The following is a 101766-nucleotide window of genomic DNA, read 5'->3' as shown; positions in this document are numbered from 1 at the left end:
ACGACGCGCGCAAGAGATCTTTCACGCTTCTAGCAATATGGGGTGTTTTTTTTTGTTCTAATAAAACCACATGTCATTCCAAGCATGTGTGTCAATTTTTACCTCTCTATCTACAGTATTCCGTGGTTTATTAAGTTTTCAAACTTATACTGTCTTTTTGTTCACCCGGTACAATGAGTACCCGATGTAGCTTGGACAACTTGCAGTTCCAGACTTAGGTGGGAAAAGTAATAAGAGTTAAATTATTTTGCAGATACATAAATTCTCTGCGTGCTATTCATTGAGCGTAATGCGTTTGGTTAAGCAACATTCCATTTACTTTTTATGCCCTCAGTAAGGTTGTCAGCTTTACATAATACCCATTTAATGCACAAACCTTCATTCGACGAAAATGTTTTCCCCACATTCTACTTCTGAAGGTTAGGAAAAAGTGAATGAGCCAACTATGGGTAACTGTAAGCTTCTGCTTCCGTGGCCGCTGGCAGTGTCTGTGAAATTCTTCAGGGTACGTCAGTATGCAAAATGCAAAAAGTGGGATTCTTATTTAAAAAGTCCGGAACGACGTAGATGACTCTGAGAAAAGTAATTTAAGACACATGGGTCCGCAAATGTCTGGAACTACCCGAAAGTGGATGACAAATCTTCATCATGTGACATCACCAGATGACTTAGATCGCTACACATGCAGCGATTCAGCCCAGCGGTCTGTCGCACCTGATCATCCCAACTCAAGTTAAGTATTCACGTCGCTGTGGCTCTGCGCCCACGTGCGCGATTTTAGCGCATGGGCCTTAGGCTTCATATTTTCCTTCTGGCAGCAGCGTTTTATTGCATTCCGTTAAACAGTTGTGTGTACATTGAGGTAAGAATTATTTTATTTACCGGTCTCGCGAGCTCTGTTGGTTTACTGCGACGTACGGTACAACCAGCACCTACCGTATTGTATCACAAGCAAATGAGTATCAGCTCTCGAACTGCGTCGTTGTCCGTAAATGATGTACGTTTCCTTTACTAAACAATTTCTGTAAATAAGAAAGCGACCAAAGGAAAGGAAAGCAAAATAGCATTTTTTTACTTGGCTACAGCGAGGACAATAGTTTTGTAACTCCTATGTTTACAGTAGATCGCATTTACAAAAGATGTTCGAAATTTCCGCAGTCTGCTCGAATGGAAGTATTGCATCCTTCAATCATCCTATCACGCCCAAGGTCAACCGCTACACGTACGGCGATGCACTTCATCAGGTGATGTCATATGGCCAACATACGTCATCCTTTTCTGGAATATTTCCCGACATTTGCGCCCCCCTCCCCTTCCCCCCCCCCCCCCCCAAATATGTCTTATATTAAGTTACTTGTCTGGGTCATCTACGTCGCTCGGGATTTTTTTTATCGTTAATAAGTCCCCTTGTATATGTAAAACACATACTGACAATGCGGCCACATACCCTGAAGAATTTTACTGACAATAGGTAACTGTGATTCCAGAACTATTTCGAAGTCCAGGTCGTGCTTTTCCTTAGGCGGAGTTGCCAATCTGTGAGCAGACTAATTGTCCCGGCGCAAGGGCAATTTCGTGCTGCTAATCATGTTCATTTCTGCTCCAGACAACGAACCAAACAGCCAGGCAATAATGTTGTGTAGTACGAGCCAGTCACTTTTGTCCTATGTTTAATACCCAGTCATGAGGAGGTTCTCTGTGTCCTAAAAACTCAATACAGTTTTTCCCGAGAAAAACCAGTTTTCGATGTTTCCACCTTATAGATAAGTTTCGCCGGCAGTTTTGTGTCCGGGGTGTGGTGGTGAAACTGCTGCTTATCTGCTGTCACATAACAACCGTAAACATGCTTCTGCTTACGCATAAACTTGACTAAACATGACCCGAGTTGCTTCAGATCTTAAGACAGCAAATGGGAAATGCGGCGCGCACTACATTCCTTTACGTGCAGAATTTTATCAACAGAATTTTGTAGTCTTTCTTATGACATGTCTAATCTTAATACAGTACCATCAAATTTATCGACCACTCCTTCTGGACAAACATTGGGCGGGCGTCCGAACAATTTAGCAAGCAGTGCTCGCATGACCACGTTTATTTACCCACGATAAGCGTTCTTGGGTGCTGGTACAAGGGACCAAGAATTTCTCTCAGCTTCATTTGAATCGTGCTTGGCATCTACTTTTACCAATAAACTGATGGTTTTTATTCGAAGTTTAAGCTGCAACATAAACGTAAAACGACAGTACTACCAAAATAAACAAAAATATAACTACATTTCAGATAATAATTGACTTACCCTCGTATTTTTAAAGAAGCCCTGTGGCCGTTAACAGATTTTCAGCGTATAATTTCTTATGTCAGATAATTTTCATACGCGATTTCAATGTAATTTGACATATAAACAGGATATACGCTAATTATATTTGACAAAACTTCTCACAAGCGATTGAATTGAGTCTTTATCTCACTGGCGAAATGTTAGCAGATGGTGACCCACGCACCCAATTAAAACTGCGTGGCAGACGGCGATGCCTACCCTATCATTGAATGTAGTGGTCAAAACACTGACAAGGCTGTTGTGAAAGTTGCTGCTAGCATGTTAGCTACGATGGAGGAGAAGCAAGACCGGTTCTCGATTTGGCAGACAATTTTAGCCCTTGTTGGATCAGAAAGTTTAGTTTCGGTATGCACTAGCTACATCAAGCTAAATTTGGAAGAGTAAATGTGGCAAATTAATTTGGCTCTGAGGGGAACTTGAAGGACATCATAGAGTTCGAAACAACGAAAGATTTGCTGGAGGGATGTTGTCTTTATGTAACCTGTTGTTGTTGTTGTTGTTGTTGTTGTTGTTGTTGTTGTTGTTGCTGCTGCTTCAGTCTTGACTGGTTTGATGCAGCTATCCATGCTACTCTATCCTGTGCAAGCCACTTCATCTCCCAGTACCTACTGCAGCCTACATCCTTCTAAATCTGCTTAGTGTATTCATCTCTTGGTCTCCCTCTACGATTTTTTCCGTCCACGCTGCCCTCCAGTACTAAATTGGTGATCCCTTGATGCCTCAGAACATGTCTTAACAACCGATCCCTTCTTCTAGTCAAGTTGTGCCACAAACTCCTCTTCTCCCCAATTCTATTCAATACCTCCTCATTAGTTATGTGATCTACCCACCCAATCTTCAGCATTCTTCTGTAGCACCACATTTCGAAAGCTTCTATTCTCTTCTTGTCTAAACTATTTATCGTCCATGTTTCACTTCCATATATCGCTACACTCCATACAAATACTTTCAGAAACGACTTCCTGACAATTAAATCAATACTCGATGTTAACAAATTTCTCTTCTTCAGAAACGCTTTCCTTGCCATTGCCAGTCTACATTTTATATCCTCTCTACTTCGACCATCATCAGTTATTTTGCTCCCCAAATAACAAAACTCCTTTACTACTTTAAGTGTCTCATTTCCTAATCTAATTCCCTCAACATCACCCGACTTAATTCGACTACATTCCATTATTCTTGTTTTGCTTTTGTTGATGTTCATCTTATACCCTCCTTTCAAGACAGGGTCCATTCCGTTCAACTGCTCTTCCAAGTCCTTTGCTCTCTCTGACAGAATTACAATGTCATCGGTGAACCTCAAAGTTTTTATTTCTTCTCCATGGATTTTAATACCTACTCCGAACTTTGCTTTTGTTTCCTTTACTGCTTGCTCAATATACAGATCGAATAGCATCGGGGAGAGGCTACAACCCTGTCTCACTCCCTTCCCAACCACTGCTTCCCTTTCATGCCTCTCGACTCTTATAACTGCCATATGCTTTCTGTACAAATTGTAAATAGCCTTTCGCTCCCTGTATTTTACCCCTACCACTTTCTTTCAGAATTTGAAAGTGAGTATTCCAGACAACATTGTCAAAAGCTTTATCTAAGTCACAAATGCTAGAAACGTAGGTTTGCCTTTCCTTAATCTAGCTTCTAAAATAAGTCGTAGGGTCAGTATTGCCTCACGTGTTCCAACATTTCTGATCTTCCCCGAGGTCGGCTTCTACCAGTTTTTCCATTCGTCTGTAAAGAATTCGCGTTAGTATTTTGCAGCTTATTAAACTGATAGTTTCGTAATTATCACATCTGTCAACACCTGCTTTCTTTGGGATTGGAATTATTATATCTTCTTGAAGTCTAAGGGAATTTCGCCTGTCTCATACATCTTGCTCACCAGATGGTAGAGTTTTGTCAGGACTGGCTCTCCCAAGGCCGTCAGTAGTTCTAATGGAATGTTGTCTGCTCCCGGGGCCTTGTTTCGACTTACGTCTTTCAGTGCTCTCTCAAACTCTTTACGCAGTATCGCATCTCCCATTTCATCTTCATCTACCTCCTCTTCCATTTCCATAATATTGTCCTCAAGAACATCGCCCCTGTATAGACCCTCTATATACTCCTTCCACCTTTCCGCTTTCCTTTCTTTGCTTAGAACTGGTTTTCCATCTGAGCTCTTGATTTTCATGCAACTCGTTCTCTTTTCTCCAAAGGTCTCTTTAATTTTCCTGTAGGCAGTATCTATCTTACCCCTGGTGAGACAAGCCTCTACATTCTTACATTTGTCCTCTAGCCATCCTTGCTTAGCCATTTTGTACTTCCTGTCGATCTCATTTTTGAGACGTTTGTATTCTTTTTTGCCTGCTTCACTTGTTGCATTTTTGTATTTTCTCCTTTCATCAATTTAATTCAGTATCTCTTCTGTTACCCAAGGATTTCTACTAGCCCTCGTCTTTTTACCTACTTGATCCTCTGCTGCCTTCACTATTTCATTCCCCAAAGCTACCCATTCTTCTTCTAGTGTGTTTTTTTCCCCCATTCTTGTCAATTGTTCCCTTATGCTGTCCTTGAAACTCTGTGCAACCTCTGGTTCTTTCAGTTTATCGAGTCCCATCTCCTTAAATTCCCACCTTTTTGCAGTTTCTTTAGTTTTAATCTACAGTTCATAACCAATAGATTGTGGTCAGAGTCCACATCTGCCCCTGGAAATGTCTTACAATTTAAAATCTGGTTCCTAAATCTGTCTTACCATTATAAAATCTATCTGAAACCTTTTAGTATCTCCAGGGTTTTTCCATGTATACAACCTTCTTTCATGATTCTTGAACCATGTGTTAGCTATGATTAAGTTATGCTCTGTGCAAAATTCTACCAGGCGGCTTCCTCTTTCATTTCTTAGCCCCAATCCATATTAACCTATGTTTCCTTCTCTTCCTTTTCCTACTGTCGAATTACAGTCACCCATGACTTAAATTTTTGTCTCCCTTCACTACCTGAATAATTTCTTTTATCTCATTATTCATTTCATCAACTTCATCATCTGCAGAGCTAGTTGGCATATAAACTTGTACTACTGTTGTAGGCGTGGGCTTCGTGTCTATTTTGGCCACAATAATGCGTTCACTATGCTGTTTGTAGTAGCTTACCCGCACTCCTATTTTTTTATTCATTATTAAACCTACTCTTGCATTACCCCTATTTGATTTTGTATTTATAACCTGTATTCACCTGACCAAAAGTCTTGTTCCTCCTACCACCGAACTTCACTAATTCCCACTATATCTAACTTCAACCTATCCATTTCCGTTTTTAAATTTTCTAACCTACCTGCCCGATTAAGGGATCTGACATTCCTCGCTCCGATCCGTATAACGCCAGTTTTCTTTCTCCTGATAACGACCTCCTCTTGAGTAGTCCCCGCCCGGAGATCCGAATGGGGGACTAATTTACCTCTGGAATATTTTACCCAAGAGGACGCCATCGTCATTTAACCATACAGTAAAGCTGCATGACCTCGGGAAAAATTACGGCTGTAGTTTCCCCTTGCTTTCAGCTGTTCGCAGTACCAAAATAGCAAGGCCGTTTTGGTTAGTGTTACAGGGCCAGATCAGTCAATCATCCAGACTGTTGCTCCTGAAACTACTGAAAAGGCTGCTGCCCCTCTTCAGGAACCACACGTTTGTCTGGCCTCTCAGCAGATACCCCTCCGTTGTGGTTGCACCTACGATACGGCTATCTGTATCGTTGAGGTACGCAAGCCTCCCCACCAACGGCAAGGTCCATGGTCCATGTAACCTAGCTTAAAATATATATTCTCATTCGCTCTTAGTAAGTGAAAAAGATAATACTATGCAACACTTACGTACAGGTGATTCATTCCACCACACACGATAGTTTGCAAATTGATCAACTGATAATTACTGCCGATGTTGAACAAGTCTCGGAAGCTTAAAGAAAAATCTCGACTGACGTTGAAACGAAATTTTGCAAAGACGGAGTATTTCGTCGTAGAAGTTGTTGAAGACTTCGGTCTTGAGGGTGGTCGTTGTTAAGACTTGGTAGAATTCAAATATCTTGGATCAGCAGTCGGTATCCATTTTGCAAATGGTGCCAAGTGCAACCATAAGATAAAGAGTGAAAAAGATAGAAGGTATTACAGACACAAGGGGAGTATATCGTTTGCTGCGCCGTGATGGGGTATCTTAGGTGGTGGCCTGTAAAAATATGGAATTGGGTTCCTTCTGAAAGACAGAATAGGAAGGCAGAGGAGAACATGTGACAAAGGACTGTAGAAAGGCATGCACAGCAGGTAGCTGATATGACTATGTTTATGATACTATTAGCGTATTGGTGCATGAAATGGCAAATTCTGTAAAAATACCTGGCATAATCAGACATTTGAACAGCTATTAATAAAAGTGTAAAACATCGACTCAACGTTAATGGAACCGCGAAACATTCAAAGTCCTATTTTTCCTTTGGCTTGCGTCTTCTGCGGTCTTTCTTGGCATACCTCGAGTACTTTATCCTGTTGCCCCTGCCCGGTGTTTCCCGTAAGTAGCATTAAGTAATTTATCATCTAAGTATGTAGAAAAGTCCATTACACTTGTCTTAAAACGTCTTCTGCTGATAAATACAGGTCCTGCTGAAAAGCACCTTTCTATAAAAAATTTCAAAACTGCTGGTATCTCAGCCTCAACTTAAAATTGGAGAGCACAGAGTTCAAAATAACAAACAACATTTACATCAGAAAAGTTTCCATAAAAAGTTCGTTTATCTCTAATTACAAACCCTGGCAATGGTTAGCGTGGTTGTGATAAGTTATTCGTAGCTCTATGATACATCGGCTTCATATTACTCTAAATTCTAAAGAAATATAACACATATATAAATTACACACGTATGGAATTATGAAGTTGCGGCCTTTAAGAACAAATATTTTTAAATATTTTCTTGACCTAATCTAGGTCCCGTAAGCAAGACTTGTATATTGTCGGCGGTTTTTATATGATATTCATGCAACTGGTTCTCTTTTCTCCAAAGGTCTCTTTAATTTTCCTGTAGGCAGTATCTATCTTACCCCTCATGAGGTAAGCCTCTACATCCTTACATTTGTCCTCTAGCCATCCTTGCTTAGCCATTTTGCACTTAAAGGGGAGAATATAGTACTAGTTAGAGGTGGTCAGCAGCGAAAACTATATGATTGTGCAAATTGCAAATTACACGCAAACAGTAGGTAAATTCTTGGTTGGTAGTTGTCGTTTTGGAAACCTACCTGGTAGAATTAAGAGAGTAGACGGACAAGATCCAAAGAAAAACTGTGTTTTCTCACTGGTTCGTTTGGTAGGGGCGAAATCTTCTTGTGAAAGCTTCCCAAGTATGCTTTTTCTTTTCGCAAAATGACAGTTACGGTAAAATCGAAGAGGTTTTTTCATTTTGAGGCCTAACATCAGTCGTTCTTCCCGTGCAGCATGCGTGAATGAAAGGGGTGAGGATGACACCAGACGCTGCAAGGTTGCGAGAGTTTTGATGTAGATATAGAAATACAAGAACTTTTCTTCTAAACTAATAATATACCACGGCCAGTATGATGTTCCATCTAGTGAGAGATAAGACAGGCAAAGCAATTGTACTCCTGAGTGGTCATCATTGAGAATAAAATGACTAGGAAGAAAAGACGATTCACCTCAGCACTACCGGTGGAAGACTTCACAGGTAAAGTACACAACTGCAGGCTGTCTAGTATTTCGCGTGGCAATTTTTGGAAATTTGTGATAAGGTCTTATGGGATCAAACTGCTGAGGGAGGGCTCGAACCTCCGACGGGGGTAGACGCCTTAGACCGCGCGGCTACCCCGAGCGGCGCGTGACAATTTTATGAACCTAGACGACAGTTTTGAAAAACTACACTAGATGTGTCCATACACGTTGTAAATTGCTCGTTTTTCTTGCCCGTTCTGCCGCCAAACAGCACTCCTCATTTTACATTCGACGAGGCACAGCTAATTCTGTTTCATTTTTACTGGATATTGCCGTCCTTGACGACTTAGAAAAGTGCCTCTGTAAAGAAATTTTCCCCTTGTCACTCAGCAGTCGTACACATCTCGAACGGCAGGTGCCCCTGGTCTGTAGTACGCCGCGGCCACGGGCTTCTATTATGGGCTCACGGGCGGCTGATAATTGTCAAGTACACACCTCATTACCGTCAGTTGGCACATTGCGGCATGCGAGAGGCAATAACGCCAGGTGCCTCAGTACCAGCTGGCGCCAACAGTCGCGCTTGCCACACACACACACACACACACACACACACACACACGCACACAGCAGGGGGCAGCACCAGGTAGGCTCCTGATCGCGTCGTGTCGACCTTGGACGCGAGTCAAACTTCTGTTACTTACTGATCGTCTCTCCTAAATTGCACGAATACGTTGTAAGTCACCAAATCCCAAGTCATTCAGACTCGATACAGATCCACTGCTCAGGTAGAATGAGCTTGCACTAGTGGTGCACTCATTTTTCTTCTTTCGTTTCTCCTCCCCTCCACTTCGCCCCCCTCCTTTCCCGCTCCTCCATCTCCATCTCTCCCTCTCCGTCATCGTGTGAACTCGTAGAATAGACAGTCAACATCGAGTGAACGACGGAAGACATTCGAAAGTACACTATAGCGGAAATTCTATGACTGTTTTTCTAGTTAAGTATACACACTCCAAATGTGTTCATTCCTGTCAAATACTTCTGTGTTTCTGCTACATTATCTTTTAAACTTCACAATTAAATTATCGCGTGCTAGTGTTGTTTAGTTTTCTCTTCCAGCTAGTGCATTTTTATTTTTGAAATTATCTTCGTTTTTACCACGTACTGCTTCAGTTGGTTGTATGCAGTTAATAGAAATTAATTTTTATACTTACCATATTGTTAAAGAAATTGTCTGTTGAGAATGCACTGATCCACGATCTCTGAAATCTGTTCATCTTGGATAGAAGTTAGTGGTAATGCATATCCATGCATTACCCATTAGTTAGGTGAGCTGTCTTCCCCTAGGACGGAGACGAATGTTATAGGCGTGCTTGACGCGTGTGGTTGCGGAAGTGCGCACAGTTCATTCTTTCAACAGTGTCGGAATTTTTTCTTGGAACTCGTGTTCTAATTTTGACCCTATATTCACTAGCCTTTCAGTCAGTTTTTACAAGAACTTAAATACACATGTCCTATAATGTAAGCCATGGTCGATAATCGCTTGTTCACCTTCTGACAGTCACTGGTCATCCTTTCACCTTATCAACTTACAAGCTTAAACATCCCTAGGGTTTAATAGCACGTGCATAAAATTAAAACCGCTCTCATAAAGCTTTACCACTTTATAATGCACACTTATTGTCATTTATTGCAGTTTTGCACTGATGGCTGTTGTTTATTTTGTTTCCTGTATGCCCACAGTGATTACGCATTACAAAGGAAACGGAGGAAAAAAGCAGATAACTCTCTTTTAGAGAGTTTAGCAAAAGACATGCTGTCGTTTTGTTTCGTGTTGACTACGGAGTGCAAATCACAGACGATAATGTATACTAGTATGGATCAATCGTACAGGTTCCACATTTTCTTTACCCAAAAAAAACTGCTTCACTGTCGTTTACATTCAGGTTAATGCCACAGAAATTTTGCTTCTTGCAACAGTCCAATAGCAATAACATTTTCAATAAGCAGCGATTTGTGAGCTTGGCGTGATACACCATGTAAACACTCAAATGTACATAAATGAGGCAAATGGTAATATTAAACGAATCGCTCTGCGCATGACAGGAAAACATTGTCGGAGGATATAATGAAGTATATCAATGTAATTAATAAATAAAACGATTTCCAGGTTGATTGACAGAGGGGATGGCGATGCTTTTTTTCACAAAATAACCAAATATTTTGAATTACATGCATATTCTGATTTGCGATTGGCAGCACTGCCTTGTGCGAGACGTCCTTTGTACCCACGTGTTTTTGGGGTCCTTATATCGTTTAGTTTTTGTGACATCATTGTTTGAGTGAACCTGTTTGTCTAGTTTTTTAAATGTACGATTTTCTGACGCAACGTGAAATTTTGCGTGAAACTGGGGAAAAGTTTTACAGAAATCTTCAGTTTACAAAACAAACTTACGGAGATGGTGCTCTGGGTCGTACGCAGTGTTATAAACGGTTTGTCAAGATTTAGAAGTTGTCGTCAATCAGCTGAAGATGGTTCTCCACCAGGAAGGCCTGCCACTCCAGCATATGACTCTCACGTTCAGAAATTCGCCGATGAATGTTACAGAAATTACAGAAGAGGTTAACGTCCCAAATGGGTCGTGTGACGAAATTTTGACGGTAAAATTGAACATGTCTAGTTGCAACCAAATTTTATTCCTTGTTTGAGGACAACACAGGAAGAAAATAATGGACGTTAGTCCAGAACTCCTTGAACAAGCTAATTATAATGAAACAGCGTGAAGCATCCCCATGCCCCAACCTCGATCCGTTCCTCACAAGCGTCTTCTAACCAAACTGCGTGCCTACGGAGTATCGCCTCAGTTGTGCGACTGGATTCGTGATTTCCTGTCAGAAAGGTCACAGTTCGTAGTAATAGACGGAAAGTCATCGAGTAAAACAGAAGTAATATCCGGCGTTCCCCAAGGAAGTGTTACAGGCCTTCTGTTGTGCCTGATCTATATTAACGACGTAGGAGACAATCTGAGTAGCCGTCTTAGAATGTTTGCAGATGATGCTGTCATTTACCGTCTTGTAAAGTCATCAGATGATCAAAATGACTTGCAAAATGATTTAGATAAGATATCTGAATGGTGCGAAAAGTGTCAGTTGACCCTGAATAAAGAAAAGTGTTAAGTTACTCACATGAGTACTAAAAGACATCAGCTAAATTTCGATTACGCGATAAGTCACACAAATCTGAGGGCTGTAAATTCAACTAAATACTTAGGGATTACAATTACAAATAACCTAAATTGGAACGATCATATAGATAATATTGTGGGTAGAGCAAACCAAAGACTGCGATTCATTGTCAGAACACTTAAAAGGTGCAATAGGTCTACGAAAGGGACTGCTTACACTACGCTTGTCCGCCCTATTCTGGAGTATTGCGGTGCGATTTGGGATCCGTATCAGGTGGGACTTACGGATGACATCGAAAAAGTACAAAGAAGGGCAGCTCTTTTTGTATTATCGCGAAATAGGGGGGAGAGTGTCACAGGCATGATAAGTGTATTGGAGTGGCAATCATTAAAACAAAGGCGTTTTTCGTTGCGACGGGATCTTCTCATGAAATTTCAATCACCAGTTTTCTCCTCAGATTGTGAAAACATTCTGTTGGCACCCACCTACATAAGCAGAAATGATCATCACAATAAAATAAGAAAAATCAGGGCTCGCACAGAAAAATTTAAATGCTCGTTTTTCCCGCGTGCCGTTCGAGAGTGGAACGGTAGAGAGACAGCATAAGGTGGTTCATTGAACCCTCTGCCAGGCACTTTGTTGTGAATAGCAGAGTAATCACGTAGATGTAGAAGGCGGTGCTTACTGTCTTTTTCTGGCTGTAATGGAATTCTGCATTTTGAATTCTTGCCTCTAGATGAAACAGTGAACTGAGTCTGTTATCAAGGTGTTCCGCAACGTTTCCGTAAAAAGGGACCAGACTTCTGGCGAGACACCACGACAAGCGCCCACACGCTCAGCTCCGCGCCAACAATCAGACGACTGTCCTTCTGCAGCGTGCTTACTCACGAGACCTTGCTTCTTAAGAGTCCGTCATATCTCCGAGATTAAAATCAGTGGCGAAAGGACGCCGATATCAGAGTACTGACGACATCAAAGAAAATCAGTTACAGACATTTAAGGCCGTCCCAGATGAAGCTATCCAGGACTGCTTCGCGATAGGGAAACACCGCTGGGAAGTGTGAATAAGTAAATGGACAAAGACAATCTGTAAAATTATTTTTTTAGACTTTAAAGTTCGTTTATTTTCTGAACAGACGTCATATTTCGATGACGAGCCTTGTATTCTTGAAGTGCTGCGGGCGACGTCCTTGCGCTGAGTTCGCTGCACGTATCCAACTACAAGTGAGTTTTCACATCACTAATTATATAACACACTCCTCGCGCCCACACCACCACCACCTAATTCACTTTTGGTTTTCTTCGACCATGTCGACGTTCTGTGAAAAACACATCCCATCGACTTTTTTGGACTCCGACGGACGTGACGGAGATCGAAATCTTAGTAAACTGAATGACTGATATGAGGACTTGTCCACATTTACATGTACGTTTCTGGTTTTCCGAAGTCTTCATTGCAATGGATTACATAACAAGCGAGTATAACGTAGGTGCACCCGCTAAAAAATAGAAAAAGATAGGTCACTGGTGGAAAATCTTTACTATCAGTCGGAGGACGTTCAAACGTGCAAAATCTAACGCAGTTGTTGCAATTAGTTGCCCCCTCTAAAATGAATCAAAACAAACTACAGTTAATCTTATAAGGTCCACATACATTCTACCCCAAATATCCTGACTAATCTACACTGCGTATTCTAGGCTTTATCTACCTCTTCACCTCCCTTAACGGTTTCTAGTAAAGTTAACTGTCACTCAATTTCACAGAGGATGTCCTACTAACGTCCTTATCTTTATTAAAGGTTTTGCCACAGACTACTTACATCTTTTCTTTCTAGCATGTCTTCCTTGCGCTGTTCAGTTCTTCACTTAATTTTTAACATCTCTCATGGCACCACATTTCGAAAACTTCCAATTTATCCTCCTACAGAACTCTAAAGGTTCACATTTTAATTCCATGCAATGTTTTGCTCTAGAAACGTCTTTAGTTGTGTGTTCTCATTTGCTACTAGTAGAGTTGTTTTGTTGACGATAGCTTCTTTGGTTGTGACCGTGCTCCTGTCACATTTTCGTTTGCTCCGGTCGTCGTGTACAATTTTATCCCAAGCACAACATTGTTCCACTTCTAATTATCAGGTGTAGAAGTATGAAACCGCAATTTGGTTGCAATAATTACACGTCCGTATTTTGAAACTGAAAAAAAGTTTTGTTAATAATAATCTCCATTCTGTTTATACATTTCTCTCACCTCTCCGGCAGGCTATGAATGAATGCCACGTCAAAAAACAGTTCTTTTTCTGAAGCGAACTAGTCAGCGAACCATTTTCGTACATTTTCATACGAACTGAAGCGTTGTTCAGCGAGAGCGTGTTCCGTTCTCGCTTCCCACGCCCGGGCTCCCGGGTTCGATTCCCGGCGGGATCAGGGATTTTCTCTGCCTCGTGATGGCTGGGTGTTGTGTGCTGTCCTTAGGTTAGTTAGGTTTAAGTAGTTCTAAGTTCTAGGGGACTTATGACCACAGCAGTTGAGTCCCATAGTGCTCAGAGCCATTTTTAGAGCGTGTTCCAGTGATGCAAATAGATGATGATCGGACAGAGCCAAGTCTGTAGAATAAGCCGCATGCCAAAGTATTTGCCAACTGCAAGCCTCGATCGTTTCCCTGGCCCGCTTTACTGTGTGTGATGGGGCATTATCATGGAGCAATATGACTTTGTGTTGCCATTTTCCAATTTCCAGTCGTTTTTCACGTAACGCTCGATTTAAATCGATCAATTGCTGTTGGAAGCGATCAGTGTTACCGGTTTACCAGGTTCTAGCAGCTCATAATAGAAGACACCCTTCTGATCCCACCAAACACAGAGCATTGTCGTCTTTCCAAAGCTATATGATCTTTCAGTGGATGCCCGTGGTTTGCCTGGATTCAGATATGATTTACGACGCTTACGATTCTCAAAATATATCGATTTTCATCACCTGTCACTATTCGAAAGAGAAAAGACTTTCTTTTGTATCTGGCAAGCAGTATTTCATAAGTGATCTTTAGATTTGCTTGATGTCTTTCATTCAGTTCATGCGGAACCCATTTTCCCACTTTATGCACATTTCCTATAGCTTTCAACCGAAGAGATATGGCTTTCTGCTTCACATTGTTCCGCGAGTTCATGTTGAATTTGAGTATGATCTTCATCCAATAAGGCCTGCAATTCGTTGTCTTCGAACTTTTTCGATAGTTTCCCGCGCTCGTCGTTTCTCACGTGAAAATCACCACTTTCGAATTTTTTTAAACACTCGAAACACTGTTTTCCAAGAGCGTGTTCGCCGAAAGCTTCGACAAGCGTTGGATGCGATTGTGCAGTAGTTTTCTTCAAATGATAACAGAAACCCAATGCTTTCCGTAAAAAGTAGTTCGTAGGTACAAAAGTCGACATGTTTACGGCTTTTTAACAGATACTCGTCGTCGACAGTTACAGGAAGCAGATGGCCCTGCAGACGCGGTCTCATGGGCCCTACAATGACTGCTAGCACTATCTACAGCGAATTTCCTGTTTCATACTTCCATGTCTCGTATTCCCCCAGTTCTAATGTTAAGCAAACCGTGGATCTCCATTGCAATTTTCTTCATCTCCTTCGCCATCGTTCTATTTGTACCTAACCCAAAATATGTACCGAGCAAGTTATTTATCCCATTTAATAAAACTTCGTCACTTACCTTTCATGAAAAGGGCTATGTCGTCTATGAACTGCAAGTTTACCTATTCATTATAAGTCGGTTGTTGTGAAGCTATGACTTTCCCTGCCACGGGTTACTTTCATTCCGAATAAACTTTTCTATTGTCACTTTTTATATTCTCTCTTGCTTATTGTACTAAGTACATTTAGGGAAATAATTTTTTACATTGGTGGAGCATTAGATAACGAGGTGGCTTTGTAAGGTGGATCAGTTACATGTTAGGAAATAATGGAGCTGAGCTCTGAGAATGAATTAACAATTTATCGGGCAGCTTGACTCAATCTCAAGGAAATCTGTACCATCGGTGCTTGAGAATGAATAAACTGCTTGAAAATACACTGTATGATACTTCTTTCCAATGTTACAGATTCCATTAGACTTAATCAAGATAGTGAAAAATCAGAATCGACGAGGAGTGTAGTAAGTATATTCGATATCCCAAAACTATTCTCGCAGGGAAAGTACCCAAGCTCGAATTGATAAAAACGAGTAAAGATTATTTGAACATAGGGAGAGGTTTGTCCTACCGCCCATAAAGGTCATTTATCAATAAAATTCTGCATGTGTGTCGAATCGATGCTTCAAGATCAAAGAATCTAAAGAGCACAGAAGCAAAAGTCGCTGACAACACAGTATCGTGCAACAGACAACTATGAGCAGCAATGGAGTTTCAATGAAGTGATTAAAACACAATTGAATGGAATATCTGGTGGCGAAGATTTGTATAGTGTGGTCACTGTGGCTTTTGATATCAGATTACTGTAGTGTGGATACATAGAGAACGATGTCCACATACTGCATTTGCTAAGTGCGCATACTGTGCAAGATCCACTTGCATGTGGAGTAGAAAAAATATTTATTTTAATATTTTATTTTCAGAGTGCAGGAGCTATACTTCGAATTGTTTGCTGAGTTTCCATTCATAGCCCACACACGGATCCAGCACATGATGCATGGTGCTTACAGTGAGGACACACGACAGAGACACGCCTTGGAAAAGCGTTGATGGCCAACTTTGACCAATAGGGGTGCAGGAGGGGAGTCACGTGGGATCATGGGTGCGGGTGGCCTAGAGACACGATTCTTTTTTTAAAAAAATTCATATTTGTACATGCTGAATATTATATTTTACAACTGTTTCTAGTAGATATTTATGACTATTAGGTGAGTTATCTTAACGAGCTAGATGTCAGACCTTCCATATTAGGTTACCTGTTCTTCCCAGTCAATATTACTCAAAAATCAGGTGTGTTACTCTGAAACAACCACAACAAAACACCAAAATAGAGCCCCTTCTCTAATCACTTGGCGACAAGACGAAAACCTGTTCTCTTTCTGCCTTCCTTTCAACTGACAAGCATGCCGTTTGTATGCTGAACCACTAACCCAGCACCTACTAAACACAACGCCTTGTTAAATTTCTACGAGCAGCTCAGTTGACATAGTAATAACACCTAAATATGCAGAGCTCTAAATTAATGACAAAACTAATTCTCTACACACGTCACGAGGAGCGCTCCAAAGCACACGGCGATACTCCCTGCCAGGCACTTAAGTGTGAATTGCGAAGTATCCATGTAGGTGTAGTTGTTTCGAAGCAGGCCTCACTTTTGCGGCAGGCAAACAACTAAAGTGACACGTACGTCAAATTTCGCCGGCATAACGTTTTACATATAACCAAACAAAGAAACAGGCGTTTACTGTTGTATAATTTCTGTGAATTCAACGACAACGTATTAAAACATTCGTATAAAATCGTAATTACGAACCAGCAGGGATTATATTCCTATACATAATTTATCTAGAGTAGTGGGCAAGCTTCGCTCACGGTGTTCATTTTTAAACTCTCATTACAAAATTTAAGATTTATCAATGGCGGTAATAATAATAAAAAATGGCTCTAAATACTATGGGACTTAAAATCTGAGGTAACCAGTCCCCTAGACTTACAACTACTTACACCTAACCAACCTAAGGATATCACAACACCCATTCCGAAGGCAGGCTTCCAACCAGCGACTGTAGCAGCAGAGCGATTCCGGACTGAAGCGCCTAGAACCGCTCGGCCACAGTGGCCGGCTGATATCATACTGCCAACAGTAACATAGTACCGAAAGTGCTAATTTATGTGTAAATTTAAAGTTATGCTTCAAATTATTAAGTTCATACTACAGTATAATCGTAAAGAAACTTAAATGACTTACATGTCTTGTTTTGATGACAGTTAAATTTTCCCTTGGCGTAGCCCGATTCCATTTTTTTAACAACTGTTTTTCCTTCGTAAATACAAAACTAACACTTCCGGCCTTGTTGTGCAATTTCCCTTATATACAGTCTCACAACATCTATAGCGCATTTTGTCTGTTACTAACACAAATTTGAGATGTGCATAATATGTTGTTGTTGTCTTCAGTCCTGAGACGGGTTTGATGCAGCTCTCCATGCTACTTTATCCTGTGCAAGCTTCATCTCCCAGTAACTACTGCAACCTACATCCTTCTGAATCTGCTTAGTGTATTCATCTCTTGGTCTCCCTCTACGATTTTTACCCTCCACGCTGCCCTCCAATACTAAATTGGTGATCCCTAGATGCCTCAGAACATGTCCTACCAACCGATCCCTTCTTCTAGTCAAGATGTGCCACAAATTTCTCTTCTCCCCAATCCTATTCAATACCTCCTCATTAGTTATGTGATCTACCCATCTAATCTTCAGCATTCTTCTGTGGCACCACATTTCAAAAGCTTCTATTCTCTTCTTGTCCAAACTATTTATCGTCCATGTTTCACTTCCACACATGGCTACACTCCATACAAATACTTTCAGAAACGACTTCCTGACACTTAAATCTATACTCGATGTTAACAAATTTCTCTTCTTCAGTAACGCTTTCCTTGCCATTGCCAGTCTACATTTTATATCCTCTCTACTTCGACCATCATCAGTTATTTTGTTCCCCAAATAACAAAACTCCTTTACTACTTTAAGTGTCTCATTTCCTAATTTAATTCCCTCAGCATCACCCCATTTAATTCGACTACATTCCATTATTCTCGTTTTGCTTTTGTTGATGTTCATCTTATATCTTTCAAGACACTGTCCATTCCGTTCAGCTGCTCTTCAAAGTCCTTTGCTGTCTCTGACAGAATTACAATGTCATCGGCAAACCTCAAAGTTTTTATTTCTTCTCCATGGCTTTTAATACCTACTCCGAATTTTTCTTTTGTTTCCTTCACTGCTTGCTCAATATACAGATTGAATAACATCGGGGAGAGGCTACAACCCTGTCTCACTCCCTTCCCAACCACTGCTTCCCTTTCGTGGCCCTCGACTCTTATAACTGCCATCTGGTTTCTGTACAAATTGTAAATAGCCTTTCGCTCCCTGTATTTTACCCCTGCCACCTTCAGAATTTGAAAGAGAGTATTCCAGTCAACATTTTCAAAAGCTTTCTACAAATGCTAGAAACGTAGGTTTGCCTTTCCTTAATCTAACTTCTAAGATAAGTTGTAGGGTCAGTATTGCCTCACGTGTTCCAACATTTCTACGAAATCCAAACTGATCTTTCCCGAGGTCGGCTTCTATCAGTTTTTCCATTCGTCAGTAAAGAATTCACGTTAGTATTTTGCAGCTGTGACTTATTAAACTGATAGTTCGGTAATTATCGCATCTGTCAACACCTGCTTTCTTTGGGATTGGAATTATTATATTCTTCTTGAAGTCTGAGGGTATTTCGCCTGTCTCATATATCTTGCTCACCAGATGGTAGAGTTCTGTCAGGACTGGCTCTCCCAAAGCTGTCAGTAGTTCTAATGGAATGTTGTCTACTCCGGGGGCCTTGTTTCGACTCAGGTCTTTCAGTGCTCTGTCAAACTCTTCACGCAGTATCATATCTCCCACTTCATCTTCATCTACATCCTCTTCCATTTCCATAATAATGTCCTCAAGTACATCGCCCTTGCATAGACCCTCTATATACTCCTTCCACCTTTCTGCTTTCCCTTCTTTGCTTAGAACTGGGTTTCCATCTGAGCTCTTGATATTCATGCAAGTGGTTCTCTTTTCTCCAAAAGTCTCTTTAATTTTCCTGTAGGCAGTATCTATCTTACCCCTGGTGAGATAAGCCTCTACATCCTTACATTTGTCCTCTAGCCATCCCTGCTGAGCCATTTTGTACTTCCTGTCTACCTCATTTTTGAGAAGTTTGTATTCCTTTTTGCCTGCTTCATTTACTGCATTTTTATATTTTCTCCTTTCATCAATTAAGTTCAATATTTCTTCTGTTACCCAAGGATTTCTACTAGCCCTCATCTTTTTACCTACTTGATCCTCTGCTGCCTTCACTACTTCATCCCTCAGAGCTACCCATTCTTCTTCTACTGTATTTCTTTCCCCCATTCCTGTCAATTGTTCCCTTATGCTCTCTCTGAAACTCTCTGCAACCTCTCGTTCTCTCAGTTTATCCAGGTCCCATCTCCTTAAATTCCCACCTTTTTGCAGTTTCTTCAGTTTCAATCTGCAGTTCATAACCAATAGATTGTGGTCAGAATCCACATCTGCCCCTGGAAATGTCTTACAATTTAAAACCTGGTTCCTAAATCTCTGTCTTACCATTACATAATCTATCTGAAACCTGTCGCTATCTCCAGGCTTCTTCCATGTATACAACCTTCTTTTATGATTCTTGAACCAAGTGTTAGCTATGATTAAGTTGTGCTCTGTGCAAAGTTCTACCAGACGGCTTCCTCTTTAGTTTCTTCCCCCCAATCCATGTTCACCTACTACGTTTCCTTCTCTCCCTTTTCCTACTATCGAATTCCAGTCACCCATGACTATTAAATTTTCGTCTCCCTTCACTATCTGAATAATTTCTTTTATTTCATCATACAGTTCTTCAATTTCTTCGTCATCTGCAGCGCTAGTTGGCATATAAACTTGTACTACTGTGGTAGGCGTAGGCTTCGTGTCTACCTTGGCCACAATAATGCTTTCACTATGCTGTTTGTAGTAGCTTACCCGCACTCCTATTTTTTTATTCATTATTAAACCTACTCCTGCATTACCCCTATTTGATTTTGTATTTATAACATGTATTCACCTGACCAAAAGTCTTGTTCCTCCTGCCACCGAACTTCACTAATTCCCACTATATCTAGCTTTAACCTATCCATTTCCGTTTTTAAATTTTCTAACCTACCTGCCCGATTAAGGGACCTGACATTCCACGCTCCGATCCGTAGAACGCCAGTTTTCTTTCTCCTGATAACGACCTCCTCCTGAGTAGTCCCCGCCCGGAGATCCGAATGGGGGACTATTTTACCTCCGGAATATTTTACCCAAGAGGACGCCATCATCATTTAACCATACAGTAAAGCTGCATGCCCTCGAGAAAAATTACGGCCGTAGTTTCCCCTTGCTTTCAGCCGTTCGCAGTACCAGCACAACAAGGCCATTTTCGCTAGTGTTACAAAGCCAGATCAGTCAGTCATCCAGACTGTTGCCACTGCAACTACTGGAAAAGCTGTTGCCCCTCTTCAGGAACCACACGTTTGTCTGGCCTCTCAACAGATACCCCTCCGTTGTGGTTGCACCTACGGTACGGCTAACTGTATCGCTGAGGCACGCAAGCCTCCCCACCAAAGGCAAGGTCCATGGTTCAAGGGGGGGGGGGGGGGTTGCATAATGTAAATAACATTAAAAACATTCTAAGAGAGTTACACTGTGCAACGTTCACGTGTTCAGTCCTAGATAACACGAGTGGTTTTGTTGTTACGATGTTAAGATTACTTACTGTTAGTATTCCCGTCATGCTGTTCGGAGGCAGCGCACAGGCCTTTCCTAAAGTAGGTGGCGTTGACTTTGGCGACAGCGGCCACCTGCAAACAGATGACGGAGTTCCCTAGGCGCGCCTTCTGTATCCCCATATTCTGAACAAACCATTTTATGGATTGAATTTTACCAGGTTCGGTCGTCTTATTTCTAAAAGAAAAAGCAACTGACGTAGATGCCCACCCGTCATACCCTTCACCGTTCCTGTACAATACTGTTCCACTCAGCTATGAGTAAATCATTTAATTAAAACTTCACATTGCCACTTCGATGGCCAATAAGAGAACAACGTACAATAATAAAAGATATTCTCTTCTGGGGAATATGGCTCTCAATACCGCATATGTTGACATATGTATATTTTCAAACAGATGTTCAGCTTTTTTTCCAGACAATGCCTCACTTTGTGTGAATCTAATGTTCATAAGTGTGATACAGTCACAGAAGCTAGACTAGATACTATAGAAGCTAGTCGAGAAACCTACAGAAGCTTGAACATAAATTGCACGATTTTACATATAAGTAACCTTGGTGAGTAGTGGAACAAATCTGTCTCCCTATTCTAAAATCATTTTTACTCAGTTTTACCCGTGTGAACTAGGGTACTTCCGTTGTCAGTCCTGAATGTTCCCAGATTCTTAACTTTGGAAATAAGCAAAGAATCTGTGTTAATGGAATGCATCTGGACCACCTTAACTTTATTGCTGACTTTTATAGTTCTAGTGCAGGTAAACGACCACGCATTTTCCTATCTCTGTTACTAGTAAAATTCTCTGACCATTCACTAGTTTCACTGTAATGGTGATTTATAAAGTAGGGAAGTAGCTTTAAGTTATAAACTTTATAAACAAGAGTTGAAGCATTTTAAAGCATATAATAATGATTACTTACCAAATACTTTGTCCAAATTTCATGAAACCTAATGAAAGTGTTTTTAAAATCACTACAACTGTATTACTACAACAATTTATAATCAACATACCGAACACTAAAAGTAGTCAGAATAGCATTTGCTAAACTAAACACGGTTTTCAAAATTAAACTTCTTATGTGTCTAAAAAAATGGTTTACAATGAGGGTGTATTTTCAGTTTTGACTATAGGAGACGATACTGACTTCAAATGTGAAAAATCTACTCAAAAGTTGAGAGTCGCTAAGCGAGCAATGTTGAGATTTACTGAGAGAGACAGGAACACAGAGATACAGTTGGAGAATAACGATGTAATACTGGAGATAACAAAAACAAAAGAGATGGATAGAGCATGCAGCCACGTGACTGCATTCTAACAGGAGGTACGATCGAGGTGGCTGCTAAATGGAAGACACAAATGCATATGGCTGGAGTCTGTAACTCATAGAAAAGTCGAAGAGTCTTTTTATTCAGCAATCAATGTCAGATGGAGGACTAAATGATGTGGAAACATCTATCATTTGCGAATAAGGCTCTTCATTTTTGCTTCGTTTTGTTCCGTTGTAAAGACAACAATAATGTGGAATATATTTGGACTCATTTTTTAATTTTTATTCATTTTTGGTGGAACATCTGACTCAGTCGACTTGTGGTTCTAAGGCAGATTGTTATATTCTATATACTATATATTTCTTTGAATATGGCATTGAATACATAGTATTAAACATCTACAGCAAATTTCTGCAGCCTTAGCAATAGAAAAACGTAAAAATGAAAGAAAGCAATGAGAGTGAAGTGAAAGTGAAGGACAGATAATGCAGAATAGACACAGAAAACTAAGTCTGCAGCAAAGAAAGTGATAATTTTACTTATAGTAATTTAATTCGTATCTTTGCAGAGAGTCGCGAAATTACGAAATAAATAATGCGACAAACAAATGAACAGTTCGTAGATAATACAACTATCTAAGGAGGTTACATTTGCACACATTTTCTATTTTCTTTGACTGATTAGTATGAAATAATTTTAACCTCTTTTTTTAATTTGAGGGATATCTATCTAGCGAATCTACATCTACATGATGATGCTACCTGACAGAGCGTGCATTTAAAATATTTTGGTTTCTCTTACTTTTCGTAGAGTGGGCTAGTACCAGACGTGTATAAAAATACCCGTTATTGGTGAAACTCATTTTGAAACTTAAAGCAACGGAGTTTAACAATACCTTCTCTCATGTCTCTTACCTCATCCCAGATCTTCACAGCCCATAGAAGAAGAACGGCAAGTCACCCCACAGATTTCAAACGTCTCAAAAGCCAGAAAAAATTCTGTCCGTTGGTCAGTACTTCAAATAGCATATGACCTACTATTAAGCAGAGATTTGTCAATAATTGTGCTCTTTGCGAAGACTGTCTATGAGCTCATTATCTTTGACTATCAAGTCTGTATCGGCCAATGCTCACTCAATTTTATTAATTGGCTATACAGGGTTCCACGTCTCAGTTATCATCAATAGCCCTTACGAACACAAAGCGCCTTATATATTAAGTAGTGTGTTAGAGTATGAGTATTGCGTTCTCCTAGCTGAGTAACCTTGTACTGTAAATATGCGGCATTGTATAACTCTTCACTAAATCACAGCAGCACAAAAACATGTTACTGGAGCTTACGATCTCAGAAACAAAGCATTTCACATGCAGATTTCCGTTTAAGGATAGGTACCGGTATATCTGCAGTTGACCGAAAGTGATAAAGTTGAATAACGGTACATGAAAAGTTACGCATTATAAAATAACAAAGATGATGTTGATGTTTTCATCGTTTTGTGTACGATGTTGTTATGGTTTTCTGTCCGAAGACTGCTTTGATGCAGCTCTCCATGTTACACTATCCTGTGCAAAAGTCTATATCTCCTTTGAACTTGCTGACTGTATTCATGTTTTGGACTCTACAGTTTTTAGCCCTACACACACACACACACACACTCTCTCTCTCTCTCTCTCTCTCTCTCTCTCTCTCTCTCTCTCTCTCTCTCTCTTCCATCCAAGACTATATTGGTGATCCCTTGATGTCTCAGTGTTCTATCAACTGATCCCGTCAATTAGTCAAGTTAGGCTACAAATTTCTCTTCTCCCCATTTCCATTCATTCAATACCTCCTCATTGGTTGTGCTACTGACCCATCTGCAGCATTCTTCTAGAGCACCATATTTCAAAACCTTCTATTCTCTTCTTGTCTGAACTGTTCATCATCCACGTTTCATTTCCGTACAAGGCTACTGTGGTAGCATACGCTGGCGCCAGCACACCATGCTGCATAGAGGTTACGAGAGTATCGATAGAGGCCAATGGCAATACTCGCTGGAAACACGCTGCCAACGCCCTCTCAGCCGCCAGTATGTAGGATCGCCGCTGCGGACCGGAGGGCTAGTTTTAGCCATTTAGTAAGTCTGTACGCCGTGAGAGTTCCAGCGTATCACCAAGACAGAGCCGCAGACTTAGCCTCTAGCACAGAGAAAGGCAGCACATAGCAACCATATAGTGAATATAGCCGACTTCAACAGCATTGAGGTTATGTGGACTGTACAGGAGAGACCTTTTACCACAGAACATGTTTACGAATAAAAAACTCAGTTATTAATTGAGTGCAGTTTGTGTTATAGAACTAGGAACCCAGCCACCAACCAATATCCTCTTCTTGTTTCCCATGGTACAGCTCTACAGACACAACGAGTCGACATAAAAGCGGCTAAAGAGAATCCAACAGCTACGCGCTAGACAAATGCTTTAAGAAAAGACTCGCTAAGACTTAAGTTTGTATTCTGTGTCAACTTTTCACTCCTTCAGAAACGCTTTCGTAGCCATTCCCAGTCTCCATCCTCAATACTTCGGCAATCATCAGTTATTTTGCTGTCCAAGTAGCAAAACTCATCTACAACCATAAGTGTCTCATTTACTAATCTAATTTCCTCAGTATCACCTGATTTAATTTAACTACGCTCAATTACCCTGGTTTTGCTTTTGTTGATGTTCATCTAATCCCCTCCTTTCAATACACTGTCCATTCCATTCAACTGTTTTTCCAAGTCAGCAGCTATCTGACAGAATTACAGTGTCATACGCAGACCTCAAAGTTTTTATTCCTTCCCCCTGAACTTTCATTCGTACTCCAAATTTTTCCTTGGTTTCCTTTGACGCTTGCTCAATGTACAGATTGAATATCATTGGAGGGTTACAACCCTGCCTCATTCCTTTCTCAAGCATTGCTCCCCTTTCATACCCTTCAGCTCTTACAACTGTCGTCTGGCGTCTGTACAAGTTGTAAATAGCCTTTAGCTCCCTGCATTTTACCCCTGTTATGGTCATAGAAGACATTGTAAAAAGCTTTCTCCAAATCTAAAAAAGCTGTAAATGTAGGTCTGCCCTTCCTTAACCTATCTTCTAATACAAATTTTGGGTCAGTATTGCCTCGCTTGTTCCTACATTTCTCTGGAATCCAAACTGATCTCCGCCGTCGGCGTCTTCCAGTTTTTGCATTCTTCTCTAAATATTTCATGTTAGTTTTTCGCAACCATAATTTATTAAGTTGACAGTTTGGTAATATTTACCATTGCCATCTGCTTATTATATGCAATATAATTAAAGCACCATTGTATTTCACGAACACATTTCTTAGAAAACAACACAAATTGTGACTTTGAGATAGAGCATGTCCATTTGTAACATATCATTTGATGGCCACCCATGTAGGTTAGTCCAGTTCGCTACTGGTCGCTTCAGTTATTCTCAGTTTGCAGGGAAAGGGGTAGGCGGATGCTGTTCGGGTGACGATAATGGGCTGGGTTGTCCCTAATGCTCATATGTGGGTAGTTGTAATTTTACCTGCTCTTGGAAAGGTCAACTGCGCGCACGGTCACTTTTAGAAATTCGTCAACTGCACATGGTGGTCAATTTTTGAGTCAGGTCAACTGCACGCGGTGGAAAACACAAGTTGCCACGACAGCATTTTCTTTCCCATTTTCAGAGACTTAGTTGTTAGCTCGGTGAGGCCTATCTGTATCACTCATTTTAATGTAGCTGGTCATCTGAGTTTGAACGACAGCGTCAACAAAATATCTATGTACATGTGCCATCTGGACATTAAGGCTGGAAACCCTGTGAAATGCCCCACTAGTATTGTTTGTTCCTTTAGAACTGATAGTATTGGAAGCCCAAATTTCGGGCAGAAACCAACATTCTATGATATGAAGTACGTTGTCAAATAATCTGCAACAAGTATGTAATATTTTCATTTTTAAGTTTAATCCTCATTCAACCTTAAAAAAAAGCACCCTCAGCTTCGTCGGTAGGGAGAAAAGCCAAAAAAAACCAATGTAACCATTTACCAATAGCAGTGTCATTTTGTTTATAATCGGAAGATAGCCCTAACGCCCGAATTTTCCTCCACCAGGTCTGCGAGGAGTAGGAAGTGGCGCTCTCACCACAGCACTCAGAGAAAGAGACATTGTAAGTGCTACCAACAGTTCAGTACAAACATTATCAAGCAGCAAACAAAACACTCTCGCGTTGTCGACCTGTTTGCTGAGGTAATGCTGAAACCGGTCGCTCGCTCTTGGGCAAACAATGCTTCCGAGCACAATCGGTATCAACCCGGGGACAAGAAGATTCATCTGAAAGGGGCGAGTATTTCCTGTGGTGGCCTGTGTTTCCAACACTCGCAGAAGAAAATCTTAAAGTACGCTGGTAAAAAGCAGCACTTCACAGAACCGATATTAACACAAAAGAGAACTAACAATTGAAACAGCCTGCATGCGTATGACTGGCTGAAAGACCTATACGTTAATAATTTCGTGGAGCTGTTTGGATCTTGCAAAATTGGTCTGCAGCCCTCGCGAGGTTGAGATGGGAAGTCGTGGGTTCTTGGGCGGAGTCAGCGTTTCTAAATTTTTAGAATTTGGGCGTCTGATCCTTCGTGATCAATGAAGCTATTTTTCCGGTACGGAAAGTCTACCCTTTTCAATTCCACCAGTAGAAAAATACGTTCATCCCTCTAACCACGTGGGAAGCGAAGATGCAATTTTTTTTTCTCTCTCTCATCAGTCTTCTGACTGGTTTGATACGGACCGCCACAAATTTCTCTCCTGTAGCAACCTCTTTCTCACAGTACAACTTATAGCCTACGTCCGCAATTATTTGCTGAATGTATTCCAGTCTCTGTCTTCCTCTACAGTTTTTGCCCTCTGCAGCTCCCTCTAGTACCATGGAAGACAGTCCCTGATCTCTTAACAGGTGTCCTATCATCCTGTCCCTTCTGCTTGTCAGTGTTTTCCACATATTCCTTCTCTCTCCGATTCTGCGCAGAACCACCTCATTCCTTATGTATCCACTTTAGTTTCAACATTCGTCTGTAGCATCACATCTCAAATGCTTCGATTCTCTTCTGTTCCGGTTTTCCCACAGTCGATGTTTCACTACCATACAATTCTGTGCTCCAGACGTTTATTCTTAGGAATTCCTTCCTCAAATTAAAGCCTATGCTTGATACTAGTAGATATCTCTTGGCCAGGAATGCTCTTTTAGCCACTGCTAGTCCGCTTTTGATGTTCTCCTTGTTCCGTCCGTCATTGGTTGTTTTGCTGCCAAAGAAGCAGAATTCCTTAACTCCATCTACTTCGTGACCATCAAGCCTGATAACTTTCTCGCTGTTCTCATTTCTGCTCCATCTCGTAATGTTCTCGTCTTTCTTCGATTTACTCCCTTTACTCTCCAACCAGACTGTGTACTCGTTAGACTGTCCATTCCATTCAGCAGATCCTGTAATTCTTCTTCACTTTCACTCAGGATAACAATGTCATCAGCGAATCGTATCATTGATATCCTTTCACTATGAATTTCAGTTCCACTTCTGAACCTTTCTTTTGCCGGTCGAAGTGGCCGTGCGGTTAAAGGCGCTGCAGTCTGGAACCGCAAGACCGCTACGGTCGCAGGTTCGAATCCTGCCTCGGGCATGGATGTTTGTGATGTCCTTAGGTTAGTTAGGTTTAACTAGTTCTAAGTTCTAGGGGACTAATGACCTCAGCAGTTGAGTCCCATAGTGCTCAGAGCCATTTGAACCATTTTTTTGAACCTTTCTTTTGTTTCATCATTCCTCCTCCGATGTACAAATTGAATAGTAGGGGCGGAAGACTACGTCCCTGTCTTATACTCTTTTTAATCAGAGCATTTCGTTCTTGGTCGTCCACTCTTATTATTCCCTCTTGGTTCTTGTACATACTGTATATTACCCGTCTCTCCCTATAGTTTACCCCCTATTTTTCTCATAATTTGGAACATCTTGCACCATTTTACATTGTCAAACGCTTTTTCTGGCCGACAGATTCTATTAAAGTGTCTTGATTTTTCTTTATTGTTGCTTCCATTATCAACCGCAACGTTAGAATTGCCCATCTGGTGTCTTTACCTTGCCTAAAGCCAAACTGATAGTCATCTAACACATCATCAATTTCTTTTCCATTCTTCTCTATATTATTCTCGTCAGCAACTTGGATGCATGAGCTGTTAAGCTGATTGTGCGATAATTCTCGCACTTCTCAGCTCTTGTAGTCTTCGGACGATATTTTTCCGAAAGTCAGACGGTATATTGAATGACTCATTCAACACATCAACGTGAATAGTCGTGTTGCTGCCGCTTCCCCCAATGATTTTAGAAATTCTGATCGAATTTTATCGATCCCCTCTGCATTACCTGATCCTAAGTCCTCCAAAGCGTTCTTAAATTCTGATTCTAACACTGGATCCCCTCTCTCTTCTACATCGACTCCTGTTGCTTCTTCTGTCACATCAGACAAACCTTCCACCTCATAGAGGCCGTCATTGTACTCTTTCAACCTATCCGCTCTCTCCTCTGCATTTAACAATGAAATTCCGCTTGCACTCTTAACGTTACCACCCTTGATTTTAATTTCACCGAAGGCTGGTTTGACTTTCCTATATGCTGAGTCAGTCCTTCCAGCTGTCATCTCTCTTTCAATTTCTTCGCATTTTTCATGCAGCCATTTACTCATAGCTTCCCTGCTCTTCCTATTTATTTCATTCCTCAGTGACTTGTATTTCTGTATTCCTGAATCCCTGAACGTTATTTTGTACTTCCTTTTTCCATCGACCAGCTGAAGCATTTCTTCTATTACCCATGGTTTCTTTAGTTACTTTCCCGGTACCTATGTTTTTCTTACCATCTCCTGTGATTGCCCTTTTTAGAGATGTCCATTCCTCTTCAACTGTACTGCTTGCTATATCTACAGTCTTCGAGAACTTCAAGCGTATCTCGCCATTCCTTAGTACTTCCGTATCCCGCTTCTTAGTGTATTGATTCTTCCTACATAATCTCTTAAACTTCAGCCTACTCTTCATCACTACTACATTGTGATCTGAGTCTATATCTGCTCCATGGTACGCCTTACAGTCCAGTATCTGATTTTGGAATCTCTGTCTGAGTTATCGCTATTACTAGCTGAAATTAACTACATAACTCAGTCTTTCTCCTCTGTCATTTATTGTCCCAACCCCATACTCTCATGTAATCTTTTCTTCTACACCTTCCCCTACAATTGCATTACAGTCCCCCATGACTATTAGATTCTCATCTCCCTTCGCGTATTGTATTTCCCTTCCAATATCCTCGTATTCTCTCTCTCTCTCTCTCTCTCTCTCTCTCTCTCTCTCTCTCTCTCTCTCTCTCACACACACACACACACACACACACACACACACACACACACACACCATTTTCAGCTTGCGACGTCGGCATGTATACCCGAACTATCGGTGTCGGTTTGCTGTCGATTCTGATAAGAATGACCCTATCACTGAACTGTTCACAGTAACACTCTTTCTGCCCTACCTTCCTATTCATAACGAACCCTACTCACGTTACATTATCTTCTGCTACTTTTGATATCACCCTACACTCATCTGACCAGAAAACCTTATCTTCTTTCCCTTCAGCTTCACTGACCCCTACTGTATCTAGATTGCGCTTTTGCATTTCTCTTTTCATATTTTCTAGCTGCCCTACCACATTCAAGATTCTGACGTTCCACACCCCCGACTCGTAGAACGTTATCCTTCCGTTGGTTATTATTAGACCACGGATTTTTAGGTCGAAAAAAGGTGTGTTTTAGGCACCTAAATTAGGCTCCTTCAGTAGTTCATTTAGGCTATATAAAACCTAAAATAGGCTCTAATAAAAATGATGCAGAGAAAATAAAAATAAATTAAAATACACAGTGTTGACAGAATGAACATCTTATTAGTCATTAAAACAAGGAGAATGAATATTTACAGTTACAGAGCACAGCAATCTGCAACATTAATGTTGAACATAACTCCACTAAATTTTCGAGTTCCTGCAAGATAAAGATCTCCGTAAAAAAGATGTGACAATTGTTTGGTTCAAATGGTTCTGAGCACTATGGGACTTAACATCTGTGGTCATCAGTCCCCTAGAACTTAGAACTACTTAAACCTAACTAACCTAAGGACATCACACACATCCATGCCCGAGGCAGGATTCGAACCTGCGACCGTAGCAGTCGCGCGGTTCCGGACTGCGCGCCTAGAACCGCTAGACCACCGCGGCCGGCAACAATGGTTTAATTAATACATTCGTAGTTTCACATATTCTGACCATAGTTGGCTTCGCAATAAATAACCAAAATCTTTTCTACGTTTTTAGTGGAAAACTGTGGCGCTTGTCAGTCAGAATCAATTTATATGCTGAAAAAGAACGTTCTACATCAACAGATGTGACAGGGGCGTACTTCATTTTCGGCACATGTTGGACAGGAATGCTGCAGCCAAGAGTGCTGGATTTTCCACTAAGTATGTCGGCAGCTGCACACAACTCCTTCAGACCAGTGTTCTTCTGCAAAACCGTTTGCATTTTTGCTCGTACTTTTTCCCCTACTTCATCTGGCGCTTCATTAATTTTAATTTTGACTTCTTCAAGCAAAGAAATATTGTCGTAGATAGGTCTCCCTGAGCCTTCTAATTGTGAAATTATTCTTGCCATAAATGTGTAGTTGGCCCTAATGTAAGATAAGTCCCCTTTTAAAGAAGAATCTTTGAGTAACTCCATTTCTGCAGTTACGGATGCAGCATCCTCCGGTATATTTTCAAACACCTTCTGGACAGCTGAGAGATGCGTACTATAGTATTCTGCTGCTATCAGCCACGTGCCCCAGCGGGTGACAACAGGCTCTGGCGGCAATGGGACATATGGAACCTGTTATTTAAATGCCTGTATTCTTGATGGTGCCTTAACAAAAATTTTCTTCACCATATATATTACTTTATATACTTTAGGAAATTGTAGCCTTACTTGCTCTGCTATGCGGTTGATCCCATGCAGCATCAATGGATAGAATACTTTCAATAGTTGAAACGCTGCTATCATAAATGCAGCAGCATCAGTGACGGCCAGAAGCACATTATTCTCATCCACTCCGTTTGGGTATAGCACCTTAAGCCCATTGTTCACAAACTGTGCTATTGTTTGTTGGTTAGTTTTTGCAAGCTGTTTTGAGTAAATCAAATGAGCCCTGGATGGAGCATCTGGATCTAGTTTGCCAATAATAAAGTTTGCAATATAACGGCCAAGACTGTCAGTAGTTTCATCTACAGAAATCCATATACAAGACTCTCCAACATCTTCTCGGATTCTGTGCAATGCAGCATTGTAATCTGAATCCACATAATTCTTACGTAAAGTTGACTCTGCAGGAATAGACTGACGGCAGTACTTCTCAAGAAAACCTCTGAAAATAGTGTTTTCTAGTTTCCGAAAGGGAATGTTTGCTGTCACAAGTGCATGACACAAACCACTGCAGAACTTTTTTTTTCCGGAGGATTCACCAGATTTATTGGTTAAAAGAATTTGCTTCAATGTTGACTTTCGTTCAACATTAGCTTTATGTGCGATTCCATCTGCATGCTGAGTTAAGTGACATTTCTTAACACTCGAAACCTAATACGAGACAAAAGGGAAATGCAGTTTAGAATCGCATATAAAGAGTGTTTCGTATTACTAAAGGATAGCGATAAAAAAGAATCCTAAGTGACAGGAAAATAATAAGTCTAAGAAAAACATCAACTAACCTCCTTGTTGCATGCTTGGCAGAAAATAATTTTCTCATCTGTTGTATAATGCGGAAAATCTTGCAGCCACTGCCTTATATGAGTAGACTTTGAACTAACTGCTTTCGGCATGTCGTAGTATTCTCACACAGGAACTAGAATTTATTTTGCACTTAGAACGTCAGTAACACTTAACACGTCGGTCGCTACACAATGTACTGATTTGTTTTCGCTGGGAAAAAGTGAACGACGACCTGTTTTGTCTGTTGCAATGAATCTTGACGGTTTAACACAAGCTATGGGCGAAGACATGTTGACCACAATTTCTTTCTTGCAAATGTGTGGTCTCATTTCTGATTACGTCCGATGTCGTGAGTGCGGCGAACATATGCGCCTCACCAGTGTATCAAGTCGCCGTACTCACGACATTCGTATGGCGCTGCAGCAAAGATCGGTTGTGGCGGTCCATTAGACGAGGGACGTGGTTCGAAAAATCCAAGCTCGCCTCGAGAGGCATTATGAAAATCACGTACTGTTTGTGTTTGAGATATCGTGTGTGGCTCTGTGTGCATGAATGTCGTGTGAGTAAGCGTACAGTTGTGGATTGATACTCGTTTTGTAGGGACGTTTGTGGGGAGTACATGAGATATAGGGGGCCGTTGGGAGGGGGGGGGGGAGGTGGCGGTGTTATGGTCGAAATTGTCGAGTCGCATTCTGGGAAAAGGAAGTACAACAGGGGGACCCTCCGGTGGGATTATGGGTGTTGGGGGCAGTAGTTTCAGGTCAGCATTGTGACGATGTAGTGTTCAGAGTAGTACCAAATAGAAGTAAGGAAGTTTTGGTTAGCTTACTTGAAGATCAGGTTGCAAAGGGTTCTGTTGTTATTTCAGACGGGTTTTCTTCATATAGGGGCTTAGGCGATAGGGGTTATCAACATCTTGTAGTAAACCACAACATTGAATTTAGATCATTATCCACAGGGGCCTGCACTAACAGTGTAGTGGGTTACTGGTCAGCGGTGAAATCTCTTATAGGGAAAGGGAAACGTCAGATTTCGACACTTCAAAGCCACCTAGACGAGTATTCGTGGAAACAAGTATTCCGTGGACATATTGCCGGTTTAAATGTTTAATAAAACATGTTGGCAAAATGTACCGTCCCAAATACCTCAGGTAATTGGGGGAGGAGATGTTGGTGAATGTGTGTGTGTGTGTGTGTGTGTGTGTGTGTGTGTGTGTGTGTGTGTGTGTGTGTGTTTCCATTTGCTTATTTTACTGTATTTCACTATTTCGACATATTTCACTGTTTCATTCCACCAATATGTGTATTTTCGTATTGTGAAGTACGTAATAGAATTTTCTCAGCTGTCTATCTTCTTTCGTTTCCCAGCACTAGTATCAGTACGAAATTTTCGAATGTGTACTTGCTATATTAAAGGCGAAACCCTCGACACAACTAAAATTTGCATCCCGTCCTTCACTTCGCCTTTACACTGACACTATATATGTCAGTTGGCGAGCAAGATACAAATGTTGCGTATAGCTATATAGCTCAAGTAACGAATGGGATGCTATTAGCGTCCAAGGCAACAAAAAAACTATATCCCATAGTGAAGTACGGGATACAAATTGTACATGTGTCGTCTTCTTGTCTCCGTGTAGTTCAATTGAGGTACAGGTTGCAAGTGTAACGTACGTCTACTTCCACCTTTTCGTTACCAGTGTACATATATAGAGGTCAACGGAAGTCTCGTATACGTATATTACATATGTAGGTCCTTCTGTCATCAGTAGTACTGATATGTACGTAAGAATAGACTGTTAGTAATAGCGGGGACGAAATAAACAACACATCCACAATTTGTATCCCGTGTTCCATTTTGGGTTTACTGAAGCGGAGGATACATCGTTCAAGTGAACAACATGACAGTAATGCTAGTGAAAACGAAGAAATCGACTTACGACAAACTCGTATTCCGTACTGTACTTAAGCAACACACTTCGAATGAGCTTTTAATTTGTATCCTGTGTTTCATTTAAGCTTTAGTGAAGCAGGGGATACATAGATCAAGCGAACAACAGGACAAGAATGTTAGTTAAAACTGAGAAATCGACGTACTCTAAACTTGTATCCCGTACTGCACTTAAGCAATACAATTCGAAAGAGTTTCGAGATACAACTGACATACATGTAACGTGATGTATTCTTTGGCAGTAATATATTTCATTCATTTCTTTCGATTGTATTTTGCGGAGAAACACTAAGATACAAACACGCGAACTATTATCGTGAAAATGCTACTGGCCCTTATATATGTGAAGTACAGTTTTTCTCTCTTGCATTACTTTGTTTCTGAACATTCTTCTCAGCTCTTTCGTCTTTGTAATACATGCTCTCTGGCCAATTCTGACGTGTTGTATCCCCTGCTAAATTAGACCCAAATATTTTCAAATATAACTTTTGTACTCCCACGTTCGATTCTGATGTGTAACTCAAATCTTTGACCGGTTCCCATTCGCTCACCGAAGTTAAGCGCTGTCGCGCACGGCGCGTACTTGGATGGATGACCATTCAACCGTGCCGAGTGCTGTTGGTAGTAAGGCAAGCAAAGGAATTGTAAACAGTCTCTAACGACCTTCGCCTTTGACGAGACGTAAAGCCCTAAGTTTACTTCCTTTTTCTAATCTTTGAAAACACAAGGACTCTATGTCAGATTAACGAAATAGGTACTTTTTAGGGTTTTGATGCCGAAATAGGCAAAATTTAGCGTCAACGTCGAAATACGCAATTTTAGGACCTATAGAACTAACAGTATTCAGTTTAGTCAGTCATGAAACGAATAAGTACCAACTTATATGCAAATTGCAGCTTAGGAAAAAAATTGGTTTTAACCTAAAGATCCGTGATCTATTTTTTACATATGAATAATAAAACACCTATAAAGACTATTTGGTATTAACAGGGATAGCGATATAAAAAATAAAAAAAGACCGAAATACGAAGCATGAGCGCATATCAACTAGCCACCTTGCTGCACGCTCGGCAGAAAATATTTTTTTACATCTGTCGTATAGTGTGGAAAAACTTGGAGGCACTGTCTTATATGATGAAATAGGCATATTTTAGGATATTAAAGCCGAAATAGGCAAAAATAGGCACTAACGTCGAAATAGGCTTTTTTAGGTCCTATAGAATTAACGCTATTAAGTGTAAATAGTCATGAAACGCATAAGTACAAATTTTTATGTAAATAGGAACTCAGGAACAAAATTGGTTTTTACCTAAAATCTGCGGTCTAGTTATTATATCCTTTTCTCATGGTCACCTCCCCCTTGGCACTCCCCTCCCGGAGATCCGAATGGGAGATTATTCCGGAATATTTTGCCAATGGAGAGATCATCATGACACTATTCAATTACAGGCCACATGTGCTGTGGATACATGTTGTGTGTCTTTAATACAGTGGTTTCCATTGCCTTCTGCATACGCCGTTGATCATTGCTGCTGGCCGCTGTGGCCGAGCGGTTCTAGGCGCTTCAGTCCGGAACCGCGCTGTTGCTACGGTCGCAGGTTCGAATCCTGCCTCGGGCATGGATGTGTGTGTCTTAGGTTAGTTAGGTTTAAGTAGTTCTAAGTCTAGGGGACTGATGACATGTTAGGTCCCATAGTGCTTAGAGCCGTTTGAACGATTTGATCATTGCTGATTCTTCCGCCTTTAGGGACAGTTTCCCATCCCAAAAGAGTGCCCTGAAACTTTGTCCGCTCCTCCGCCCTATGACAAGGCCGTTGTGCAGAATGAGGGTGACTTCTTATGCCGGAAGTCTTCGGCAGCCAATGCTGATTATTAATCAAAATTTAAGCGGTGGCGAGTTATGAACCGAAGACGGAAGACGTTTATGATTTTGAATCGAAGACTCCACCCCTAGACCACGGCGTCCAGTATGCTAGCAAGCATTCGAAAATTGGTTCCCGTGCTCCGGCGTCGATTTCTGTTCAGGCACGGCTCTCTGTGCGAGTGTTGGAGATTCGTGACGGTTGACTTCTTCGATAGGAAGAGACCTCACAGCAGAGTGGGGAGACAATAGCTAACTGCAACTGCCGGTGTTGCTAGGTAAGTGACCGACTTGGCTGTAGCTAATTGATACCAATAAACTAAATTTGTTTCCGTTCAAATTAATTTTTTGCGTGATCTTACCCTATAGATTTAGAACTGCGTTTGTTTCCTTGTTGTGGTAGTCAGCAACGACAATTAAGAGTAGCCAACTGAAGGTTATGTACTGAAATGTTACTGGTGAACCTTTCCAGTCTAGGACTCTGATCTTGGAATATCTTCTGAAACTAGTTCCAGCTACTGGATTTTTAACTGCTGACATTTGGGCTGTCAAGCTGAAAACTTTCTCCAGGGTTAAACGGAGGTGATCCGTATTTATGTTGGTTTGTCAGTGTAGCAGTGCAGACAATTAATTCTGATCTGCTAATAAAGGTATCCAGTTAAATCTGCGGAGCTCTACCTCGCGTAATTGCTCTTTCACTACGCATATCGCTAAGGGTGCATGGAATCTGGACGCTACTGTGAATTCTCAAGATGCCAAAGAAGCTTCGAGGGACGGGCGAAAATTTTTTTTCACATTCATTCATCTCATGCCATTACGATTTCATTTACAGAGAAAGTAGTAGTCACAATTTCAAGATACAAAATGCACCTTAGATTGTCGCCAAATCAGTATAATTTGAATTACTTTCCTCTAGTAAAAATCGCACTTAAGGTTGGGGAATCTTTTGGGAACAGTATTTCCGAAAATTTTCGATGGTGTGTAGTGAAACACACATCTCGAAAAGTCTTTCTCGAATTACATTCTCAGAGTAACATCACATTCTTATACACAGTGATGACTTGAAATTATATTGAAGTTACTGAACTGTATCAGCTACATACTGACATTGAATTACTACCACATCGTTCTTTAGACGATCACGAAGCACCAGCGAAAACATAAGCTATTCAACATTAAGACCTTCTGATTTCCAAAAATATTGTTTCTGTTGTGACCTCTCTGGACCCAAGGAAAATAAAGCCGTAGAATCAATTAGGTTCTAGTTCTAGATAAAATGTATCATCGATGTAGCCTAACGTAGGATACAGGGAACAAGATTTGTTAGTTTCCTTTTCTTCCACAATACATTCTTCATTCTTTCGTTGGAATTCATCCTCTTTCCTAATCTGGTGGTGTTGCCCTTTATAATTCGCTTTTCCTGAAGCCTTTCAATTAACGAGTTTAAACATCTGTTTATTACAAAATTCCTTCACTTCTATCGTAAATTTGTGCATGTGTAACTTATTTCGGTACTTTTGTGGTCTCGTTCAAGTGGCTAACGTAACTCAAAATTTTCCTTCTTAATCTATGTTCTATGATATTTTCATTATACCAAAATGCGTGCTAAGCGATAAATTTAATCTTCGTTGCAAATATTCTATACTGTATCATCAAAGTTTCGCAATGGAGATTGCGTGCAGATAGTATCCTTCACGGGCTCCATCTGGCATTCGGTTGTCACTGTTTACATAGCCACCGTCACTTCCGTAGCCTCAAGATAAGAGTTAGAGCCGAATACGAATAGTGTTGCTAGCGATTTGGGCTGCTTCTTGCACAAGTCGTGATCCCGTCATCTTTGCTGAACGTTCATTAGGTAGCTTCGTATTCACTATTCACTTCTCTTTTTTCAATTTTGATGATTTTTTTTGTATAAATCTGTAATTCGTTTGTTCATACCAACTTACAAAACTAAACTCTCTTCTTTACTTCATCCAGAAAATGTTCAGAAACGTAACATATTCAGAGAAATATTTTCTGTTGGATAAATTCAATAAAATTTCGCTGTACATTTGCTTTCTTTTAGTTTTCTCGTACATAAATCATAGGGGATTCCTCAGTATTCCACCCTCGGTGTTTCCATGTCCTTAGTAGACGGTAACGATTGCTATAACAATGTATTCCCTTTTTTGTTACAGCAGTCACTAATTTCTCCCAGAAGTGAAATGGCTACAACCCAAACAAGAAGAGTTTTAAAGCGATTGTTGCGAAACATACATCAGCATGGTGAGTTTCTGGGTAGCAGCACTGGCACATACCTCCGACTTCAGTCATCAGTAGAATTGTAGATCATCTCATTTTGTGTATAATAGTCATCATTGCTCTTTGCTTTCTGTACACACGACATACTAAAACAGACAGAATGCATATTCCTGCACAACACCGAAACAGGTTGGCAAAAAATTTTTCACCGATACAGGACAAAGGGCACCGAATGAGATGTGATGGCGTTGAATACACCTAAGTAGAGCGTGACGGAATAGTTCCTTTATTTGGTTGTTACTTAGCAGACATCGACTACGCGTTACTACTGTTCGTGGACGATGCTGACATTCTTTAAAGAATCGTCACTCCCTTTGGTCTTTTGTAGTTTCGTGGAAGTTACGCGTCCTATATTCTTAACCCGTTTGAATGCTACACCAGGCTTCTGTCACACTACTTCTCATCTGCATTGGTCCTGGTCCCCGGCACGAATCCGCCCAGCGGCTTTCTGTCGAGGTCCGGTGAACCGCCCAGTCTGTGGATTGTTTCTAGGCGGTTTTCCATCTGCCTCGGCGAACGCGGGCTGGTTCCCCTTATTCCGCCTCAGTTACACTATGTCGACGATTGCTGCGCAAACAAGTTCTCCACGCACGCTTACACCACCATTACTCCACCACGCCACCACGCAAACATAGGGTTTACACTCGTCTGGTGTGAGACATCCCCTGGGGGGTCCGCCGGGGGCCGAACCGCACAATAACCCTGGGTTCGGTGTGGGGGCGGTGGAGGGGTGAAGTGGTCTGCGGTAGTCGACGTGGGGTTGTGGACCACTGAGGCTGCGGCGGGGACGGAGCCTCTCCGTCGTTTCTAAAAAATGGTTCAAATGGCTCTGAGCACTATGGGACTTAACATCTATGGTCATCAGTCCCCTAGAACTTAGAACTACTTAAACCTAACTAACCTAAGGACAGCACACAACACCCAGCCATCACGAGGCAGAGAAAATCCCTGACCCCGCCGGGAATCGAACCCGGGAACCCGGGCGTGGGAAGCGAGAACGCTACCGCACGACCACGAGATGCGGGCCGTCGTTTCTAGGTCCCCAGTTAACATACGAGTACAATACAATACAATACAAGCATTCGCTCAAAGATCTTTCCCACTCCACAGGGAAGGTAACCCAATAAAAACCTTTCCCTGGTTTCCAGTTTCTATCGAACGGGGTGTGAAATATGCCTTAGCGCCAATGTGTGATGATGTAACCTACAGAAATTACTTTTATCATAATCAGGTGACGTGTTGCACATCAGAGAACGCCGAATCCAGTCTCACATGGCAAAATTGCACGTTTCGTTATTGTTGAAGTAAATCACAGGCACAATTAACAGTAATCGCAAGGTGACAAACGCTGTATCACGGTTTGCGGAAGCTGCTGTTCCGGTGAAGTATTCTGCCACCTTCTATACAATGTATCATCTATATCTCCTGGGTTTGCACACAAACATCTTTCATTAGTATCATAACATATGGGCTACCGTCTCTAATAGAAATGTGCCTAATGATCTCTCATTCTACTGTGGATTTGCACGAACTGTGCATGGTCCTCCAGAGCTCACGCCGCGTTCACCATTACTCCCTCTCAAGTCTCGCAGACATTTTGCCCTGGCTACCAGAAATCCTAAGAGGTTCTTAGCAGTTGGTCGGCACTTGACTGTGCTCGGAGTGAAACACCTCCCCGTGACATGCTGAGTGGGAGTCTTCGCTCCACCATGGAGCAGGCCAGCCGTCTGCGGAAGACACCTGATGAGTGTACAATGTATGTATCAGTGAATTGTTTCATCACGGTCGTCATGCGATCTCCTCATTCCTGGACGCGATTACGATTTTCAAAGTGTGTTTACACTTCAGGCAGCAGTTCGCCTTTCTGAACTAACATACCCAAGGATTATTTTCGTGCAGTGCTCTGCGTGGCACATGTCGGAAAGTCTCTCTGGAGAACAAATCATCGACCATTTTGCACTACACAATTTCTGCTAAAGCGAGGTATCATAAAGATCTGTCTGCACCCTGAATTAGTGCGTCGTGTGCCCATGGCCATAACTCTTGGGCTGCTAGGAGGCTCTCAGTTGCTTGCCCGTTATTCCAGGTGGTAACTAAAACAGCTAAACTTCCTACAAAGAAGGGAAGAGGGGGAGAGGGGGCTAGAGCTATATTTTTTGAGAGTTTTATTGTCTACAACGTCGTTAGTAGGCATGTGTAAGGAACATATGTCTATGTTATAGGACATGTGCTTTGGTGCTGAGGGAGTGAAAACCATCTCCGCACTGAGGTCGTTCTGTACAGGCTAAAGGCTGAGCTCAAGGGTGTCACTCTTTGAAGTGGATCCACATCAGCTCTCTGAAACACATCAATTCTATTATTTCCCTCATTAAACCATAAAACTTGATCGTAGACAACAATTTTCAGTACATTAATTAACAAGTGTCTTTTGGGCATTTGGTCCAAATCAAATTTTTAACTTTCATTTGCTTTCTGTGTTATCCTATGAAGACACTTCTTTTGTAAACCATGGTTTGCAAGAAACACAGTTGTGGACGCCATGGCATTCATAACAATTTCTAGAAATGTGTGCTTATGCAAATGTATCTTTGCTTTTGCAAATAATGACTGGTTATTTAAACTCTTCTTTTCTTCCATAACACTCATATTTTTACAGCTAATAGATGGACAGGAAGGAATGGCAGTGAAGCTCTAAATCAATAAGGCTGCATCCAGTGACGTCTATATCTACAGTACTCACGTTCCTATTCAAAATTTCTAAGTCATCCAATTTATTTTTATTTATTTATTTGCTTGCTGAAGATGAGATTGTTCATTTGAGGCTGTTTTCTCTTCTTTCGTGCTAAATTGATTTTCAGGAATCCGACGTTTCTTAAACATAGTTTTGCCACCTCCCCTCACATGATCGTATTCTTTCGCATTTTTGTTTTGAAATTCACTCCCCATGTACTAATTGTGTTTATACCGTTTCCCTTAAAAAGATCTCATTTACATAATCCTAGCAGCAAGTTGAAAAATTATCAGCCGAAGAAAATGAAAGAAAATAGCCTTTACATTGAAATAAATTCCAAAGAAGGAAACAGTTTTCGAAATAACTGGAAATGGAACTTGATGGCAGATGAAGAATTAAACAGTAAGACATTCCATTACTTCTAACAAGATAAAATTTATACCCAATGTAAATAACACTCTGCAGATTAAGAATAAGTATTTCTGAAACCGCGCTTCCTTTAAGCCAAATGCATGACATCTCCTCGTAAGTTACGAATATGTGTCGTACGAAACGTCTTCTTAGTGCCTCGTGAGGGGTGCTGTCACTGAAAGAGCGTAACGACATTTATAACTTAACTACGTGTTGTTTCTCAAAAATGTACAACATATAAAACATAGGGTGAAATTTAAATCTTGTAAAACAAAATTGTTTGCTCATATGGCTTACATCAAGCAAAATGGGGCAGAGATAAATTTCTTTTCGCTACCGTCGTTGAAGCAGTCGAACTAATTGGCTAAGTTTCAAAAGTAAGATGCTGTTCTAGTGAAAGCACACCAATTTAAAATTCCTGAATTTCGGCTGGTGTGGCGACAGGAATCGCAAAAAAGCGTCCTGCCACCCTCCACCACCAACATTGCCAAATCCAATAATTAACATGACGACTCCGTGAAGATACAGCTTAAAATCCAGGAAAGACGAAAGTAAGTTTCATTTAGGTTCCACGAGACAGAGAAAAAGGTCGGTCCGGCAGAGGTTGCCTTAGCTCAGTAAGCCTTATACAGGTAGAAAATAACAGTATTTGTTACATGTGTCCCAAAGATTGATGTTTGGCTTTAGCTTTTGGCCATCCACGGACAATTCTGTGATCCACCGCTGCAAGGTGCCTGCGGTTCCCAGTAGTACCAGCAAACTTGAAGTGGCGACAAATCTTTTGATACCGAACTCCCAGGTGCCCCAAACCCGCACCCTGTCAAGTCCAATATTGTTCCCAGAGTCTTAACCATTTAGAACAACCCGGAGGGCACAAATATTGACAACAAGGAAAAGGTGTCACCAACTGGAAGGTTTATTTGAATATCTGGGATCCTTGCCGGCCATGCTTCCAAAAAAGTGGTATGCCTGTTTCAGATTCCAGAATCGGCTCCCCAAGTGACTCATAGGGGATCTGCAATTTATCTCGAAATACGGTCTACGACAAGAGTTCTTTTTCTTGTAAACCTAGCATTGCAAGAGTTTAAACGCGCTTTGAGGGTTGGCAGAAATCCTAGGAGCAACTAAAACTCGAAACAGATTTTTGTTTGTAGTTGACCCTGCCATCAGGTCATACGCACTGCTGACAGTTTCCAGGCAAAACACCTTGCCACATCATTTAGTTCGACTAAATCCCTGCCTAAGCAACTGGAGGCGACGCCGCGAACCGAGCCAGCGTGATGCGCGAGACAGTCGTAATACAAGCACACATCAGGATACCTGTTATGTAGCTACACGTTTGTCTCACGTGATACAGCTCTTGTAGACGTTAACACTAATTTTATTTTATGTGTATTTCAAACAACAGTTCAATACATACATATAAAGTTTCAGTCCGGGTTCCCTGGTTCGATTCCCGGCGGGGTCAGGGATTTTCTCTGCCTCGTGATGACTGGGTGTTGTGTGATGTCCTTAGGTTAGTTAGGTTTAAGTAGTTTTAAGTTCTAGGGGACTGATGATCATAGATGTTAAGCCCCATAGTGCTCAGAGCCATTTGAACCATTTTTATGAAGTTTTACACAAAAACATACTTTCATAGAAATTACAATCTTCAGATGCGACTTCTTCAGAATGAATGTAATAACACGACGCCTAAACGAAGATATTGCCAACAAAAAATGAAATTACAAGAAGAAATGCTCACCTTCATTGAATCTCTAGTAGGAAAAAATCTAAAACTATGAAACTCCGTAGTTACGAATGACATGGTAGTTTCGAAAACATTGAGGTAGATGCAACGCCGCTTTACATTCCGTGCTTTACCACGTCGTTTCGCTTCGTACTTTGTGCTTCATGCAAACTCTGCACATCCTTGTTGGTGTTTTTCAGGCGTTACATCGCCATGTTTTGGCAAATGGGACCAGTATTGTGCTTGGAGTAGAAAAACGTGTTTCAGCTAGCGAAGGTTGTCCACGCTTTTCGCAGTCCGGCAATTGGACATTTTCTGACGTCACCTCTGCTATATTTATTGGTAATCAATATATGTTTCCATTCGACGAACGTGTATTATTTTTTGGATAAAGTACATATTGAACAGAGCCATATCCGACACTTAAAACAGTTGTTTGACCCGACTTCCGTTCCCACAAGTACGACTTCAAAAAATGGCTCTGAGCACTATGCGACTTAACTTCTGAGGTCATCAGTCGCCTAGAACTTAGAACTAATTAAACCTAACTAACCTAAGGACATCACACACATCCATGCCCGAGGCAGGATTCGAACCTGCGACCGTAGCGGTCGCTCGGTTCCAGACTGTAGCGCCTAGAACCGCACGGCCGCTCCGGCCGGCCCAAGTACGACTGATGATTGGTTTGGTCCGCGTTTGCTTCCACAAGTCGGACTCGTCAAAATATGGGAAAGGTTTGATAGCAACGGAGTAAGTTCGAAGACGCCAACAGAATTCTCTTTTTTATTCTGTTTAAAAGAGAAACGTTTTCTGTCCAAAATAAATCACCAATTCTTTACAGAGCATTCTGAGTATAAGACAATGACTTTCGCAGAACGTGAGAAGCGAAATAAGTCTGAATGTTCCGTACGTCTTTCTTTCCTTTAACTCACGTATATATTAGATTTTGCAGCTGCAGCTGTTGCAGCAAAATAATAATAATAATAATAATAATCATCATCATCATCATCATCATCGTCGTCGTCGTCGTGGTCCATGATTCGTCAAATTCGCTTTATAGCTTAAACATGCATAAATTTTAGTTGCTCAGTGTTTTGGTGTAAAACACACACATATACACACATATACACACACACACACACACACACACACACACACACACACACACACCGTTGCTGACAAAGAAAATTATGCTTAGATGAAGAATTAAAGGAAGATAGTGTTACGGTTTTCTATCGAAAGTCAACGCCTGCCCAATTATGTAGGACGTCTTAAAATGACTTGACCCCACACAGAGGAGAATGGCGGCGGTGTCGGCGATATGAGGATGATGATGACCGCCATGTAACATTACTTTCTTTAAATCCAAGAAAATAAACGTCTTAGAATTATTTAAGAAATATTTAAAAATTTCAGAAATAAAAAATTTGCATAAACAGTGTGAGAAGATCGTTACGCGATTTATCATTTATTTTTACCAATTGCATGTTTATTCTTCCCTTGTTGCTTGAATACTTGCCTAAATTCTTGCCTAGCATGATATACGTTGTGATCCGTAGGCTGCTTACTGAATAATTACGTATTAATTTGCAACAATGTTTACTCCATAATAATACGTGAAATGCCTTCATTTCAATCTTAAAAAGTTATTAATGAACCAAATCTGTAATTAGCTTTTTTCAGAAACCTTATTAAAAAAGATTGGGACCGCTTTGTTCAATGATAAAACGATTAGAGCGCATTGTTGGCCCTTTCGTCAGTCATTCTTTAACTGGAGAAGGAACCTATCTTCGGCAGTATCGAAGTACCGCTGTATTAATTTTTATATTTATGCAGCGTAAGAATTTTATTAGTCTTTCACGGCCAAAAATCACTGAACAATGACAGTAGATAACCACAACGCATTGACCTGAACATCCATCAGTTTTCGGTAAAGGGCGATGGAAGAAGCCGAATAAGTCTTTTTGCTTCTCAGATAACTGAATTCCCTTACAGGTGCTATTCAGAGAAACTGTAAGAATGAGAAATAATTCCATCGCCGTTGGAGTGTGCGCTCTTGACGCGACAACATATGAAAGCAAAACTTACAAATTATTCGGAGTTTCTCAATGTCGCTTTGCAGGAGAATTTTTTTCTTTGTGTGATTTTTCTCTAACAAGAAGGCGCATTTCAACCATGACACTACAGTCATCAGCGCCGACGTTTTGTCGATCCCTAAAGCTGCGTTTACACAGAGCATGTTTTCCGAGAACGTGTGTTCACAATAGTGTCGCCGCCAACATTCCTGCAATGTACCTGTAATACATGGCAATACTGCCGTATGGCTCGGCAATATTGCTGAGTGGGTAGTCTGTGGCAGGTATTTGCCGAGATGTGGACAGGGATTGCCTGGCATGGAGAATGCTTCGTTTGCTGGTCTGTACCCGCCTCTGTCTTCGCAAATGCTTCCTATCACCCCGTCTTCTTTCCTCTTCATCACGTGGACAGCGCTTCAGTCTCGAGAACCATGATGAGAGTACTGGAAAAATATTTTTTCTTACATTCGAAAGTTTGCGAGCTTACGTAAAAGCGCTCGATGTTTTGTCGACGCGGATGACGAAGTGGACAAAGAAAAGAATCATAGATTACATAAATGCTGTACATCTATGATCAGCTCTATGGCGCATAGAAAGTTATGTACGCAAAAACCTCAAGCTGAAAAAGGCTCTCGTTGCAATCGTTATATTCGAGTGTCAGCTGCAGTAAGCCTTAATTGTATTCTACACAGTTTCTAAGAATTACAAAAGTCTTGGTAAGCTTCATCACACCTGTTGCCGCGCTCATGGGCATAAATAGCCAAAATATCCTTTTTATAGCAGTCTCTGTATGCATTACTTCAGTTGTCCCATATAATGCAAACGCATATAATGCAAATGCATCAAAGTTATGAAATCCATTTTTCTATCACTGTATTGGTGAAACGCAATAGAATATTAACATAAATATTTTGTTGTTAAACTTTCTTTGCTTGAGTTCTTCCAACAAAGCGTTGCAAACTTCTTTCACGAAGAGGCATATAGACGAGAAACGCCCTTTAAAAAGTTACATTAAATATCTGTATGAATCACAAGTAGCCGAAGTCTGATTGACAGTCTGGTTGCAGCTGGTAAATAGTCTCCCATGTTGATATGAATATTACCAATTCTCGGGCCAATTGCTTTGCAATGTATTCAAAACTGTGTTTCGGCATTTTGGAAACGCTATGTATCCAGCATCAGTTCACAAGTTACCTGCGGAATTTGGTTGCCAAAAAAAGAACGGGTCCCGAGTCGCACTTATTTCCCCACTAGCTCGCTTTCGTCCATTTCGCGGTAATATTGTGGCCTGTGCAAACACTTCTGTCCCTGAAATGTGTTGCTGCGTACATTACTGCACAAAGATGGCCGGCAATGGGGCCTAGCAATGTATCCCGACACCCTGCAGTTTCCATGGCGCGTTTGTCGCCCATAATCTTCATTTTATTTTTTCATTTTCAGCAAAGGATGTGTTCTTCTGGATTGCGTCACTTATTTTGCAGTCCAGTCTCGCACATCACTTGATCCATCGAAGAATCCTTAGACTGCCTCAGTTTTTGTCCTTAAATTTTCCCACGCTAAGTGTTCGTTTAGCCATACATTCATTAATTTTCGTAATTTTTTCTGCAGTGTCATCGCAGACTCCTTCTACCAGGATGATCTGCGGGCAACTAACAATAGTATGGTGATTTTTAACCAAAACTTTTATTTATACTAAATAAAACCGCTACGGTCGCAGGTTCGCATCCTGCCTCGGGCATGGATGTGTGTGTTGTCCTTAGGTTAGTTAGGTTTAAGTAGTTCTAAGTTCTAGGGGACTGATGACCTCAGATGTTAAGTCCCATAGTGTTCAAAGCCATTTGAACCATTTGATTTTCTTGTTCCGAAAGCAATAATCATTCGTAGGATGGTATTACGAGTTGGAGCTGTGCGATTAAGATGGAGGCGTGACATCTGCCCTGCTGCAACTGCAACACTCAGTATTTGACAAAGCTGTGGTATACGAACACGCGATGCTATACCGCCCATTGTTCCAGTGCTACTGAAATGGCGAACAGTATCGAAGTGAATGACGGAGGCACCGTCTCCCTCGCACCATTGACAGCGGTGTGCCAGCCAATCAAAAGTCGTCAGTTTCCAGTAAGTCACTTCATAATTACACCACACACTACTGATTGAAAAATAAAATTAGGAAACTGCTTAGGAAGAAAACGCTGTTGCACTCTCGGTTTGGAAGAGAACCCTCAAATAGCGACAGGCAAAAAGCAGAAATTTGTGTGTGCGTGTGTAAAAGATCGACGCGCGAAGCCGACAAATACTACCACTGTCATTCATTAGCAAACAGAGCTCGCCGAGAACATGATAAAACTTTGGTCTTACGTAAAATCGCTAAGAGCGTGTATGCCAGAATAATAAAACATCGTTCTTTTGAAACACAACTAACTCTTCGCTCACACGAAGCGTTGAGTGCTATTGACAACGATTTCAAATTGACTTCGTATTTCTAGATTTCCAGAAAGTTTTTGACACTTTACCTCTCAAGCGGCTTGTAGTGAAACTGTTTACTTATGGCATTTCGTCTCAGTTACGTGGCTGTATTCTAAATCTCTTGTCACAGAGATGACAGTTCGTAGTAACTGACAGAAAGTCATCAAATAAAACAGAAGGGTTTTCTGGCGTTCCCCAAGGTAGTGTTATAGGCCCTCTGCTGTTCATTATATAGATAAGCGATTTAGGAAACAATATGAGCAGCCATCTTAGGTTGTTTGCAGATGATGCTGTGGATTGTCGACTGGTAGTCATCAGAAGAACAAAAAAAATTGCAAAAATATTTAGAACATATATCTCTATAGTGCGAAAATTAGCAATTGACCGTAAATCGTAAAAACTGAGGTCATCCACACAAGTACTAAAAGGTTTCCGATAAACTTCGGTTACACGATAAATCAGTCATATCTAAAGGCCGTAAATTCAACTAAATACTTAGGTATTAAGATTATGAACAACGCTTGTCCGTCCTCTTTTGGAGTACTGCTGTGTGGTCTGGGACCCTAACGAGATAGGAATGACGGAGTACACCGAAAAAGTTCAAAGAAGAGCAACACGTTTTGTATTATCGCGAGATAGGGGAGAGTGTGTCACTGACATTATAGAGGAATTGGCGTGGATACCATTAAAACAAAGGGGTTTTTCGTTGCAGCAGAATCTTCTCACAAAATTTGTCGCCAATTTTCTCCTCCCAATGCGAAAAGAGTTTGTAGACGTCTTACATTGGGAGAAACGATCATTACGATAAAATAAGAGAACTCAGAGCTCTCACAGAAAGATATAGGTGGTCTATTGTTTTCTCTCTCTCTCTCTCTCTCTCTCTCTCTCTCTCTCTCTGTTCGATCGAGATTGGAATAATAGATAATTATTGTGAAGGTGGTTCGATGAACCCTCTGCCAGGCATTTAAGTGTGATCTGCAGAGTATCGATGTAGATAGCAAAAATAAAACCGAAGTTTTAAATTTCGCACTTGAAAAATCGTTCACGTAGGAGAATCGTGCGAACATACCGTCGTTTGAGCATCGCACAGATTCCTATATGGACAACATAGAAATAAGCATCGTTGTTGTAGAGAAACAGCTGAAAGTGTTGTAAGTAAGTAAGTCACCATGTCCGAATGGAACTCTAAGGCATTGGCCCATTACTTAGATTGCGTTTATCGTGAATCTCTCGCCAAGCGCAAAGTCCCAAACGACTGGAAAGAAGCGCAGGTGACTTCTGTACATAAGAATGATAAAAGAACGGACCCGCAAAATTACAGACCAATGTCCTTGATATCGGTTTACTGCACAGTTCTTGAACGTATTCTAAGTTAACAAATTTCCTTGAGACAGAAAAGTCTGTCCTCGAAGCAGCACGGTTTTAGTGACTTTCGCTCGTGCCAAAGTCAGCTTGCCCCCCCCCCCCCCAGGGGGTCCACAACTCTTTTGTGGATATGTGCGTAGCGAGCACGGGACCCCGAGCTAATGTGGCCCTCCTTCCTTTCCGGGCTGCATACCTTCCTTTTCCGCATCCTTCCCTATCCCCCATCTTCGCCCCCCCCCCTCATCGCTGGCTCTTTCCTTCCCTTTCTCCCCCTCTGGGAGTATGGTTTGTGCCTACGTCCGGAGACGGACGCTCGTAAATGTAACGCATTCTTCGCCTTCTCTGCTTGTATGTCTTTATGCTTCCTTCGTCCATCTCTTTTTCTTACTTCTCTTAAGCCTTTTCTCCGCTGCAGCGTTTGAGACCTCTCCTCTTTCCTTTCCCTTTCTTTGTTTTTCCCTTTCCCTTTCTCTTTCTTCCTCCCTGTGCGTGTCTGAAGGCCGACCCATGCATTTTCGTGCGTAGCCGGTGACGGGGTAACGCGTAATTCCCCGCCCCGGGTAGACAGGTAGGACACGTACGTACCCCCTGGTAACGGCCAGGCCCAGGGAGGGGTGATTACCCAAGCTGATACTTTCCGAAAGTGCCGATTGGTCCCTCCGTCCGTTTGTCGGGAGGTGTGACCTGAGGTATGAACAATCACCTAAGGCGGGAGTGCCCTCAGAGAGGGCCCCCACAAGGGAGGAGCGCGCCATCGGAGACGCCGGTAATCATGGGGGATTCTTCCGCAATGGTTTCCTCATCTTCCACTATGTCTGCTCACAAGCGTAAGTTCACTGAGTCTCAGCCACAGACAATTATTCCATCGTTGCCACAGTTCCTTGTTGTTTCTCAGTCTGACGAAGGTAACGACTTCTCCACGGTCAACCCTTTCATTATTCAGAAAGGTGTTTGCAGGTCCTGTAAAGTCTTGTTACAGATTACGGAATGGCACCTTGTTGTTAGAAACAGTCATTGCCCTCCAGGCACAAAAATTGCTGCGTACTTCACTGCTCCACACCTTCCCTGTCCGGGTTGAAGCGCACCGCACTTTAAATTCCTCACGTAGAGTCGTTTATACACGCTCCCTCGACGAATTGTCTGACGAGGAAATTCAGCAGTACCTGTCTGACCAGGGCGTAACAGCTGTTCATAGAGTTATGAAAAGGGTTGAAACAAACCTCATTCCAACCCGCACTGTCTTCTTGACATTTGACAAAGTTCAACTCCCAGCGAAAATCAAAGCAGGCTATGAGATAATTTCTGTTCGCCCTTACATCCCAAACCCCACGCGTTGCTATCGGCGTCAGAGGTTCAATCACACCAGCCAGTCCTGTTCCAATCTGGCCAAATGTGTTACGTGTGGCAAGGATGCCCATGAGGATGCTTGTCCACCTCCATCCCCTCATTGCATCAACTGTATGGGTGACCACGCTGCTTCCTCTCGAGATAGCCCCATTTATAAAGACGAAAAGTTCATTCAGGAAATCAGAGTGAAGGAAAAGGTGTCGACCTTTGCTGCTCGAAAATTATTCGCCAGTCGACAGCCCACCGTGCCTCAGACAGGAAAATACAGCACTGTCCTTGCTTCTCCTCGGCCAACAAAGGAGGCGGCCACGCAGACTTGCGACCTCACCTTTAGTGCCACGATCGTCAGATCGGCCAGTGCAAAGATCGCCCGTTCAACCTCACCACTTTCGCCTGCCCACTCCATGGCTCACCCTTCATCGGGTTCTGCTAAATCTCGAGTCCAAAAGTCAGACACCAAACCTTCGAAAACAGATCATACTCGTGAAGATTTTTTACGTATCCCAACTTCACAACCATCGGTTCCTCCTTCATCTAAACATCATGTTTCCAAGAAGGCTAATAAGAAACCCAGATCATCTCCTTCTCCGCCAAGGCGTGTCTCATCTACAGCACCACCTGGCGGAAAACGTCCTCGGCCGTCTTCTGTGTCGCCGAGGCGCACTGCTGGCGGCCGATCAACCGGCCCATCGCTGGTGGCAGGAGCTGCTCCTGAACAACCTATGGATCAGGATCTTCTGCCTTCGGCTGAATGCCAGTCCATGCTGTCGGTCGCAAGCTCTGAGCAGTCGATGAGTTGACAGCCAACTTGGTCACATTCCTCCATTTTCTGTCCACCCTATGTCCATTATCCACTGGAATATACGCGGCATTCGAGCCAGTCGGGATGAATTGTCGATCCTCTCACGATCCTATTCGCCGATCATCTTCTGTCTTCAGGAAACAAAGCTGCGTCCCCATGACCACTTTGTTCTCCCCCATTTTCAGTCCGTCCGATTTGATCTCCCCTCTGTTGAAGGCACGCCATCCCATGGAGGACTCATGATCCTTCTCCAAGATACTCTCCATTATCACACAATCCCCTTAAACACTTCCTTCCAAGCTCTCGCTGTCCGTCTTTCCCTTTCTGGATATACCTTTTCTCTTTGTACTGTATACATTCCATCGTCCACACCAATGGCACGAGCTGATCTCCTTCCTCTTCTTGGTCAGCTTCCACCACCCCCCCCCCCCCCCTATTTGCTGGTTGGGGACTTCAATGCCCACCATCCGCTTTGGGGTTCTCCACATCCTTGTCCACGTGGCTCACTATTGCTAGACGTCTTCCACCAAGCGGATCTAGTTTGCCTCAACACTGGGGTCCCTACATTTTTGTCTGCCCCCACGACAAATATCTCTCATTTGGACATTTCGGTCGGTACTGTTCCGCTAGCTCGGCGCTTCGAATGGTTCGCCCTTGATGATACACACTCGAGTGACCACTTTCCATGTGTCCTTAGACTGCAGCCTCAACTGCCATATATGCGCCCGCGACGCTGGAAGTTTGCCCAAGCCGATTGGACACTTTTTTCGTCTCTAGCGACATTCAATTACCGTCACTTTCCTAGCGTCGACGATGAGGTCACACATATTACAGACGTTATTCTTACAGCTGCGGAACATTCAATACCACGCACCTCCGAATCGCCCCGGCGCCCCCCAGTTCCTTGGTGGAACGAGGCATGCCGTGACGCAATACGTGAGCGGCGACGTGCTCTTAGCGTTTTCCTCCACCATCCTACTTTGGCCAACTGTATCCGCTATAAGCAGTTCCGTGCGCGATGCCGTCGCGTCATCCGCGATAGCAAGAAGGCAAGCTGGAAATTCTTTATTAGCTCATTTAACACCTTCACTCCCTCCTCGGAAGTTTGGAGTGGGCATCGACGGTTATCAGGCGCGCCTAGTTTCTCCCCGGTCTCTGGGCTCACTGGCGTGCGTGATACGTTAGTGGACCCCGTCGCAATTTCTAACTCCTTGGGTAAACACTTTGCTGAGATTTCGAGCTCTTCAAATTACCCGACAGAGTTTCTCCCGAAGAAACGTGCAGCGCAAGCGCGACCTCCTGCTTTCTCCTCTCAAAATCGCGAAAGCTACAATACTGTTTTCTCCATGCGGGAACTCCAACATGTACTCTCTTCTTCTCGCTCCTCCGCCCCAGGACCGGATGGTATCACCATCCAAATGTTGCTGCATTTATCAACCCATAGTCTGCGTTACCTCCTTCGCCTTTATAATCGAATTTGGACCGACAGTACTTTTCCCAGACGATGGCGGGAAGCTATCGTCGTTACCGTTCCGAAACGTGGAAAGGACAAACATCTCCCCTCTAGCTATCGCCCCATTTCTCTCACGGGTAGTGTATGTATGCTTTTGGAGCGTATGGTGAATTGCCGTTTAGCATGGTGGCTGGAGTCCCCCAGTCTTTTAACACCTGCCCAATGCGGTTTCCGAAAGCATCGATCTGCAGTTGACCATCTTGTTGCTCTCTCCACTTACATCATGAACAATTTTCTCCGGAAACGCCAAACAGTAGCAATATTTTTTGATCTGGAGAGAGCATACGATACCTGTTGGATGACAGGCACCCTCCGCACACTGTTCTCTTGGGGCTTTCGAGGTCGGCTGCCCCTTTCTCTTCGCGAATTTATGGCAGAGCGCACATTTAGAGTGCGGGTGAACACTACTCTCTCCCGTACTTTCTCCCAAGAAAACGGGGTACCCCAGGGCTCCGTGCTGAGTGTTGTACTGTTTCCCATTGCCATAAATCCAATTATGGATTGTCTCCTTCCTGATGTCCCGGGCTCCCTCTTTGTGGACGATTTTGCGATCTACCACAGCTCTCAACAGACCAGCCTTCTTGAACGACGTCTTCAAGGATGTCTCGATCGCCTCCACTCTTGGAGCATCGAAACCGGCTTCCGTTTTTCTCCCAGTAAGACCGTTTGTGTTAATTTTTGGCGACGTAAGGAGTTTCTTTCACCTTCCTTACATCTAGGACCTGTCAACCTTCCGTTTTCGGACGTCGCTAAATTCTTGGGTCTTGTGTTTGACAGAAATCTGTGCTGGTCCTCCCACGTTTCCTATCTTTCGGCTCGCTGTCTGCGATCCCTCAACACCCTCCGTGTCCTGAATGGTACCTCCTGGGCAGCGGACCGAGTGGTCCTTCTCCGCCTCTATCGCGCCTTAGTGCGCTCGAAATTGGACTATGGAAGCATAGTTTACTCCTCTGCTCGGCCGTCTATTCTTCGGCGTCTCGACTCTATCCACCACCGTAGATTACGTTTAGTGTCTGGAGCTTTTTACACCAGCCTGCTGAACCTCCGCTGTCCAATCGGCGAGCAGTCCTTCTGAGTCGTTATGCTAGCCATCTGTCTTCCATGCCTGCTAATCCAGCCCATGACATTTTTTTCGACGCCTCCTTGGATGTAGGGTATGCACGCCGCCCTTCCTCTCTAATACCACCGGGAGTCCGCTTCCGTCAACTGCTCCATTCTCTTTCCTTCCGCTTTCCTAAAACCTTCTTGACAACTTGGGGTACAGCACCGCCTTGGCTCCGTCCCCGGACCTGCCTGCTCCGTGACCTTTGTCAATTTCCCAAGGATGGTACGCCTTCACTTGTTTATCGTCGGGCATTTGCTGCTCTATGTGCACAAATGAAGGAAGCCACATTTATTTACACTGATGGCTCGAAAACATCGTTAGGTGTAGGGAGTGCCTATATTGTTGGCGACACCCCAAATCGATTTCGGCTTCACGACCAGTGTTCGGTTTATACTGCCGAGCTTTACGCTGTTCTCCAGGCTGTCCACTACATCCGCCGCCATCAGCGGATACAGTATGTTATCTGTTCAGACTCTCTCAGCTCTCTCCTCAGTCTCCAAGCTCTCTTCCCTGTCCACCCTCTGGTCCACCGGATTCAGGACTGTCTGCGCTTGCTCCACCTGGGGGGCGTCTCGGTGGCGTTCCTCTGGCTCCCAGGACACGTTGGTATCTGTGGAAATGAGGCGGCCGATATAGCGGCCAAGGCTGCAGTCTTTCTTCAGCCAGCTATTCAATCGATTCCCTTCGCCGATCTACGGAGCGTTTTATGTCGTCGTGTTGTTCTTTTATGGCACGCACATTGGTCGACACTTCCCCATAATAAATTGCGGAACGTGAAAGCTCTTCCCTGTGCTTGGACCTCTTCCTCCCGAACGCGTCGTCAGGAGGAGGTAATTTTAACTAGACTCCGGATAGGGCACTGTCTTTTTAGCCACCGACATCTTTTAAGCGGCGATCCTCCTCCACTGTGTACCCACTGCTCTGAGCTGTGGACGGTAAGACACCTTTTAATTGAGTGCCCCTATTTTACTCCGTTACGCGCCCGTCTACAGCTGTCGCCTGATATATCGTCCATTTTAGTAGATGACATGCGCTCGGCCGATCGAGTTCTCGAGTTTATTAGTGCCAGTGAGATGACGTCAGTCATTTGAAGCTTTTTTTGGGGACAACCAACCCCTTTCTGTAGTGGATTTTTAAGCCTTCCTTCTGCTTTCAGTTTCTCCAATTTTTTGAGTTTCGTTCCCACTGCTGCTTATTTCCGTTTTCGTTTTTTACTGTTTCCTAAGTCACGGACCGGGCGCTAATGACCATAGCAGTTTTGCGCCCTAAAACCAAAACAAAAACAAAAAAAAGTCAGCTTGCCCTTTTTTTCACACGATATCCTGCGATCTATTGGTGAAGGGCACCAAGCAGAATTCGTATTCCTAGATTTCTGAAAAGCGGCTGACACGGTGTCCCACTGCAGACTGTTAATGAAGGCGCGAGCAAGCGGAATAGGCTCCCAGATTTGTATCTCGAAGGGCTCTTAAGTAACAGAACGCAGTACGTTGTCTTCCGTTTTCATCACATACAAGTGTGTTGTCAGGAATTCCTCCGGGAAATGTGATGGGTCAGCTTTTATTTTCTATATACATAAATGATCTGACGGACATGGTGAGCAGTAATCTGCAGATTTTGGCTGACGATGTTGTCGTGTACTGGAAGGTGTCATCTTGAGTGAATGCAGGAGGATAAAAGATAACTTAGACGCAACTGTCAATTAGTGTGATGGATGGCAGCTGGCTTTAAATGTACGTGACTGCAGACGAATCGGCCGGCCGAAGTGGCCGTGCGGTTAAAGGCGCTGCAGCCTGGAACCGCAAGACCGCTACGGTCGCAGGTTCGAATCCTGCCTCGGGCATGGATGTTTGTGATGTCCTTAGGTTAGTTAGGTTTACCTAGTTCTAAGTTCTAGGGGACTAATGACCTCAGCAGTTGAGTCCCATAGTGCTCAGAGCCATTTGAACCATTTTTTGCAGACGAATCGGAAAAACATTCCTGTAACGTTCGGATACAGCATTAATAGAGTGCTTCTTCACATAGTCGTGTCGATTACTGTCCAGGCGTAATGTTGCAAAGTGTTATGAAATGGAACAAGCATGAGAGGACTGTAGTAGGAAAAGCAAATACTCGAAACCGGTATATAGGGAGAATTTTGGGAGACCGTGAATTAAATGTAAAGGTGACCACAGTATAGGAAGACATCGGAGAAATTCAGAGACGAGCAAATAGAGTTGTTACCAATAGGTTTCAAATAGCACGCAAGTAATTCGAAATGCTTCGAGAATTCAAATGGGAATCTCTGGGAAGGTTACGGTCTTTTCAGGGAACATTATTGACAAAGTTCAGAGAAGCGGCATTTGAAACTGACTGCAGAACGATTCTATTGCAACTAACGTATATTTTGCCACGAAGATAACAGAAATTAAGGCTCGTCACGCAATTTGAGTGCATAGATCCTGAGAAATCAGTACCCAGAACAACCACCTCTGGCCGTAATAACGGCATTGATACGCTTGGGCATTGAGTCAAACAGAGCTTGGATGGCGTGTACAGGTACAGCCGCCCATGCAGCTTCAACACGATACCACAGTTCATCAAGAGTAGTGACTGGCGCATTGTGACGAGCCAGTTGCTCGTCCACCATTCACCAGACGTTTTCAATTGGTGAGAGATCTGGAGAATGTGCTGGCCAGGGCAGCAGTCGAACATTTTCTGTATCCAGAAAGGCCCGTACAGAACCTGCAACATGCGGTCGTGTATTATCCTGCTGAAATGTAGGGTTTAGCAGGGATAGAATGAAGGGTAGAGCCACGGGTCGTAAAACATCTGAAATGTAACGTCCACTGTTCAAAGTGCCGTCAATGCGAACAATAGGTGACCGACACGTGTAACCAATGGCGCCCCCTACCATCACGCTGGGTGATACGCCATACTGGCGATGACGAATACACGCTTCCAATGTGCGTTCACCGCGATGTCGCCAAACTCGGATGCGACCATCATGATGCTGTAAACAGAACCTGGATTCATCCGAAAAAATGACGTTTTGCCATTCGTGCACCCAGGTTCGTCGTTGAGTACACCATCGCAGGCGCTCCTGCCTGCGATGCAGTGTGAAGGTTAACCGCAGCCATGGTCTCCGAGCTGATAGTCCATGCTGCTGCAAACGTCGTCGAACTGTTCGTGCAGATGGTTGTTGTCTTGCAAACGTCCCCATCTCTTGACTCAGGGATCGAGACGTGGCTGCACGATCCGTTGCAGCTATGCGGATAAGATGCCTGTCATCTCGACTGCTAGTGATACGAGGCCGTTGGGATCCAGCACGGCATGCCGTATTACCCTCCTGAACCCACCGATTCCATATTGTGCTAACAGTCATTGGATCTCGACCAACGCGAGCAGAAATGTCGCGATTCGATAAACAGCAATCTGTTCTTTAAAAACACTTAATACTCAGTTAAAACACATTTCGTCGATCTATTTCGCAAGATATCTTGGTTTTGACCACTTTTTTGTACTACTCACAGTACAAATACTTCTTTGCATGTACAGGGTCAGTACTCAGGGGATATGACAGGAACGATCACACGTTTATGAAAGTCGTAAAGTGATGGTACGCATTTCTCCTCCTTACACGAGGCATCACAACAACCTTTCACCAGGCAACGCCGGTCGACTGCTGTTTGTGTATGAGAAATCGGTTGGAGACTTTCCTCATGTGAGCACGTTGTAGGTGTCGCTACGGCGCCAACCTTGTGTGAATGCTCTGAAAAGCTAATCATTTGCATATCACAGCATCTTCTTCTTGTCGGTTAAATTTCGCGTCTGTAGCACGCCATCTTCGTGGTGTAGTAATTTTAATGGCCACTAGTGTAGATAATCATTTTTCCGTCGCTCTGTTCGCGAGTGGAGCAGGATAGGAAATGACTAGTAGTGGTACGCCGGCCGAGGTGGCCGAGCAGTTCTAGGCGCTTCAGTACGGAACCACGCTGCTGCTACGGTCGCAGGTTCGAACCCTGCCTTGGGCATGGATGTGTGTGATGTCCTTAGGTTAGTTAGGTTTAAGTAGTTCTAAGTTCTAGGGGACTGATGACCTCAGATGTTAAGTCCCATAGTGGTCAGAGCCATTTGTACTAGTAGTGGTACACTGTACCCTTCGCCACGCACCGTACGCTTGCCTGCTGGGTATGTGTGTGAATATAAATTGCAAGTTAGTGCTCGTAGAGTGAGTGTGTGTGTGTGTGTGTGTGTGTGTGTGTGAAAGGTCAGAACCCAGCCACTTACGAGGAAAAATGGTGTTGTGTACACGTGTGGATTGTGCAGGGTGGACGGCGCTGCACGTGTCGGCACTGGAGGACCACGTGGAGAGCACGCGGCTGCTGCTGGCGGCGAAGAACGGTCGGCAGCGGCCGCGGCTGCTGGAGGCGCTCACCTCCGCCGGCCAGACGGCGCTGTTCGTGGCCGCGCAGGCGGGCAGCGCCGACTCGCTGCACCAGCTGCTCCACGTGGGCGCGCACGTGTCCGTCCGCGCCGCTGACAACCAGAGGACCCCGCTGCACGCCGCCGCCGCGCACGGCTTCACCGAGTGAGTACGCAGTACCCGTAACCTGAAAAATAAGCCGGGGACCAGATGTAACTGGTATTACACGTAGCATTGGTATTTCGTTGCGACTGATAATATATAGGACTTCTATTTTTACCGAGTACTGCTACGCGCACGTCACCACTATATTGATTAGCTTGCATGTCCTTGTTTCTTAAAGTAGAATAGGGGCGATAGAAATTATTGCTTGTTAAAAAATTTTGAAGTCGTCGTAGTATAGTTGTTGATGGTTGCGTTGTTTACACAGCGATTGTGTTTAATATACCAATCACCTAAATACACTGGATTTCATGCCCTCTCTCGAAAACAAATGCTTTCCACTTTAACGTACTTCGCAGCCGTTTCAAGTGAAATTAAATAATATTCATTCCCAACAGCAGATTACACTGTTCTTTAAAAACACTTAATACTCAGTTAAAACACATTTCGTCGATCTATTTCGCAAGATATCTTGGTTTTGATCACTTTTTTGTACTACTCTCAGTACAAATACTTCTTTGTATGTACAGGGTCAGTACTCAGGGGATATGACAGGAACGATCACTTCAAGCAAAAAACTTCGTATGGACATATGTCCTATTCCGAATGGTTTCCGAGATAGAACACATCTGATGAAGTAGAGACGAGCAATTTGATATGACACTTGTGGTCCATCAAGTAGGGAAACTACCTTAAATAGGCCTACAAAAAGTACAGGAGCTACAGCGCAATTTTCAATATGCTCTCGCCTTCTTTGCACAAACGACGAGTAAAAACTAAACTCCACCCGAACAGGTAATGAAGGCCCAACAGTACCGATCGACCTCCGTGTCATCCTCTGCCCACAGTCGTCACTGGGTCAGGACATGGAGGGGCATAGGGTCAGCACACACAGTGTGTGTGTGTGTGTGTGTGTGTGTGTGTGTGTGTGTGTGTGTGTGTGGAGGGGAGGGGGGCGTGTGTGTGGGGGTGGGGGGGCGTGTGGGGGGCGCGCGGGAGAGCATGTGGGGGAGGGGGGTGGAGGGCCGTGTGGGGGAGGGCGGAGGGGCGTGTGGGGGGCGGAGGAGCGAGTGTGTGTGTGGGGGGGGGCGTGTGTGGGGGGGGGCGTGTGTGTGTGGGGGGGGGGGCCTTTGTGTGTGTGGGGTGTCGGGGGGGGGATGGGTGGGGGGGATTTGGGGGGTGGGTGTGGGTGGCCTTGGGGCGGCGTAGTGTTTGTGTGTGGGGCGGGGGGGTTGTGTGTGGGGTGTTCTTGGCACAAGTTAGTGTGTAAGTCTAGGGACCGATGACATGAGCAGTTTGGTCCCTTAGGAATAAATACACACACACACACACACACACACACACACACACACACACACACACACTGCAGGACGACAGCATACAGGAGACCGCTGGATGCCTCAGTCACACTGTCACTTCCTGTGCTGAGCCCCAGCTGCGAGCAGTAATAAAGTGATATAGAAGCCCACTCTGTTAGCCCCTCGGTCTATCGCACTGCTTTCCGGGCGGGAAGACGTGCCGGTCCCCGTCACGAATCCGCCCGGCGGATTAGTGTCGAGGCCCAGTGTGCCAACCAGTCTGTGGATGGTTTTTAAAGCGGTTTCCAATGTGCTTCGGCAAATGCTGGCTGGTTCCCCTTATTCCGCCTCAGTTACGCTATGTCGGCCATTGCTGCACAAACACTTTCTCTACGTACGCGTACACCATAATTAATGTACCACACAAACATTTGGGTTACACTCGTCTATTGTGAGAGACGTGTCCGAAAGAACAGACACCATATCCATATAAGTGAATAGTTCTGGCAACAGCGGCCATGACCTCCTTCTGTGCAAATGCACACATATTCCCCGAACTCTTACGGGACTTCGTAAGAATGTCTTCCGCGAGTAATGGGTGTGCTGGGATGGAACACTACGAATGTAGTGTGTGGACATACAAGGTGAGAATGTGGGTCTCGCGGGAGGCGAGCGCGAGATAGTAACTGAAGTCGCGCTACCCTCTGTGCCCTCGGGGTTTCAGATGGATAGAGCGTCTGGCATGTAAGCAGGAGATCTCGGGTTCGAGTCCCGGTCGGGGCGCACATTCTCCTGTCCCCGTTGATATATATCAACGCCCATTTGCAGCTGAAGGTATTAATATAATTCTAATTTCGTTCTAGACAGGACATGCCCGAAAGAACAGACACCATATCCATATAAGTAAATAGCTTCAAAAGCTGCTTACGGAAATCTTGATCTACAATCATTCTTAACAAAGAATTTTATAAAGAAACTTAGACTCGCCTTTTAATGGTAACAGAAGCGTTATGGGCTGGTTAAGACAAAAGGAGTAGTAGCGCCGTACTGGGAAGGAGGGTGTATCCAGTTCCCGTCCGGTCATTCTGATTTAGGCTGCTCACATTTAAATTGCTTCTGGCGATTGCTGAAATTATTTCCTCTGTCAAGATCGTGGTCGATTTACATCCTATCCTTGAACTGAGCTATCACTCCATCTTTCGTGTTACCAACTTAGATGAAATGTTCAACCGTAGAGCTTCATTATATCCTTTCCTGTTCTCTCTCTCTCTCTCTCTCTCTCTCTCTCTCTCTCCCTCTCTTATATAATCTCCCCTTTGCTCATCTTAGGCTTTAGTCTATCTATATAACCAAAGAAAGAAGACACTATATCTACAACTTGGGTGACTCTGCCCAAAGTCTATTACCTAGTGAACGTTACTTCTGAATCAGTTTAACGTTCCTTCCAATAGCTATTTTTTGACTTTCTTTCCTTTTTTTCCTGGGGCGTCTGCCGTCTAGTACGAGATGCGCTTTTTTCTTTTTCAAGATGTGGCAAATTTTATTTTAACTTTGTGGCCATATGTCCTTCCTAAAACAGTCAACAAGATAAACAGGGGCGGCTGTGGGGTGGATGGGGAGTGAGGAAAGTCGGGTGCACCATTTGTGCGTGAATCGTGTAAGCCTGGTTCTATGTGTTATCGTATTTTACAGGTGACTGTTCGTGTATGGTACAGTATTCGCTGAGGAGGAATTTACGGTCGCCCACCATTTGCCTAAGAATGTGTGGTTTAACCGCCTACAATCCTCTCTGAGGTTACCTGGTATGCCAGCCCACTGTCGTTAATTCACCTTGTGGATTCTGCACGGGTCTGGTTCACTCCCTCCCCCGCAAACTAGCGCGCTGCGGGTTATGCCATGCAGGTAACTTTAAGAGCTATTTTTCAGTGAACACTCAATATAAAAAGTGAACATAAACTCCGTCGACAAAATTTCGGAGCTCGCTCTCAGATTTTTCTGAGTATTTTCGTGTAAGCGACCCGTGGACTACGGTGCTCGTCATAAGTAATAATGTAATTATGATTTACTTGGTTTGTTACCACAGTTAACTTTACGTGCAAAATCCGTAACGACACTCAAGTGTCCCACTGTAACGTACAACACAAAACGTAGATTAATGCAACAACTGTCAGATGGGAAAGCGCTGTGATGTTGCTACCGTCACTGCAAAAACAGCTCAGCATAGCGTGCTTGTGCCACTCTCCCACTGCATTCGGAGAATCTGTACACCAAGTGGAGATCGGCCAACTCATCAGTAAACCTGTGCATTCTGCTGTGTATCACTGTTGGCGTACATTGGTGAGAAAACTAACTCGATACAGTACTGAACAGTACTGACAGCAAGATTGAGGGCGAAGAGTAAAGCGGGCACTCTTATTGTCAACAGTGAGTGAATGGAATAAAATGGTTTAGAATAAACACAATGCATACTGCCGACATTTCCGCTGTTTCGAGATGTTTTCATTTCAATGCGCTTACAAAGAAAACAGACTTTAAGAAATCAAAAGCAACTCAATCTGTAATGAGTCACCGGAGACGAGGGATGCCTTAAACTAAAATACAATACTCAAAAAATATACATGAACTGCTTCGGAATATTTTTCAGTGTAAGTGAGGTTCACCTTGTATATCTTCCAATAAGTCACAAAATAAACATGACCCTGCAGCCTGGTAGTTCCTTTTGCTCGTGTTTCAGAAGAGGGCACAGCCATGCTAGCGGGTGGTGACCTATCTGACACGTCACAACGTTTCGGTATCTCGTTTACGACAGGGTTGAGCGATTTTATTTTATTTTTTTTTTTTTTTTTTGCAGTAGAAGATATATTCGAATCCTGTAAATACATAAACTAAATTTTCGATTACTTTATCTCTATTCTAGCTATTACACACATCATAAAAAGCTTTGCATCACCTCGGTTCCGAGAGTTCCGGAACGTGTTCATAAAATTGGAGTACAGATCAACATAAACATCATTTCAGCCCTTTTTATTGCTCATGAAAACCACACATTGTATGTTGTGCCACCATACAGCGAGACCTTCAGAGGTGGTGGTCCAGACTGCTGTACACACCGGTACCTCTAATATCCAGTAGCACGTCCTCTTGAATTGAAGCATGCCTGTATTCGTCGTGGCATACTATCCACAAGTTCATCAAGGCACAGTTGGCCCGGTTTGTCCCACTCCTCAGCGGCGATTCGGCGTAGACTCCTCGAGTGGTTGGTTGGGTCACGTCGTCCATTAACAGCCCTTTTCAGTCTATCCCAGGCGTGTTCGATAGAGTTCATGTTTGTAGATGCTGGCCACTGTAGTCGAGCGATGTCGTTATCCTGAAGGAAGTCCTTCACAAGATGTGCACGATGGGGTGCGAATTGTCGTCCGTGAAAACGAATGCCTCGTCAGTATGCTGCCGATATGGTTGCACTATCGGTCGGAGGATCGCATTCACGTACCGTACAGCCGTTACGTCGCCTTCCATGACCACCAACGGCCTACGTCGGGCCCACATAATGCCACCCCAAAACATCAGTGAATCTCCAACTTGCTGCACTAAATGGACAGTGTGTCTAACGCGTTCAGCCTGACTGGGTTGCCTCCAAACACGTCTCCGACGATTGTCTGGAAGGCATATGCGACACTCTTCGATGAAGAGAACGTGATGCCAATCCTGAGCGGTCCATTCGGCATGTTGGTGGGACCATCTGTACCGCGCTGCATGGTGTCGTGGTTGCAAAGATGGGCCTCGCCATGGACGTCGGGAGCGAAGTTGCGCACCATGCAGCGAACTGCGCGCAGTTTGAGTCTTAACACGACGTCCTGTGACTGCGAGAAAAGCATTATTCAACATGGTGGCGTTGCTGTCAGCGTTCCTCAGAGCCATAAGCCGTAGGTAGCGGTCATCCACTGCGGTAGCAGCCCTTGGGTGGCCTGAACGACGCATGTCACTGACAGTCCCTGTCTCTCTGTAGCACAAACAATGCGGACGTGATCGAACCGCGATATTGGCCGTCTAGGCATGATTGAAGTACAGAGAACACGAGCCGTGTACCTCCTTCCTGGTGGAATGACTAGAACTGATCGATTGTCCGACCCCCTCCGTCTAATAGGCGCTGCTCATGCATGGTTGTTTACATCATTGGGCGGGTTTAGTGACATATCTGAACAGTCAAAAGGACTGTGCTGTGATACAAAATCCAGAACCAACGTCTATCTTCCCGAGTTCTCGGAACCGAGGTGATGCAAAACTTCTTTTGATGTGTGTATTATTCGCAGTTATTCAATAGTACCTTACTATTTCTGCCTGCCTTCGATTCAAGGACAGAAAGAACTCTTTGTGTGTGTGTGTGTGTGTGTGTGTGTGTGTGTGTGTGTGTGTGTGTGTGTGTGTGTGTGTGTGTGTGATTTCGATTTTAAGGCGGATACCTTCCACATTACTCCTGTGTCACTATCATAGGCTGCGGACACTAGAGTTCTGTTGCAGCACGTTACACTAGCAGCTTCAAGCAAGAAATGAAGGACCGAAGTAGAAGAGTGGTTTTCACTGATGCCCCGGTTGTAGCTATCAGCCCTTCGGTCACGAAAATATCCAAAAATTTGACATTAACATTTCCGTATAATTTCGGAAGAAGAGTTACCGTGAAAATCAGGCTGCAATCTGTTGAGATCCACTTAAGTACGTTCTTTGCAGTCAGCCTAAAATATAAGCTATCTTTAAGTAAATCTTCTCGCATATTATTGACTGATTCTTGGACAAAATTTTCTGATTTTTAAAGAAATTCATCATCATTAGCGGGCACACTAATTACGATATCTTTCTGAAATTAGGCTGAATTACTCTTCGGGCATGTTTGCAGTCTGTAATAGGCATTTTTTTTATTTTAATTTATTAGTTATAGTAATCGTGACCAAAAACTCATGACAAAACTACATGTTCGTTTCCAACGTCCACCATTTTATTATATCGTCAAACTTCAAAAAACGGTACTATTTCTTCGAGCGCAACATTATATGCATCAATAAAATTTTCTTGATTTCAGATAAGATTTGCAGACTGCAGGACTTCTGTCGTGGACACATCACATTTCGGACAGATCTACTTTAACTTTGCGGATGAAGAGTTTAATGCTGACTGGATTTCTTCAAAAAAAAAAAAATCAGAACATTTGGTGCAAGAATCAACAAATAATATGCAAAAAAGATTCACGTTGATTGCTTCATTAGTTTTTCCAAAAAAATCGTTAAAAACAGCGTATGTTACATGCTGACTGAGGAGAATGGGACCTTAACGCGTTAACGTGTTGTTTCGAGACGTCCCGGATTCTTCACGCTTCGAACGTCCATATGTACAGAAATTTAATTAAAATTGCGAAATACCACAAATAATCTCATTCTATGATGCGGTTTCCAAGTCAAACTTATCATCGAGGGCTGTTAAATAAACAACTTAGTCGTGATGGATTCAAGACTCACCTTTGCCTTAACACTATTTCTCCGACGGTGTACCTCGGAAATTCACCCACCGACTGAGAGGCAGATTCCGTCGGTGAACGAGAGCGCACCCGGAAAAAGACCCAAACTCCGCGCGTACTAAATTGTTACTAACTCATGGTAATCACCAGACTAACTACCTGCAGCTTGAACTCCGAGTGGAGCACTTAGCGACGAGTGGGCTAGAGACAGCGTGTTGTGTTGTTCCTTCAGTGATCCTGGGAAGCATCAGCCTTTCCCCTCAGCTTCCTGTGGTAACAAACTAAACATCCATTCAGTGTATGATCTCAAGAAAGCGCTGCACAGAAGCTGATATATCTTACAGCTCTTGAAAGAACTATGTCAGATCAGTCCTCCTGGCAACGAATAACTCATGAGACTGATGTTTGGTGTTGACGTAGTACGAAATGCGTTCCATCTCGTAAAATAAGACTGGAATCCATTAATTAACCTTCCCAAAAGAGTATAATTTGATGATGTTTAATCATGACATGAAAAATATGGTAGATCAATAGATCTGCAGGGTATCCTGTAGAATCTTAGATTTTTTCCGACTGTGATTTCTGCGCATACATGGTTTGTGCAGTAGGAAGGGAAGTCTGTTGTAATGTTTTGAACATTAGTTTTCTCAGCCGAGGCGTATTTGTTAGGCGTGATGTTCACTAACCTCAGAAAGCAGCTACCACTCCTACTGTCTTATAGAAGGAAATAGCGATGTCGTCCCTTAGGACTCTGCAGTTCTGTTGGGATCCGGACACGGTGGAGTGGAGAACTTCTTACGTCACAACCGAAATTATGAAAGAGAATCTGATTTAATTCTGTCTCTTGCAGCTCAGATCGCCTTGCGCACGTCGCCTACGTTCTGCGGACATTATCTCATCTCTGAAGATTCAGCTAGGCAGCTTTCGTTAAATAAGTTTGTAGATTGTTGCATTCTAGCCCCTGGTGCTCCGAAAAGAGCAGCTAGGAACAACCGTAGATATTAAATCGGAATGGCTTCTAATTCAATGTGAACGTGTACCGATGGGTGCTCATCCGAAGAGAGCACGCCATGCTTTGGCCACCACATCCGAAGCCCTACCGACGGATTCTTAATGAGGTAATTTTGTCGTCTGTTACCACTTTCATCTTCCCTCGTAATTTATTGGGGCAACTATGATTCCCTTCTTCTTTTGAGCAATTGTTTACTGTTTCTGAGAATTTAAATTCCTCTGCATCTTACTAAATTAGACACTCATTGTATTCTGTGACACGTATAATGGTTGAATATTCTTTTCAATTCCTAAATATCCTACGGTGTCTCAACTGGAGGTAGCAGTTAATCTGTGTTATTCTCACATTTGTGCTCTATGAAGTGATAAACAAATTATACGGAGCCTAGACTACCTTTATATAAATTTCCCTACCGACTGACAATAATAATTCTAGGCCTTCCCTCCTCCTTTCACTATTGAAATCAGTTCAAAAAAGATCAGCCTAATTTTTCCTTGGTTCGGTCCAGAAAGTTGTGTTCTTTAAAGACCATAGCAAGGCAATGGATTTCTGTAGCCGCTGTCAGTGTTGTACAGAAATTATCATGAAACTTCAGTGGAGAACTTCACTATAGGGACGACTAATTTTAGTGCCCAGCGTTGCTCGGGATGTTTAGTATCTGACACACAAACTGATTGGCCCTGTGCTTTGTTGATGCTCATGGCGGATGCAAGCTGGTTAGGAAACTGCAATCTCTTTAAATCTAAGGGCACATTTCAGTCACTGGGTGTCAACGGAATGCGACGAATGAATTCACCTTCAACTGTAGTAAAAAAATATTAGTTGCGCTGTCTGTTGTATCTCATTGCGTTTTTGCAAGAATTCGTCTTCTACTGTAGCAGCTCACTGAGCTGCTACAGTAGAAGACAATTAACACAATGACATACTTCGGGGAAACGGTATTGACTTTTGGGTAACAAACAATATGGCACTAGTTTTAAAACTTATATTTTGACTCTTTGAAAATTAATAACGCTCACAATTAACACACAGTAAACTGATTCTACCTTAGCAATTAGCTTTACAAAATCATTGGACGTGAGTGCTATACATTGTCTCAATCATCACTTACGAATACGCGCATTACATTGGTAACAAAAGAACTTCCTTTACGTTAATCATTTCCAGTATGGTATCTTACAAATAAAAACTCATTACTGCCCGCAGCGAGTAAGTATATATCCAGCACACATTATATACAACGTCTTTACACTTGAGTCCTCCATACATCTCCCTATCTAAAGTTACTCTAAAACATTACCCGTAACACCTTAAACCATCGATCGCTGTTGAGCAGAGATGCTACTACACAATCGATACTACATTTGATCCTCTCTAGTTCAATATAAAATTTTCTTACAAAATTTACCTTTCAATGCGTCACATAAAGCCTTTTACCGTTGTAAGAAACTTCATTCCAAAACGAGTCACGAAATACATTACATGGCTTAACACACATACGGTATCGCTAAAATTGTAGTACAGACGCGCGCGGAGAGATACCGACAGTTTTTCTTCGCACATACCATCCGTGACTCGAATTGCAAAGAGAATAGACAGCTATGTACTGAAGAGAATTACTCCTCTACGCCGGCATCACAAAAAACGCTGGTGTCAAGTTTACTAAAGGGTCAGTGTTTGTTAGCATTCGCAAGACGCGTGTCTGCAATAATGTCTATACGTCTGGGTATGAAGACCCCTTAATATTGTCCCATATGGGACATAGCACACACAAACTTCTGATTTATGGCAGAGGGGAAAAATGTGCTTGACGAAAAAATCTTCTGCGACAGTCTGGGCGGTTGGTAGACCTATGTGCAATAATTATGCTGCTAGCAGCGACGTTCCATGCACCGTTGTTAGTAGCTGGGAAGTTACTGTTGTTGCTCGGCCTAGACGACTCTTTCGCCAACCGCTGTGGGTTATCTTTTGTAATATGCCAAAGTCGTCATTGCGGAAACCAATCTAGCTGTATAAAATGAAACGTCCTGACTGATCTGCTGATTCGTCATCACTCGGGATTTTCTCCGTCCTGGGAGTGAATGTTTGTGTTGTCCTCATAGTTTTGTCATCATTCGGAAAAAGAGGCGAGACTGACTGGGGAGTGGAAAGATTGGGAAATTGTACGGGCGCCGATAACTACGCAGTTGAGCGCCCCACAAACCAAATGTCGTCGTCACCGCTAACAACAAACTTCAAGTTAGGAGAGTGTTGATCTTACACTGTAGGCGTCGTACCCTCCGTCGCTGGCGCGGATGACACTCGTCATCCACATGACTTTCCCGCTCAGGGCAGGATTGAGATCGCGCCATTTTCAGTACTTTTCTGTTAACTCTCCAGCAGTTTGCTCCAATCATTGTTGGCTTTCAGTTTCGAAAGATACATGGTTTATGAAACATTATTATACTCTGGAGGGCACCAGTCATCCACGCGAGCTCTGCTGTGACAATCTGAAACAAAGTAAGGCTGTATCATTTCATCGCTTTCCTAGATTCAATCGATCTTTCATGTGCTTAAATTTGGACTAATTGATACTGACAGCAATTACCTTACGTGTTACCTAGTATTCTCTTTATTTTTAGATTGTGGAAGAAATGTCAAAAGCAAAAAAACCTCTGGCAGAGTTTAGTAGAGATCCTAATGTATGGTTGGAATAGTTCAACGAGCTGAGTGATGAAGATTCTCGCAATGATAGCGCTGACTCAGAGACTGAGGACTGTGTTCATGAAAGCGGTCATGATTCAGGAACGGAACAAGAACTGCCAGAGAATGATGAACATGAGTCACAGGAAGAAGTAACTCAACAGGATGCATTTTTTTTAGGGAAAGATGGGATAACTAAACGGAGGAAAAATAAATATCCTACCATTGTTTGAAGCAGATCTTGTAATATTATTACGCATCTGCCTGGACCAAAACATCAAACTCGTATAAAAAAAGACAGAAATAGAAATACGGAATTAGTTCTTGGATGAAAACATAATAAGCATTATCGCAACAAGCACTAATATACCCATCAGTGAAGTTCATGGTAACTTCTCTAGGGAAAGGGATGCTACAGAAACAGATGCGATATAGTTCAGAGCTTTCATTGGTTTGTTATATCTGTGTGGATCTTTGAGATGTTCTAGGAAGAGTATATAGAAATTGTGGGATAACTCAAAGGGAAACGGACTTGAATCATGTTATTTATGCATACCTGAAAACCGATTCAGATTTCTATTGAGATGTCTTAGGTTTGATAATATCCGTGATAGAGGTGTTCGCAGAGAGACTGACAAGTTGGCTCCTATCAGAGAGGTACTTGAACTATTCAAGAACAGTTGCCAAAAATATTTTTCACCTAGTGAATGTCTTACTTTTGACGAACAGCTTTTGGTATTTAGAGGAAACTGCCCATTCCATTCAGACAATATATCCCTAGCAAACCAGCAAAGTATGGGTTAAGTGTTTGCTTTGGTTGATGTAAAAAGAGCTTACACTTTGAATTTAGAACTGTACGTCGGTAAGCAACCAGAGGGACCATGTAATGCCAGTAATTCAGCTGAAGATATTGTTCTTCGAATGGTCGAACTGTTTCAAACGTCAGAATATATTATACTGTGTACGAATATTAAATGTATTATTTTAGATTTAATAAAAATCGTTCATAAAGACCCTTCAAAGTATACAAACAGACCACCTGCTTTGTGGATGACACCTGTCATCCACGCGAGTGACCATGTCACGAATTTTCGCGCGAGTAACAGAGTGTTAAGAAGGCATTTTTTGAAATTTTTTCCCTAAGGAAAAGGTTTTTGTGAAAATATATTGCTATTAAAGCAATTTTGAAGCTAAAAATACGAAAATTGGTATTTGGTTTCTCGGCCAGAAATTAATTCAACCCGTAAGGGAGTGAAGTAGTGGATGAAAGTTTTTTTAAATGAATCATCGTTAAAGAGCTACTAAAGCGATCTTGAAGCTGTCAGTGAAAAATGGTATTTGAGTTCTCGTGAAGAAATAAAAAATACGTGTTGGAGTTGTTTGGGTAATTCAACTCCTGAAAGGGTGAAACAGGTTCAAAAATGGCTCTGAGCACTATGGGACTTAACTTCGGAGGTCATCAGTCCCCTAGAACTACTTAAACCTAACTAACCTAAGGACATCACACACATCCATGCCCGAGGCAGGATTCGAACCTGCGATCGTAGCGATAGCGCGGTTCCAGACCGTAGCGCCTAGAACCGCTCGGCCACCCGGGCCGGCGGTGAAACAGGTATGAACAGTTTAATGTAAATATTTCGCTATGAAATCAGAATCGCTTTTTGGTGAGAAGTACGTTCGGAAAACACTATGCTTTTATAGCCTTAATCAGTGTGAAAAGTTTAGAAGCTCTTGCAGCTCGTGAACTAAATTAAAGACAGCTAATTAAGTCACCGCGAGAAGTCGACTTTGTAAGAATAGCATAGAAAAAGAGATGGATCTTTGATACATTAACTTCCCAGCAGACCTAATATGTATATTACATAATTTTTTGTTGTAATTGCTACACAAACTAATAATTACTGATGATAAAATAGGTAGCACTTTTAAATGCTATTCAATGTACAGGAATATCAGTCTGAGATAAGAGAATTTAGTACCGGGTGTAAAACTGGCGATAATAACTATAGAACCAGTTAAGCGATTTCTCTCTCTTTCAAATCGCTACATGAAATTAAATTAAATCCGTTGGAAGATTTTAATTATGCTAAGACTGGCAGCCAGGTAAAGGGCCATTTACTCTTTTATAGTGTGTGGATTTATACATGAGGAATGTCTTAGCAATACACAAGTTCGAGTAAAGAAAAAAAAGCTGCATACAGTGTACGGGAGTGGAGCAGGAGGCGCTAAGCTAGTTTGATTATAAAATGAGGCGCTCAGTGCAAAATGTTGTTTGTGATACTTCTTACCATCATGCCTGTGGCACACACTCGTCCGGGTGTTTAAATGTAGCTGACAAAGCCAGGTACAGGGTTCAAACGGTTCAAATGGCTCTGAGCACTATGGGACTTAACATCTGAGGTCATCAGTCCCCTAGACTTAGGACTACTTAAACCTAAGTAATCTAAGGACATCACACACATCCATGCCCGAGGCGCGATTCGAACCTGCGACCGCGGCAGTCGCGCGGTTCCGGACTAAAGCTCCTAGAACCGCTCGGCCACCGCGGCTGGCAGGTGCAGGGTTTCACCGACCTAGTGTTCTGTGTGTTTTTTAAGTTTGAACTTGCCACAGACGATCAGTTTCGCCTGCTAATGAGCGTCTTTGGCAACTGTGGGGTTGTGACAGTAATTTCCCAGGTTGAGGATGAAGGCGTTATTCGAATGTGTGGAGTTCCTGAACAGTCGTTTGTTTGGTTCCTAGGATACCTCCAAGGATGGTCTCGAGGTGAAATTCATCGCGCGTGTCCACAGTGGGCGTGTACCGTGGAGCATTGCTTACGATTTGTAAAACCTTGCTATAAACGACCCGGAAGCAGCGCAGATATGTCGGATGTGCATATTCCGAGACTGCAGCATCGCAGTACGGTGGTTTGTAGGGTGTAGATGTAGAGGGACCGATCGTACAAAATTAGCGTGAGCCAGCGCTGTCTAGCGCTGAAGCGGTGCCTCACACCCTCCTCCTGAAGACAGCTGGTCCTTCGCTGCAGATGCGTGGACGCGCTGCTGAGCCGCGGCGCGGACGCGGACGCGCTGACGGTGCCCGGCGGGTCGTCGGCGCTGCACCTGTCGGCGCAGGCGGGCCACGCGGAGTGCGCGCGGCTGCTGGCGAGGCACGGCGCGCTGCTCGACCGCCGCGACGCCGCCGGCTTCTCGCCGCTCTACATGGCGGCGCAGCGCGGACACCACCAGGTGGTCGAGGTGCTGCTGCGCCACGGCGCCCGCGCCTCGCTGCGCAACACCGGCGGCAACACCGCGCTGCACATCGCCGCGCAGGAAGGTACGTCCGCCACCTGCCGCGGCACACACGTCCCCCTCTTAAAAGTCAGCTTCCACTACGACAGTGCTTCTACATCTGCATACATACTCCGCAATCCACCATACGGCACGTGGCGGAGGGTACCTCGTAGCACAACTAGCGTCTTCTCTCCCTGTTCCACTCCCAAACAGAACGAGGGAAAAATGACTGCCTATATGCCTCTGTACGAGCCCTAATCTCTCTTATCTTTGTGGTCTTTCCGCGAAATGTAAGTTGGAGGCAGAAAAATTGTACTGCAGTCAGCCTCAAATGCTGGTTCTCTAAATTTCCTCAGCAGAGATTCACGAAAAGAACGCCTCCTTTCCTCTAGAGACTCCCACCAGAGTTCCTGAAGCATTTCCGTAACACTCGCGTGATGATCAAACCTACCACTAACAAATATAGCAACCCGCCTCTGAGTTGCTTCTATGTCCTCCCTCAAACCGACCTGATAGGGATCCCAAACGCTCGAGCAGTACTCAAGAATAGGTCGTATTAGTGTTTTATAAGAGGTCTCCTTCACAGATGAACCACATCTTCACAAAATTCTACCAATGAACCGAAGACTACTATCCGCCTTCCCCACAACTGTGATTATATGCCTGTCCCACTTCATATCGCTCTGCAATGTTACGCCCAAATATTTAATCGACGTTACTGTGTCAAGCGCTACGCTACTAATGGAGTATTCAAACGTTACAGGATTCTTTTTCCTATTCATCTGCATTAATTTACATTTATCTATATTTAGAGTTAGCTGCCATTCTTTACACCAATCACAAATCCTGTCCAAGTCATCTTGTATCCTCCTACAGTCAATCAACGACGACACCTTCCCGTACACCACAGCATCATCAGCAAACAGCCGCACATTGCTATCCACCCTATCCAAAAGATCATTTATGTAGATAGAAAACAACAGCGGACCTACCACACTTCCCTGGGACACTCGCTCTCCCCACCTGGGGGGAATTACTACCTGATGGGTAAAACTAAATGATTCTATTCTGTTCGTGACAGAACTAAATTATTTTCTAAAGATCATTAATATTATCACAATTTTGTAACATTCCAATAATGTTCATATGAAGCGCCAAAGAAACTGGTACAAATGCTTATCATGTAGGGCCCTCGCGAGCATGCAGAAGTGCTGCAACACGACGTGGCATTGACTCGACTAATGTCTGCAGTAGTGCTGGAGGAAATTGACACCATGAATCTTGCGGAGCTGTCCATAAATCCGTAAAGAGCACGACAGGGTGGAGATATCTTCTGAACAGCACATTGCAAGGTATCCCTGATATGCTCTGTAATATTCTTGTCTGGGGAGTCTGGTGGCCAGCAAAAGTGTTCAAGCCCAGAAGAGTGCTCCTGGAGCCACTCTGTAGTAATTCTGGACGTGTGGGGTGTCGTATTGTCCTGTTTGAATTGCCCAAGTCCGTCAGAATGCACAATGGACATGAATGGATGCAAGTTATCAGACAGGATGCTTACGTGCTTCTCACCTGTCAGTCGTATCGAGATGTATCAGGGGTCCCATATCACCCCAACTGCACACGCGACACACCTGTGAAACACAACTAGCTCCTTATTCACATGAAGTGTTGAGTGCTATTGACAGGGGATTTCAGATCGATTCCGTATTTCTGGATTTCCGGAAGGCTTTTGACACTCTACCAAACTAGCGGCTCGTATTGAAATTGCGTGCTTGTGGAATATCGTCTCAGTTATGTGACTGGATTTGTGATTTCCTGTAACAGAGGTCACAGTTCCTAGTAACTGACTGAAAGTCATCGCGTAAAACAGAAGTGATTTCTGTCGTTCCCCAAGGTAGTGTTACAGGCCCTCTGCTGATCATTACCTGTATAAACGATTTGGGAGACAATCTGAGCAGCCGTTTTCGGTTGTTTGCAGATGACGCTGTCTTTTATCGACTATTAAAGTCATCAGATCATCAAAACTAACTGCAAAACGATTTAGAAACAATACCTAAATGGTGCGAAAATGGCAGTTGACCCTGAATAACGAAAAGTGTGAGGTCACCCACATGAGTGCTCAAAGGAACTCGTTAAACTTCGGTTATACGATAAATAAATCTAATCTAAAAGCCGTAAATTCAACTAAATACCTAGGTATTACAATAACGAACAACTTAAATTGGAAGGAACACACACAAAATGTTGTGGGAAGGCTAACCAAAGGGATTGGTTGGACACTTAGAAAATGTAACAGACCTACTAAGGACACTGCCTACACTACGCTTGTTCGTCTTCTTTTAGAATACTGCTGCGCGGTGTGGGATGCTTACCAGATACGACTGACGGAGTACATCGAAAAAGTTCAAAAAAAGTCAGCACATTTTGTACTATCGCGAAATATGGGAGAGAGTGTCACAGAAATGATACAGAATTTGGGCTGTAAATCGTTAAGAGGCGTTTTTCGTTGCGACGGAATCTTCATGAAATTCCAGTCACCAGCTTTCTCCTCCGATGCGAAAATACTTTGTTGACACCGACCTACATAGGGAAGAACGATCACCACGATAAAATAACGGAATTCAGAGTTCGTACGGAAAGATATAGGTGTTCATTCTTTCCGCGCGCTATACGAGATTGGAATAATAGAGAATTGTGAAGGTGCTTCGATGAACCTTCTGGCAGGCACTTAAATGTGATTTGCAGAGTATCCATGTAGATGTAGATTAGAGCCTCCACCAACTTGACCATACCCTGCTGACATGCAGGGTACATAGATTCTTGAGATTGTCTCCATACCCGTACACGTCCAACCGCTCGATACAACTTGAAACGAGGCTCGTCCGACCAGGCAACATGTTTCCAGTCATCAACAGTCCAATGTCGGTGTTGACAGACTCAGACTAGGCGTACGTCGTGCAGTCGTCAATGCTATGCGAGTGGCTCTTCGGCTCCGAAAGTCATATCGAAGATGTTTGTTCAATGGTTCCCACGCTTACACTTCTTGATGGTCCAGCATTGAAATCTGCAGCAATTTGCGGAAGGGTTGCACTTCTGTCACGTTGAACTATTCTCTTTAGTCGTCGTTGTTCCCGTTCTTGCAGGATCTTTTTCCAGTTGCACCGATGTTGGAGATTTAATGTTTTACCGGATTCCTGATATTCATGGTACACTCGTGAAATGGTCGTACGGGAAAATCCCCACTTCATCGCTACCTGGGAGGATGCTGTGTCCCGTCGCTCGTGCGCAGTGTGTAACACCACGATCAAACTCAAATCTTGCTAACCTGCCACTTTAGCAGCAGTAACCGATCTAACAGCTGCGCAAGACACTTGTCTTATACAGGCGGTGCCGAAGGCAGCACCGTATTCTGCCTGTTTACATATCTCTGTATTTGAATACGCATGTCTATACCAGTTACTTTGGCGCTTGTCTGTAAGTTACTAATAATTACTTTTTCTCCGTTAGTAGCGTTAATCTGGTGGTTACAGCTTCTTCATATAGTCCACCCAATAAAAACATACGTTGTTCTTTACCCGTACAGTCTTGATGATAAAAGTGAGGCATAAACAGGGTGACATTTATTGAGTTATATGGAATAAAATCGTCGTAACTCCAGAACGGTTTCCGTTACGTCCTTCAAACTGTACGGTTGGCCGAGAGGCATTATGGTAATTAGTATGGTTTGGTTTAGTGACGAAGCCCACGTTCGTTTCGATGAGTTCGTCAGTAAGCAAAATTATCCCATTTGGTGGATTGAGAATGCACTTTTCGCGATCAGAAGTCTCTTCACCCTCAACGGGTGACTGTGTGGGTTGCAATGTTCGTCGCGGAACCATCAGCGCGATATTCCTTGATGGCACGGTGACTACCGAACGGTACGTGAATGTTTTGGAAGCTGATTTCATCCCAGTTAACCCAAGTGACCCAGATTTCGATTAGATGTGGTTCGTGCAAGATGGAGCTCTTCCCCATCGAAGCAGGAGAGCGTTTGATGTCCTGGAGGAGCACTGTGGGGGCGGCATTCTGGATATGAGGTACCCAGAGGTTATGGCATGGGGCTCGATTGGCCGCAATATTCTCCGGATCTAATCACATGCGACTCCTTTTTGTGGAGCTATACTAAACACAAGGTGTACTGCAGTAAACCCAAAATCATTGCTGAGCTGAAAATAGCCATTGAGGAGGTCTTAGACAGCGTCGATATTCCGACACTTTAGCGGGTCATACAGTATTTCGCTATTCGTATGCAGCACATCATCGCCAATGATGGCTGGCATCTCGAGCATGTCTTACAGGCCTAAACCCGAATATCTGTAGTGACGTTTGCATGTTGAATAAAGTGTGTGCACGCCGTAGTTTGTAACTAATTTACGTTTTTTTCATATAGTTCAATAATTGTCACCCTGTACATAACAAATGCTATATATCTCAAAAAATGTCTTCCTCAAGTTACAGATAGTATCTGCAGTCGTCCAGAAAATGCTTCATTACTCGCTTCGAAACAGATAAATGAATTGACAGCACGACACAGCAGTAATTACATAAAGCTATTCATATTATTATTATTATTATTATTATTATTATTATTAAACTGGTTAGACACAAAGCATTAACAATCCGAAGTCGCCCAATTTGTGCCAGTTCAGAAGCAAGTGGTCCATCAATCAAGTGATTCACAAACAGTAATTATCGTGCATACAACTGAACTTTTTGATTTTAAATGGGATTGCAGGGTGCGGTTCAAGAAATTGCCACAATGGAGAGGAGTAATACAGGGGAAGTATGTTTTGTAGTCCGTGTCTACCCTCACTGTGGTTACTCAGCTTTCTTATCTGAGGAAGAGTTACGAGTACCACTTGTGATGGACCCCAAATTGCTTTCATCGTTCATTCTGTAGATGCCCCGGTGGTCCCGGTCGCCTACGGAGGACTGGAAGCCGAGCAGTGACCTCTCCAGTTGTCAGGAGGCTAGGAAATGACTGTGGACGCATCAGAAACGCCAAAGAAACATTATTTATTCATAACACCTTTATTCCTGCCGAGTACAATGTGGCTCGCGTAACACAGGCTAGCTGAGCTTGGTGATATCAACAACCTTCGCCGAGTCCTCGCTGACTCGTAGCGATGACACCAGCTCCGGGCCGCACCAGTCTTGCTAGCGCAGCGCCGCGTGCTGTGACGTAGCATGGAATGCCCTTACTTCGGCCGCGCGTGACTGGTGGCGCCCGGCTGCGGACAGCAGGCCGCTGCATGTAGGAGGGTCCGGGTTGGAGTCCCGGCGCTGTCGGCATGAGAGGCGTTCTCATAGTGCGTAGTGTACTCTATCCCACCCCGTCTTCTTCCCTGCTCCTCCTAGTGGCTCGTCTGCGGCGGACAGGCGGAACGGGCTGCAATCCCCCAGCGTTGTCGGCTAACCCGGTTGTGACGGCAGATGCACAGGGCCTAGGCCCCGCACGATCTCAACGAGGCTCACTGATGTGGTTAGCATTGGTGGCGAGCGAGTCTGCCGCGATGTCTGCTAATCCTGGGTTGATGATTGACAGCGGCAGCAGAGAGGACCAGAGCTGGTACTGTCCCCTCACGTCTGCTGCTGGATGGGCCGCCCTTACTGCAACATCTCCTTAATAAAGATTAACATGTCGATCACCGAGCTGAGCACTATGCAGCATCCCAGTACACATCTAACTGCAAGTCTAACTGCGAGTGCCCTGTTGCTATCAAAGCTAGCGTATTTAAAGGAAGCACGAGCGACGTCCTGACGTCATGCTCGTTTGTAATGAACGCATTTGTTCCACTTATACTGCTGATTCATCTGTCGTACTCGCCCCTTAGGTGTTCTTGCGACAGAGTTACGTGTTTTTACGACAGATTTACGCGAAGTTGTGAAATGCAGTACAGCTGACGCTATACCTCTGTCTTACACTCTTCGAAAGTCTCCGTCTAACACAAACCCGCGTGCTAAGCAATTCTCTCTCGCCTGTTGTGTGTAACCAAGCCATTGCCCCTGCGTGACGACACATTCCGATACATGCGCAACCCTCTTACCTCTTGGCTAACTTACTGCCTCTGGCTCTCGGCATAGGCAACGAAACTTTGACAATATTCCATGTTTCCAACTCTTTACTATTCCGCGACACTACAATTCTATCAGGTACACACATTAAATATCATTGATCTTTCACATCTTTCATCACTTTAAAAATAAGTGATCCAAGAAAAGTCTTTCATTCTACAGATTAGTTAGGTACTAAAATTGGCGATAATGTGGGGGTGATGGGGGAGGTGGTTGACATGCGGCAGGAGGAGATGGGGCAAGGTGGGGGTACAAGCTAATGTCTGATTACACTTAGGGGAAATGGTCTAAGAAATGTTGGGAACCACTACACTATGCTCTCGCGCGGCGGCTTCGCGAAATTAGTCTCGCAGCAGTCAGCTAGCCGATCCTGCATAGCGCTATTTTCTGGGTTACTTTTTCCAAGAGTAAAATGCAGGGCACACCTTTTGCCCGTTCCTCCCATCTTCTGGTCATCCTTCCTTTCACTTCATGCGTGACTGTCAATTTGGTTCTCTTAGTTTTCTTTCGTTCTATCCTATACTTGCTTATGCTTTATGCGTGCAGTGGGTATCGCTGCACAGATATACTACAGCGATCCTGCACCTCTCGTAGGTGGCAAAGCTGTGGAGGTTTCTCGGATTTTATAACTTGATAAATGGGTTTAATCAACATAAATCATCACTGAGAGATATTCCTTAAATCACTATACTGGTGAAAAAAACTGCATAAAAATTGAATGTATCAAAGCAAATAAATGATGAATTCCATAACCTTGCTTTAAAAGTTTTGAGAATAAAATATACAATATATCAGTGTATATGGCACCTATTTACACTGCTATTACCATGATTCGTCACAAATAACAGATTTGATACGCAAATAAATTTCTTGCTCGCTGTCAGTGCATTTATGTCACCGCAGCTCTTAGTCAGCAGAAATTGGCAAGAATCACAAGCCGTCGGTGAAATAGCATATTTGCTTCTGTACCCGCTCGCCAAATCATTGATATCTATAATACCATAGCGAAGTAGAAGCGAGTGGTCTTTTGTTGTACATGAGTGAGTTGTGTAACCGACAGCTGTGTGAGACAAGCGCTCTGTTACCACATACCCCATATTAGCGATAAACGTCTGTTCTGCAGTACGCTACTGGCAAGAAATTACACAGTGACAACAGTGTTTCTTCAGTTGCGGACCAAACGAAACTCCTCGTAAGCAGAAGTAGAGTAGGAGAACTCGCATACCTCTCGCGATAAATTTAAGTTTTTGTGCCCCACACCCTCTCTGTATGTTCCCTTGATGTGGGCCAGTCTCGCTACCCCTCGGTATATTGATGTGCCTCTGATATTTACGACCCAACACTCGTATGCAGTTGTTCTGGGAATCGTCTGACCTCTCGAATAAGGCCCATAACATTGTGCTCAAGTTATCCCATAGGTACTGGTAGGAATAGTTTGGTGGTAAGTGTTGTGCCAGCCTAAGAAGCCAATTTAGGACACACTGGTGCTGACTGGCGAAATGTTATACGACATTGCACGAAACTACAGTTACATAACAAACGAATGGCTGCAGGATCATTGTGCCAATGACGAGACTTATACCTAGTGGCGCTGTTCACCTTAGATTGAGAATTGGGTAAAGTTGCCACGAGCATCCCATAGCCCACCAGCGAATGTCACAGACGTGATGCACCAAACGATACAGGCGTCTAACGTGGCGCCCATGTACCTGATCATCTTTATCCACGGTACTGGTGTACTATGGACGTCAAGTTGGCGTACGGCGATTAGGACAGAGCACTGAGTACAGAGGATGGCCTCGATTTTGGCCTGGGTAGTAAACCAAATAGTCTGTGGTGGCCTAGGCGGTGAATTCGTCCTATACTCGTTGCAGTTGTCATTGAAGCATTCAGGAGCTACTGCCCTTACTCCGGAGTTTTATATACTGGCATATAGCTCCAGCTGAGTTGTTCTGGCCAGGGGCATGTCACTCGTGAAGAGGACATGTAACGCTGGGCTTAGTAAAGATCCCTGTGGGACACCTGTTCGGATGTGACGACGTGCAGACAGTCCTGATCCAGTGCCACATGGAAGGATTGCCCCTGCAGGTATGACTGGAGTAGTTGGACGTGTGACATGAGGACGGAGGGCTAGAAGTCCGTAGAGGATGCCCTCATACTACACGGTATGAAAACTTCACTGCATCAGCCTCTCACTATTGGCACATTTTTTCTTATGTATCGACTGAAATGACGTAATTAATATTTGCGACGACATCACCTCACATCTCCTGGGGGGGGGGAGGTGGAGGTGGAGGTGGAGGTGGAGGTGGAGGTGGAGGTGGAGGTGGAGGTGGAGGTGGAGGTGGAGGTGGAGGTGGAGGTGGAGGTGGAGGTGGAGGTGGAGGTGGAGGTGGAGGTGGAGGTGGAGGTGGAGGTGGAGGTGGAGGTGGAGGTGGAGGTGGAGGTGGAGGTGGAGGTGGAGGTGGAGGGTACGATTAGAGAGAGAGAGAGAGAGAGAGAGAGAGAGAGAAAACAGCTTCGCACTTCATCACGCATTTATTTAGTCCATGCGTGTAGGTCACAGAAATGTTAAATACACTGTCTGAGAGAAAAGTGAAGCATCTGTAAGACATGGACGGGGAGTCAGTGTAACATAAGATACGCTCCATCGGCGGTAATGTAAATGATTAGAGTTGCAATTCTCTGTGACCGATAGAATGGTCAGCAGAGTGCATTAAGGTTTTTAATGTTCAGTGTTTTTAAAAGGCCTGTTAGGGTATACAGGATGATTTTCTCCACCGTGTGCAAACTCTAGGGAATGATCGATTAGAGGAGACAGGACAAAAAAGGTATAATGAACTTAAGTCCCGAAATGCATGGTTTCCATGCTAGAGGCCATTTATTCAGTCATACCTTGTTGCAGAGACTGTACCACGCAGAGACAGATGCAGTGTATGTTAAAAATGGTCCCCATGTGCCTCAACGCAAGGGTGTGCGCGCGCCATAGCACGTGTACATCCGCCAGGCTGCAAGCGAACAGTGTCAGAGGCAGCTTGAATACGCTGCTCACGTGTCTCCACATCTGGAATGGCTCTGAATATACCATACTTTAGAGATGGCCCCATAACCATAAGTAGCAAAGGTTGAGATCCGGTGAACGAGCAAGCCATGCAACTGAACCTCCTCATCCGATCCATCGACCAGGAAAGACACGATTGAGATGCGGTCGGTCGTTAATGGCAAAGTGGGCTGGAACAGCATCATGTAGGAGCCGCATGACCCTTCAAATCATCAGTGGTACTTCTTCCAGCAGGGGGAGCAAAGTCACCCGCAAAAAACGCCGTTAGTTCCGGCTGTTGGCGACGTGGAAGAAAGACCGGTCCCAAAATTCGATCGCCAATTATCCCGGCCCATAGATTCCGGCCGCACCGATGCTGACGATTACCGGTCACCATACGATCGGGGTTCTGCATAATATCGCACGGATGACCTATGAAGGTCGAAGATACCAATCCGCGTAAAGGTGACCTCGTCTGTCAATAGGATGGATGACACAAATCCCGGAATCGTAGTTGCCTGATGATGAAGAAACCAATGAAAAGACTGCTCCCGATGTGGAAAGTCTGTCGCTAGTAACCCGTGCACACACTGTAAGTGGTAGTGGAAGTAAAAATTGTCATGGAGAATGTACTCTACGCGATCGTCTGGCTTACCCTGTACTGGCGAGACCACTGCCTGGTACTGACACGCAGACGCCTTCCACAATGTTAATCACATTTTCCTCCAAGTCTGGTGTGCGAACATTTCCGGTACGACCTTCATGATTTCCTGCTTCTTGAAACGACCCTGTCTCACAAGGGGAGGCCGCCAATTGTGAAATTCAGATTCGATTCATATTGCGCATAATAAAAGCTCATAGCCAGAGGTGTAATGTGGCAAAGCACCAAGATGCACTTCTCAGCCGTTGTCGAGAAAATCGACAGTTAAAAGAAACCGTTGAGGTGAAATACTCTCTACGATTTGTAACTTCCTACAGCGTCGTGGCGCAGCGGTAAGCGCTCGCGTTCGTAATCCGAAGGTCACCGGATCGAATCTCGCACCATGCAACTTTTTTTTAGTATTTGTTATTTGTAATATATATATATATATATATATATATATATATATATATATATATATATATATAAAAAATTCACGGCAATCAGTTGCAACAATTATGCATATAATAAGTTGTTGAAAGTCGTTTGTCGTGGAAAAACTCGCGACTTCGAACATGATTATGTTTTCTGCAAACAAAGTTGTATTTCACAAATGTTATTAATTGTCTTCATAATGTTTACACGTGTAGTTAACGGAAGACGTAGAAACGATATTCCGAAACGAATACGTATAGTGTAAGTCAAACGTTCGAATTAGAGACCCCATGATATATATATATATATATATATATATATATATATATATATATATATATATATATATATATATATATATATATATTTGAATTACAAAAAACAAATACTAAAAAAAGAAATAGCATGGCGCGAGATTCGATCCGGCGACCTTTGACTTACGAACCCAAGCACTTACCGCTGCGCCACGACGATATTGGAAGTTATACATCGTAGAGAGTATTTCATCACAACGGTTTCTATTAACTGTCGATTTTCTCGACAACGGCTGAGAAGTGCATCTTGGTGCTTTGCCACATTACACCTCTGGCCATGAGCTTTTATTATGCGCAGTATGAATCGAATCTGAATTTCACAATTGGCGGCCTCCTCTTGTCAGACAAACGGCGAAACACTATTTCAAACATTGAATCCTGTAGCTGTTGTCGCGGGGATAGGTTTCCTGACACAACCTTGCTGCCCGCCGCCCTTTGCCATTTTCCTTTCCGTAAGTAAACACCATGTCGGCAAGCTCTCGATTCGAATACGGAACCATTGTTTACAACGCTGTATCACATCCACTACAAGATGAGTCAGCAAGAGAAGTGAATCGGACACGACATTACCAATTACTATGGCAAGAGAGGGCGCTAGGGCATGACGTATGAGGAACAGTACCACTCTCTTGGAGGAAATCAAGGTTACTGTAACTACGGCTGCATGGTACAGCGCGTATTAAACCGCAGTCTCTGTAACAAAGTATAATTGAAAAAATGGTCTCTAGATTGGAAACAATGCATTTCCGGACGTAAGTTCATTAGACTTTTTTGTTCCGTATCCTCTCATCGAGCAATCCCTGGACTTTGTACACGGCGGAAAGTCACCCTGTGTAAGGAGTGCGAACAGCATCAGGTCCTGAGTGGTCCCTGAAAAGGACACTGAGAAGCCATACACTAACGCGAGACAAAGTTTCAGCATCTGACTGTTTGAGAGGGATCTCATTGTGGGTACACTTCGCCAGCTGGCTGAAGCATGCATTAACCAGATTTGTGAGGCGTTTGAGTGTGCTCATGGATAAAAGGAGGACTGCACGGGAACGTAAGGGCAGGAATATTCGTCGTCAATGTTCCGGACGACCGCGTCTGACCACCGTAAAGGGGAAACACGGTATTGTGCGGCAAACACATCTTAACCGCGTCACATCTGCGCCTGCCATCCGAAAACAAATAATGGGCTTACTGCAACATTGTGTCATTCCACACAATTTGTCAGTGACTAGTAGCAGCTGGATTAAGGAATTACCATCAAGGCAACACAAACGACTGCGCTTGGAATCGTGCCATGGTTGGGCAGCCTTGACTGTTGAGTACCGTCGCACTGTGTTCAGTGATAAATCGTGATTCTGCACTACCCCGGGTGACCACGGTCGGTGAGTATGGTGGCGACTTGGTGAGAGAACCCTTTCTTCCAATGTTCCAGAGAGGCACAGCGGTGTTAGGCTTGGTGTCATAGTGAGGGAAGCCCTCTGGTATGAGTGAAAGTCGTGGTTGACAGCAACTGAGGCAAAGCTGACGAGACAGTGATACGTCACAGACATCCTGTGTTCTCATGTGTTGGCTCTCATGAGACAGTATTGTGCTGTCATTTTTCACCAGAACAACGCTCGTCCACACACGGCATATCTGTCTATGAACTGTCTGCAAGATGTTAAGGTACTCCTGTGACCAGAAAGATCCCCAGATTTGTTCCCGACAGAATATATGCGGGACCAGCTCGGATGTAAACTTCATCTTAGTGCCAGCATCCAAAATAAAGGTAGAGATACAACAGTTGTGGACCGAAGTGCCTCAGGGCAGCATTAACGTCGGACACCTTTTATAACCTAATCACACTGGCAAGTGGGCTTATGCTGCCAAGTTCATTGTGGACTTGATTCAGTTTCGTAACCACTGAAGTAGCAGCACGTGCCCTCTCAACCAGTGAAGTTTCATTTCGCTCCCTCCTCCCGTTCTAGGGGCTTCACTTCTTTTGTCACGCGGCGTGCATTGCAAACTACAACAAAGGCGCTGTGCATTGCGAGAGCGCATATCCCCGTTGCAGTCAAAAAACATTTCACTTTCTCCAAGATGTGTCTTGCATAGTGACAATGTTAAAGCTAGAAAATTAGAAGAGAGGAGTGCCAAGAATCTTTATTCCCGTACAATTTGTGGATGGCGTAAGGGGCAGGGGAAGGGAGGTGAGTTAAACTGGTACGATGCACCAGTTTAACAGTGTACACACCACGCGGTGGCTCGCAGAGTACAGATGGAGATTTTAAACGCAACCCGTGTTACCACTTTAGAAACCTTTCATATTCCATATGCATTCATTAATTGGATGGAAATATTCGTCTGGCCCAAGTTTCCTGAACGTCGCCTTCACTGACCTGCAATTCTAGCAGCTTTCATTTTTTATGTGTGGTAACTGGAACAACAACAACAACAACGATGATGATGATGATGATGATGATTACTTATTAACTGCCTGACGAACTGGCTAAATTTTTTAAAATGCCGCGAAGATAGCTTAGTTTCGGATTTGGGGCCACAGGCAACAAATTTTAGTATCAAAGAGGGCCACCATCTACATACTTACCAAAGACCACTGTACCGTGCCTGGCAGAGTTTCTTACAACTTTTACCTGTAATATTTTAATTCCCACTCGCTAAATGAGCAAGGGGTAAGCATTTTACTGTTCACCTCGACATACGAATGTGTGTCGTCTTTACCTCACTATATACCCATCACAAGACGCACTGAATTACTTCTAGTGCGATGTGCAACTTGTATTACGTGACAGCCAAGTGAAGTGTGTTATTTCTATTGCAACATTTCTGTCCATGTAACAGAGGTCAGTCGTAGCTTCCATAATGTGATCCACAGTGTGTTTGTAACATGACTATGTAAAAAAGAAAATCACCGCAGGTTTTCAAGCAAATACGAGTAATACGAAGAAAGGGAAAGAATTTTCTGGCGTGCCATCTAGATGGTTTTTGATATGAATGTTTCGTTTCCGCCATGATGGGTCTTGTAGGACAATACCGTAAGACAAGTGTCAACTTTATCTACGGAATAACTTTATACAACTTCTTAAAGTAGGTATGTGTGACAGATTAAGTTTATCAGGAGCCCGCTCCTTCAGTTTCAGCAGAATCAGTTTGGCTGATTTCAAAGAAGCCGTACTCATCTTGCAGGTGATCAATGCAAAGAGTATCAAAACAGTATCGATAACCGAAAATAAAGAAACTGCACAATGTGTGTTGAGTGATCTGTGGTTAAAGTAACGTATTTTGCTCAAGCCTCACGCAGGGCATGTACGTATTACATAGTTACACAATTAGGTTAACGCGCAAACTCTGGTTGCCGGGTATGAAGTGATGGATTTTCAGTTACTCTTCCTCTTTGGACGTCAATTATGTCGCGTTGGATTGCAGTTTATGGCCCTACTTTTTGAAGCACATTAATTAATATCGATTGCATTTGTCAGTTATGAGATTATGGCCCTTGAGTGTGGCAATCTAATAATTGAAAAGATTATGCGCGCCAGGTGCGTGAAGGTAAATAACGTTATCATCATTCTACTCGCGTAAATGTTGTGCTTTGGACTATGGCTAGTTAACTTCAGTTACACTTTACAGAACACGATGACAAAGCAATAGATTTCCATCACTGCAATTGAAATAAGAAGACAATGTTGTAATTATGATAAGTAGTCTCTGAGGGACGTTTACCTTAGGTTTGTTATTCTTGTTATCGGGCAAACATGTTTCGCAATCTTATTTCTCTCTCTCTCTCTCTCTCTCTCTCTCTCACACACACACACACACACACACACACACACACACACACACACACACACACACACACAAAATATTGTTTTAACAACATTCTCGTATTGGTAGTCGGCGACTACATACTCTACTCTCTAACATTCTGCATGGTGTCTGTCTGTTCTAAGTCGTGTCTCCCTACCACTTTCGCGCAACGACGCTCTGAGCGTGTTTTTTTAGGGAACTCACTAGTTTGAACCTGGGACCTGTTGCTGGTAAGGAGACGACAGACCACACACGACATGTAGAGTTCAGAAGAGTTCAGTGAGACTAGCGATGATATAATCAAATACTTAATGATTTCAGCGTCAGCTCCACTGCACTCCCTGTAAAAGAATCTTAATACTAACTAAATTCAGTGGAAGGGGTTCAAGGCTTTCCTATTTTTAGTTAGCTGGTAAAATAACGTCGAAAAAGCATCTAAGTTTACCACTGGAATTTTTATTCTACTCACAAAACATTGTTTATAAATTGTACTATTGATAAAAGGATATATTTTAATACAGGATGATAAAAACCAACTGCGTTCAACAAAAATGTGAACGAATATTCCCTGAATGGGTTTCAAATTTCTATAATGGATCGAAGGATGACCTATGCCATATCACATCTATAATCTAGATTTAAATTAAGTTTCATAAAAGAGAAAACTATCAAAAATTGTCTACAGTGACCCTCAATTATCCTTAATTTCTTATTTAAGTTGTCGTAAATTACAGTGGCTGATGTGGCTTCTCAATAATTATATAACAGAAAAATCATTGCGTTTCAGATTTTAACTTCAAGTAGCAAATGTGAATACCACGAAGTTTAATTGATGATCAACATCAGTATTACGTAAAAAGGAGATGTAACAGATGAGACTTCTGCAGTTCCGAGTGAAGCCTTATGAGCTCTTATGCAGCATCGCGTGCGTTCATTACCCTGCCGGTGGTTAGGCACCGTCAGGGGTGGCGGGTGGCGCAGCTCCACACACCTCGCCGTCTCGGTAGCAACTCTCTCGAACTTCTCCTTACTACTGTTTACCGAAGTTGATTTAAGAAAAAGGTATCTGGCTGTGTTTTCAACTGACCAATCAGCGTCTCAATGTTAACCTTAAGCTCCGCCTACAAAAATTCCGTCCATCCAATGAGTAACGTTATACTTTTCGTGGTGGGGCAAGGTTTTTAATGTTTGCTACGTAACAGAGACGCGTATAGTCTCATGCTAAAACTTGCAGCTGGTGTGGCCCTTTTTGTGTTATCGTAAGATCTATCTGGAGGGCTCTATCTTTTAACATGGGCTGGAAATGGACCTCCCGGTGGTCAGCCGGCAATGTGGGTGTCCCATTGTCCCGCTCTTATCATAGGACCGAGAGAGGTGGCGCAGTGGTTAGACACTGGACTCGCATTCTGGAGGACGACGGTTCAATCCCGCGTCCGGCCATCCTGATTTAGGTTTTCCGTGATTTCCCTAAATCACTCCAGGCAAATGCCGGGACGGTTCCTCTGAAAGGGCACGGCCGACTTCCTTCCCCATCCTTCCCTAATCCGATGAGACCGATGACCACGCTGTCTGGTCTCCTTCCCCAAACCAACCAACCAATCTTATCATAGGGCCTTCTAGCCTACACGGCTCTACTCTCGGCTTCTGTTCTCGTTTCTCCCCTTGGAACTGCGTCTGTTTCACGGTGGGAAGGTATGACATGCATTTAGGTGTTCTTGTGTTAATCTGTGGTATTCCATTTGCTCACTCGTTGATCGTATTACTTTGGTTAATTTAATGTCAGGATTTATTCGGAGCTATGTGACATATTGCCGGATTTGCTATCATGTCAGGGTTTTCATGGAAGGTGTTGGATTTGCCTGACACCTTACAACTCTGACAGAAAAGAACTGAAACACCAAGGAGTTGTTGTGCGACTTAAACGAAAGTTGGCAAGCGTGTTTCTACATCTGAAAGATCTCTCTTCAGTTTCTGTGTAAGTCACACAAGAGGGGCGCTAGAAGGGCCTCTATGAGGATACAAATCAGGTTCGCTTCAAATACACGATGTAACTGTCGTGTTACCTTTAAGACTGAAGGTTGTAAGTTGCTCTTACTTAAGAATGCCTTTGAGGCAACAAAAATGCTATTATCAACACCTCATTGAGTTTGAACGAGGTCGCTTTATAATAGGGCTATGAGGAGCTGGATGTTCCTGCTGCAGTATTACAGAAAGACTTGGCAAGAATGCAGCCACTGCACACGTTGCTGGCAGCTGTGGTGACGCAAATGTTCAGTTGCAAGAAGACCTGGCTCTGGATGGCCACGTGGCCCCAGCGAGAGCAGAGACCATCGTGTTCGTCGTATGGATCTGGCGCATCGTACTGCATCTGGAGCAACAAAGTGAGTAGCAGTTGGCACTAAACTGACATAACGAACTGTTAAGAACTGGTTACTTCAAAGACAGCTCCGAGCCTGAAGCCCTGTATCGTGCATTCCACCGACCCCAAATCCGCCACTTAAACGACTTCAATGATCTTTCGCTTGACACCATGAAGGGCAGGGTGGAGGTCTGTTGTGTTTTCTAATGAAAGACGGTTCTGCCCCTGTGCCAGTGATGGCCGTGTGGTGGTTAAGAGGAGGCCAGTTGAGGATTTGCAACCAACCTGTCCGTGTTCTAGACGCACTGTTATGATCCGGTGTGAGATTTCGTATGACAACAGGAGCATACTTGTGGTTATACGACGGCAGATTTGTACGTCAGTCTGGTGATTAGACCTTTTGTGTTGCCATTCATGAATAGCACTCCAGGAAATTTTTCCAACAGGATAACTCTCGCCCACATACCGCTGTTGTAACCCAACATGCTCTACAGTGTGTCGACATGTTGCCTTGGCCTGCCCCACCACCAGATCCGTCTCCAGATCACATGAAGGACATCACCGGACGACAACTCCATTGTCATCCACAAACCGCATTAACTGGCCCTGTATTGATTGACCAAGTGCAAGAGGCATGGAACTCCATCCCACAAACCGACAATTCGACACCTGTACCAGACGATGCATGTACGTTTGCATGTTTCCCTTCCACTTCGGACGTTTACAAGGGTTATTAATGTACCAGCGTTTCACATATGTAATCGCCTAACTCGCACTTACGTTAACTTGTGATCTTGCAGTGTTAGCCACTTGAATACGTCAAATATATTCCCGAAATTTCATTACTCTGTATTAATTATTTTTTTGTGTTGCGATATTTTTCCGTCAGTGTATATGTAAGTGTGACTACTTCTTTCGTGGATGGCAGGTGAGTTCACTCCCCCCCCCCCCCTCTTTCAAGACTGAAGCCAGCACTCAAACCATACGCTGACGGATCGGCCATCTCTTTTAGGAAATACTCAAACGAATGAGGTTAAAGTTCTAAAGTTCTGTGACCTGTCCAATGTTTTTACCAAGATTTTAGGGAGAGGGTCTTCATTTGTTCGCAGGGTGATCGGAACGCCCATATTTTATGTAAGTGGCCAGCCAATGACAAGTTCCTGCGGCATTCTTGGTGCTCCTTTCTCGTTTTCCTTACCTTTTATTTTCTTATACAGCATTTTTCTTCTTTTCCCGCTTTCTGTAGGTGTATGCTTCCATTTTACTAAGTTTGCCCACTTCGTTTCCCTGTTTACTTTAATGTGTGTCAGGGCGCTGATGACCTCGACGTTGAGCGCCCGTAAACACCAACACACACACACACACACACACACACACACGCACGCGCGCGCGCGCGCGCGCGCGCGCGCGTATTGTATTGTATTGTATTGAACTTGGGACCTAGAAACGATGGAGCGGCTTCGTCCCTGCCGTAGCCCTCAGTGGTTCACAACCCAACAACAGGCTACAGCAGTCCAGTTACCTCACCGCCGCCCCACACCGAACCCAGGGTTATTGTGCAGTTCGGCCCCCAGTGGACCCCCCGGGAACAACTCACACCAGACGAGTGTAACCCCAATGTTTGCGTGGTGGAGTAATTATGGTGTAAGCGTATGTGGAGAAAGTGTTTGTGCAGCAATCGCCGACATAGTGTAACTGAGGCGGAATAACGGAAACCATCCCGCATTCCCGAGGCATATGGAAAACCGCCTTAAAAACCACCCACAGATTGGCCGGCACGCCTGACTTCGACCCGAATCGGCCAAGCGGATTCGTGCCAGCGACCGGCACGCCTTTCCGCCCGGAAAGCAGTGCGTTTAGATCGCACGGCTAAGCGCGCGGGCTACAGTGGCCATACTTGATGTTACTTAGATTCGTGACTGAGTCTTCTGATTACCTTATAAAGATGAAAACAATAAGTGATCATTACTACTAATGTCATCTGGGACAAATTGGTGAAAGAGTCGTGAATCACAAAACAAAACGTAACCTATCATGACCTTACGCCTGCCCATAGTGTCACTACGGTATGGAAAAACTATGAATTCTGAAACGAGAATCCTTGGAGCATCCTAGCTATTCACGAGGTTTCACTCCAACCCTCAGCTGTTTAAACATACAAAGGAATTACATCAACAACAACATCGTCAAGTATAAGTCTTATTCTATCTTCAAGGATCTAAAAATTCATGTTTTCATCTCCTCTTTGGTCTTCCTCTACTACGTTTTTATATGGCTTTGCAGTTATATAATACTTTTGAATATCTGTTACCGGTCATCCTTTCATCTGAAATGTTTCACTTTCTTCCAGTGTACTCTTCACACCTAATCTGAGTCTTACATCTTCATTTCAGATGTGATTGGTCTTGGGTATCTCAAAGTTGATCGTGGAAACCTCATTTCTGATCTCTGGATTCTTTTTGGTTTCTTTTGTCAAGGTCCAAAACACCACCAGAAAAGATTGTGTACTGTTAAATAAAATTTTATCACTGGCACCACACTGGCTTTTTTTTAATTCACTTTCATAATAGAGGACGGATTAATTTTTGATTCCATGTTACTCGAATTGCATTCTTTAAACTATGATAAAGATATTTAGAAAGCATAATCTGTTCCACAGGTTTACATCGTATTAAGATTTTTGCTCTTATCAACCGATATACAGTGAATTATTTCCCAGTTTTATGTATATAAACTTCAAATTATGTTTTTCTATTAAGTACTTGTTCATCAGCTATGAGTAAGTTCATATTTGATGGTTATTATTATCTTTCAGAGCCCATACGTTTTTCCAGTTGTAAATACCATATTTATAGAAGTTAAATGATGAAAGTGGTGAGGAATACCTTTTATGATAGACTGATTTAAAATTATTTCCTTTTTTTCCATTTACCTCCACGACACTAAAACACTAAACTTGGATATTTGCAGGTAGACTGAGACGCCTTTCTCTTTCGTAAATTCCTACTGTCTGTCGAACCACCCAGTCATCAACTTCAGTATAATCTATCAGGGCTACGATTATATGTCAATTTTTTTTTTGTTTTTTCATATAATTGTGTCGTAACAAATTACACAAGCTGTGTACAAAGTCTTGTTGGTTGTTTAAAACTATCTTGTCTGATACAAAATTCAGTCTTCCTGCTACTATATTGCTATATATCTATAATCACGGTTTAAGTAAGTTAGTATTTCGATAATCATAAAAATTCTCATTTTTTTAAATACTCCTATAAGAAGGGCTTAATTGCTATCACCCGTGATACTGCCCATATAATAAGTTTGGAACAGTATTTTCCCAGTTCTTCGTTAATAGTCTCTATCTGGTGACTTGATATTAATAGACCCTTTCAGTGCTTCCATGACTAGGTGTACAGGTACAAGTACTATACATGGGCCATGTCTCTCGGCTGTTACTTGAAGAAATTAAACAACTGATCACATTATATGTTGTAACGTTTGTTGGGAAAGTTCTTTATAGTATTTTCCGCATTTTTCTATGGATATGACATTAATTATCTAGTCTTTCATTTCAGTTGAGGAATTAAATTATTTTAAAAGGCTTATTTTTTTACCATGTAAGTCACCCTCAACCTCAATGAGATTTTTTCCAAATCTCTATTGTCCTCCTACCTGTGCGCGGTGCAGCTCTCGTAAATGTCGTCCCGTGCAGATTCTTCATTGGCGCATTGGATGTCTCTATCGGTGGAAGCTAATTATCTGAAATTGCTGTCGATCAACTTCGGGGTATCTATTTACTCGAAATTAACATTCGGAATGCCGTAATATCACTTTTATTCCTATTAGATCAATAATGAAACACTCATGTCACAAACTACTCATAACCGAGAGCACGGCTACCATCGAACAAGACAGGAAGAGCTCTTAACGCCGACTGCCGACTTCGACGCGCAGTCCATATCTCTTACTAGTTTCGTCATAGCTCGTGGATTTCCGATCAAGTTCGTACATACTAAGATACGCATTTGTTAATGAACGGGTGTGAATTTTAACGAGGCAAAATTATGATAAATAGTTTTAAACATCCAGAGGCTCCTCCTAGTATTCATTTTGTCATAAATGACTTTAATTATTGAATATAAATAAACAAAATCGGTGACTTTGGCGCCAAGATGGTGGTACTTCCCGTCATGTATATTTCCCAGGCCGACACTTGTTGCTACGGTCCAGCGCCGAGCCCCACCCCACTACGCACGACATATGGGCGCTTCGTCACCTAGCCAGCCAGCGTGGGAAATGCTCTTCGACTCATGGCCGGCTACGGACTACAGCACTTCCTAACTACCGTGAATACATCAATAAGAGACAATTTATTAAAATTGGTAAAAATGTCTTCCTCGCGTAAGAGGCACCTTACAACGTCCAGTTGCGGTACTGGAGTGCAAATTCTAGCCTTCGTCGCCGACGAACAGCACTCAGCGTTGGTGCATGAACTAGGCGCCTGCTACGGAGGCCCATAGACAGAAACGTTCGCTCAACGTTAGTTCAGTAGACACTGTAGGTAGGCCCTTGGTTTTCATCTGGGCGGTCAGATGCTTAACAGTTGCCCGTCTGCTCACCCGTACACATCTCCACAGCCGTCGTTCACCCCTGTCCTCTATGGCCCATGGAACACTACAGTTGCCTCGGTGCCAGTTTTGTTTAGCGCCGTTTCGCCATTCACTGTGTACTTCAACCACGGCGGCACGCAAACAGTTTATAAACTTAGCCGTTCAGGTAAAGCTTCCACCGAGAGCCAATGATCATTCCCTTTAGGGCATGAGATAAATTGCTCCGTTTCCGCATTTCGACAACGACTGCACTATTTTCCGCGTTCCCTCAACATGCTTTATATCTCCTCCGCCGATAGTATTGCTACTTGCCACCTGCCGTCTGAGTGTGTGCACTGCACGCTGACGTCGAACATAGGCGTTGGTCAGATTCTGACTGGACCGTGTAGTATTCTCGGGTATTCATCCATTCTGTGCTGATGTTTGTTTGCTTCAACTTCACCGACATACGGACTCAATCGTCTTTTGAATATAGATCAAATAAATGAAATAGTGGCTACAAAATGTTTTGAATCTAATGAAGTCATCGAAGCTGCAGGTCGCTATTTAGCAGATTTTCCAGACCCACTCTTAAAATATGCATTCTACTGAGTGGAAAAATATTGGACAAAATAGAGACCACATCGGAAAAAAGTGCTTTTTCCAACTAAGAATGTCTTTAAGAGCAGGTAAATATACTCGTTAAGTGGGACGGAGAGGAAGCGAGTGTGACCTGCGTTTCGACTTTGGGCAGGCAACATCAAGTGCGTGCAGCTGCTGGCGTCGGCGAAGGACGCGCCGCTGGAGGTGCAAAACGACCTGGGCTTCACTGCGCTCTACACGGCCGTGCAGGGGAGCCACGTGGGCGCGGTGCGCACGCTGCTGCAGGCGGGCGCCAAACCCGGGACCCCGGGGCCCGGCGGCTACACGCCGCTGCACGTCGCGGCCGAGGACGGCCACGTGCTCATCGTGCAGCTGCTGCTCACCGCCGGCGCAGACCCCAAGCAGGTAGGACTGCCTACCATTCGCTGTAATTGTGTGTATACACTCATAATATATAGGATGACGATAAAGTCGTGCCCGCATCTCGTGGTCGTGCGGTAGCGTTCTCGCTTCCCACGCACGGGTTCCCGGGTTCGATTCCCGGCGGGGTCAGGGATTTTCTCTGCCTCGTGATGGCTGGGTGTTGTGTGATGTCCTTAGGTTAGTTAGGTTTAGGTAGTTCTAAGTTCTAGGGGACTGATGACCATAGATGTTAAGTCCCATAGTGCTCAGAGCCATTTGAACCATTTATTTTTTTGATAAAGTCGTGCTATCATTTCTAAAAATCTTAATTTGGGATCTACGAGTGTTGGAGAGAGAGTATCGTGATTTGTTGTTAAGCTTTTAACAGCCCTCAAAGTTCCCCCTGTCAAGCTGTACTTCAGTGTGCGCCCTACTCATTGCTCATAAATCATCAAGGCGATGTTTGTGTTCAGCCCCTTTACGGGACAGTATTGCAGCATTGACAGTTCTGATTGCTTCATTCGTGCATGAAGGGTAGCAACATTATTGGCTGTTATCGTGTAGACATTAACGGTGTCGTAACCCCGCGAGAAGTCGTGCAATGGCGTTACATCGGGAGAGTGAGAAAGCCATGCGATGTGACCATCACGGCCCACCCACCTCTCAGGAAATGTCGCTCAGCACGTAACATGACTAGAATGTGCATCTCTTCCAGCTGTGGTAGAAGAAACTGTTCGAGCTGGCCCAGAGAAACATTTCTCTTTATCGTTTTCTCTGCGAAAAAAAATTAACCTGTCACCTTATCGTGGATTAGTCCACGCTAAAAATTAAGCTTAGAACTATCACGGATGTATTCACGTGCATGGTGTGGGTTTTGTAAGCCAAAAATGCTGACGTTGTGGATTTTCACTTGTCCATAGATGAGCAACGTAGCGTCATCTAAAAACAGGCACGTTTTCCGGTAGTCATTGTCAGCCTCTTTTGAGGTCAGCATGGAACGCGTGTCAGAAAAGCGGTGGTGTCTGATTGTCAAAGAATACATTGTGGTGGTAGATGCACAAAAATCTTCCATGTATTAATCCGTTTTACAACGCAATCTGTATGAATCCGCTGTGAGGCCCAACTCTGTTCAAATGGACTCAACAACCAAGTATACCACAAACTATGGTTCACCTGAGAACAGGGATCTGTGGACATCATTTAACAATCCTACACTGGTACAGCAGTATTTTATCCTTTCACCTTGATTCAGGCGGCAGCAGAAAACGACGCACTGTCTGCGAGGAGCGAAACACGGCAGCAGCTGTAATGTTCTGACGCATCCACGAACATTTGCAAACTACGCGGTCTGGCGTTCTGATTATCAGAATGCGGTAAACTTCCCTATCAGAGCACTGAAATCCCGCCATATTTCAATGTGAGGTGCACCCGTTCGCTGATCTGGCCAACGCAATTTAACTCTCAGGCACGACGGTGTGTGCTGGAACTGTCAGACATCATACAGCCAACTCAGGACAAATACCTTCACCCTAATGACACACGATACGACCAAGATAATGTGCAGTTCCTCTCTCGATACAGTTGGAAACTGCCATGTCTCTTAGTCCACCACAAGATAGAGACTACAAGTCTCGCACACTACGGAAAGACCTGAAGTTCTCCGTCAGGGGAGGACCAGTAGACGGAGGAGGCAAAGAATCACAACCACATTCCACCAAGCGTCGATATGGAAGCCGAATTAGCAAAAATGAAACTGCCCCCACATTGCACAAACCAGTCGAACTACCCTCCACTCATTGAATCTCCCCTATTGAATGTTCTGTTGGCCTGTTAGATAATCCATGCAGAGCACTAGCGTTCCCACGCTGGAAGAGCACGCCTCCACTTCGTGAGAGGAGACAATCAGCGACTTAAAATCTCTATTGTCTGAAAGGATTATTTTATACGATGAAGATGTCGTTCTCACAGTAAGCATGGTCATGTTTCGGCAAAAAAAAAAGTCTACCTAGAGAGGACTACTGTCCCTCATTTACAGAAAGACCTAATGTTTTTGGGCCGGCCATTTCCAATTTTTGAAAGAAGGCTGTTAAGCTTCCTAGACAGTAATGCCCGTGAAATGTGTTTTTTTGCTCGCTAGAAGACCCTGGTGACTTCCCAGCCTCAGGGTAGTCAGTCTTGCCTTCACTAAACATGTGCACAAGCTGCCCTGCCTACATTGTCCCAGCTTCTAACATGAGAATGCACGGGGGTTTTATGACCTTCCCACCACTTGCACAAAGGCACAGTTTACAACAGTCTGTCTTAAATGGCTTCCTCCACCCACTTTCTGCCAACTGGCCGCCTTCACGACGGATTGCCGCCTGGCCCAGATAAAATGTTTTATGAACCAGAGCTTTACTGTCCAACCCTAAGCGGAAGGAGGAGAGTGTTACGGCTAGAAGTCTCTCTGAGGTACAATCCATTGACTGCTGCTTCTCAGATTTATAGCTCCTAATCCATCCATATCTCTCTCTCTCTCTCTCTCTCTCTCTCTCTCTCTCTCTCTCTCTCTCTCTCTCACACACACACACACACACACACACACACACACACACACTTTTCTTCTTCAAAACATTCTGCAGAATATCTTGAATACTTGATTTAGAGATGTTGCTCCATTGCAGTTCGTAACGCAACAATTTTGCCACACTACAGCCACACCTCCAGTACTTAACACCGCCTGCTCACAACTACCGATCTGGTCCTTTTTCCAGCTCACTGCATCAATGCGTCGTCAGAAAACAAACATTATACCTGCTGTCTTCAATTGGCCTCTTGGCGTGCGTACACTGTGTGAGCGGCTGTCGCTGCCTTCACAGCTGGCTCAGAGGTGTCTGCATCAGCCTCAGACTAAAGACTCCTCAAGTCCACGACATATGGGAGAATGTTCCAAAATCTCATTCCTATGTCCATCTAAAAACTTCTTTTCCTCATCCTCTCCTCCGGTAGTACGAGAGCTTTGGTAAGAGTCATTAAGATTAGCGGGGTTCCTGATCTGTGCCCAATAATCCCTCTCATCTCTCCTTTCCTTTGTCAATTTTCCTCTTGGTTTTTGTCGCCTATGTCCTGTGAGAGTTCCACATTCCTTGTACATCAAAAATAACTTTCCGTCCAAGGGTCTCCAGTCGCACCTTAACGAACTGAGTAGATGCCAGTTCATCACGCTCTGCCCGTCACAAAATGCTGTTTACTTGAAAATTTATGTCCAGATAGTAAAACTTGGTCGAGAGGAACTGTGATGGTTCAATTCTGTCATGTCGCTAAACCGTCTGAAACCCGCCTAACGGCTCCAGCGAATCATGCACCTGCCGCCGGAGAAGTATACGCACTGGCTGCAACTGGTGGGGCCCTCTGGGACTCATTTCAGATGGTGTCGCTTTGCAAGCACGGTCTTCCCTATCGAGCCATCAGAAAGGAAACATCTGCCATTACACAGGGCATCGACCTGGCGAGCATTTGGACTTGTCAAATAGGTACGCTGCCAGAATATTGCCCGCATCTCGTGGTTGTGCGGTAGCGTTCTCGCTTCCCACGCCCGGGTTCCCGGGTTCGATTCCCGGCGGGGTCAGGGATTTTCTCTGCCTCGTGATGGCTGGGTGTTGTGTGCTGTCCTTAGGTTATTTAGGTTTAAGTAGTTCTAAGTTCTAGGGGACTTATGACCACAGCAGTTGAGTCCCATAGTGCTCAGAGCCATTTGAACCATTTTTTTGCCAGAATATTGACCCAGTATTGGCTGAGTTCAGCTTGTATAAAGTGAAGATAAATTGCATCAAATGAACTGTTGTATTCTTTTCTCGCTGGGAACCTGTTGTATGGCTGCAGAATTTGGTTGCAGATGTCCTACAAATTTTGTTAAAATGTGCAGTAAGGCATATTGTGATATGGACAACGATACATGTCTGTGTGGGTGCTACTGTCAAGCTGGAATGCAACTGTATTTTTTTTTTAGTTTGTACAAATTCATATTGACTAACATCGTAGGCTCCATGTTATGTCACGTTGCCGACTGAATTTCAGTTACTGTGTTCGTCACTAACCTGCGTTTGTGATAACTGATAAGTGTTCATTGCAAATGTTTTGACTATTGTACATGATGGGTGACCCCATTTCGATTAAACAGTGTTTCCTCAAACCTCTGATATTTTCAAGGACCAATCTGGAGTTTTAAAATCCTAATGATCAGGGTGCTTGGAGAAATAGACTGAGCAGGAAAAGAATCCATGGTTGATATTCTTCTAACTGTGGTCCAATGAAATATTGCAAAACGTCTAAGTAAATGTTAGAGGTAATGGATTTTTCATCGAACGAAAAAGGATACCGGCCAGTGTGGCCGAGTGGTTCTAGGCACTTCAGTCTGGAACCGCACGACCGCTACGGTCGCAGGTTCGAATCCTGCCTCGGGCATGGATGTGTGTGATGTCCTTACGTTAGTTAGCCTTAAGTAGTTCTAGGGGACTGATGACCTCAGCTGTTAAGTGCCATAGTGCTCAGAGCCATTTGAACCATTTAAAACAAAACGGTCCAAAAACCTTGTTATGCATGAAGCCGCACCAAACATTCACTTTTTCGCTGTCTCACTGTAACTGTACAGTAGCATGTGGAGACTCTGAACCTCATTTACGGACATTATGCCTATTTAGCATTCCACTGGCATAAAAGGTGGAGTCATCGGTGAAGCATATGCGATTTAAGCTATCGTTAGCGCCATCAATCCTGTTGAGAATCTCAGTTGCAAATTCAGCAAGTGTCAGCAAATCATTCGATTGCAAGGCTTGCACTTTTTGTACTTTGTTAGCATGCAACCTAAGCCTTTCATGAAGAATCTTCACCACACTTGCTTGAGGTATTTGAAGTTCACGTGATGCTTGACGACTTGATTTAGACGGACTCCGTTGAAACGATTGCCGAACACGGTCAACAGGAGGCCTGCCACTTCGAGGACGATCTTCAACGCTGCCTGTTTCGTTAAACTTTGCATACCATCGCTTTATTGATTTTACGTCAGTAGGGCTGCGTCCATAAGAAGCCCGAAATTTACGCTGAACACTAATGGGCGATTTCGTTTCGTGAAACCAAACCACACTTGGGCTTTCTCCTGCTTCGACGCCATTTCGCCACAACTAACATGACCTAACAGACCGCGCCGGTGTTGTGGAGCACTAGCGGCATCCACTGGTCACAACTAATAACATTAACCTATGTGACGGCATCAAACGTAACTTATTATTTTCTTTCTTTCTTTCTCGGACCTGTGTCCCGCTCCAATGCGGGGTCGGCTTTATGACGGATTCGGCAGTGTTAATGGCAGTGTGTGGCCCGATGCCCTTCCTGCTGCCACCCCGTATCCCCCAGGATGGAATTAGTGTACCCCAGCTGTCTGCGTCTAGTGTAAGTCATGAAACAGTGCGAACGTTTTCAAATGTCTGTGAGTCGTGTAACAGAGGCGGAACTTGGCGACCAGCCCGGTATTCACCTAGCGGGATGTGGAAAACCGCCTAAAAACCACATGCAGGCTGGCCGGAATACCGGCCCTCGTCGTCGATCCGGGGCCGGCGCGCCTACTCGAGTCCAGGAAGCAGCGCATTAGCGATCTCGGCTACCCTGGCGGGTATCAAATGTAACTTATTATGTCAGACGGTTATTCTGTTATAAATTTTTATAACCAGGGCAAGACTTTGTGCTCACCCTGTATTTCCACACTTGGATTTCTGTGTATCTGTAGCAGGCTGGTAAAAATGTGTTCGTAGGTAACAGACACGGGGTGGACGGCGCTTCATTCGGCAGCGCAGGAAGGCAAAGAGGGCGCGACGCAGCGGCTGCTCTTCTCGATGGGGTCCCACGTGAACGCCCAGGACGCCGACGGCTGCTCAGCGCTCCACGTGGCGGCCGCGTGGGGGCGCGCCGGCGTGCTGCGAGAGCTGTTGGCCGCGGGCGCTGACGTCGCGCTGCGCATGGCGGACGGGCGGTCGGCGCGCGACCTGGCGCAGCAGACGGGCCACTTCGCGTGCGCCAAGCTGCTCAGCAAGCACGAGAGGCGCATGCGCAGGCGAGGCCTCGCCACGCTCAGCGCGACGCTCGGCGTCGACACTACGGACACGTGCGCCTGACGACGACGGCGCGGAGGAGGGGCGCGGATTCCGCGTGCGGCTCGCAACGACGGTGGTGCAGACTGTCCATTTCAACCTGTCTCTGCTCTCGACCACAGCAAAGATCGTTCTTATTTCGAATACCGCATGTGAGGCAGTAAAGGCGTTATAGTTGTGAATTTTCAACTGTACAAAAAGCCTAAGTTTTCGACACTTTACGAACATCCGTGTCGCGTGACACGTAGACACACATTCCATTAATTCAGGAACACGATGTGGCTCCACCTACTAGAAAAGATTTACAGAAAGAAACACCAGAAACGTCAACTGTCACCGAGACGAGGGATGGTGCTAATTCAACAATTTGCTTGTGGACTCTGTCTTCGCCTTGCTGGAACGTATCCCGACGTCTTCTCATTCTTGGAGTGAACTGACAATTGCTGAATTTTTAACTGAAGCTGCAATTACATTGCCTCGACGGTTACTCCATGTGAGACACTGACTTTCACTGAGCAGCAGAAATTAGCATCAATTACCGTCATTTTGTAGTGTTGTAAGCATGCTGAGCATGAACTAACAGTTGATCCTAAAATGTGGTTCCTGTAATTGCCATGTGGTGCATGTTCGATGCAGAGAGCTGCCATCTTCCTGGAATTGTCTTACTTCGAATAGTTAAAACATTTCAGAAGTTCCTGAGCCATTTTTTGTTATTCTTAATCACTTTTTTTTATATCAGAAGCATGTTCCCTGAGGAGTCCATACGATTCATTAAGTTATGAAAAATGTGCATTTGCATAAGCTGACGTCTCTCACATTGACACTGTCCATTTGTAAAAGAACGTCAAAATTACATAAATTTTATTTGTATACATATATTTATCTACCTCATTAATAAATTGTTGCAGAAATTACCTACAAATTTTAAATTAATTCCGTCGCTCTGCACACGACCTCTTTCCAAGATAATGTTATTCCAACTGAATCGGAAAACAAACTGCACAGGAAGCTGTATGTGTTTACGAAACAACAAACATCTTTGCGCCGAAAATCTCAGTTACAGTGTTCAAAACTAGTGAACTATTCTGCTGAAGTTGTCAGTAGCAACTATGCAAAATAACACATCGTTTCTCATAACCAGTTACTGCTACTATGTGTACACAACCACAAATGTCGGTAGAAATATATAAAGAATAGTATTGTATGCTTTGACTGCAATAAAAAGGAAGTAAGTTACTTTGTAGAATTTCAGTTGTCCTATGAGCATTATTACAGATTTTAATGTTTGAAGTTACAACAACGCAGGAGGCCAGAAAATAAGTGTTTCGAGACGAGACTCTTCAGAGGAACGGCGGGTGGAAAATTAATCAGTGTTAAGAACCGTTTCTGACGTGTATTTAAGTATCAACGAAGCATTGGTGCAGGTTTCTGATTTAAGTTGATAGTAAATCGATGTATTCTTATAAATCAATTATTTTTACTCCTTTCTCATTAAGTTAGCGCCTTTAGCTCGTAACGTAATTTCAGTTGTGTACACAGA

The 101766-nt window shown here is 43.6% G+C and overlaps 1 protein-coding gene and 1 non-coding gene across 2 annotated transcripts; one reads left to right on the top strand and one right to left on the bottom strand.

The window, feature by feature from the left end:
- The first annotated feature begins 46903 nt into the window (after window positions 1–46903).
- LOC126235148 (ankyrin repeat domain-containing protein 29-like) lies at window positions 46904–100996 on the top strand. The gene is made up of 5 exons (XM_049943881.1): window positions 46904–46996; window positions 57865–58043; window positions 71567–71856; window positions 93854–94107; window positions 99891–100996. Exons 1-5 carry the CDS (start codon window positions 46904–46906, stop codon window positions 100248–100250), a joined length of 1176 nt encoding a protein of 391 aa, XP_049799838.1. The 3' UTR covers window positions 100251–100996.
- Window positions 70053–70136, bottom strand: Trnap-ugg (transfer RNA proline (anticodon UGG)). Its single transcript has one exon. It is a non-coding gene; the product is annotated as a tRNA-Pro (tRNA).
- Window positions 100997–101766: the final 770 nt, after the last annotated feature.

Source organism: Schistocerca nitens, chromosome 2, assembly GCF_023898315.1.
Source record: "Schistocerca nitens isolate TAMUIC-IGC-003100 chromosome 2, iqSchNite1.1, whole genome shotgun sequence".
In the NCBI taxonomy this organism is placed as follows: Eukaryota; Metazoa; Arthropoda; class Insecta; order Orthoptera; family Acrididae; genus Schistocerca; species Schistocerca nitens.
The sequence above is the reverse complement of the archived record's forward strand: the minus strand, read 5'-3'. Positions and strand labels throughout refer to the sequence as shown.

Excerpts from the sequence above, each read along its gene's own strand:
- LOC126235148 (XM_049943881.1), top strand. The coding sequence starts at position 46,904 with ATGGCGAACAGTATCGAAGTGAATGACGGAGGCACCGTCTCCCTCGCA. Across the intron at positions 71,857-93,853 it reads GCACATCGCCGCGCAGGAAG|GCAACATCAAGTGCGTGCAG; the intron begins GTACGTCCGCCA and ends GACTTTGGGCAG. Across the intron at positions 94,108-99,890 it reads CCGGCGCAGACCCCAAGCAG|GTAACAGACACGGGGTGGAC; the intron begins GTAGGACTGCCT and ends ATGTGTTCGTAG.